At 44.9% G+C, this 143472-nt stretch overlaps 3 protein-coding genes and 1 pseudogene across 9 annotated transcripts; 2 read left to right on the forward strand and 2 right to left on the reverse strand.

Annotated features, from left to right (window-relative positions):
* Window positions 1–42930: 42930 nt before the first annotated feature.
* On the forward strand, window positions 42931–82181 carry Klhl22 (kelch like family member 22). Of its 5 annotated transcripts, none has more exons than XM_026401745.2 (7): window positions 42931–42978; window positions 48486–48752; window positions 57899–58064; window positions 62772–63490; window positions 71804–71996; window positions 77528–77761; window positions 81179–82181. In XM_026401745.2, exons 2-7 carry the CDS (start codon window positions 48526–48528, stop codon window positions 81542–81544), a joined length of 1905 nt encoding a protein of 634 aa, XP_026257530.1. In that variant the 5' UTR covers window positions 42931–42978; window positions 48486–48525; the 3' UTR covers window positions 81545–82181. The 5 variants fall into 5 exon arrangements, with proteins under 5 accessions (XP_026257530.1, XP_026257528.2, XP_026257533.1 ...); XM_026401743.2 differs by having other exon boundaries at window positions 42942–43042; XM_026401748.2 differs by having other exon boundaries at window positions 42944–42978; window positions 48489–48752.
* On the reverse strand, window positions 66153–66540 carry LOC113191858 (large ribosomal subunit protein eL32 pseudogene; annotated as a pseudogene).
* A 4308-nt stretch (window positions 82182–86489) lies between the features above and the next one.
* Window positions 86490–98061, forward strand: Scarf2 (scavenger receptor class F member 2). Of its 2 annotated transcripts, XM_026401764.2 has the most exons (12): window positions 86490–86693; window positions 91535–91593; window positions 91685–91786; window positions 91981–92067; window positions 92260–92500; window positions 92600–92818; window positions 92962–93090; window positions 93686–93789; window positions 93866–93983; window positions 94193–94308; window positions 95412–95564; window positions 96349–98061. In XM_026401764.2, the coding sequence occupies exons 1-12, from the start codon at window positions 86530–86532 to the stop codon at window positions 97254–97256; spliced, it is 2400 nt and encodes a 799-aa protein (XP_026257549.2). In that variant the 5' UTR covers window positions 86490–86529; the 3' UTR covers window positions 97257–98061. The 2 variants fall into 2 exon arrangements, with proteins under 2 accessions (XP_026257549.2, XP_026257548.2); XM_026401763.2 differs by having other exon boundaries at window positions 91981–92500.
* A 23082-nt stretch (window positions 98062–121143) lies between these two features.
* Znf74 (zinc finger protein 74) lies at window positions 121144–129486 on the reverse strand. 2 transcript variants are annotated; one of them, XM_026401691.2, is made up of 5 exons: window positions 128919–129486; window positions 128424–128509; window positions 125937–126063; window positions 125320–125415; window positions 121144–123126 (listed from the first exon to the last, which is right to left on the reverse strand). In XM_026401691.2, exons 1-5 carry the CDS (start codon window positions 128968–128970, stop codon window positions 121466–121468), a joined length of 2022 nt encoding a protein of 673 aa, XP_026257476.1. In that variant the 5' UTR covers window positions 128971–129486; the 3' UTR covers window positions 121144–121465. The 2 variants fall into 2 exon arrangements, with proteins under 2 accessions (XP_026257476.1, XP_026257475.1); XM_026401690.2 differs by having other exon boundaries at window positions 125320–125418.
* Window positions 129487–143472: the final 13986 nt, after the last annotated feature.

Genomic DNA, 143472 nt, shown 5'->3' on the forward strand with positions numbered 1-143472 from the left:
GACCTGTTCCCGCCAATGAATGTGCTAATCATGTATGAGAGTTGTTGTTCAATTTTCCCGTGCCTCATGCTGATTTGTTCTGATGTATTCAAAGACCCGCCCTCCCCCAAAAGTGTACTTAAGCACTGCTTAGCCTCTGCTCTGGGCTCTGGGCTGCTCTCGCTTCTTGAGTGAGCCTAGAGCCTCAGCACGCTGAATTGGATCCTCAATAAATCCCCTTCTGTATTTGCATAAGTCAGTCTCTTGGTGGTCTCTTTCTCCGACTTTTCGCCGGACCCTTACATTTGGTGCGTTGGCCGGGAACTGCGCATCGCCGGACAGGGAGACCCCAATGGACTGCTTTAGGGGGTAAATAAGGTGCCTCTCTCCTCCTTCTTCTCCTTCTTGTTCTTCCTTTGCGATCGCTCAGGTTTGGTTTCTGGCTCAGTGGAGAGCGTGAGCCCCCAGAGAGCGTGAGCTCTCAGAGCTTTGGTTTGGGTTGGCAGCGTGTGGCTGCCAGCAGAGAACATGAGCTCCCCCTGGCAGTGGCGGACAGACGTGTCCTGAAGCCACAGACCACCCCCCAAGGGACGCCTTGGGGGACTCGGGGGGACGGAAGTGCCCCCCATCAGGTAGAGGGATGGAAGAGCCCTTGTCGGGTGTACTCTGCTGCCAACCCGTCTGGCTTTGCCGGCTATTCTTTTTCCTCAGGTTAAGTCGACTGTCTGTCTTAAATTTTTTTTTTTTTTAAAGAGAGAGTGAGAGAGGGGAGAGAGAGAGAGAGAGAGAGAGAATTTTTAATATTTATTCTTTAGTTCTCGGCGGACACAACATCTTTGTTGGTATGTGGTGCTGAGGATCGAACCCGGGCCACACGCATGCCAGGCGAGCGCGCTACCGCTTGAGCCACATCCCCAGCCCTTAAATTTTTGCTTCTAAACTTGTGTTAAACGTTTACTGTGTGGTGTTTGTGTCTCGTTTGTATTGTCTTGTCCCTGTCTTTGTTCAAGTAACTCCCAGTATGGGACAAAGCCATTCCACGCCTCTGTCCCCGACTCTTGATCATTGGACGGATGTCCGCTCAAGGGCCCAGAATCTTTCTTTTTCAGTGAAACGCCGGACCTGGCAGACACTCTGCGCTTCAGAATGGCCCACCCTCGGAGTTGAATGGCCCCCAGGAGGGTGCTTCCACCTCCCTTTAATCCGTAAAGTCAGAGATACTGTCTTTCAGCCAGGGCCGAGTGGCCATCCAGATCAACAGCCATATGTTTTAACCTGGCAGGACCTCTGCGAGTTTCCTCCCATATTGGTGAAGCCTTTCCTTGTCCCAACTCCTGTTCCAATCTCTTCCCCCACGATCCTATCACTCAAACCTTCCGCTCCTCCCCCTCGTCCCTCCGTTCTCTCTGAGTCACAGGATTTAACTTTACCGGACTTCACCCCCCCTCCTTATCCTCTACCCATGCTCCCAAACCCCCAATTCGTCTTAGGTGACCCTCCTGCCGCTGACTCGGTCGCCTCGCCGCTAGAGGTGATTGGGTCAGACCCAAGCCCTCCTGGGGACTTCCCCGCGGCAGCAGCAACGGCAGCAGCAGCAGCAGCCCCTCCCCCACCGGAGGAACCTGGACCAGCTAAAGGAACCCACAGGCGGCGGATAATGGAGAACTCGGAAGCCCCTGTGATGCTTCCTCTTCGTCCCTATGGGCCCACAATAGATGATGGGCACGGGGGAGAGATGCAGGCTTACCAATACTGGCCTTTCTCCTCCTCAGATCTATACAACTGGAAGAATAACAATCCCCCTGTTTCTGAGGACCCCACCTAGCTTACATGTTTAGTTGAGTCGCTGATGTTCTCACACCAGCCCACTTGGGATGACTGCCAGCAGCTTCTGGGGACTCTCTTCACAACAGAGGAATGGGAGAGAATCCTCTTGGAAGCCAGAAAGAATATTCTTGGACCAGATGGGAGACCAACCCAACTTCCTAATATCATCAAAGCTGGCTTCCCCTTAAACCGACCCAACTGGAACCCTAACACCTTTGAAGGTAGGGAGCGTCTGTCCACCTATTGCCGGGCTCTTGTAGTGGGTCTCCGAGCGGCCACTAGGTGGCCAACCAATTTGGCCAAGGTAAGAGAGATTATTCAGGGACCCAATGAATCTCCTTCCATGTTTCTGGAGAGAATTATGGAAGCATATAGGAGATACACTCCCTTTGATCCTCAGGCAGAGGACCAAAAGGCATCTGTTGCAATGGCTTTTATTGGGCAGGCTGCCCTAGATATTAAGAGAAAGTTACAATGTTTAGATGGACTACAAGATATGACCTTAAGAGATTTAGTCAGAGAGGCTGAGAAAGTATATTATAAGAGAGAAACTGAGGAAGAGAAGGAACAGAGGAGGGAGAAGGAAAGGGAACACAGGGAAGATGAGAGAAACGTAAGGCAGACTAAAGCATTGGCTAAGGTCCTAGTCACAGCCACAGATAGGCCAGAAGTTAGAAAGCAGGGAGACAGGAAGGGATACCTGGGCCCACGCCAAAGGCTGTCCCTGGTCTCAGATCAATGTGTCTACTGTAAAGAAAAAGGACACTGGGCCAAAGAGTGCCCCAAAAAGAAGCAGTTACGCCAGCCAGCCATGCTGACTCTAGAAGATGACTAGGAAAGTCGGGGCTTGGATCCCCTCCCCAAGCTCAGGGTAACTTTTGAAGTGGAGGGGACCCCAGTGAACTTTGAAGTAGATACAGGAGCAGTATATTCAGCCCTCAAGGCCCCACTGGGCCCTCTATCTAATAAAAGATCCTTAGTTCAAGGGGCTAATGGCAGTAAATATCGGGCTTGGACAACAAAGAGGACAATGGACCTAGGAAGGGGAAAAGTCCACCACTTTTTCCTAGTAATCCCAGAATGCCCAGCCCCATTAATGGGCAGGGACCTACTCACCAAGCTCCGGGCTAAAATAACCTTTAACCCTGATGGTCCCCAAGTGGAGTTTCTAAACCCTTCAGTAAAGACACCCATAGTCACAGCTCTGACTATGTCAGTAGAAGATGAACATCAACTCTTCACGGCCCCTGGGACCGATCAAACAGGTAGACTACCCCAGAGATGGATAAAAGATTATCCTGATGCCTGGGCAGAAACTGCTGGGTTAGGTCTGGCCATAAAACAACCTCCAATAGTAGTAGAATTAAAAGCCTCTGCCTCTCCAATCAGTGTTAAACAATATCCTCTAAGCAAAGAAGCTAGGGATGGGATAAGACCCCATATTCAGAAATACCTGGCTCTTGGGGTCCTAAGGCCCTGTCAATCAGCCTGGAATACCCCCCTGTTACCAGTAAGAAAGCCAGGAACTGGGGACTACCGTCCTGTTCAAGACCTGAGAGAGATCAACAACAGAGTGCAGGACATTCACCCCACGGTGCCTAATCCATATAATTTGCTTAGCACTCTGAATCTGGAGCGGATATGGTACACTGTGCTGGACTTAAAAGATGCTTTCTTCTGCTTGCCCCTACATAAGGACAGTCAGTTGTTGTTTGCTTTCGAATGGATAGACCCAGAAATAGGAACATCTGGCCAACTAACCTGGACTAGACTCCCACAGGGGTTCAAAAACTCCCCCACTCTCTTTGATGAAGCTCTCCACGGGGACCTCACCGACTTCAGAACTACACACCCCGAAGTCACCCTACTCCAATATGTGGATGATCTGCTGCTGGCAGCCAACACCAAGGAGAACTGTGAGTCTGGGACCCAAGCACTATTATCCAAGCTTGCTCAGCTTGGATATAGGGCTTCTGCCAAAAAGGCCCAAATTTGTCAACAAGAAGTAATCTTCCTGGGTTATTCTCTTAGGGGCAGCAAACGATGGCTTACTGAGCCTAGAAAACGAACTGTTGTGCAGATACCGCCCCCATCTGATAAGAGACAGCTAAGAGAGTTTCTTGGGACTGCCGGCTTTTGTAGGTTATGGATCCCTGGGTTTGCGTCTCTGGCGGCCCCTTTATACCCATTGATAAAGGGGGATGTCCAATTCCAATGGACCCCTGAACACCAACAGGCTTTTGATAACATCAAAAAGGCGCTGCTATCTGCCCCGGCCTTGGCACTCCCAGATGTAGAAAAACCCTTCACTCTCTACATCGAAGAAAAGAAAGGAATAGCACGGGGAGTGCTCACTCAGACTTTGGGACCTTGGAAAAGGCCGGTAGCATACTTATCAAAGAAACTGGACCCAGTGGCTAGTGGGTGGCCCCATTGCCTAAGGGCTATAGCAGCGACAGCCCTTCTAATAAAGGATGCTGATAAATTAACGTTGGGACAGAAGCTGACTATCATAGCCCCCCATGCCCTGGAGAACATCATCCGTCAGCCTCCAGACAGGTGGCTATCAAACTCCAGAATAACCCATTACCAGAGCCTCTTACTTGACAAGGACAGAATAATGCTGGGACCCCCTGCTCCACTCAACCCGGCTACACTACTGCCAGAAGAATCATCAGGACCTGTCACTCATGATTGTCAACACATACTGGCAGAGGAGACCAGTGTATGATGAGACTTAAAGGATCAGCCACTGCCCTTCCCTGAGGTCGTATGGTTTACGGATGGGAGCAGCTTCCTCCAAGACCGTAAGCGGCGGGCTGGAGCAGCAGTAGTTAGCAAAACTAATGTTATCTGGTCCTCTGGCCTTCCAGAAGGAACATCAGTTCAAAAAGCAGAGCTAATTGCCCTACAAAAGCACTGGAGCTAGCATCAGGCAAAAGAGCCACCATATACACTGATAGCCGCTATGCATTCGCCACTGCTCATGTGCACGGGGCCATTTACCAGCAAAGGGGGCTATTAACCTCCACTGGGAAGGAAATAAAGAACAAAGATGAGATCCTCCACCTTCTCTCGGCAGTAAAAGGCCCTAAAGAACTAGCTATAGTGCACTGTCAGAGGCACCAGAAGGGGAATGACCCCGTGGCAGTTGGAAAAGATGGACAGATGAGGAAGCTAAGTTGGCAGCCCTAAACGGAGTGACTGTTAACTGTTTCCACTCCAAGGGAACAACAACCGGGAAACTTGGCTGCACAGGAACATTCAGGCAACTTATGGCCTGGGGACACAGACACCGAACTCCGGGATCCCACAGAGCCAAGTTTACAATTCCAAAAAGCCCAACTCTACATCAAAGATGTACACCAGCTCACCCATTTAGGCTCAAAGAAGTTACAGGCACTCTTGAAGGACAAAAGAAAGGACTTATTGTTGACTGACTCGCAGAGGAAAGAAATAGCTGAGCAGGTGACTAGAGCTTGTCAAGTCTGCCAGTTAGTTAACGCATACCCATCCAAGCTTCCTGCAGGAAAGCATTTGCGAGGGACCAGACCCGGACAGTTCTGGGAAGTGGACTTTACTGAAATTAAGCCAGCAAGGTATGGACTTAAGTATCTCCTAGTCTTTGTAGACACTTTTTCAGGATGGGTTGAAGCCTTCCCCACGAAGAAAGAAACGGCTCAGATGGTGGTCAAAAAGATTCTGGAAGACATCTTTCCAAGATTTGGACTGCCTAAGGTAATGGGGTCTGATAACGAACCGGCGTTTGTGGCCCAGGTAAGTCAGGGATTGGCCAGGACCCTGGGGATTAATTGGAAGTTACATTGTGCCTATAGACCCCAGAGTTCAGGACAGGTAGAAAGGATGAATAGAACCATCAAAGAGACCTTAACGAAATTAAGCTTGGAGACCGGCATAAAAGATTGGACTATGCTCCTACCTTATGCACTGTTTCGTGCAAGAAATACTCCCTCCGTATCTTTGTGTAACCTCACCCCCTATGAAATTCTCTATGGTGCCCCTCCTCCAATCAGGGACCTGACCCCAACCCTGAGACTTAACGATTCCTTTCACACCCCCTTGCTTAACAGACTTAAAGCCCTTGAACACACCCAGCGATACCTGTGGAAACAGTTGGACACTGCCTATCAGCCCGGAGACAGGGGAACCCCACATCAATATCAAGTGGGAGACTTCGTCTAAGTGAGACGACATCAGGTGTCATCCCTGGAACCCCGCTGGAAAGGACCATACCAGGTGCTGCTTATAACGCCTACAGCGGTAAAAGTGGATGGGATCACTCCCTGGATCCATGCCTCCCATCTCAAGCCTGCGCCCTGTCCAGACTCGGGCTGGAAACTGGAACAGACTGGTAACCCTGTGGGTAGGGCTATGGATTCTTCCCCTGACCACCAGCAGTCCTAATCCCAATCAGCCTGTTCAGCAACACTGGCAAGTTATAAATCCCACTGAACAAGTAGTATGGTCTATTTCACATACAGCCCCCTTATGGACTTGGTGGCCATCTCTCCATCCAGACATTTGTCAACTGGCCATCGGCCTCTCTGACTGGGACCTCCCTGACATAAAGGACCCCACACAGATCCCGTTCAACCCCAAACCAGGGCAACATTATAGGAGAAATCAATGTCACGCAGGGCTTTCTAGTCCCTGAGAAAGGAACATGGTGGGCGTGTGACTCAGGATTAACTCCTTGCATTTCAGTTCAGGTGTTTGACAGCTCTGCAAACTATTGTGTAATGGTACAAATACTCCCCAGGGTGCTTTTTCATGATGCAGAATCATTTGAAGGTTTAGTAGGGGGACAAATAACCCGTTTCTGTCGGGAACCAGTGTCCCTCACTCTAGCCATACTATTGGGGATAGGAGCTTCTGCAGGAGTGGGTATGGGAGCAGCTGCTATGATCCGGGAGATGCAACAAATGGCCCAATTAGAAACAGCAGTAGATCAGGACTTGAAGACATTAGAGACCTCCTCTTTATGAGGAAGGGGGGCCTCTGTGCTGCACTGAGAGAAGAATGTTGTTTTTATGCTGACTATACTGGAGTTGTAAAAGAATCCATGAGTAAACTAAGAAAACGCATTGAAGAGCACCAAAGAGAAAGGGAAACTCAACAAGGGTGGTTTGAGTCTTGGTTCTCCCAGTCCCCCTGGTTAACTACCCTTCTATCAGCCCTAGCTGGACCCTTGATCATTCTTATGCTATTACTAACTGTGGGACCCTGTATACTTAACCGTATAGTTTCTTTCCTCCAGGCTCAGATCGGACAGGTGAAACTCATGGTTATCACACAGCAGTATGCTTCACTGGCAGAAACGGAAAGTGAGACCCCTCAATAATTATGATCTATTACTTTTAAGATTAAAAGTAGTCAGAAAAAGGAGTGGAGAATGAAAGGGTAAAGTTTCTAAGGTGCAAAGCCTGAATTAAAATGCAAAAGACTGGGCATGCAAAGTTCCTCTGCTACACCCAGAACCTGAAATTCCTGAGATAGTTAAGACAACGCCCTACTGGCCATTTAGCCTAGGGCCCTGTGCAGTTTGTCACGTAATCATACAGGGCCCGAACCAATCAGTTTGAATGTGTACCCCACTTAGGAGTGACCAATCACCCCCACCCGACCTGTTCCCGCCAATGAATGTGCTAATCATGTATGAGAGTTGTTGTTCAATTTTCCCGTGCCTCATGCTGATTTGTTCTGATGTATTCAAAGCCCCCCCCACCCTCCCCCAAAAAGTGTACTTAAGCTCTGCTTAGCCTCTGCTCTGGGCTCTGGGCTGCTCTCGCTTCTTGAGTGAGCCTAGAGCCTCAGCACGCTGAATTGGATCCTCAATAAATCCCCTTCTGCATTTGCATAAGTCAGTCTCTTGGTAGTCTCTTTCTCTGGCAAAAGGACCCTTACAGCCTCACAGGTGTCAGGCCCTGGGTTCGATCCTCAGCACCACATAAAAATAAGAATTTTTTAAAGAGAGAGAATTTTTTAATATTTATTTATTTGGTTAGTTTTCGGCAGACAACATCTTTGTATGTGGTGCTGAGGATTGAACCCGGGCCGCACGCATGCCAGGCGAGCGCACTACCGCTTGAGCCACATCCCCAGCCCAAAAAATAAATAATGATTTTTTTTTTAAAAAAAGGCATTTGGGAGCCAGTCAGTGTTGCACATACCCGTAATCCCAGTGACTCAGGATGCTCAAGCAGGAAGATGGCAAGTCTGAGGCTAGCCTGAGCAATTTAGTGAGACCCTGTCTCAAAATAAAAAATAAAAGGGAGTGGGAATGTATGTAGCTCAGTGATAAAGTGCCTCTGAATTCAATTTCCAGTACCAAAAGTAAAAAGAAAAGAAGAAGGGTTTATATTAATTTTCTTTCTTTCTTTAAAACTAAAGATTGAGGGCTGAGGTTGTGGCTCCGTGGTAGAGAGCTCACCTAGCATGTACAAGGCCCTCGGTTCAATCCTTAGCACCACATAAAAAATAAATAAATAAAATAAAGGTGTTGTGTCCAACTACAACTAAAAAATAAATATTAAAAAACACACACACACACACACACACACACACACTAGGGATTGAACTCAGGAGTGTTTTTCCACTGAGTTATATTGCCTCTCCTTTTTAATTTTATTTTGAGAATGGGGCTCACTAAATTGCTAGGGGTCTTTCTAAATTACTAAGGCTGGCCTTTAAGTTATAATATTCCTGCGTTAGCCTCTAGAGTTGCTGTGCCACCATGCCTGACTTGGGCTAATTTGCTATAAGTCAATTTAGTATCATGCAAACAAGTTAATACATAAGCATTTTAACATGTAGGTGCATACAGGAGAAAATTTAATACTTAGGTTTAACAGGTACTATTTTATTTATTTGTTTTTTGGTACTGGGAATTGAACCGGAGGCATTTAAGCCGCATCCCCAGTCCTTTTTATTTTATTTTTTTTATTTTGAGATAGGGTAAATTGCTGAGACTGGCCTTGAATTTTCAATCCTGCCTCAGTCTTCTAAATCATTGGGATTACAAATATCTGCCACTGCCCATCAAAACATTTGCTGTTTTTATTTTTTTTTTAATTTTTATTTTTTTATTTTTTTTTAAAGAGAGAGTGAGAGAGGAGAGAGAGAGAGAGAGAATTTTTAATATTTATTTTTTAGTTCTCGGCGGACACAACATCTTTGTTGGTATGTGGTGCTGAGGATCGAACCCGGGCCACACGCATGCCAGGTGAGCGCGCTACCGCTTGAGCCACATCCCCAGCCCACATTTGCTGTTTTTAAAAGCCAGACTTTTGACCTGATATTGAAAGTAGTCTGGGAAGTTTTACATTTGCATTTCCAAAGTTAACACCAGGTAGAAATATACAGTTTAAAGTCTAAAGCTGGCAAAACTTGAATGGCAAGTTTCCTTTCCAGAGACAGATAAAAACAAGATAATCACCATCAGATAGAGGAGAAAATTAAAAGCTTTAATTAGAAAAACAAAACATACAATTTAAGCATGAAGGGGCTGGGGATGTGGCTCAAGTGGTAGCGCCCAGGTTTGATCCTCAGTGCCACATACAAACAAAGATGTTGTGTCTGCCAAATACTAAAAAATAAATATTAAAAAAATTTAAGCATGAAGAATCAAAAAAGAAGTGAATCAGAGAAAAAAAATCATGAGCTCAAAATAACACAATCACAAATAAATTTAGTCTGTTTTTTTTTTCTTTTTTTGGTACCTGGATTTGGTATTTGGCCACTGAGCTGCATTCCCAGCCTTATTTTGTATTTTTTTTTTTTTTTAGAGACAGGGTCTCACTGAGTTGCTCCTGCCTTAGCCTCCCTAACTGCTGGGATTGCAGGTATGCACCACCTCACCCAGCCCATTTATTTATTTTTTATTTAAAAATATTTTTGTTTAGTTGTACACAGTACCTTTATTTTATTTATTTTTATGTGGTGCTGAGGATTGAACCCAGGGCCTCGCATGTGCTAGACAAGCGCTCTACCCCTGAGCCCCAGCCCCAGCCCCAGCCCATTTATTTTTGATAGAGGCCCTTCTATTGACTGAAGCAAGGACTATGCTCAGGAAATGTTTGGAGTTATTAAAATGTTCTGCTTTTAGGAATTGCTTCCCACTGTTTCACCAATGGGCTGGAAAATTCCTTCTTCATATGTGAAGCCCCATATATCAAGAGATAAATGGAACTGCTGGAGGTGAGGTGTGAAGAGTAGTCTGTTTCCTGCTAAGTTACTCCCTGGAGAACAAAATAGTAGCTTTCTTACTATGCCTAACCCTGAGTTATTCCATTTTGAGTGTAAGTGCTAAGGAGAAGGAACACCTTGTTTCTCCAAGTATACAACAACCATCTGCCTAGCACGATCATAAGGTACAACTGATAAATAAGTGAATTATGCTAATAGAACTTGTCCAATTAATCAGAAGCACATGGATGCATGGGAGTATCAAATTCATGTCAGAAAAACCAGGCCTATGAGGTTACCAAACACACCAGACCACCAAATGAAGCAACCCTCTTACCTGAGGCCCATTAAAAGAATAAACACAATGGCACCCTGACCTTATCACCTGGTCACTCATCTTGAACCTTGACCAAGAAAATCACCTCAATGATAAACTTCCCATTTCCTTTCCTATCAGGCTTCAGCAAAGGGCAGTTTATCCTGCCTGTGGCAACCATGCTCTGAAATTGAAACTGCCATCCATCTAAACCCTCTTTGACAACACTGCAGAACTGGTTCATTAAAATCCTTATCTGAGGGCTGGGGTTGTAGCTCAGTGGTAGAGTGCTTGTCTCACAAAGGTGAGGCACTGGATTCTATCCTCAGCACCACATAAAAATAAATAAACAAAAATAAAGATATTGTGTCCATCTACAATTAAAAAATTTTAAAAATTCTTATTTGACCTCTTTTTTTAATGGACACAATACCTTTATTTTACTTTTTAAAATTTCTCTCTCTCTTTTTTTTTTTTAGTTGTAATATAAGGGTAAAATTTCTAAGCTGATTCTAAACTGCAAAATTAAAATGTAAAAGACCTGGGCATCGCAAAGTTCCTCTGCTACACCCAGAACCTGAAATTCCTGAAATAGTTAAGACAACTGCCCTACTGGCCATTTAGCCTAGGGCCCTGTGCAGTTTGTCACAGGGCCCTAACCAATCAGTTTGAATGTGTACCCCACTTAGGAATGACCAATCACCCCGCCCGACCTGTTCCCGCCAATGAATGTGCTAATCATGTATGAGAGTTGTTGTTCAATTTTCCTGCGCCTCATGATGATTTGTTCTGATGTATGCAAAGCCCACCACCCTCTCCAGAAAGTGTACTTAAGCTCTGCTTGACCTCTGCTCTGGGCTCTGGGCTGCTCTCGCTTCTTGAGTGAGCACAGAGTCCCAGCGCGCTGGAATGGATCCCCAATAAATCCCCTTTTGCCAATTGCATGGAGCCAGTCTCTTGTGTGGTCTCTTTCTCCAACGCTCCGCTGGACCCTTACAGTAGTTGGACACAATACCTTTACTTTATTTATTTTTAAGTGGTGCTTGAAGATCGAACCAAGGGCCTCGCACGTGCTAGGCGAGTGCCGCAGTCTGGCTGGGCACAAATCACGAGCCACTGAAGCAGGAACAAATTTTATTTTTTTACTGCAAGAAAAAACCTCACACACGCTCCTGGGGAATCCTCCCGAAAGCCATGAGGCTCCTGCAGGAACCCCCAGCCGGAAATATCTCCCCAGGAAAACCCTCCTCCTGCACTTCGCCAACCAATGGGAACTCCCGGGGAATCCCCGTGAGAACTAAAAATAGCGCGAGAACTCAAAAATAGCGCTAGAACTCAAAAATAGCGCTAGAACTCAAAAGTAGCGGCAGAGGCAGATATTAACACCTTGCCTGTCAATCAATACTGTTGGCAAAATGCCAGGGGCCATACAGACTCGGCTGTGGCTCTCAGCATCTCCCCCCTTCTGTTTAATTAAACAACAAGTAATGTGGCTTAGGGACCGTGCCTGTTAGGTAGTCCAATTCAACATATGGTCCTTACCCGTCATCGGATGAACTGACCTCTAGGCGTCAGCCTCCTGTCTTAGGTTGGTACCACTGCAATCGGATCATACCCGTCACTGACTACCGGTCCAGCATACAGCCATACTTGTGGATAGGCCTTTGCACCAGTGGGGGGGTGAGGTTCTTTGCCTCACCTCTGTTGGCCCCCAAATTTGTCCTTGGTGCCAGTGGGGGGGGTGAGGTTCTTTGCCTCACCTCTGTTGGCCCCCAAATTTTAGACCATCACTAGTAGAAGGGAGGAGGATGAAAAATGCCATGACACCAAGCCAATTGAGGGCTCCTTTGAAAAATTGTACCACCGGTGACACCATCAGCAAAGATGTCAGCATTACCACAATTCGCTGCACCAACAGATAGTTCATAATGCATACAAGTGATACATAGTCCAGGCAAGTTCTGCAAGCAGTTCAAAGTAGAGGAATCTGTCAATATGTCCATTTCCTCCCAAAGTAAATCTACTCCTTGATTGAGCATTACTTGTTGAGTTATTATTCACTGATGCATCAGTTTATACAGTTTGTTGTGATAGCTACTGAAGAAGCTGTAGTTTGGTTTTATCTTTGTCTTCACCGGCACTGGGATGAAGATAGGAATTCTGGCAATGATGCTAGGAAAAAAATTATGTAACATTCCAACAGGCATTAAGAAAACAATTTTTTTGAACAATTTACATTATCCTGAACAGAATTATTAAATATAATGAGAAGGAAAGGTGAAAGCAAACAAACAGATCTGTTAACCTCCTTATTTGTTCACATATTAAAACAACAATTTTCAACAGCTGTTTACCCAATCTAAATTAAACCATTAAAATCACGTGAATAAAAAAAAAAAATTCGGATCCATTTATTCATGAGCGCTCCTCATATAAGATATATGGACATACACACATACAGAATACAACACAAAACAGAAGTGTGCGCACATAACATACAACATATAAGACAATAGTAAAGGCCTTGTAGCTTTACCTAGGTGAAATCTCCATTGCAATGTTTAAAAACTCCACAGTCAAAAAATAAAACACAGTCAAAAAACAAAACTGATCAGAAAAACATTAACCTAGGTTTGTATGAGCTCAAAAAATAAAATAGAACTTTATGATGTGGGAAAAATGCAATAATAAAATAGATATTGAAAAAAGGCACCGTGGTTAATCACTGTCGCAGATGTAAGAAAAGCCAAGCTGGAGCTCTGGATATCAGCTGTTATGGATTTCAGTCAAATCATCTTCTTTTTCTGTAGAAATTGTTTTGGTTAACCTCTCTGGAATCCAAATTGGCTGCTGTTCTCCCTGTGGGAACACACAAACGGAACCCTGACTCCAGACAATAACTGGGTCGGGACCTTTCCATTGTCCTGTTAGAATATCTTTCCAAAGTACCTTAGGCTTATGTACATTTTTCGGATACATATGTCTTTCCGCAGCACTAAGTCCTGATGAATCCAAATTTAGAAAGTTTAGAGTAAAAAGGGTTATTTTAAGTTTATCTTTGGGGGATATATACCCCTTTCCAATTCCCTCTTTTTGCTTTAATAAGTACGTTTTAATAGTTTGATGAGCTCTTTCAACTATGCCTTGTCCCTGTGGATTGTATGGGATTCCTATTATATGAGTAATACCAAAAGATGAGCAAAATTGTTTAAAAGAGTTAGAAGTGTAACCAGGACCATTATCAGTTTTTAACTGTTTAGGAACACCCACAGTGGCAAAATTTTGTAAGCAATGAGCTATAACATCTTTAGTTTTTTCTCCGGCATGAAGAGAGCCCATCAAGAATCCGGAAGAAGTATCAACTGTAACATGTAAATATTTTAATTTTCCAAATTCTGGCAAGTGTGTGACATCCATCTGCCAAATATGGTTAGGTATCAGTCCTCTAGGATTGACTCCAAGATTAACTTGTGGTAAAAAGGTCACACAATTTTGACATTGTTTTATTATATGCCTGGCTTGTTCCTTAGTTATTTTAAAACGCTTTTGTAAAGTATTAGCATTAACATGAAACCTTTTATGAAAATTTGTAGCTTCTTCTACAGTAGAAAAAATATGTATATCATGTGTAGTTTTATCTGCTAAATCATTGCCCAAACTAAGGGCTCCAGGCAATCCTGTATGTGCCCTGATATGTCCTATAAAGAATGGATCTTTTCTATCCCAGATTAGACTTTGTATAGTGGAAAGCAAAGAGAAAACAGTAGAGGAAGGGGAAATCCTACCAGCATCTTCAAGGGATATTATAGCATTAACTATATACTGACTATCAGAAAATAAATTAAATACAGAATCTTTAAACATCACAAAAGCTTGTAAAACTGCATTAAGCTCTACCTTTTGAGATGATTGTTTGGGTACTAAAAATGTAAAAGTTTGATCAGGGGTAACTACTGCTGCTGTACCATTATTTGACCCATCAGTGAATATATTTGGAGCATTCATGATAGGGGTTTTTCTTGTCATTTTTGGAAAAACTACAGGATGCTTAGACCAAAAAGACAACAAAGGATTAGATGGTAAGTGATTATCAAATGAAACATTAGATTTACACATGATTATTGCCCAAGTATTTAACTCATTAGCTAACTCATCAATTTGATCCATAGTATATGGAGTAATAATTTTATTGGGAGAAATTCCAAACACTCCCTTTGCTGCTTTTATTCCTTTGAGTATTAATTGTCCTACAGCCTCAGGATACCTAGTAAGAATAGTGTTAGGAGAATAAGATAAATGTATCCACAATAACGGACCATCTTGCCAAAATACTCCTGTAGGAATATTTTTTGTTGGTATTACAATAAATAATAAAGGCAAACTTATATCAATTCTATCCAAATGCATATTTTCCATATATGTTTCAATAATTTTGAATGCCTTTCTTGCTTCAGGAGTTAATATGCGGGGTGAATTTGGATCTGATGGACCTTTTAGGATATCAAATAAAGGTCCCAACTCTCCTGTTGGTATGCCTAGATAAGGACTTATCCAATTTATGTCTCCTAATAACTTTTGAAAGTCGTTAAGTGATCTGAGTTGATCTACTCGTATTTGAATTTTTGGTGGACAGACCATGGTTGAGGATAATAGAACTCCTAAATAATTAATTGGAAAATTTAATTGTACCTTATCTATTGCTATCTCTAGATTATATTTTTTTAACAAATTTGTAAGTGTGGCATACATTCCAGCAATGTGTTTTTATCTTTGTGTGCTAACAATACATCATCCATATAGTGAAATATTTGTAGTTCAGGATTTTGATTTCTAAGTGGCTGGATTGCTTTATTAACATAAATTTGACACATAGTTGGGCTGTTAGCCATCCCTTGAGGGAGCACTTTCCATTCATATCTCTGATCAGGACCTTCATGATTCAGTGCAGGGATAGTAAATGCAAAATGTGGACTATCCTCAGGATGAATTGGAATTGAAAAGAAACAATCTTTAATATCTATAGCTAAAACATACCAGGTTTTTGGTAAAGCAGACAATTGGGGAATCCCTGATTGAGCAGGTCCCATAATAACCATCTCATTATTAATGGCTCTTAAATCTTGTAATAATCTCCATTTACCAGATTTCTTTTTAATGACAAAAATGGGAGTATTATAGGGAGATACAGAAGGTTGTATATGTCCCTCCGCTAATTGTTGTTTGACCAGGTCATGGGCTGCTTGTATCTTTTCTTTAGTCAGGGGCCACTGAGAAACCCATACCGGTCTATCTGATTTCCAAGTGATTTTTATTGCCTCAGTGACCCCTTCTGAAAACCCAGTCCATTTCTATTTATTCTTTGATCTATTTGTATTGGTGCTGCTATACCTTGTTCTTGTTTTTCTAATCTTTTTCCTTTCCTAAAACCTTGTCTAGCCATAATAGTGGGTGCATTTTGATTGATATTATTTGTTAATGTCAAACCTAATTGATCTAAGACATCTCGTCCCCATAAATTTACGGGAAGATGATCCAATACATATGGCTGTATAGTTCCTTCACATCCTTCAGGATCCTTCCAATCTAAGACCATTGCACTTCTATGGGGATTAGTTGCCACTCCTAGGCCTCGAAGCGTTTGAGTGGCTTGTTGTAATGGCCAATGTTTTGGCCATTCTTGACGAGATATGATGCTAAGGTCTGCACCTGTATCCAGTAGCCCATTAAATTCATGTCCTTGAATATTTAGCTTTAGCATTGGGCAAGAATCTAAATTCAAAGACAGCATAGCCCAATCTACACCTGTGGAGCCTAAACCCCTGGAACCTCTTTCCATAGTACTACTGGAAAATTTATCATGTAGGCTGGATATTATTAATAACTGTGCTATTCTATCTCCTGGTGAAATTACTGATATACCCTTTGGAGAACTAGCTATAATTTTTATTTCACCTTCATAATCGGGATCAATTACCCTGGGACTTATCATAAGTCCTTTTAGCGTAGAAGAACTGCGTCCTAACAATAAGCCTACTGTTCCTTGGGGAAGAGGTCCTTTTACTCCTGTGGGAATGATTTGAACTCCCATCTCTGGAGTTAGTACTGCTCTGGCGGAGGCGCAGATGTCCAACCCTGCGCTCCCTCTGGTTCGTCTGATGAGAGATCTGATGGATAATGTGTCCTGGGTACTACCCTGATGGGGTTGCTGGGTTCCTCCATGGTTTTTCTGGGTTCCTCCAGTGCCCCGTACATTTGTGGTCATGGGCCCCGGAGCATTGGGCCCCCTTGTCCGTTTTTTGGCAATGGAGCCTGATGCCTTTCTCCACGATATCGTGGGTAACCACCTGGTCCTTGTCCATTTTTTGATAATGGAGTACCCTCTATGGTGGTTTGAGAACGGCATTCATTAGCCCAGTGTCTCCCTCTACGGCATCGTGGGCAAATATCCGGTGTTCTATTCCTTTGATACCTAACTTTGTTAAACCTTCCTCCTATGGGGCAACTCCTTTTAAAATGTCCTGTTTGTTCACAATTATAGCATGTTTTTGTCCTGGCATCTAAAGCCTGTTGTACTGCAGCCGCCAAGACTTGCCCTTGTTCATTAACATCTCTACATAATTTAATATATGTTTAAATCTTCATGTCTCCATGGTCTAATAACCTCTCTGCAGCAACGATTTGCTTGGTCATAAGCCCGTTGTTTTATTAATGGCATTGCTTGTTCTGTGTCACCAAAAATTTTGGTGGCCGTTTGAATAAGCCTATCTACAAAGTCAGCGTAAGGTTCATTAGGTCTCTGTATTACCTTAGATAGTTGACCTTGTAAATCTCTTTTTTTTTTTAAAGAGAGAGTGAGAGAGGAGAGAGAGAGAGAGAGAGAGAGAGAATTTTTAATATTTATTTTTTTTTTTAGTTCTCGGCAGACACAACATCTTTGTCGGTATGTGGTGCTGAGGATCGAACCCGGGCCGCACGCATGCCAGGCGAGTGCGCTACCGCTGAGCCACATCTCCAGCCCGACCTTGTAAATCTCCATGTCCTTGTAAAGTCTTCCATGCCCTAACTGCGTCTGCAGCAATCTGTGCATATACAGCAGGATCATATTCAATTTGTTGCCGTTGACCCTCATAAGCTCCTTTTCCTAGCAGCATCTCTAGATTTCTTTGAGGGTAACCAGCTGTTGCATTTCGCCTAGCTGTCTCCCTGCAAAATTCCTCATTGGCAACCTTCCATAACAAATATTGTCCTCCATTTAGCACAGATCTACACATGCTAGCCCAATCTGCTGGAGTCATGTCCAAGTTAGTAATGGATTCCACCATGCTTACAGAGAAAGGTGCATGAGGACCATAGGTTGTTACAGCCTCCTTTAATTGCTTCACTGTTTTGAACTCTAACGCACGGTGAATTCGCTGCCCTCCTGCCTGCTCAAGTACAGGGCATGCTAATCTTTGAGGTCCTGTCTCAGGATCCCATCTATCAACTACGGGGGTTGAGGGGGTTGAGGGCCGCTCAGCTATCTCCATAGGTGGAGCTGTTGGCTGAATTACGCCCTCTGGTGATAGATCGGTGTTAGTAGCAGCCTCCTGTTGTTGCTTCCCCCCTGATAGCTGTTTCTCCTCTAAGCTTTCTTCCTTTAAATTTTCTTTCTCTGTCTGACTAGCTTGAGAGACCTTCTCTTTTGCTTGATCTAAATTGTCTTTCTCCATGGTTTGAACCTCTAACAATTTATTTAACACTCTTTCAGTTTGTTTTTTTACTAATTTCTAATCTGTTACAAAGATAACACAACCCAAAAAGATAACACAAAACAAAACCGAAACAGAATGAAACAAAAATGGAACAAAAAATCGTTGTATCAATTTTCCTATTTTCTGGACATGTGCATTTGTGGTCTATTTCTATCTCTTCCTCAGGGGCAAACAACTTCAAACCTTGAGCCAACCATTTTTCCCAGTCTGCCTGAGAAAATTCTAGGGATAGGCAGCTTGAAACAAAACCAAAACAAATCAAAGCAAGAACATATTGTTTTTTAAAATGGTCACCCATTCTCTTGCCTTCCCTTAGGGGTAAGCAATTTCACTTACCCCGAAGCTTCAGATGTTCCCTGTGCGGGCCGCCAAATGCCGCAGTCTGGCTGGGCACAAATCACGAGCCACTGAAGCAGGAACAAATTTTATTTTTTTACTGCAAGAAAAAACCTCACACATGCTCCTGGGGAATCCTCCCGAAAGCCATGAGGCTCCTGCAGGAACCCCCAGCCGGAAATATCTCCCCGGGAAAACCCTCCTCCTGCACTTCGCCAACCAATGGGAACTCCCGGGGAATCCCCGTGAGAACTAAAAATAGCACGAGAACTCAAAAATAGCGCTAGAACTCAAAAGTAGCGGCAGAGGCAGATATTAACGCCTTGCCTGTCAATCAATACTGTTGGCAAAATGCCAGGGGCCATACAGACAAGGCTGTGGCTCTCAGCAGGCGAGGGCTCTACTGCTGAGCCACAGCCCCAGCCCCTGAAAGGGTAAAGTTTCTAAACTGGAAAGCTTGAATGTAAAAGATTAGGTATTATTAAATTCCTCTGTTACACCCAGATTCCTGAGATAGTTAAGACAACACCCTACTGGCCATTTAGCCTAGGGCCCTGTGCAGTTCTTCACAGGACCCGAACCAATCAGTTTGAATGTGTAACCTGCTTAGGAATGACCAATCACCCCCGCCCGACCTGTTCCCGCCAATGAATGTGCCAATCACGTCTCAGAGTTGTTGTTCAATTTCCCCGCGCCTCATGATGATTTGTTCTGATGTATGCAAAGCCTCCTGCCCTCCCCAAAAAGTGTACTTAAGCTCTGTTTGAACCTCTGCTCGGGGCTCTGGGCTGCTCTCCCTTCTTGAGTGAGCACAGAGTCCCAGTGCGCTGGAATGGATCCCAATAAATATCCCCTTTTGCCAATTGCATGGAGTCAGTCTCTTGGGTGGTCTCTCCCTCCGACGTTTCACCGTACCTTTACACCCCTACTTGTTAATTTTTTTATGTGGTGCTGAGGATAGAACCCAGTGCCTCACATGTGCTAGGCAAGCACTCTACCACTGAGCCACAACCCCATCCCTTTATCTGACCTCTTATGGTAACTCTTGGACTCTGCATTCATATTTCTTTCTGTCTTGGTTACTGGAAGAGTGTCCTATAATCTTGCAGCAGTCTTATCCCTTTCTTAGTCTTTTGTGACCTATATATATTAATATGTGAAGTATGATGTGTGACTTGTATTATAGATATTTGAAATTAAGATTGGAATAAAAGAACTTGGGTTTGCCTGGCTTATGAGGTGACTCACAATTATTCAATGAACTGCCACCACTGAAAGTGGTATAGTCTGTGAATTTATTGGTATACAACAAATTCTGGTATTATGGGAAGACACATGTTTGGTCTATGTTAATGACGTAGCGCACTCACAACATGAGAATTGAATAGAGCTTATTGTGTACTTTCCAACTTCCTAAAATTTCTTTTTTAAATTTTTTTATTGTTGTAGATGGACAGAATGCCTTTATTTGTTTATTTTTAGTTGGTGCCAAGGATCAAACACCGTGCCTCACCAATGAAGTAATGTTTTAGAAGTTTTCATCTGCAGTAGGCAGGAAAGTGATAAATCCCCTGGGATTTAAGTATCTCTGTGCAGCTATAGGAACCTTCTCTATTGTTCCAGCTGCAGGTTCAGCTAGTCATAAGAGCATTTCAGCCTTGAACTCTTTCCTTCTCAGAAATTGCTGCTAGTCTGAGTTATGTTGCTTAAGGGAAGGATTTCTCTCCTGGCTGGCTCTCCAAAACTGTTACTGGACGGTTGTAATACCACTCAAGAAAAAAGAGGTTAGGTCGTAATGCTCTCTGCTCTGAAAAACCAGCCTCTACCTCAGAGCAAAGTCTGTCCAAGGAAGGAGCATGACCTTTGTCCTTGGAAAGACCCACAGAGCACTCCTAGGCACATACTCACCCTGCTGAGTTGTTTATCTACAAATAACAGGAGAGATCTGCTGCGCCAGGTGTCCCTGACTCAGTCAGGCTAGGTGGAGACCCATAGCAACCCCCTAGCAGCCACCAATCGGCATAAGACAGAGAAATACCTGGGATGCCAGATGAACCTCCCAGTAGTTTATGGTGGTTGATAAAGTGTTGGGAAACCATGTAGTTCAGCATGAACACCCCTCTTGGCTTAAACCAATCAGTTCAAATGAATCCCCCTCTTGTAGTAACCAATCACCCCTACCCAATTTGTTCCCGCCACTGAATGTGCTAATCATGTTTTAGAGTTGTTTTATGATTTTCCCGCGGTGTGTATGATTTGCTAAGAGATGCTATGATGTATGTGAAGTCCCTGCCTTCCCCAAAGAATGTATAAAACTGCTGCAAACCCTGGGCTCGGGGCCTCTCAGTGTCACCAATTGCTGTGTGTGCACGGAGGACCGAGCTAGCTTGCAATAAACACCTTTTTGCTGTTTACATTGATCTTGGTCTCTGGTGATCTTTTGGGGGTCCCAAATTCGAGCATAACAGCCCCAGAAATATTTGGAGTCAAATTGGTAGGAAAATAGGCTTTATTCAAAGTCATCTTTGAGGGAAGATGGAAGAAATCATCACTCAAAAGTTTCATCTTCAAAAAGATGTGGGAGGGGGCTGGGGTTGTGGCTTAGTGGTAGAGCACTCGCCTGGCATGTGTGAGTCATTGGGTTCGATTTTCAGCACCATATGTAAAATAAAGATATTGTGTCCAGGGGCTGGAGATGTGGCTCAAGTGGTAGCGTGCTCGCCTGGCATGTGTGTGGCCCGGGTTCGATCCTCAGCACCACATACAAACAAAGATGTTGTGTCTGCCGAAAACTGAAAAATAAATATTGAAATTCTCCCTCTCTCCCTCTCTCTCCAAAAAAGATATTTTGTCCACCTAAAACTAAAAATAAATATTAAAAAAAAAAGCTGTGGGAGGAGGAAAGGTCTTAAAAGAAGGAAGGGTTGAATTGGGATAAAAGTCAGAATTTCACAGATTTGGGACAGCCTACTACTAACCCTTATAGACAGCTAGCCTTATTTGCAGTTTTGGCTCTCTAATTTTTACCCACTCCTTTTTGGTAAGTGCCCTGTTCCCCTTATGGAAAGGGACATCCTCACAAAGTTGGGGGCTATGCTTTCCTTCTCCCCTCATATATGCTTCCATCCAGAATTTTCTGCTGCTCCCCTGATCTTCACTCTATCCTTAGGACCACCCCCTATTCCACCTGCCAGTGCCTTCCCATTACCCCCTTCCCAGGTGGACCCTACTGTCTGGGATGTTCCAAGTCCTTCTATGACTTCACACCACAAGCCCATTCACTTCCGTCTCAAAACCCCCCTCCATTTTCTCCCTTGCCCAGCTCTACTTGCCACTAAAGCTCTGGATTCCTCCAGAGACTGTACTTCGAGTCTAACAAGGGACTGACATGATGGGCAAAAGGTGTTACTTATGCAGTCAAGGGGGAGAAATAAGAATGTCCATGCACTTCTGCCCTTTTCAATGCTTTATTCACTCAAATCACTCAATACAATTTCACTCTATAGGTTCTTTTTTTTTTAATTTAAGCTGCAGATGGACACAATATCTTTACTTATTCACTTATTTTTCACTTGGTGCTTAGGATCAAACCCAGTGCCTCAATATGTGAGGCAAAGCACCCTACCACTGAGCCCCAGCCCCAGCCCACTCTATAGATTCCTAATCAAGAAAACAACAATTTTAAATGCTAGGCAGTGCAATAGACATAATTCACAGCAAACAATTCTAGATTAATTAATTCTAAACATTGCAAACACACTTAATCACGACAGGCTAATGGCAGACATTCTCTCTGCTTGCTAAGTTCAAATGTCAGATCAAAAGTCTCAAGTCGGGCTAGGGATATGGCTCAAGCGGTAGCGAGCTCGCCTGGCATGCGTGCGGCCCGGGTTCAATCCTCAGCACCACATACAAAGAAAGATGTTGTGTCCACCGAAAAATAAATAAATAAATAAATAAATATAAAATAAAATAAATAAAATAAACATCTTTGTTAAAAAAAAAAAAAAGGTCTCAAGTCTTAGACTTTAAGTCCAGCAGACACACACTCACTCAGACCCCAGGGATCAGGTCCAGAACCAAGACAGGCTTCTCCTGGGGCGGAGCTGACGGCTGGCTGAGGAGGCGGTCCTAGGGAGAAGTTGCGGCTCACACCAGGGTCAATGTGTGGCTATAGAGTTTGAGAACGGTGAGGAAGATGCAGAGGATCAGCAAACAATGACAAGTGATAGGATGTCAGTCCAGGCCCTCATCAGGCTCTCCAGCTTGTGTGCCTCAGTATCGGGTGGCTGAATATATGTTAATTTGCTCTATTATTTATAGTAAATTTTGGGGCTTTTGACCCCCCTTTCAATCCTTATCAGCTACTACCAGATTTCTCAGTGACATCATTTACCCTGGGGTTAAAACATCTGATCTGGTGGTCCCCACCCTGATCCTTTCACCTTTCCCTCTTGTGGGGTGAGGACAGGCTTCACACTGAGTTTATCAGGATGTGGGAAGTGACTTCTTTGTTTCTGAGGGCCCTACTGGAGGGCTCTGTTAGGTGTGCCTGGTGAGATTGAAGGTTTCAAACCCCAGTTTTTAAAATGGAATTGCTTAGGCTCAGGCCTAAGGCCATCCTCACAGGGACCCAGAACTCTCTTGCATTGTAAAGACCTAGGCAGCAATCTCCCTGCCCAAGGCCACACTGAAGCTAACTTTGAAATACAAAGGACAGACTCAGCAGGCTTGATAAGAGGCCTAAGGAAAAGAAAAATAGTGTCAATTTAACTTTTTCCTTGGCTACAACACATGCTATCTCCTCCCTGCTCCTCAGGACTCTTCCACCTCTTCTCCTATTACCCATTCATGCATTAAAACTCTTTTAAGGGGAAACTCCACCTACCATTTGCCAAATCAACATCATCAAAAATTTGTGGAGGAGTTTCTTCCACATCCCTTCCACATACAGGAAGGCCCCCTTTCTCCGGGCAACAGACACAAGGTTCACAGATGGCTCCTCCTTCCTTCAGGAGGAGTTCATTAGGCAGGGTACACTATAGTCTCTCTAACTTTGGTTGTGGAAGCGGCTCCCCTCCCCAATAATACATCCAATCAGCAGGCTGAACTTGTTGCCCTCATCAGAGCCTTCACTTTGGCAAAGGGAGCCAGCATCCCTCAATGTCTATACTAACTCTAAATACGCTTTCTACATACTTCTCTCCTACTCTGCTAGTTGGAAGGAGTGCAGATTCCTTACCACCAAGGGAACTTCAATTACTAATGCCCCCTTTATCTCAGATCTCCTTCAGGCCTCAAAGCTTCCCTCTGCCACTGGAACTGAAGGATGGTAGCTAAGTAACCCCCTTCTCTGTGGGCACTTCCTTTCCTGACCTCTCTCTTTGTCATAGGCCTTAAGGGGCTCAATAATAAACAAAAAAGAGGGGAGTATAAGGTCCTTGCTTAGCACCTTGGTGGCCATCTTAAGTGACAGCTGCCATTTTAAGAAAAAGTTTGCTTTCCCACCCCAGGGCATTTCTGAGAAAGGCTCACCACTCCTTCATACCAACCCAACCCTTCACCACCTGCATTAGGACCCGCCTAGCTCTAATCCCTGAGCCTGCCCCATAAAATTCCCCAATCCCAAGCCTGTTTTGCCTCTCTCCATCTATGGTGAGATTTGCCTTTATTTGTCAGATCTGACAAATAAACTCTCTGTGTGTCTCTGCCTGGTCTCTGTCTTTCATTTCTCGCTCGCCCGTCTCCTAGTTCTTCACTTTCCTTTCAAAGACCTTGCACACTAGGGGATAAAAATGCTGATTGTAGGACTGGGATTGTGGCTCAGTGATAGAACGCTTGCCTGTCATGCAGGAGGCACTGGGTTCGATCCTCAGCACCACATAAATGTAAAATAAAGGTATTGGGTCCACCTAAAAACTAAAGAAATAAATATTTTTAAAAAATGCTGATTGTACTGGGCTGGGGATGTGGCTCAAGTGGTAGCGTGCTCGCCTGGCATGCCTGCGGCCCGGGTTCGATCCTCAGCACCACATACCAACAAAGATGTTGTGTCCACCGAGAACTAAAAAATAAATATTAAAAATTAAAAAAAAAGGGCTGGGGACGTGGCTCAAGCGGTAGCGCGATCGCCTGGCATAAGTGCAGCCCGGGTTCGATCCTCAGCACCACATACCAACAAAGATGTTGTGTCCGCCGAGAACTTAAAAATAAATATTAAAAATTCTCTCTCTCTCTCTCTCCTCTCTCACTCTATCTTTAAAAAAAAAAAAGATTGTTAGTAAAAGCTTCCTTTTTAATTTTTATTTTTTAAACATTTCTTTAGTTGTAGATGGACAGAGTATTTTTATTTATTTATTTACTCATTTTTATGTGGTGCTAGGATCGAACCCAGTGTCTCAGGCATGTGAGGTAAGTACTCAATCACTGAGCTATAACCCCAACCTTGTTTTTTCTATATCTTATGTATCTTAGTTCATTCTTTGCATTTGGACAGTTGAGTATGTTTCTCACAGTTAGGCTAGCCCCTTTTCCCTCACCTCCTATTTGTCAAGGAGCTATGAATTTGTCACAGTCTGGTGTTAACTATTAGGTCTGCAGCGACTTGGTGGTGACTTAGTGGCAACTTAGAACAAAGCAGCCCACACAGGAAAAGAACATCAATCAGGTGCCAGCAGAAACGCCTGTCAATCAGCAGGACCCCCTGGCCAATCCTGGAGTTCAGCCAACTCCCCTGACCAACTCCAAGGGGGTAAGGGACCCTAGAAACACCTTTTCCTGTCCCAAGCCCTTCCCTTCCTGCTGCTAGCCCCATAAAAGTCCAGTCTGGTGGAGCTTCCACACGGTTTCTCCTCAGACCCTTCTCCTGTCCTCTCTGTGGGTCTGATTGAGTTCCACCCGGGAGTGATATCTCAATAAAGCCTGTTCAGCGGCCCTTTTAAATCTGCCTCCTTTGGCCATTGCCTGCCCCCACTGATCTGACATCTTGGTGCCGACACCTGGGAAGGGATCTTTGGGCTTCTCCCTCAGGGGATTGAAGCCCATCCCTTCCCCCTTGAAATGAACCGGGAAATTTCTAAGCAGCTCTTTCCCTCTCCCTTCATCCGGGCCCACAGGAGTGGGGTAAGTTCCTCCTTTCCCGTGACCTTCCAAACCCTTTCTGTCTGTCCACGGGGTCTATCCATAAGTCACGCACGTGCCATAGGCCCTGCCCATTCTGTTCAGGGCTCCGGGGACCGTGGAGACGTTCCAGTCCTCCTGAGAGTCCCCCACCAACCAGGTTGGCCAACCGCTGGGGCCTGCAGAGGCTGTAGGGACACCTCAAGCTCTGCCCTGGCCCTTATCTGTCCGTAGGTGAGTGCGGACAGAATTTGGGATGCCTTTTTCTGCTCCCACTCACCCCCGAGGGAGCTGGAAGGTCATGGGAAACGCAGAGTCCTCTCCTTAGACCCCAAAGTCCTTTGAGTGTCTATATTCAAATTTTGCCAAGTTAGGGCTCATTCAAGAACCGCCTGGTATTTTACTGCACTGAGACAATGGGTCACAATGGCCCCCAGAAGGAACTGTTGATTTTAAACCCTCACTGAATTGGACAATTTCTGTCACTGGACAGGGAAGTGGGAAACAATGTTCAGGCTTTTTGAGATTCGCTCCCATCCTGCCCTCTGCCTCCTTCCCTCTGCTCTTCACGTCTGCTCTCCCTCCCAGCGGTACCGCGTCCCCTCACCCTCCCTGCTGCCACCTCTGCAGCCGCTGCGTGCTGCGTGCTTCCAGTCTGCCTGACCACCAGACACGTGCGCCCTTCCTCCCTCCCTTGCTGGCTCCCCACGCATGCCTCCCTCTGCTGCCCTGGTTCCAACGGGCAGGCAGAATGGGTCCCACCTTGCTGCAGTGGGTGGGATCTCCAGATCCCTCCGAGCCTCCTCCTCCCCCACTCTGCTCACCTATCTACTGATAAGACCCTTCCTCCACCTCCCCCACTCTCTTCTTCCTCTCCTGCTACCTTGATTTCTCTGCCCACCTCTTCCACTGATACCTCCTTCCCCTCCCCCTCCACCCCTCTCCTCTTCTTCCTCTCCTACAGCTGTGATCACTACCACCCACTAACCCCTCTCTTCTCCCATCAGTGTCCACACCCAGTCCCACCAATCCCTCCTATCAGATAACCCACAGTTCCTTTGTCCTCTCAGGGAAGTAGCTGGTGCTGAAGGGATAGTCCGAATGCACGTCTCATTTTCGCTTCAAGATCTTCCCAGATTGAAAAACGTCTTGGGTCCTTCTCTGCTGACTCTTCTGCTTATATTAAGGAATTCTAATATCTCTCCCAGACCTATGATCTTAACCTGGCATGATGTCTATGTTGTTCTGTCCTCTACTCTGACCCCAGATGAGTGAGCCCCCATTCAGCAGGCTGCTCGAGATCATGCTGACCAAATTTGTTTAACAGATATGACTCTCCCCACAGGTGAAGCAGCTGTTCCCCTAACCGAACCTAACTGGGACTATCAAGATGGCCAACAAGGTCGCCGTCACTGTGCTCGCATGGTCCAATATCTTATAGCAGGCATGCAAGCAGTTTCTAATAAGGTAATTAACTTTGATAAACTGAAGGAAATTACCCAGAACCCTGATGAAAATCCAGCCTTATTTCTCAACCCGCCTTACAGAGGCTCTCATCAAATATACTAAGCTGGATCCTAAGTCGCCCTCTAGGGCTACAGTGTTAGCAACTCATTTCATCACTCAATCAACCCATGATATTAGAAAAAAGCTCAAACGAGCTGAGGAGGGCCCTCAGACCCCCATCCAAGACCTGGTGAAAATGGCCTTTAAAGTTTATAATGCCTGAGAGGAGTCAGCTGAGTTAGCCAGGCAGGCTCAATTACAGAAAAAGGTAACACTTCAGACCCAAGCCTTGGCAGCGGCCCTGAGGCCTACGGCTCAAATGAGGGCTTTTCGGAGGATCCAGCATTCCTCTCCGTCAGGGGCTTGCTTCAAATGTGGATGCGAAGGTCACTGGGCTCGCCAATGCCCAAACCCACGGCCTCCTTCCAGGCCATGCCCCACCTGTAACCAGACAGGACATTGGAAGAGCGACTGCCCTATAGCTGGCCCTTCCTCTGCGCCTCTACGCAGAGGTATGACCAGTCAGGCGGTCCCTTCTCTTGAACTATTGGGGTTTGCAGAAGACTGAGGAAGCCCGGACTCTAGGACCCCTATCACCCTCGCTGAGCCCAGGGTAATGCTCCAGGTATCCAGGTATCGGGTAAGTCCAGAACCTTCCTTGTGGACACGGGGGCTACCTTTTCTGTCTTGCCTGCCCACTCTGGGCCTCTGTTTCCTTCTCAGGTCTCAGTTATGGGGATTGATGGCAAACCTTCCTCCCCAAACCGAACTGCTAAGCTGGCCTGTGCCCTGGAGGGACACCCATTCACTCACTCTTTTTTGGTCATTCCATCTTGTCCAGTTCCTCTCCTAGGCAGAGATGATCTCCAATTACTAGGAGCTACCCTCCAACTGCACCCCAAAAATACCACCATTTGTCTCCTTCTGCCTTTAATTCTTACCCTCTCTAATGACCTGACATTAACTGCTTTTCATTCTGCTCTTCCCTTTGTTGTGGGAAGCAGACTGGGGAAGCCACCAAGCCACACTCAGAGAGTGGGAGAACTAAAGTTTATTGGGCCACCAGGCCCAGAGGAGTCTCTGCTCCAAATTCTGATCCCTGATCTACAGTTTCTTACAACGTTTATAGGCTTTCTGGTATCCTAAAATTTCTAATCTATGTGACTGAAGGCCTTGTAGCACGGTTTTTAGTTGGAAGTGTGTTTATCTGAAGCAAACAATGATAAGAGAAACTGGCACTTTTCACAGGCATCCCATAAATCTCTAACCTTTGTGCCTGAAAACCTCCCACAGGGGTGTTTAAATTTCAAAAGGGTGAAGTCAGATAGTTATTTACAATCCAAAAGGTTGGGACTCCTGGTTAATTGGATATCCTGAAGAAAGGTTCTCAGAAGGAGAGAGGAACTCTCTTTCCACAGGCAGTTCTTACTCAAGATAATGTTGTTGTAATTTCATTTTACAACTGGGTCTTGTTTTGCCATCTCACCTTATGCTATTTTTCTTACACTTCAAGTAAGGCTAAATACTGTATTCTGAATGGACCACCAGACTTTCTTTCTTAGAAAGAGCAGAACAACCCCTTTCCCCAATCAGTAACAAAATTATCTAGGAGGAAGAGGAGGTCAAAGAGAGGATATTGATAGATTTTCTGACAGCTATTTAAATTTCTGAGCCTGAGAAATTCGGGCAGAGTTCCTGGGATCATAGTTCAGGGGTGGTGGACACAGAAGAGGATTTGAAAGCAGCCCTGAAGTTCTAGGGGTTTAGCTCAGGGGCAGAGTATTTGCATGATTCTCTGGGTTTAGGCCCCAGATCTGGAGAAAAAAAAAATTACAGTAATTCTGAAGAATAAGCCAGCCTTGAAGAAGTCCAGTTAAGTTAACTGTTGCTCTGAGATATAACTGTTTCCTCTCAAGAGGGCTAGTTGAATAGCTATTGTTCAGATAGATTCTTAGGAGGTTCCTGAAAGAAACAATATAGTAACTTGCAACCTCCTCATCCCCAATAGTCAAATCCTGTTTGTTGAGCATGGCATAATTGTAAGGTCCTTGCTTAGCATCTGGATGGCCATCTTAAGTGACAGCCGCCATTTTAAGAAAAAGTTTGCTTTCCCACCCCAGGGCATTTCTGAGAAAGGCTCACCACCCCCTCATACCAACCAAAACCTTCACCACCTGCATTAGGATCCACCTAGCTCTAATCCCTGAGCCTGCCCCATAAAATTCCCCAACCCCAAGCCTGTTTGCCTCTCTCCATCTATGGAGAGATGTGCCTTATTTGTCAGCTCTGACAAATAAACTCGTGTGTATCTCTAACTGGTCTCTGACTTTTATTTCTCATTCTCCCAACTCCTGGTTCCTTGCTTTCCTTTCAGTAATGATAGTTTATCTCAATGAAGACTAAATGGAATGCAAACTTTGGGTTACTTAAACTGTATGGTATATCTTTGCAATTTGTTTTTGTGACTTAATAGTTTGTGGTTTAAAAAAAAAATAGTTTGTGGTTAGTGACTTAATAGTTTGTGGTTAGTTCTACCCAGAGACTTTGCAGGTCAATTTACAGTAACCATGTGAAACATACTGAATTTGATGTCCCCACCCAATTAAGAGGAACTTTCCTCCTGAGAGAAGGAAGATAAGTCTGGCTGCAACCAGACTCCACCCTCACAGGTGCTAAAAAAGTGAGAGAGCAGAGATTGCCTGCTCAGGCCTGTCTAATGCATGATAATTGATCTGTGTATGTGTTTCTGGCCCTGCCTCTAATCCATTAAAAGTTATGCTAATTCTAATTTTTAGGGATTTCAGAGATGGATTTTTTTTAAGTACTGGGGACTGAACCCAGGGGTACTTTTTCATGAACTATACCCCTAGTCTTTTTTATTTTGAGGCAAGTTCTTGTTGAGTTGATGAGGGTCTCACTAAATTGCTGAGTGTGGCCTTTGACTTGCACTCCTGCTGCCTCAGCCTCCCAAGTTTCTGGAATTACAGACACAAGCTACCTGTACCCTGCTGAAGATGAAACTTTATTTTTTTTTAAACACTTCCTTGTTTTCCTTTATTTATTTATTTTTTTAATATTTATTTTTTCTTAGTTCTTGGCGGACACAACATCTTTGTATGTGATGCTGAGGATCGAACCCGGGCCGCACGCACACCAGGCGAGGGAGCTACCGCTGGAGCCACATCCCCAGCCCATGAAACTTTAAAAAAAAAAAAAAATATATATATATATATATATATATATATTTTTTTTAATGTTTATTTTTTAGTTTTCGGCAGACACAACATCTTTGTTTGTATGTGGTGCTGAGGATCGAACCCGGGCCGCACGCATGCCAGGCGAGTGCGCTACCGCTTGAGCCACATCCCCAGCCCTAAAAATATATTTTTTATTTGTTCATGTAACTTTATTTTATTCATTTATTTATATGTGGTGCTAAGAATTGAATCCAGTGCTCACACATACTAAGCAAGTGCTTTACCACTGAGCCACAACCCTAGCCCTGAAGATGGAACTTTTGAAACCATTGTTTCTTCCATTGTCCTAAGAAGTTGGCTTTGAATAAAATTTATTTTCCTACTAATGTGAATCCAAATATTTCTGGAGCAGCAAGAATTATGGTCAAACCTTTCTCCTCCCTGCATGGGATCTAGTGCTACCAGATAACACACTTTATTTGTGCATGTTCACTTTTTCAAATTAAAAAATTAATTGCATATATTTCGGTATGGTGATGCATAGCTGTAATCTCAGTGTCAGAAATACCAGGGTGCCACAAGGAATCCAACATGTGCTCAGAAGTAGCTCAGCAAAGCAAACTTTACCTCTGCAGAAGGGTATACTACTGAACATTACCGCAAGCAGGCACACTTGGCTGGCAGTTGCCTGTTTTCACCTCTAATGCAGCACTGTCCCTTGCTCTGATAGGAGGAGCTCAGGGTTACATTTTATACAATTGGCTAATTTTAAAATTGGAGCGGACAAAGGAAGGGCTAGAGTTAAAATGGCTATGACTGGATCTCAAAATGGCTATGATTTGATCTTACATCCCAATTAAGGCTAAATACTGTATTCTGAAAATGGGCTGCCAAACTTTTTCTCACATCAGTGACTTGGGAGGCTAATGTAGGAGAATTGAAAGTTCAAAGCCAGCCTTGGAAACTTAGCAAGACCCTGTCTTCAAAACATAATAAAAAGGTTTGGGGATGTAACTCAGTAGTAGAATGCCCCTAAGTTCATTCTCTAGTATCAAAAGGTAAATAAATAATAATTTTTAAAAATATTTAGTTTTTAGGTGTAGTTAGAAACAACACAATGCCTTTACTTTTATGTGGTGCTGAGAATCAAACCTGGGTCCTGCCTATGCTAGGTGAGCACTCTACCGCTGAGCCACAATCCCCAGCCCTAATAAATAATAAATTTAAATAAAGAATAAAAGGGCTGGGGATGTAGCTCCCTAGTAGATCACTTTTCTTAGCATGCACAAGGCCCTGAGTTCCATTACTAGTATATCTTTCTCTCTCTCTCTCTCTCTCTCTCTCTCTCTCTCTCTCTCTCTCTCACACACACACACACACACACACACACACACACACTGCAATAAATATCCTCCACTATGTTGTCTTGTTTCCATGTGGGATATTTCTCCAATATTGATATCCTGAACTATGGTTGTTGGATTGTACAGAGGCACTTTACATTTTTTAAAAATATTTATCTATTAGTTGTAGTTGGACACAATACCTTTATTTTATTTATTTATTTATTTTTATATGGTGCTGAGGATCAAACCCAGAGCCTCGCACATGCTAGGTGAGTGCTCTACTGCTGAGCCACAACCCCAGCCTGGCACTTTACATTTCATTTAAATGTTGCTATTGCCCAATGTCCTCTGAATTGCTACTGCCAAGTGTCCCCTGAATCTTTTGAAATATTTTCATTTTGTTTTGTTCTTATCATACAGTGTCTTGATATGTTGCCCAGGGTGGTCTCAAACTCCTGGGCTCAAGTGATTCTAACACTTCCTAGCAGCTGGGACTATAGGTGAGTACTACCATATCCAGCTCACTATTAGTTATCTAAATTTCCTGCATAATAAATTGCACTGCAGCTAAGCAACCTAAATTAATAATAAATATTTCTTATCTTTCAAAGTTATTATGGCTTCAGGATTCAGGTGAGGTTCAACTGATTGGTCGTGGCTCAGAGATGCTTGTGAAATTCTAGATAGATGGTCTATAGTCATCAGAAGTCTTTGCTAGGCTAGAATATCTGCTTCCAAGGTAGCTTACTCATAGCTGGTATGAAAATAAAGGGAAAAACACAATGAAAGCAACCTTAAAAGAACTTTTCAAAATGAAGACTGGTGGTCATTAAGGAAGTAGGACTTAATGCACATCTCAAACTGCTGCCTGGGAATGTGAAAATTGAGTCACCTTGAGATAGCAATTTGAGGATACAGAAAAAGAGAGAGTGTGAGGCATGAGAATTGCAATTTTGAGGCCAGCCTCAGCAATTTAGTAAGACCCTATCTCAAAATAAAAAACGTTGGGGATATAGCTCAGTGGTAGAGAGTCCTTGCATTCAATCCCCAGTACTGTAAAAATAATCTAGTACATGGGCTATGGGTGTAGCTCAGAGGTAGAGCACTTCTGTAGGGAGGCTGTGGGTTCAATCCCCAGCACCACCAAGGAAGGAAGGGAAGGAGGGAGGGAGAGGAAGGGAAGGAAAGGGAAAGAAAGAAAAGTGAGAAAGGAAGAAAGAAAAAGAAACAATGAAAGGAAGGAAGGAAGGAAGATAGATGTTCATAATAACAGTTCTGGGAAAATTTTTGCTTCATCTATGAGAGCCATCTATGATAGGCAGAATCATAAGGTGAGGGAAGAAACCCCTGGATCTGGAGATGTGGAGCCTGATATGATCCCATCACCAAAGATGGGCCCAGGACCCAGAGGTGAGTACCCTGCCACTTCTCAGTTTGTCCCCAGGGGAGTCACTGGGCTTAGTGTCGTGGTGGCCTCAATCTAAGACTTTTCCTTGTCTTTATTTATTTATTTATTCTTGAGATGGGGGTCTCCCACCAGGCATAGTGCCTGTAATCTCAGGAACTTGGGAGGCTAAAGCAGGAGGACCACAAGTTCCAGATCAGCCTGGGCAACTTAGCAAGACCCTGACACAAAATAAAAAATAAAAGGGACTGAAGATGTAGTTCAGTGGTAGAGTGCTTCTGGGTTCAATCCCCAGTACCTAACAACAACAATAATAATAACATTATTATTAAAATGGGGTCTCCCTGTGTTGCCTAGGCTGGCCTTGAATTCGTGGGTTCAAGTTATCCTCTAGCCTTAGCCTCCCAATAAGCTGAGACTATAAGCACATGGCACCATGCCCAGGTATTCCCCTCTTTTTAAAAATTTTTATTTATATATGATAGTACAATGTATTTTTGGCATAATATATACACTTAAAGTATAACTTATTAGGTCCTACTCTTGTCATACATGATGTGGGGTTATCCTGGTCATGTATACAAATACAAGGCTAGGAATATAATCTTCTTATTTATTGACTCAAGTACAGAAAAAAGACTAGTGTCCTAGTTAGCAGAAAGTAGTATGCATCACAGCCAAGAGGAAGTGCCTACCCATGTGGTGCACTACCCAAAGAACTACTTACATTATTATCCCTATAGTGTTTCCGACAAAAATGAGACAAGGTTACATGTTTATATGCCTAAAGCTTTTTACTAACATTGGTAAAAAAGACTTTTTTAGGATTTTTCGTTTGCCCAATATCCAAATAGTTCTTTTTCCCTTTTTCAGCATTGGGTGATTACTTTTGGAGGACTTTGAGTCCCTTGAGAGTAAGGAACCCTAAAGTTTAAGAGACTGCTGGTGAAAAAGTTCTGCCAAGGGCAGAGGGATGAGGAGGTAGGGGTTTGATGCAGGAACATAACAAAAGAATCTGGGAACCATATGGTAGATCAAAAGGATGAAGGAGGGGCAGAAGCAAATAGAAAAAGGTCTTAGAAGGGCCTGTTTGGGAGATTTTAAGTTTCCCAAAGAAGCCAACAAAGTGCCCATATTAGCAAAAATTATGCTACCTCTAGCTGGCTATGGTAGCGTACACCTGTAATCCTGACTACATGGGAGGCTAAGGCAGGAGGATCATAAATTCAAGGCCAGCCCAAACAATTTAAAATTTTTAAAAATTTTTAAAAAGTCAAGTACCTGTAATCTCAGCAATGGGATGTGAAGGCAGGGCTGCAAGTTTAGAGGGGCTAGCCTGGTCAACTTAGACCCTGTCTCAAAAATAAAATTAAAAGGGCTAGAGAGGTAGCTCAGTGGTAGAGCACTTGCCTAGCATACATGAGGACCTGGACCTGCATCCCCTGCACAAACAAACACTATGCCAACATATGCCTGTCATCCTTATAAAATTGGTTTTTTTGGTTAGATTCTTCTCCACTTCCTGTGTAACATTCCTTCCTTCCAGGTGTAGGTCAGGACAGTGTCCTCCAGAGAAGGGGTAGAAGATGATCAGAGAAACTTTCTTTTCATGGGTTTCTCAATTTCCTTCATCTTTAAAGGTACTAAGAGGTCATATTTAGGGGTAGCACTTTCTATACCCATCAAGTTCCAGACCATATTCTAGGCATTAAAGGTACAGCCATGAAGGAACAGATGAGGGTCTCGTCCTCAAGGAATGGAGGCTCTCTGCTACTGTTGTTTGAATATGTTCCTCAAAGTTCTTGTGTTGGAAACTTAATCCCCAATGCAAAAGTTTTGAGAGGTGGAAGCTTTAAGAGGTGAGTAGAGATATAGCTCTGTGGTAGAGAACTTTCTCTCCATCTATTAGCTCCTTACTCCACGGTGAAGACACTGCCTCTACTCTCTCCCTTCAAGCTAGGGTCCCATCTGTACTCATCTCAAAATCCAGGCTGTCCATGTACTCCTACTGTCTTCACCTCAGTCACTGCATGCCAACTCCTGTCACTCTGAGGGAAGGACTTCTGTGAACCCTGCCAGAGGCTTCCATCTAAGCCTGTTTCTACTGCTATAATGATATACCTTAGACTGGGTAATTTATAAACAACAGAAATATGTTTCTCTCAGTTCTGGAGCCTGGGAAGTCCAAGATCAAGGTGCCAGCAGACTCAGTGCCTAATGAGGGCTGGCTCTGCCTCAAAAATGGCACCTCTCATGGCTTTCTCACATGGCAGATGGGGTGACTAGCTCCCTGATATCTCTTTTTTTTTCCTTCAGTTTTTTGGCAGACACAACATCTTTATTTTTATTTTATATGGTGCTGAGGATTAAACCCAGTGCCCCGCACATGCCAGGCAAGCGTGTTACTGCTTGAGCCACATCCCCAGCCCCTCCCTGATGTCTCTTAAATTTTTTTTTTTCAATTGTAGTTGGACACATACCTTTATTTTATTTATTTATTTTTATGTGGTGCCGAGGATTGAAACCAGCGTCTCATACATGCTAGATGAGTGCTCTAATGTCTCTTTTATAAGGGCACTAATCCCATTTGTGAGGGCCCCAACCTTATGATTTAATCACCTTCTAAGTGCTCTACTTCTTAATTACAATTCTAATAGATAAGTTTAGGGTATATATTAGCTTTATATTACTGTGACAAAATGCCTGAGATAACCAACTTACACTGAGGAAAGGTTTATTTAGCCTCAAGGTTTCAGAGGTTTCAGTTAATGATCATTTAGCCCTATTGATCTGAGCCTGTGGCAACACAATACACCACTTAGGGAGGGTATGGAAGAGGAGGTCTCTTCACTTAATGGTTGATGAGAAGCAAAGAGAGAGAGGAAAGGGCCAGGGTTTCACAATCCCCTTCAAGGGCATGCCCCCAATTATCTAACTTCTTCAACTTCTTAAAGGTTCTACTACCTTCTAGGATTACCAAAGATTGGGGACTATGTCTTTAACATATGGGCCTGTGGGACACTTAAGATCCAACTATAGTAGTAGGGGAGCACCAACATTATAGCATTCTGCCCCTTGCCCCCCAAATTCATGTTGCTTTAACATGCAAAATACATTTATTCCATCCCAATAGCCCCCAAACTCTTCACTTTTCTCTGCATCAACTCTAAAAAGTCCAGAATCTCACCTAAATCAAATAGATAAAGGTGAGACTCAAGTATGATTCCTCCTGAGGCAAACTACTTTGAATCTGCAAACCTATTTGATCAAAATATATACTTCCAAAATATGATGGTGGAACAGTGATAGGATAGGATAGGCAAAAGGGAGAAATTAGAAAAAAGAAATAGGTCCCAAGAAAATCTAAAACACAACAAAGTAAAAAACATGAAACCATCTCCCCACCTTCCTTTTTCTTGATGCTAAGGACTGAACCCAAGGCCTCATATATGCTAAGTAGTTACTCTACTACTGTTCTATGTCTCCAGCCTAATAAAATTAAATTTTATATATATATAAATTTTATATATATATAAATAAAGGTATTGTGTTCGCCTACAACTTATATATACATATATATATTAGTTGTATATATGTATATATTAGTTGTAGGCGAACACAATACCTTTATTTTTATTAGGTGCTGAGGATCAATCCCAGTGCCTCATGTGTGCCAGGCAAGCACTCTACCACTGAGCCACAATCCCAGCCCATAACATTAATTTTCTTGGACTGAGGCTGTGGCTCAGTGGTAGAGTGCTTGCCTGGCACTTGTGAGGCCCTGGGTTCAATCCTTAGCACCACATAAAAATAAATAGAATAAAGGTATTAAAAAAAGAATAATCATCTTTGATTCCATATCCCACTTTCTAGATACACTGGGGCAGGGTTTGAGTCCCCAAGATCTGTGGTCTTGTCCTCAAGGCTTTACTGGGTACAGCCCAGGCAGCAGCTCCCACTTGCTGGAGTCATAATTTGGAATTGCATACTGGTAAGCTCCACTGATCTGCAGTTTCAGAAGCAGTCCTGCCCCATGGCTGTCCAGGCACTGCCGTAGGTAAGGACTTTCTATAGTGACCCCCTACACCATGGCAACGTTGGATAAGGACATAATAGGGACTTTTTTTTTTTAAGAAGGGAAAATCCTGAAAGTCTTTGTTTTTTGTTTTTTTGTTTTTTTTTTGTTTTTTTTTTTTTTGAGAGAGAGAGGAGAGAGAGAGAGAGAATTTTTAATATTTATTTCTTAGTTCTCGGCGGACACAACATCTTTGTTGGTATGTGGTGCTGAGGATCGAACCCGGGCCGCACGCATGCCAGACGAGCGCGCTACCGCCTGAGCCACATTCCCAGCCCCATAATAGGGACTTTTTACAGTGGCCCTTGCGGCAGTTCTCTGTCTGGTAGCATAGGCTTTTCTAGGCATCCTTTGAAATCTATATGGAGGTAGCTGCACCTCACAATTTATGCACTCTAGGTTATGGTGAAGATGGCACCACATGAATAATATGGTGCTCTTCAAAGTGGTGGTCACTGAACCTGCACCACACCTGGGGCAGGCAAGGAGGGCTATGGCAGAAATTGGGGAGCCAATAGGTGGGTGAGGTTCCTCTTCTGACATCTTTCTATTCCTGAGGCCTTTACATTCTGGGCCTGTGCTGTTAAAGGCAGCATTGATAATTTCCAAAATGCCTCTGGGGTCATTTTTCCACTGTCCTGATGAATCGCACCTGGTTTCTATGGTTCCATACTGATCTCCTTATCATAAGATTGTTTGGCCACACCTTGGAGTTCTTTTCCAGACATGCTTATTTCATTCTTTACAACATGGCCAGACTAAGAATTTCTGAAATCTTTATTAAAAAAATTTACTTATTTATTTATTTTTATGCAGTGCTGTGGATCAAACCCAGTGCCTTACATGTGTAAGGCCAGCGCTCTACCACTGAACTACAGCCCTTGCTCATAAATCTTTTTAAAAAAATTATTTTGTGGTACTGTGGATCAAATCCAGTAATGGGCCCTTTCCTGTGGGGAAGGCCATGCCCTTCACTGATCTGGGCATGACTTTGGTTCTGTCAACTCTACCCACCATGAGTGCACAGATGGTTGGAACACTTTTGCCTTAGTTTCTCTATGAATCTAAATAGCTTTTTAAAATTCTTGGCTTAATATAGTATGGATGCAAGGGCCTGAGAGACACACTACTGAGTTACACCCAAGCCCAGTTTTCCAAGTCTTTTTTTTTTTCTTATTTTTTTAATTTTTTTTTTTTTTTTTTAGTTGTTGATGGACCTTTATGTTATTTTTATGTGGTGTGGGGATCGAACCCAGTGCCTCCCACATGCTAGGCAAGCACTCTACCACAACTCCAGTCTTGATTTTTTTTTATTATAAATTCTGTCCTTAATCATTTCTGTCTTCTCACATTTTAGTATAAGTGGTCAAGGGAAACCATGCCACACCTTCAACACTTGCTGAAAAATTTCTTCTACCAAATATGCTATTTCATTGCTCCTTCCATAAAGCACAAATGTAATTCAAATTCTTTGCCACTTTATAATAAAGAATTTGAATTACATTTGTGCTTTACCACTGAGTATTTCAGTTTCTGATAATACATTCCTCAGTTTCATCTGAGGTATCATCCGAATGGCTTTACTTGGTCTTTCCACCAATGTTCTAGTAAAGACTATTTAGGTAAGACTATTTTCTCTAAGAAAACTCAGGTTTTCCCTACATTTTTTTCCCTTCAGGACTATCACAAGAATCATCCCTCCCTGGGTAAGGTGGAGCACCCATACCCAGTAGCTGGTGGAGCCTCCCAGCTACTTGGGAGGCTGAGGCAGGATAATTGCTTGATTCTGAGAGTTTTAGGCCAGCCCGGGCAACAAAATGAAACCCCCATCTCAAAATAAAAGTAAAAAAAATATATATGAACCTTGATCTTATAAGGAATTATTGCCCTTTAATGCTCAGTTTACTGCAATATAGGCCTTTTCTAACATTAACTTCCAAACTCTTTTAGCCTCTGGCCCTTACCTATATCCAAAATTGCTTCTACAATTTTAGGTGTTTTTAGAACAACATCTCACTTATTGGTTCCAATTTCTGTCTCAGTCTATTTGTGCTTCTATAATAAAACATAACAAACTAGGTAATTTATTGAATGATTGAAATTTATCTCTCACAGTTCTGAAGGCTGGAAAGTCCAAGATGAGGTGCCAGCAGGTTCAGGGTTGGTGAGGGCTCATTCTGCCTCAAAGATATCACCATTTGAGTGTCCTTGTATGGTGAAAGGGGTGACTGAACTCCCTCATTTAATATGTCACTAATCTCCTTGTGAGGGTTCTATATTCATGATCTTATCACTTCATAAAGACCTCCACTTTTTTGGGGGGGGATTTGAGCCAAGGGATGCTTTACCACTGAGTTTTATCTCCAGCCCTTTTTGAGACAGGGCCTTGCCAAGTTGCTTATGACCTCCCTAAGTTGCTGGGGCTGACCTCAAACTTGTGATACTTATTACAAGTATCACAAGTTTGAGGTATCTCCCAAGTTGCTGGGATTACAGGCATGTGCCACTGTATCCAACAAGGTCCCACTTCTTAAAACTGTCATATTGGGGATTAAGTTCCAAAATACAAATTTTGGGAATACACCAACATTCTGACCACACATCAGCCTCCCTATTGCAGCTCCAGGGCTTCTCCTATCTCTTCTGGGTCTATTTTTAACAGCTGGTCCCCTTGGTCTTTCTTTTTCCACCCCTGTGGTTGGGACTTCTGCTTAATTAGGCAAGTGCTCTACCACTGAATTATACCCCCAGCTTCCACAGGGTCTTTGAAATCACTCTTCCTCTGTTCCCTCTGTGTGTTCCTGCTCTTGGGGTGCCCCCATGCCCAGATCACTGCTATGCCTCAGTAGTTCTTTTTTTCCTTCCCTCCTTTTTTGTGCTGGGGATTGAACCTAGGGCCTCATGTATACTAGGCAAGCTTTCTACCACTGAACTATATTCCTGCCTCCCTTCCTCTTTTTTTGAGACAGGTTCTTGATAAATTGTCCAGGCTGGCCTCAAACTTGTGATTCTCCTGCCTCCAGAATATCTGGGATTATATGCATGTACCACAGCTTCTTACAGCCAGTCTTTTCCCAATACTTGTTCTGGCTGAATGCACCACCTCCAGTTGTGATATGCCAATGATTTCCCCTTCAGTCTGATGCCCCCCCATCCAAGAAGGTCCTTAGCAGAACCCACTTTGGCTTTCTTGGGGCCAGGATGGATCCAATGTTCCTGGCCATCTCTTGGGCTCACTTCTTCATCTTACCTATACTGTGGAAACTGCCTCCTTCCCAGGTGGATTATTCAGTTTTGTGTTACTACAACTAAATACTTGAGGCAACCAAATTAATAAAGAGAAATGGCTTATTTGGGTTCAAGTCCAAGATGTGTGAATCCATTGATTTGGGTTTCTGGTAAGGATGCCAGAAGGCAATGGAGGAGTACAAGTCAGAGCAAGGGGTCATATCTTGAGCCAGGAAGCAGGGAGAGATTGAGACAAGGGTTTTTAAAGGCATGTCCCCACTGACCTAAGGATCTCATACTAGGTTCCATATCTTAAAGATGCATAGCACCACCCAGTACCATTCCCAGGAATCCAAGCCTTTACATAATAGACATTGAGGTACACTCGAATTATACCTAAACCATAGCACCAGGTGTCCAGCCAGCTCTGCTCTCTATTCTCACTCCCTGACTTCCTGAAATCGGCCTCACCACTGCCTCTCTGTTCAGCTCTGGCCTTTTGCTCTCCAGTGTCTGCCACCCACCTTGGCATCTGCCTGCCCTGGATGAAGTCTGCCCTTTGGGTCATGACCAGCCTCTATAAGGCAGAATCTGGTCTCCAACCTTCTGTTCAGGCTCAGAAAATCCTACCAACCTCCCACACATTAACATTGCTGGATCTTACCTCCCTGCCTTTGCTAACACTGTCTCCTTCCTAGAATGCTTTTCCTGCTTCCCCCAAACCCTCCTGTGACATGGCTGGGGGCCATCTCCTTCAAAAAGCTTTCTGAGGGCTGGGGTTGTGGCTCAGTGGTAGAGCGCTTGCCTAGCATGTGTGAGTCACTGGGTTCAATTCTCACCTCTGCATATAATAAATTAATTAATTAATTAAAGGTCCATCAACAACAACAAAAAAGAAAGAAAGAAAGAAAGAAAGCCTTCCTGAAAGAAATGTGGCTCACCTTGGGCACCTCTGCTCTCTGGACCCTTGTCTGACCCCTTGGGAAGTTCTTTGGGCTCAGCTAGCACAGTGTTTCTTTATTTTCTTCCTCCTTTACATTTCTTTTTTGTTTTAAATATGTTTTCTTTTGTTTATTTTTTAGTTGTTAATAGATCTTTATTTTATTTATTTATATGTGGTGCTGAGAATTGAAACCAGGGCCTCACACACCCTAGGCAAGTGCTGTACCACTGAGTAACAACCTCAGCCCTCACCTTTCTTTTTAATCATGGGCCATCACTACCCACATCTTTCCCTGTGACGTTCCCCCTCTGCATCACATTCCTTCTCAGAAACACAATGCAGGACATCCAACCTGACCACATCCACGACAAAGGTCTGCAGCTCTAACTTTGGACACTGCCAAACAACCTTGGAGACTGGGATCCTCTTGAAAGGGAGGCAAAGAAAAATGCCCCTCTCTGCTTCCCAGCCATAAGCAAAACAGCACTCCTCCACCATTCCCTTCTGCTTTAGCTTGGGCCCAGAACAGTGAAGTCAGTCAACAAACATGAACTGAACCTCTGAAACTGTTTTTCTGGGTTGTCTTGGCTGGTCTCAAACTTGCAACCCTCCTATTTCAGCTTCCCAAGTCACTGGGATTACAGGTGTGCACCATTAAGCCCAGATAGATACCTTTGTGTTCATTTTTGTTGCAAAAGTAGCTGAAATCTACTCATCCAACACAAAAATTATATTACCTTAAAAAATAAAGAAAGAAAAATCAATGTCAACAGGTTCCTCAGGATGGTTGGGGACAGGCTTCAGGATTGAGAGCAGCCATTTACTCCAGAATGTACAAAAACCAAAATCAACACCTGTTCAAACTGGCTTTGTGTATTTTCCCCACACCCGGCAGGGGGCGTGCGACCTTCAAAGGCCTTATCTACTTTAAAAGAAGTGTGGTGGCGATCAAAGGCACACCCCTATAGTCCCAGCTACTCTGGAGGCTGATGTAGAACCATCGCTTTTGCCCAGGAATACTAGACCAGTCTAGGCAGCTGGGCAGCATAGCGAGACACCATCGTGTGTGTGTGTGTGTGTGTGTGTGTGTGTGTGTGTGAGAGAGAGAGAGTGAGAGTGTGAGAGAGAGAGATACAGAGATGTGTGTGTATGAATGAGGGAAGGCGAGAATGAGGAAGGGAATGAAAGAGAAAGAGGGAAGAAATAAGGTAAGGAAGGGAATGACAGTAAAGAATGGAATGAGTGAAGGAAAGGAGAAATAAATGAGGAAGATGAGAGAATGAAGGAGGGAATGAGTGAATCAGTGAGGGAGGAAGAGATAAAGGAGGGAATGATGGATGAATGAATATGAGGGACAGAGGGAGTGAAGGAGGGATAGTGAATGACAGAGCGAGGGAGGGAGGGAAAAGAGAAGGAAATGGTTTTACACCGCGTGACCCTCGCCAATAGGTGTTTGTTCCTTCATTCACTCGTTCCGCTCCACCAGGTGCCAAAAGCAGTGTCAGCGGCGGAGGCCACCTCCGCAGTTGCGGCCCTTTTCAAAGAAAAACAGAGGCCCTTCGGCTGCAGTGTAGCCCTTTTGGGCACCCGCTTCCGGCAGCGAGCCGCAGAGTGACTCCCCCGCCTCAGCCGATGCCCCCAGGCCTCTGTCCTCACCGCACTACGCTTGCGCGGAGGACCCACGTGACGACCAAAGATCCCGCCCCGCCCCCTGCGAGTGCGGCCTCAGCTTGCGGCGGCACCAGGTCAGCTGCGAGGCGTGGGCCGTGCGGGCCCGGCGGGCAGGCTGCGGGGAGCGCAGGCTGTGAGGTACCTGCGCAGGGCAGGGTCGAGCGATCTGCGCGGGAACGTGAGGGCGGGCGCGGCCGGAGGCGCGGGGGCGGCGGCCTGAGGCGAGCCCGCGGCCTGACGTGGCGGGGGCGCGGCGGGCGGGACCCCCGGGCGCGGAGAGATTGAGAGCTGGCTCTTCGCTGGCAGAGGATCTGGGCCTCCGCGCAGCTGCAGGCCGTCTGACTTCCTAATCTGTTGGCCAGCCCTGTCGCCCAGGCAAGTCCAAGTGTGGCCTTTCTCAGCCGCGACGCTCGGCGCTGCACGGAGCTGGACTTGCAACAGGCGGGCAGGTCCGGGTCTGGCCGATGCCACCTGGTGTGATCTAGGTTTGCCAGGCCTTAGTTTGCTCTGCCGCGCGTCAAGGTCTGGGCGGGGTGGGAGGGTGGCAGAGGCTGCAGCCGCGGGTGCTCATCCTCATCAGGTTAAGGGATTTCCTGAGAAGCCAAGGATCGCGCTCTCTGTGCAAAATTCTCAGGTCCCACTATTTTAGGTAGTGGGCAGGGGAAACAGAACGGATCTGGGCCTGCGGATCTGGGCCTGCGCAGCGGGGACGCCACCACCTTAAGCCCTGGGCTCCTCCCCAGGGGGCCCCTAGCTCTGGGCCTTCTTGTTGAGGCTGGGCCTTGAGCTGGGAAAAACTCATTCTGGAGCACAAATGGGTACCGTTTGAAAGCTTCCCTTCTGGAAATTAGAACCCACTCCCTTCTCTGTTCTCTGCAAGCTGTCCGCTTTGCTTTTGTTGCAGATTTGCTTCATACTGCTAAGGATTGGGGTTCGGTGAGGGCAGACACTGCTTGTTTTGGGGCCGTACAGAAGACTGAGGATGTCTTCTCAGTAAATAGTGTTTGGAATTGGGTTGAATATTCCTCTAAAATGCTTTTGGCTGTCTCATCCATAAATTCATGAAAATTAGTTTTATGTCCTTCAGTTTGTACCTGTTTGGGACTTTCTAGTTTCCTCTCTGCTTCCCCCTAAAACTTTGAATAGCATGAAATGGAGGAACCTTGCTTGGGATGACTAGAATTGGGGATGTTATGGGAGTGGGGTAAGGGGAGGGCTAGTGGAGGGCTTCAGCGTAGGGTAACCCTCTGTCAAATGGAAAGGGTGAGATGAATGCCAGTGTCTGAGTTTCCAGGAGTCCTCTCACCAACACCACTGTGGTACTGGGGTTTGAACCCAGGGCTGCAGACATGCAAGGCAAGAGCTCTGCCACAAAGCTCCATCCCCAGGACAGACAGACACACACATACATTGGGTTTTGAGACAGGATCTGGCCAAGTTGCTCAGGCTGGCTTCTAATTTGCCATCCTCCCACCTCAGCCTCCCAAGTAGCTGGTGTAAGCGTGCACCACCAACACCCATCTCCAGGAACATTTATTTATTATAGAAAAGCATCGGAAATGATTAACAAAGAATGAGTCACATTTTCATCTAATTTTTTTTTGTACCAGAGATTGAACCCAGGAGTGCTTAACCTCTGAGCCACATCCCCAGCCCTTTTTGTTTTTTATTTTGTTACTGAGGTTGGCTTTGAACTTGTGGTCCTCCTACCTCAGCCTTCTGAGCCACTGAGGTTACAGGCATGTACCACCACGCCCAGCTCCACCTAATTCTTTACTTTAAAAAGTACTACCGATTACAAAAATGTGATTATAGTCAGAATTGCTGTTCTTTTTAATTTAAATCAGCAAAAGTGTAAAAGAAACACTCTTGGTAAGCTAGACAGTGGCCTGAATCAGGTTTTCATTCTTTGCTGGTGGGGAGAATAAATTGGTACAACCTCTATGGGAGGACAATGTGGCAATGTTCATTAAAATGACAAGTGTACTCTAAAAATAAAATGACCCAGCAGTTCTGTATCTAGGAAATATTCCTCAGATATCTGCTGCACGTATGGCACATCTAAATGACTCAATGCACAACTGTTTGCAATAGCAAACAATGGGAGAAAGCCCATGTGTTTCACCAGGATTGGGGGTCAGCTGGGCAGGGATTGAGAATGTAGCTCAGTGGTAGAGCACTTGCCTAGTGTACATGAGGCCCTGGGTTTCATCCCCCGTGCTGTGGAAAAAAACCCCACAGATTCCTTCTGGAAGGGTATGCAGGAAAGTGAAATAAAAGTTTCCTCTGAGAGGAGATCTGGTTGGTGCATACATTGAAAGGCCTTTTGAATTTGAAACTTTAATGTATTACATATTCGAAAGAATATTTGAGAATTTCACTATTAAACATCTCAAATAGGATAAGTACATAGCAGGAATAATACTACTGTCAAATTCTAATGTTTTGTCTTACATGTTTTTTTTTTCTTGATTTTTTTTTTTTTTAAGAAGCAAAACATTCTCTTTTTTCTTCCTAGAAAAAATGCTTATCCTGAATTTGACGTTTCTTGGTTTGTTTTGTTTTGTTTTTGGTACTGGGGATTAAACTCAGGGGCACTCAACCACTAAGCCACTGAGCCACATCCCCAGCCCTTTTTAATTTAGGGACAAGTTTTCACTAGGTTGCTTAGAGTCTTGCTAAGTTGCTGAGGCTGGCTTTGAACTCGCAATCCTCCTGCCTTAGCCTCCTGTGCCACTGAGATTACAGGTGTGTGCCACCATGCCTGGCTCTTGTTCTTATAAAAGTGTTTATAGTGTTTTATGCCATACTATCTATCTATAAGCATTTTGTATGTCTTCAAACTTTTTGTAAACCAAGTTGTACTATAGTGATTCTGCAATTTGCTGTTTTCTTTCTGTATGAGCTTGAGATTTTACAATTTTGGTAACTGTATCTTAAGTTCTAATTTGCTCATTTTAACTATTGACTGTGGTTCTGTTGAATTCCTGTGCCCCAACACCTGTTCTCCTGAAGGTGATGTTTTGGTAATGGCTAGTGCTTCTGCAAATACATGGTCTTCAATGTTGCATTTCAGGCTGTGCTCCTTCATAGCAGGGAATTGGTTTTCAGTCTCCACTCAGCACCTAACTGAGTTCCTTTAATTGTGCTTGATAAACACACTTTGCCTGCACATGGAAATCTTCCTGTTTTATTATGCTTGTTCTTAAGGTGGATGTTTAGGGAATAGCTACATGTATACTAAAAGGGAAGATGAACTGCTGCGCTCAAAGCTATGGCAACCCTGTCTGAGAGGTTGATGTTTGTTAAGACAGTCAGTCATCATGGTCACCCCTTGAGAAGGAGGCCTCTTGAATGTATGGTGGTCACAGTGGTGATGAGGAAGTTAAGGTTTGGAAATAGGAGCCAAGTGCCCAGAGTCTGTGGTTAGCAAGTATGTCCACAGGCACTTTGAGATGCTTGTGAGATAGATCCCTCCAGAACACTACATCTCCTAATGGTGAATAGATATGACAGGTTCCAGTGGTTGGACATGTTTATCATATTTATGATAAGGAAATAAAGGTACAAATGATTGAGCTAGACCACAACCAATATAGGATTATGAGGGGTCTAGGAGAGAGACTGAAAGTGTTGAGAGGATGACAGTTTTTTCTTTCGGTGTAAGGCCAGGAAAAGGAAGGAAGACCTGAAGGAGGATTTTGAACCAGGTCACAGGGAGCCTCAGGTGGGAAGCAGTAAAGAATTATCATTTAAGAAGTCATATGGTAAACTCAGGGCATTTTAGTATCTTCTTGTGGCCTGGGCAGATGAGCCTAGGGAAGATGAGGCAAGAGGTAGGAAAATCAGTTGGGGCATCATTCCCTTGATATGATCCTGAGTAAGGGCTTTGGAGGAATAAAAGGGTAACTCTCTGAGACAGGAGAAAGGAAAAAAAAAAAAATCAACCTGAGGGTCTGATAGGGCACAAGACTTAAAAGAGAGCTTATTGAGACCATGCGGTTTCCATATGGAAACAGAAGCAGTACCAGTGACAAAAATAGATGGGTTGAGAGGACTTCTGGCTGGATTAGGCACTGAACTGGAGATGTGATTGGGAATGCAGGTTCTGGGGAAAAGTGTGGGCTAGAGCAGGGTGGGTGAGATGAAAGGAAGAGATCAGGAAACCATAGGGCAGTTTCCAGGCAGGGATACTCCTAAACCCGAGGTAATCAGTGAGGATATGCCTTAGCTTTGGCCATCTCTGGGGCCTTGGTGAGAAAGATGAGCCAATCCACAGTGGGAGGAAGGAGTGAGTTGGGGAGGAGGGGTGGGCAGAAGTCCTAAATTCAGGACACAGACTGGAGAGTTGAGTGTGTCTGATGGGAGGCATTAGAGCACACAAGTTCAGGAGGAGGGAGACTTGGGCAGCAGGGAGGTATGTGCTCCTAGACCTCAGTAGTGAGTAAGGATACCTCTTTTTGGACAGTTTTATATTAGAATCTCTTTTTTCATTTTTGATTTTAAAGATAATGTAGGGGGACTGGGGATGTAGCTACATTGGTAGAAACCTGGCTTAGCATGTGTGAAGTCCTGGATTTAATCCCTAGCACTGGGGGGGGGGGAGGATATAGCAGGGAATTTAAGAAGATACGTATTTGGGGAGGGGAAAGTAGGGTAACTTGAGGTACAAAGAGCAAATGTTCATGGCCTTGTGACAGATTGGCCACTGTATAGCCTAGAAACCATGCAGCTTTTGCTCACCATGCAGAACACTTATTCCTTGGTCTGGAGCAGCTGGCTGTCTACAGTCATTTCTAGTTTTTTACAGTCTGTATGGCAAAAGTGTGTTGCAATAGGTTTGTATTTCTGGTTGGGATTCTGAGGCTCCCATTCAAATCAGTGTATAGGTTTTGAGTATACTAGTTCAATTAATAGAAAGTAACCTCAAATTTAAAATGTGTTGCAGATGATCTCTAATGCGCCATGTCTAGTCCAGGTTACTGTGCTTGACTTTTAGACTCTTGGTAAAAGAAAGCAGGTCCTGGAAATGGTATCTTGGTCCTCACCTTCCAATTCTGGGACACTGCATTTGGGTTTCCAGACCACTTCTCAGGCCTTGCCTTTTTTGGGGGGTAGTTCTGGGGATCAAGGTCTCACACATGCATGCCTGGCAAGTGCTCTACCATTGAGCTAACACCCAGACCGGGGGGGGGGATACTTTTATCTCTCCTTTTATAGTTGAGGAACCTAAGGCTCAGGGTGGCCATGTCACAAGTCCTTGGTGGGGTGGGCTCACCAGATTTGGGAAAACTTTTACCCAGGTTTCCCAAACACCTTCTATATTACTATATTACTGAAGGAGACAAAATGAGATGAAGAACCTTGGGGATGAAGGAACACAGGTCTTCAGGAAAAAAGAAAAGTTGAACCAGAGGTGGGAGGAGACAGGGAACCAGAGAGCTTGGAATCATAGGGAACACCCAAGTGAGGGAGGCACAGGAGCAGAATGAACAGCAGGTGCCTCAGGTACAGAGCTGGCCAGTTCATGCATGGCAAGGGTTCCACTTACCTGCTCACTCCCTGTCCCCTCTGTCTTCAGCAGACAGGCCACAGTGGTGAGGGTTGGTGTGGCTGTCAGAATGGCCGAGGAGCAGGAATTCACCCAGCTGTGCAAGTTGCCCACACAGCCCTCCCACTCACACTGCATCAACAACACCTACCGCAGCACACAGCACTCTCAGGCCCTGCTCCGGGGCCTGCTGGCTCTCCGGGACAGTGGGATCCTCTTCGATGTCGTCCTGGTGGTGGAGGGGAGACACATTGAAGCCCATCGCATCCTGCTGGCTGCATCCTGTGATTACTTCAGGTAAGTTACTTACACCTGTTTTTACAAAGACAGTAATACAGGTGATCCTGGCTCTAATATGCAGGCATCCTGGCAGTAACAGTGTCTCCTATTCATCCCAGAGCCATTCCATTCCTTTCTCTTGTTTACATCAGAGCCATTCCACTGCCTGCTGTGAAGATCCAGTCAACAAGTGTGACACAGAAGGAGCCTTAAAGTTTGTTCTTTTAGCTATCCCATTTCTTGGTCATGTTCTCTTTATTTAAGATAGTCATGCTTGGATTTACTTATAATGTTGCCTTTTATAAAATTAATCTTCTGTTTCAAGTACAATACCTTGGGGTAAAACAGATTTGCCTTTTATTTTACTCTGGTTTCCATCCCTATCCCCATAATCTTCTTTTGGAAAAATTTGAAAAACTGAGGAAAAGTTAAAAGAATAATATGATGGACATCTGAATACATGTCAGTTAACACTTTTGCCACATTGCTTTCCTGTCTTTATATAGGCATACTTTTTTTTAACTCAGGAGCACTCGGCCACTGAGCCATAGTCCCAGCCTTATTTTGTATTTTATTTGCTCTCACTGAGTTGCTTAGCACTTTGCCATTGCTGAGGCTGGCTTTGAGCTCATGGTCCTCCTGTCTGAACCTCCCTGGCCGCTGGGATTACAGGCATGTTCCACTGCGACTGGCTGGCCTTACTGTTTTTAGGTAGTAGGAATTGAACCTAGGGCCTCCTGCAATTGAATCTAAGGCCTTCTGCATGCTAAGCAAACATTCTACCACTTAACTATATTCCCAGCCCTTCTAATTTTGAGATAGGATCTTGCTAAGTTTCCCAGGCTAGCTTCAAACTTGTAATCCTCCTGCCTCAGTCTTCTGAGTAGCTGGAATTACAGGCATGCACCACTGCACCCAACTACATTTACTTTTTTTTTTTTTTGGTATTTAGATTGAGCCCACCAATGGGCTATATCCAGCCCTTTTTATTTATTTACTTTCTAAATTTTGAGACGGGGTCTTCTAAATTGTTGAGGGCCTTGCTAAGTTGCCAAGGCTGAATCTGAACCTGCAGTCCACCTGCCTCAGCCTCCCAATTTGCTAGGATTATAGGCAAGCACTACCATATCCAGTGTACACATACTTTTTTATAAAAGACATTATAACACCTTACCCTGAAGTCCTTTAGTACTCCTCTCATTATCATAATGCTAGCTGAGAGGTGCATATGAGCCCTGGTCACTCTTTTGGCACCCTGTAGGTGCTAAAGCCCAAAGCTAGGTGATTATTACTGTGTACAATTGTCTACACAGATACATAATGTTTAGAGGTACCCTTTCCATGGCACTCACCTTCTGGCTCACACCTCTCCTCCTCAAGTATCAGCCTCTGGCCCTCCCAGTAGTCTCTCTGGCTCCTCCAGCATTTTTCATGACTTCTTGTATGACCCCACGTCAGCCGTAAGCACACTGGGAAGAACCAGTAGCTTGTCTGTCTCACACTCTTGAGCTGGAATCTGCCTCTTAATCCTATGAGTGCCTAACATGTATTAGGGTTCTACAGACAGAACCAGAACCAACATGATGTACATACATGAAAGGAGAGTTATTAGAAGAATTGATTCATTTGGTTGTGGTGGCTAAGAAGTCTCATGAAAGACTTTCTGCAAGCTGGAGACCTTGGGATGCCACTAGCATGGCTCAAAACAAGTCTGAAAGCCTCAGAATTAAAACTGATGATATAAGTGTCAGTCTGAGGCTAAAGGCTTGAGAACCCTGGGGAATAACTGATGAGTCCTGGAGTCCAAAGGCCAGAGAGCCTGGAGTTCTGATGTCCAAGGACAGGAGACAAGAGTGTGCCAACATCAGATAAGGGAGATCACCCTTTCTCTAACATATTTGTTCTATGTGGGCCCTAGCTGATCTTATCCATTCAGTCCACCAACCCAAATCACTCTCTTCTGGAGGCACTAATAATAATGCTTTTTTAGTTTCTATGTATTCCTTAATCTAGCAAAATTGATACCTAAAATTAACCATCACAAGCATTTGTCACATGGAGAGCCAAACAGTACCTATGACTTAAACAAATACATTTCTGTATTTCATTTCCTCTCTTGTCTGCATGGCTCTGTACCCTAAGAAGTTGGGTGCCACTACCCTCCTTTCCTGCTGATGGGAATGAAGCTCAGGAGGAGGAAGGGCTTCCAACTGAGAGAGTGGGACTCACACCCCAGTTTTTCCATGGTCATTCCATTCCACCTCTGATTCTGTTTGATCATTTTTATCTTCCATGCTTGATGGTAGTTTTCCCTTTTGCTCTCTATTTTTAGTTTTAGGAATTATGGAGCAAAATACTTTATGTGTATGTGTGTATATGTGTTGGCAGGTACTTGGAATTTAATTCAGAGCCTTGCACATGCTAGGCAAGCACTCTACCACTGAGTTGTACCCCTAATTTATAACCTGTTTTTAAATGTTTCTATATATCTACACACATTGTCTCTCTCTCTTTTTTTTTAAACGTCCATACACTTTCTTTTTGTAAACACTAATACACAATTCTAAAGCCCCAAAAGTTCTGAAATTCAAATTCATTAAACCACAAAACTATATATATATATATATATATATAATTTTGTCCTGCTTAGTGTGAGTCTTTATGAATTTTACTTTGGAAATACTAAGGTATTTGAATATGAGGTATTAATCCAGATCCCACTTGGTGTAACCTCCTGTATGGCATATGTATAGTATTTCTTTTTTTTTTTTTTTTGTTAAAAAATATAAATATCTTTATTTATTTTTTTATGTGGTACTGAGGATCGAACCACTGAGCTACAACCCCAGCCCCATGTAGTGTTTCTTTTTCTACTGCTAAGTTATGTTACATCCCCAACATCCCCACTCTTTTTATTTTATTTTATTTTGAGACAGGGTCTCATTAAGTTTAAGAGACTGGCCTTGAACTTGTAATCTTTTTACTTAAGCTCCCATATAGCTGGGATTATAGGCGTATACTACCATGCCCAGCATGCACAGTATTTCTCAGTTAAAACCTGAATTCTGAACATTCTGTCTTCACAGTGTTGGATGAGGATTAGGACCAAAAGGAACCATTGCAGGAAATTTTCTCCTCCACATCATATCAGAGACAGCACACTGGGTTAGGGTTCTGCGCTTTGGGATATCCTGGAAATTCCAGGTACCAACAGTAGAGGTGGCTTCATTCTTTCTGCTGCAGAATGTTCTGTGGTATTCATACCCCCTACTTTTTGGTTGGTCACTAACTGCTGGAAACTTGGTGAACATCTTTTCATCATTGCTGGGGATCAAACTCAGTGCCTTGCACATGCTAGGCAAGTACTCTACCACTGAGTTACATCCCTAGCCCTTGAACATCCTTTTTAAAATTATGATTTTAAAAACACACATGCCAGGCATGGTGGGTGCATGCCTGTAATCACAGAGACTTGGGAGGCAGAGGCAGGAGGATTGTAATTTGAGGTCAGCCTCAACAATTTAGTGAGACCCTATCTTAAAATTAAAAATATAAAAGACTAGAGATTTAGTTCAGTGGCAAAATGCCCCCGGGTTCAACCCCTAGTAAACACACACACACAGACACACACACACATGCACCAACAATCACATAAAATTTGTCATCTCCATTTTTTTAACTGTGCAGCTCAATAGTATTAAGTATATTTATATTGTTGTTAAAAAAAATCAGAAGATTTCATGTTATAAATCTGAAACTCTGTACCCACCAAGCTCTATTTCTTCTTTATCTCCTCTCCACCAACCCTGACAACACCATTCTACTTCCTTTTTCTTCGAATTTAACTACTCTAGATACCTCATAAATGGGATCATTTAGTATTTATCCTTTTGTGACTGTTTTATTTTGCTTAGCATAATGACCTCAAGGTCTATCCATGTTGTAGCATAAGACAAAGTTTCCTTTTTTTTAAGAGTGAATGAATCCCATGGTATGGAAATGCTATATTTTGCTTATCCATTCATCTGTTCATGGATTTGGGGGCTGCTTCCCCCTTTTGGCTATTGTAAATAATATTATCATTAACATGGGTATATAAATATCTCTTTAAGACTCTGTTTTCAATTCTTTTGGCTGTATCCCCAGAAGTGAGATAGCTGAATTATAATTCTAATTTTAAGTTTTTGAGGAATCACTATAGCAGTTGTGCCATTTTTACATTGCCACCAGCAGTGCACAAGGTTTCCAATTTCTCCATATCATTACCAATTCATTATTTTCTCTTTGTTTGTTTTTTAAATAGGGGCCATCCTATTGGGCATGAGGTATGAACATTTTTATTTTAACTTTTTTTTTATATTTGTACTTGAATCAGGAGTGTTCTGCCCCTGAGCTACATCCCCAGCCCTTTTTAATTTTGAAGAAGGGTGTCAGCTTTTGTGTCACCATGATGAAAATATCTGGCAGGAAGGAAAAGTTTACTTAGGGCCTACGGTTTCAGAGGTCTCAGTCAATAGATGGCCAACTCCATTGCTCTGGGCCTAAGGTGAGGCAACACATCATAGGGAAAGGGCCCAGTGGATGAAAGCTCATAGTAAGGTCAGGAAGCAGAAAGAGAAGGAGGGGAAGAGCTACAGGAAAGATGCACTCTTCTAGGGAGTGTCCCCAGTGACCCAACTCCTCTAGCCCTGCCCCACCTGACTACAGTTACCACCCTTCAAACTAGAATGAACTGATTAGTGAATAGCTCTCATAATATAATAATTTTATCTCTGAGTATTCCTGTGTTAATAAGAGCTTTTATGGGACACTTCACATCCAAACTATAACACAAGAACTTGCTAAGTTGCCTAGGCTATCCTTGAACTTGTGATCCTCCTGCCTCAGCCTCTAGAGTCACTGGGATTACAGGTATGTGCCACCACACTGCCTCCCATCTTTTTTTTTTTTTTTTTTTTTTGTACCAGGGATTGAACTCAGGGGTACTTAATCACTGAGCTACATCCCCAACCCTGTTTTGTATTTTATTTAGAGACAGGGTCTCAATGAGTTGCTTAGTGCCTCGCTTTTGCTAAGGCTGGCTTTGAACTTGTGATCTTCCTGCCTTAGCCTCCTGAGCATAGGCATGTACCACCATGCTCAACCCAACAATTTTGACACAATTCCTGAGTTATTAAAATGTAGTATTATATACTAAAGAATTAAATATCAATTTTTGGTTAAAAAATATATAAAAGGGAATGGATATGTATGTAATTTTTCTTTTGGGATTTTTTTTCCTACCTGATTTTTATCTTGAAAGATGTTGATCCTACAGAACGATAGAAAGACAAGTTCAGTGACCATCTGTGCCTTTGGCCTAGATTCATCACTTACTAACATTTTGTAAGATTCACTTCAGAGGAATTGCAGACATTGTGACATTTTATCCCTAAATACTTCAGTGTGCCTCTTTAGGGGCATTCTGATATACCTATTATAAAGTCTAAGAAAATTTATAATCATTACATAATTTCATCTGATAAGTCCATATTCAGATTTTCCTAACTGTCTTTAAAATGTTTTATATTTCCTCCTCCCTCCCTCCATTCAGGGTCCAGTCAAGGTTCATGCAGTGGATCCTTTCTTAAGATGATGAAATCTGTCAGTCTAAGTGCCAGTGTACCTCCTCAGGGGGTAGTGATCAGTGTTGACATCATGATCTTGGAGGTGCTGGGCAGAGGAATCAGACAAGGGAAGTGCATGCAATGGCACAGTTCTGAAAAGTGCAGACCACTACAAAGTGCATGGGGAAGTACTTCAAGAGGCTGGCTACACGTGGAGTAAAATGTTTGGGAATCAACTTACCAGGCATGTGCCAGGTCTGTAGGAAGATGACTTGCAAGACCTTAAAAGAGACCACAAGGGTGACTGGACACATAAGAAGGTCCACTGTGTTCATTGCAAAGATGCTAGCTCTCTCTTTGTTTACCTAGACGTTTAATGTGTTTCTTCCTAAGAGGGTTTATTGGGAGGAGGTGCACAAGCTAATTATAAAGGTCAAGTGAAAAAAAGCAAGCAGCAGTTAAGAAATTGTTGAAAGCAAAGGTAATGAAAGGAGACCAGCCCTAACCTGGACATATTATGAAGCTGAAGTATTTGAAATGGCTTCTGGTGGGTAAAGAAAGGAAAGATTATAGAAAAAGTCTAGGAATTTTGGAAATGTCACGAGCACATCAAGAACTTTGTAGGTGATAAAAAGGCATCATAAATCAGGAAGGGGTAGACAGACATCAGGGTTACCAAGTAGAAAAGCATTAAGTCAGACCTTTGTTTTACACCTTATACCAAAATTAATTTCACATGGATCAACAGTTGTTTTTGTTTTTGCAGTGCTTGAGTTCAAATCCAGGAGCCTTGTACATGCTTGGAAAGTACTCTACCATTGAGTTAAATCTTAGCCAGATCAACAGTTTTAAGTGTGAAGTATTAAACAATTAAAAAAAATTAGAGGAAAATATAGGGAAATGTTTTCTAATATAATCAACCCAGAGGGAAAAAGTCCTTCTAAGTTTGACGTAAAACTCAGACACAAGAAAGAAAATGATAAATTTGACTACATTAAAAACAAAACACATGTGATGGGACACACCTATAATCCCAGCAATTTGGAATGCTGAAGTAGGAGAATTGCAGGATTGAGGCTGACCTTGGCAACTTAGACCCTGTCACAAAAATAAAAAAGCCTGGGGTATAGCTCAGTAGCAAAGTGCCAATGGGTTTAGTCCCCAGTACCACAAAATACAAAGACTGCTGGGCACGTTCCTGTTATCTCAGCTACTTGAGGTGAGAAGATCACATGTTAGATGCAGCCTGGGCAATTCAGTGAGACCCTATTTCAAAACAAAAATTTTAAAAGGCTATGATAGAGGGCTTGCCTAGCAAGTGTGAGGCCCTACGTCAAATCCCCAACACTACCTCCCTGCAAAAGACAAATTTATGCATTCAGAAAGCATCATAAAACCAAAAGATAGGGGCTGGGATTGCCTAGCATGCATGAGATTCTGTATTCAATCCCCAGCACTACAAAAACAAAAATGAAAAGGTAGGAACAAAATTCAACTAATAGAAAATTGGCAAAAATTTTTCCTATTCAGAAAAAAAATTTATAAAAGGTTCTTAGACACATGATGAGAGTTTTCTGTCTCATTCATTGTAAGATTTCTCCCTCTCATTGTAGCAGAGTTAGCTTCCTAGGTTGTGGGTGCAGAGGAGGCACTTGGCTCCACTGTAGGGAATGATGTAAGAAGAGCAAAGTGTGATTGTATGTCCCAGCAGCTGCTTTTGTGGTAATTAATCCTGGCATATATAGATGCAGAATGCTGTGGGGTGGGGAGACTATCCATTATGCAAAATAGCAAGAAAATTCTAACTAATCTAAATGTAGAACCTTATTCACATAGATAAGGATCAGTTTACAAGATGTTTAGTTAAGTAAAAACTAAGGTGCTGAATATGAACTGCCTCAGGAATAGTGAGTGCTACCCTTGGGAGGGGAACCAATTGGAAGCTGGGACATGAGGTACTAGCAGATTTTCAGTAGATTTTAAATCTTGAGCAATGTATGTTACCCAGTTGAAACACAAAAATCTATCTATTTTTGTTTTGAAATAGGGTCTCTACTATCTTCAAGTGGCTCTACTATCTTCAAGTCACATTTAAATCTTCAGCCCTTGGCTGGGTCTGTAACTCAGTAATAGAACACTTGCTTAACATGTGCAAGGCCCTGGGTTCCATCCCAAGCATAGCAAAACAAAATAAATCAAACAATAACAACAAAAACACTCCAGCCTTGGCTGCCAACTTTTTACTTCTCAGTACCTAATCACATGTCCTTACTTGGTTATCTCACAGGCATCTCACGTTGACCATGTCAATGACAGGACAATGACTATTCTCCCTAAACTAGTTCCTGAATTTTTACCCATTGGTAAGAGTATTCCCATCTACCCAGCAGCGTCACCCGGCAAAGTCCCTGAGTCCTCCCTGCACTTCCTGAAATCAGTCTGTCAGTAGATTCTCTCTCCTGTGCCCCAGTAGAGCTCTTCAGAACTCTCAGCTGTGACTGCAGCCACACTAACCTGTCCAGGGCCTAGGTCACCTGTAGGAGCCTCCTGTCTAACTGATCTTCTTACCCCTCCAGCCCTTCTTTAGGCCCTTTGCTTTAGGCTTCCAGAATGTTCGTTTATGCCACACTCTGTAAAATTCCCACACAGCAGAGTCTCATTAAACTCAGATTTTAGTGCACACAGTCTACCCTTCCCTAGAGGTAACCAGGCCTGCCGCCCTGCCTGGTCCTGACTCACCTCCTACTTATTTCCCCCTGTCTTGGCTGCCCTAAGCTTTTCCTTGCCCCAGAATCTGTACACCTGTCTCCTTACCTGGGATGCCCTCCACTGCCTGGCATGTACTGCTACCAACCTACCCTTAGGTCTCAGTTCCTTGGAGGAGCCTATCCCTGCTTCATCTCAGTGCTCCAGTGAGTTACACCCAGATCAGATGCCCTGTTGAGTTCCTTCCCGGCATTTCCAAATCCAAAATACCATGTTTCTTTTACTTTTTTCTTTTCTTTCTTTTTTTTTTTTTTAACTTTTCTTGTTTGTCCTTTGCTAGCATTAAACTTGTACATAGGAATCTTACCAATGTACTTCATGATTATCGCTTCTTCTCTGGAAATTGTTATTAGCATTTGGTCGGAGCTTAATAAACATATATTGAATGCAATGACTGTTATTTTTATTACTTGTTTCCCACTAATTAGCATATTCTTTCCAAACATACTCTGGAGTAGCTGCTGCTCTGACCTGAGAACTGCACTAGTGAATGAAGCAAAAAACAAGCAGGCATGGGCTTGCCTTCATGAAGTGTATATGGGGCACCTGAAAGCCCATGGAAAGGGAGACAAGTGATTTCTAGAATGGCTGCCCAGACTCTCAGGCTCCTTCCATAAGGTGACTTCCATGTGCATGCTGCTTACTCTGAGCATAGAGTGGTCAGCATTCTACTATGCACACTGTCAGGCAGCCCACTCTCTGTCACCCTATTGGGTACTTGATTCTCCTTTCTAAATGTTCTTTGTGGCTTGGACTGGTATCTGACTATGGTCTTTTCTCTTAACTTTGCAGAGGAATGTTTGCTGGGGGATTGAAAGAGATGGAACAGGAAGAGGTCCTGATCCATGGTGTGTCCTACAATGCCATGTGCCAAATCCTGCATTTCATATACACCTCTGAACTAGAGCTCAGCTTGAGCAACGTGCAGGAGACACTGGTCGCTGCCTGCCAGCTTCAGGTAAGGCTCACCTCATCAAGCAAAGCAGATCTGTATCCCCTTGGAATTTCTCCAGATACCCATGGTGCCCACTGGGTAGTGGCATTGGTATAATGTGGGTCAGAAGGGTCAGGACACCAGGCAGTGAAAAAGCTAAAGCAGAGTGACTTCCAGCACCCCTCAGGCAACCTTGTTTTTTGCCTCTGCCCTTTACTCTTTTGCTGCTCCTTCTCCCTGACTTGGTTTCCCTGCCAGGAAAAAGATCTTGCAGAAAGGCAAGTGGGGTGACCCTGAGGCTTGTGTATGTAAGGGTCTTTGTGCCATGATGTCAGTGTCCCCAGCCCAGCACGTGCAGGCCTTTTCTGCCTGCTTTCTATGTTCAGCCACTCCCATCTCTTTAAAATTGTTTTCAGATACTTGTTTCCTATAGAAGTATAGAAATTTCTGAAGGTTTGGTGGTGTGTCTTGAGTTTCAGAAGATTTCATTGACTCAGTAGTGTGGGAGCAATTACACAGGGCTGGACCTTCAGGTGTTAATCAGAAGCTCAGTCTAGGTTGAGTCACTTCTTCCCACTTTTCTAGAAAGTGAAATGAAATGTTACACTGAGTTTGTCACGCTTGACTTTTTACTCAGGTGAGAGCTTGTTTGGGCCAATTAGGAAAAACTCAACCTGTCTTGTGGGTATCTGGAGCCCTACCTGGCACACCAAGGCTGTGGTAGCCTCCCACACCCTGCTTGCTCTCTGATTAGGTATGAGGTGTTCCATACATACTTGTTAGGCTGATCGAAGCATGATTTGTCTTGTAGTACTTGCATGAGGGGTGGGTGGAGTTGACCTAGTGTGGACTTTATAGCAGAAGATTTTCCTTGTGTTCTTTCATTCAGAGATCTCTCTTATTCCTACCTCCCTGTCATGGTTACATGGGAACATTCATCTGGTTCTCCAACCTCCCAGCACTGCCCTTTCCTCCTCAGCTGGCTCAGAAAATCTCCCCACAGTGTGACTGAGATCCTCCTGTCCCTCTCCTTTTCCATGTTGTGCACCCTCCTGGAGTTCCCCTTAGTCTCCTTGATCTGAGTCCTTTGACCACTGTACCAGCACCCTGGGCCCAGAACCTCAGACTCCTTGAGCCTTTCCATCTTTTTCATTCACTTTATTCAGGTTTGGATAAGTCCATCCTCTTTAATCATGCTTGTAACTGTCTCTGTTCTGTTTCCATTTCTTTCACATTTTGTTCTGGTTTCTGTCTCTCTATATCCTCCTCCTAGCTGGTTTCTGCCCTCTCTTCCTCCATGCATTGCTCATGTATATGGATACCAAATTATCCTCCATAATACTACTTTCCTTCTCACCTCTCAGCACAGACACCACAGTCTCTGTTGGTTTGACCATTGCTTCTGAGAGCCCAAGGCCATCTTGGGGGCAGCAACTGACTTTGTTTTTAGTGTATTTTTTACAAATCAGTGTTGTATAAAGCAAATTTAAAAAAAAATTTTTTTTGTAGTTGTAGATGGACAGAATGCCTTTGTTTTATTTGTTTTTATTTTTATGTGGTGCTGAGGATTGAACCCAGTGTCTTACACATGCTATGCAAGCACTCTGCCACTGAGCTACAGCCCCAGCCTGTAAAGTAATTTTACCTGGCATAACATCATGGAGTCCATTCGTTACTATAGCAAGTGACTACTGGTAGCTTGCCCCTGTATGCTGTGCTCTGTGCTAGTCCAGGATCTGACTTCATAGTGTCCCCAGAGACCTGGGTCTGAATTCCAACAAAACTCTTCTATTTATTTATTTATTTTATTTTATTTTTTGTACCAGGGATTGAACTCAGGGACACTTGACCACTGAACCACATCCCAGCCCTATTTTGTATTTTATTTAGAGACAGGGTCTCACTGAATTGCTTGGCACCTTGCTATTGATGAGACTTGCTTTGAACTTTTGATCCTCCTGTCTCAGCCTCCTGAGCCACTGGGATTACAGGCATGCACCACCATGCCTGGCTCAACAAAACTGTTCTTTCTGGGTCACCCCATGCAAATGTTTCCCTTCTCTGTGCCTTTTGTGGGCCTCTGCATGGGTGTGCCTCGGCTGTATCCCCCATGAAATTCCATCTATCACAGGGCTCTGAAAACAGGATAGGAAGGATAGGATGGGAAGCAGAGAGGTTCAGGTGTGGGAGACCAGGCTCTTTCCAGGGAACTGCTTCTCAAGCTCATCTAGAGCGGGCTCTCACATTCTCCTCAAAACCTGGTCTTCAGGACCCAGGCCTATGACAGAAGTAGTAGTTTAGAAGAAAGAGGCAAAGCAGAAGTACCTGCTAAGGTATAAAACAAGTGGTCAAATGAAGACTTTCAGAATCTAACACAGCACCATGAGAATATCTCATGTGGAGCACATACCTCCCTAACAGTTTGCAGGTGTCCATTTAGCCCTTAGCATATCACCTGGTAAGCAAGCCTGAGCTTTCTTTTGAATTTTAAAAAAGAGTTAAATATTTATTAATAAGCTTCAAATACCATTAAATTCCACTATGTGCAATAGTTAATTTGTTGATTAGGTACAGTCCTCCCTCTGTGTCCTTGGGGAATTTGTTCTAGGACCCCCTGCAGATACCAAATTCCAAGGATGTTCAAGTCCCTTATAAAATGGTATGATATTTGTATATAACCTATGCACATCCTTCTGTCATAAATTATCTTTAGATTACTGAAATATCTAATCCAATGTAAATGGTATGTAAATAGGTGTTATGCTGTATTCTTTACGGAATAATAACAAGAAAAAGTCTATATGTGTTCAGTACAGATGCAATTTGTTTTTTCAAATTTTTTGGGAGCGGGCTACCAGGCATTGAACTCAGGGACACTCTCAACCACTGAGCCACACCCCCAGTCCTATGTTATATTTTATTTAGAGACAGGGTCTCACTGAGTTTTTTTTCCCCTCGTTGTTGTTGAGGCTGGCTTTGAACTCACATTCTTCCTGTCTCAGCTTCCCAAGCCACTGGATTTACAGGTGTGCACACTGTACCTGCCTTGAATATTTTTTTTTTACCTATAGTTGGTTTCTTCACAAGTAGAACCTGCAAATAGAGAAGTCCAGCTATACTCCCATTTTTATTTTTATTTATTGGTACTAGGGATTGAACCCAAGAGCTGAAGTCTTTACCAGTAAGTTTACTTTTCATTTATTTATTTATAAAAAATATTTTTTTCCTTTGTAGTGGACACAATACCTTTATTTTATTGGTATAGATGTTTTTTATGTGGTGCTGAGGATTGAACCCAGTGTCTAACACATGCAAGGAAAGCACTCTACCACTGAGTTACAACCCCAGACCTATTTTTTTATTTTGAGACAGGGTCTTGCTAAGTTGTTGAAGGTCTTGTTAAATTGCTAAGGCTGGCCTCATATTTATGATCCTCCTGCCTCAGCCTTCTGTGTCACTGGGATTATAGGCATGCACCACCATTTCTGATTATATTTCCATTTTTAAAGAAACTCTAAAATCCCGTTTCCTAAAGAATTTATCAGCACCTGGTTTGTCATTCCAGGTATTTTTCACTAGAACATATCCTTATGTCTTTTCTTCTGCCATGCTTTGCCTATCAGAGCCCAGGGTATCCTTGAACAGCATTGGCAGAGAGCAGGTCAGGTTATAGATCAGTTCTTGGCTCCTTCTCATCCAATTGCCATTCTCTCAGTTGTTTTCCTTCCCATCCATCAGTGCTTCTATGCAGTTGAGAATATGTAATTCAGACACTTGGGGACTCTTTTCTCACTGGAGTCAAATAGGTCTCTTGACTCAGGCAGGAGTCTCAGGATGGCTTGCCAGATTTTCAAGAAAGCCGAGTCATGGTCTTGAGGTGAATGCTAGGCAGGTATCTGGAGATGCTTTGCTGGAAGTTTTGATTGTGTGGGTGATATTGGGCCTGGGCCTGGGCCTCATGGGCTCTGGTGGGATCTCTGGGCTTGCAGCTTTGACTGAGCTGCCTATAGTGAGGGTCTAGCAGGAGAAAAGAACTGGATATATGTTTTCAGTCCCTTTACTTTTGGAGAGGCAGACTCTTATAAAAAGCCCTAGGTGGGGTCAGGGAGTAGTCCAGGGCACCTTCCTAATCAGGGATGCCTGACACAGTGACAGTTTATGTTGCTTCATTCTTCTCTGGAGAGCCTGTACTTTTGATGTAAAAGATAATTGGCATATATGAAGGATCTCCTCTGTGCCAGCTAGTTCCTGTGCATTTGTCAACATATTCCTCTCAACTTTAACTATTCCTGTTTTATAAATAAGGAAACTGAGGCTTAGAGATTAAGAATATGCCACAGGGGCTGGGGATGTGGCTCAAGCGGTAGCGCACTCGCCTGGCATGCGTGCGGCCCGGGTTCGATCCTCAGCACCACATACCAACAAAGATGTTGTGTCCGCCGAGAACTAAATAAAATAAATATTAAAAATTCTCTCTCTCTCTCTCTCTCTCCTCTCTCACTCTCTCTTAAAAAAAAAAAAAAAAAAAAAAAAAAAAAGAATATGCCACATTTGGCCCACTTGGTATGTTTCCCAGTCAGTCTGTTGTAATCCCCAAATATCTCTAGTGTGTCCGTAAAGGTTAGGGACAGTTGAGAGGGGCTGTGTAAGCTTTATTTCTGCCATCACTCTATCCCACTCCTCAATGTTGTTGGCCAACCCAGGCTTAAGTGGGTGTCCTTCTCTTTGCAGATCCCAGAAATTATCCATTTCTGCTGTGATTTCCTCATGTCCTGGGTGGACGAGGAGAATATCCTTGATGTCTACCGGCTGGCAGAGCTTTTTGACTTGAGCCGCCTGACGGAACAGCTGGACACCTACATCCTCAAAAACTTTGTAGCCTTCTCACGGACTGACAAGTATCGCCAGCTTCCCTTGGAGAAGGTCTACTCCCTCCTCAGCAGCAATCGCCTGGAAGTGTCCTGTGAGACTGAGGTGTATGAGGGGGCCCTGCTCTACCATTACACCTTGGAGCAGGTGCAGGCTGACCAGATCTCACTGCATGAACCTCCCAAGCTCCTTGAAACAGTGCGGTTTCCTCTGATGGAAGCCGAGGTCCTTCAGCGGCTACATGACAAGCTGGACCCCAGCCCACTGAGGGACACAGTGGCCAGTGCCCTTATGTATCATCGGAATGAGAGCCTGCAGCCCAGCCTGCAGAGCCCCCAGACGGAGCTTCGTTCAGACTTCCAGTGTGTTGTAGGGTTTGGGGGCATTCACTCCACACCATCCACAGTTCTCAGTGACCAGGCCAAGTACCTGAACCCCCTGCTAGGAGAATGGAAACACTTCACTGCCTCTCTGGCCCCCCGCATGTCCAACCAGGGCATTGCAGTGCTCAACAACTTCGTGTATTTGATTGGAGGGGACAACAATGTCCAAGGATTCCGAGCTGAGTCCCGATGCTGGAGGTAGGAAAGGCTTCTTGTTGGTACCTTTATGTTCAGGTAATACTGAAGTGCAGGAGTCATGTATTAAGAAGCCTGGTCAGCAGACATGTGAAGGGCATGTCACCATAGACTTAGTTCTTCAGTTTGCTTTTTACATGAAGGTTGCAGCTTGTCAGAGATATTCTTGTTTTGTAGAATAAAGTCCAGGTGAATTCAGAGAATGTGGACTGTAGCGATACAAGGAAAAGGGGCACCAGGATTGCTTTCTCCCCGCCCCCCTGCTTCTCAGAAATCTCCTTACTTTGGATCTCAGCTTTGCCATGGAGGAGCCTGACTGGCTCAATCAAAGGAGTAGGAAGCCACGGCAGGAAGAAGCTAATGAATTCTGGACAGGGTAGCTGCTTCTTTCATCTTGCTCTCTCTTAAGCTTTGCTGTTTTTTATTTCAGCTTCCTTGCTGGTCTTCTCTGCTCTTACTTCTCTTTTAACTGTCCCACATGGTAGAGGATGACTTCCTGCTGCCATGCCCACCTGAGAATATGCTCAGCCTGAGGATCAGGAAGGGCCAACAAACAATATCGAGCCTTCTGCAAAATTCTCCTTGTCCCACTATACATCTGAGTGCTAGGTACAAGGTCCTCCTGGGAGGAGGCAATTTTCTTAGGGGGTTTTGTGGGTTGCTATGTTCTATTGGATGCTTCTAGCTCTATCAGTCAGAAGGCTGAGATCTCAGAGATCCATTTCTTTGCACAGAGCAACAGACAATAGGTCAGGTTACCATAATGACAGCTACCAGTGGGTTTCCAGGGGACCCTCTACCATACCTTGGTGCATGTGGAGTCACCCCACCCTACTGGCTGAGAGTGCTAATTGCTTTTTGCAGCCCTGAGCTAGGCACTGACACAGTTTTATGTTCATGTTCTGTTTTCTGCGGTAAGGGTGGGGGTAGGGTCTGGCTTGGCTGTGCCACTTGGATACAAGCGTAGTGATCCTAAGAAAGAGACAGCCATTCCTCATCCACTTCTGCTTTCAAAGCCCCAGGAAGCAATCGGTCACCTTTGTTATACCAATGTGACCTAAAACTTGCCAGTAATATGTTGTGATTAAGTAGACAACTCTGCATCCATTCCCTGGGGGTGACAGCTGCCTGCCCCTGTACCCTGTCCTCCTATAATGGGCCGTTGATCTCAGTTTTGCTCAAGACAATAGTCCAGATTCACTTCTGGTGGACATGTGCTATAAAACCAAAGCCCAACTCTGGCTGAAGCTAATACTAACCCCTGTAATCAATAACCACAGTCTCAAACTCCAGACTGGGAACTGGATCACAATGGTAGGTAGAGTTGGTGAGACATGCCTTGAAAAGAGTAGGTACTCACAAGGTTGAGGTGGTGGGGAGGGCCATGGCATGCTGACCTGCCTACCACCTAACTTGTTTTTCTATCGTTACTACAAAATGAGAAACTTCCTTCATCTCCCAGTGGTCTCCAAACTACCAACCAAATGCATCTTTTGTGTGTACGTGTGTATTCCTGGACATTGAACCTGGGGCCTCATGTATGCTGAACATTCTACCACTTTAGCCCTGAATTTCTTTTTTAATTTTATTTTTCCTGATTTATGGTTTTAATTACAGGAATGTAAAGATCATTAAACATTATAAAGTATTTGAATGTAATTCATGACACATACATATTATGCGTATATACGGAGAAAAACTGTAGAGCTGACAAATGCCAGTCAGTTGTTAAGTTCATTAGGCACATGTGATAAAACCTCCTCTCAGGTCAGAAAAATAAATTTTCTTCACTTTTTTTTTTTTTTTTTTTTAAGAGAGAGTGAGGAGAGAGAGAGAGAGAGAGAGAGAGAGAGAGAGAATTTTAATATTTTATTTCTTAGTTTTTGGCAGACACAACATCTTTGTTTGTATGTGGTGCTGAGGATCGAACCCAGGCCGCATGCATGCCAGACAGGCGCGCTACCGCTTGAGCCACATCCCCAGCCCCAAATTTTCTTAACTTAATAAAGAATATCTAGTAAGAAAAATAGGGAAACATCTTATTCTGGAAACAATTAATTTCTCTAAAATAGGAATTAAAAATAAGACAGGGAAGATATTATATCCATCATAATGTTGTTAATAGTCAGCATGCTATTTGAAGCTCTAAACAATAAGACAAAAAGAAAGAAATATGGGGTAAATGGATTAGAAAGAGAAAACTACCCTGCAAAATCCTAGAATATCAAGTAAAAATTTATGAAAACATTAATAAAATAGCTAGTTAGAAGATCAATATAAGAACATCAATAGCTTTAATAATAGAGATGAAACAATTTTAAAAAATAACAAAAAAGGATCCCATACAAAATAGGGAAATTATAAAATATCTAAGAATAACTATAAAATGTGTAAGATTTATATGGATAACCTATACTACTTTACTTAAGAGCATATAGGACCTACATAAACAGAGTTATACCAAGTCCTCTGCAAATTATTATACTAAATGTAATGAAACACAAAATATAAACAGATGTTTTTCTAGGACAAGATAATATAATTTCAAAACGAATTGGGAAAGGTGTACATGCAAGAATAGTCAAGGTTGTTTTTCTTTTCTTTTTTGGCAGTTTTTATAGTTTATTTAAGCACACACAAAAAAATGTGCCCATGAGCCACCTGTTCATTTCAGTCTGGTATTGGAATTGGTGAATCTGATGGCCTGCTGGGCTGTTCCATGCTGACTTTAAGGTTCTTGAAGGAAACATGGTGAGCAGTCATAGTACAGGAAGGTTTGTTGCACATTAGCAGCACTTCCAGCTCCTTGATAATGGGGATCAGGAACTTCTGGAGGCCTCTGGGCAACACATGCTTTGTTTTCCTGCTGCTCTCATACCAATGTTTGTCATAAGGATCTAGCCCTTAATCTTCTCTATACCCTTTTGTCAGTATCTCTGGGTTTCTACCAGTTGTGCTTAATTTTGGCATATTAGTCTTACCAGGTGCCAGATGAACTTCTTGGTCCTCTTTTTGACAATTTTGGGTTTCACCAGAGGTCTGAGGGAAGCCATGATGCCAAATAGGAGATGGCTGCTACCTTTGTAGACAGCACAGAGCAATAGACCCCACAGCATTCTTTAAAAGACCAGACCAGACTGGGGTTGTAGCTCAGTGGTAGAGTGCTTGCCTGGCATATGTGAGGCATTGGGTTTGATCCTCAGCACCACATAAAAGTAAATAAATAAAATAAAGGTATTTTTAAAAACAGGGCTGGAGGTATAGCTCAGTGGTAGAGCACTTGATAGCATACCCAAGGCCAGTTTCAGAAGTCTCAGTTCATAGATGGTTGACTCCTTTGCCTTGAGTCCAAGATGAAGCAAAACATCATGACAGAAGAGCATGGAGGAGGAAAGTGGTTTAGGACATGGCAAACAGGAAGCAGAGAGCAACCCTGAGTTTCTTAATTTGAATGTTCTAAGAGATTGGCTCTTTCTCCATTTTCCCCCTTCATAGTTCACAAGCCTTAGAATGTAAAAAAGAAATATTTTGCAGTAGGTTAGAGTTTGCATTCTAAGGAGTTAGTACTTGCCAGGTTATATCCTTAAGCTCCGATACAAACAGGGCATGGTGGTTCAGGCAGCAGGATGGCAAGTTTGAGGCCAGCCTGGGCAACTCTACCCTGTGTCAAAATTTTAAAAATAATAAAAAGGGCTGGGTATGTAGCTCAATGGTAGAGTTCCCTGAGTTCATTCCCCAGCATGGATATATAAACTGCATGTGAAAAGTTACCTTTCTTAAAGCAAATTGTATTTACCTCCATGATGCCACATTTTCTCTTCTTTCTTTGATTGCATCTATATTTATTTGATTGCATCACTTTACTATAATGAAATACCTGAGGCAACTAATTTATAAAGAGAAAAGATTTATTTAGTTCTTAGTTTTGGAGGTTCAAGTTCTAAGATCAAGTCATGTGTGTGTGTGGGTACCCATTGATTTGTCCTCTGTTAGGGCAGATGGTAATAGTGGGAGCATGTATGCTGGACCAAGTAGTCACACCTCGAACTAGGAAGTAGAAAGAGAGGAAGAGACCACTGTCCCACAGTCTTCTTAGTGACCTGAGGACCTCCCATTAGGCCTAGCATCTTAAAGGTCTATAGCACTCCCAGTACTGCCACCTTGAGGACTGACTCTTCATATATGAACCTCAGACAATCATCCAAACCACAGCAATTGCCCATGTTGTTCTTATACTTTTCCTTCTGGGTACCAGTACCCCTACTATTTAACACTTAGTAATAGCATTTCCCATGTTGTCATGTGCCCTGACTTTACCTAAAATAATAATTTGGTTTTTTTTCTCCTTTTGCATTGCCATGGCTGTTAATATTTTAAAATATATTTAAATTTAGAATTTTTTGATAGATTTTAAAACATTAATATCAGGGAAATGCTTAAGTCATAGAAATACAGAAGAAAAACAACCTACTAAATTTAACAAGGACCCTCCCTTGTTAAATTTTTGTACCAGCTCTAGATTTCACCTCTGAGTTTGCAGTAGTTTTGCATTCCAAAAAATCTGGATTAGAGTTACTTAGTCAATAAAAGGTGCTGTAACCAATACCACAGACTGAATATCTTAAACACAAACATATATTTCTCATAGTTGGATCCTAGGAAATACAAGATTATGATGCTGGTTGGTCCTGGTGAGGGCTCTGTCTTGCTATGTCTTCACATGGTAGAGAGAGCCAGCACTATCCTCTCCCTTTTATAAGGGTAATAATAGCATCATGGAATCCCTATTGTTGTGACCTTATTACTTCCCTGTCTCCAGGTACCATCACATAAGGTATTAGGGCTTAAACATAAGAATTTGGGAGGACCCAAACATAGTCCATAGCAGTGACTAAAACTACATCTTTTTATGCAATAGTAAAGATTATTTTTATTAGGAAAAACATTTGAGGATCTGTTCTGACAAAATGAAAAATTAATCCAATGAAGAGGAGCTATACAGCTCAGTGATACATCCCTTTCCTAACATGGATGAGACCCTGGGCTCAATCCTTAGCACTTAAAAGACCGGACACAAAAAAGAAAAAAATCCACAAAAGTTTGGTTATGTCTAAATTTTTGACATATTGTGTCAGTGTGATTGAGTGTGTGTGAGTGTATACATACACATTTTCTGAAGTCACAAAATCCAAAATGAACTTAGTCTAAGAAACTGAGAAGATAGGAGAGCAGAAGGAAGCAAATAGAGGTATCCAGAGGGTCTTGTCTCTGGTGGGAGAAGCAGATGCTGATGTGACCTGTTCCAAAATAAGGGGAGGAGAGGCATGTGCTTAAGGGAGCACAATGTACAGGAACAGCCCCATCCAGTCAATTAACAAGTCCTCCATGAGCCTGAACTGCCAGGCCCAACCAGACCTTTCCCTGGCTTGTACCTCTGTCATTCAGATCTCAGACAATGCCTTCTCAAGGAGCCTTTCCTAGTCACTGGAAGAGATCTGTGTCCTCCCTCACCCTCCCTGATTGATAACCCACTCTCCACCTAGCTTACTCCCCCGCCCCAAGGGATCTGGCATTATATTGAGCACTGGTTTGCTCTGTTTAACCTATTTCCCCTTTTGCAGTAGAAGGCAGGCTCTGGCCTCTGAATTCCCCACGCCAGGCGCTGTAGCAAGTGAGTATTTGTAGAATGAATGAATGATTTCCTTGATGGTAGTACTCTTTCATTTTCTAGTCAACAGACAGTGCATGTTTACCCCAAGCCAAATGCTGTTCAGTGATCTAGGAGTTAAAAAACGAAGTCCAGTCCTTTATACGCTCCTCACAAGTTAACAAAGACTTATACTTTATGATCCCTTATGATAGCTTTCTAGGCAGGTGATATCACTCCTTTGGGTAGGTATAAAAACTGAGTGAATGCCAAGAGATTAAAAATGATGCCTTGGGCCAGACACAGTGGTGTGCTTGGGAGGTGTGACTTAGGAGGCTTAGTCAGAAGAATCACAAGTTTGAGGACAGCCTCAGCAACTTAGTGAGGCCCTAAGCAACTTAATGAGACCCTGTCTGAAAAATAAAAAGGGATAGGAATGTGGCTTGGGACTGTGGCTCAGTGGTAGCGCTTGCCTAGCATGTGTGAGGCACTTGGTTCAATTCTCAGCACCACATACAAATAAATTTCTTTTTAGGTCCATCAACAACCAAAAAAAAAAAAAAAGAAAGAACAAGGGGGGAATAGGAATGTGGCTCAGTGGTAAAGCACCTCTGGGTTCAATCTTCAGTACCAAAAAAAAAAAAAGCATTGGTATACCCAGCTAGACAGGGACAGGTTGGTATGATCCAGATGTATTTCTTCTCTCCTGGTTTCCCCACCTCCTGAGGTACCTCTTTCCTATATTCCTGTTTAGAGGGGAAGAGCTGGCCAGGGGACAGGTCCTGGAAGAGTAGCTATAGAGTACATCTAACTTGTGGTTTTTGTTTTTTGAACTTAAGGCCTTACATGTGCTAGGCAAAGTGCACTATCACTGTACCACATCTCTGGCCCCTAACTTTTGGTTTTGGTAATGAATGAAACTGAGTTCTTCACTAGCCAGCATAAGATACAGGCCAAATAAAACTTAATTTATTATTTTCAAAGTCAGTTGAAGTAAGACTTGTTCTCCTTGGAATTGGTCTTCCTCTGGAGAAATAAAACACTCGTTTGAAAGAGGCCATAACTCCCTGGGCACTTGGGCAAGGAGGCTTCAGAAACAGAGCTGGGTAGATGCTAGTGCCAGCTGATAGATGCTGTGGTTGCCTCTGGGGAAAGGGCCAGCCATGGGTCAGTAATAGAGTTGGGGGGCTTAAGGCTCACAAGTTCTGGCCCTTGGTGGCTCAGGTTTCATCTTTTTCTCACCCAGCACTACACCTATCTGTGTGTTCCATATAGGCACAGCAGAGTGGCAGGCCTGGTTGTGGAGAGAAAGGGTAAAGACTTTCAGGAATTGGGGCAACCCCAGAGCAGCGGGTGTTGGAAAGGTGGACTGTGTACAATGAAGGGCCTTGGGTGGTGGCCTCAGGTGCTAAGCTTGTGCGTTTGGCTTTGGAGGTGTGAGCAGGCACTTTGGTGGTGTGGACAGGAGCATGGACAGGGGAGCAGCCAGGTGGAGATGACTGAGAGGTGTTTGCAGAATGGGTCCAAAGTGTAAGAGAAAGCAGTGGATAACAGTTGGCAGTCCTGGGTGACTGAAATTACCCCAGTGAAGAGTCAGAAACCCCATACAGGCAGAAGGGGAATCACAGCAAAGGAGAGGAGAGGAAACCTGAGAGGATAGTGGGGGTGGGCAATATGGAGGTGATTGATCCCATGTAGGGGAGAACGATGCTTACTGTTTGGGAATTAGACATTTTTATGAGAATTGGTAGGGAAAGAGAAAGGAAGGGCTGTGCCTTGGGTACACCTATACTACCTGTGAATGGGACATGAGCTAGCCCCCGTATCAGGAGAGGGAACTACAGTGACAATGCTGGAATGGTGTCAGGCTCAGCAGGAGGTTAGCATCCCTTCCTCCTTATACTGAACCCCCTGCCTTCTCCATACACTTTGAACTTGGGATGCTTAACATTGCGGGTCATACTCCCAGGTATTCTCAGGACAAAAAACTTCCTAGGCCCAGACTTCTCCAGCCTTATGGGCCTCTTGGAGCCAGCCCTGTGTCTGTTTTCTTGGGTGGGTTCCCAGAAACCCACAGGACCTTGCCTATTGACCATAGTTCATGGCAGAAGTTAGTGCCCCCACTAGAAACCTCCAGCTGGGGACGTCAGGAAAGCCATGAGTTCAGGGAACAAGGTAGATATTTCAGATGCATGAAAAGTGGCAGACAGGAGCCTGGCACATGCTAGATATTGCAAGGCTGAGGGTGTGATGGAGACTGTGTGCAGGGTATACCTGAGCATCTAGTTGAGAGGCTGTAACTGGAGCCTTACTGAATGGGGACAGGTGAGATGGAGGTGGCTGTGGGAATAGCTGTTGGATGGCCTGGGGTGGATGGTTGAGTGGGCTAGAAATCACCCCAGAGGTTATATCTAGAAGGGACCACCATGATAGGCAGGAATGCCGGAGGCTCCTGGTCATAGCTCCAGGCCATGTATGTGGGTGCACATGTGTGCAGGTGTGTAGCAACCTGTTTACTTGACTGTGGGTCAGCATTTCTTAGCAATTGGGGGCTGCCAGGGTGGAGGGACCATCAGGACATCCTGTGGCAAAGGGGAAGAGGCGGGAATAGGAAGTGTAGACCCTAAGGGCACTTGATCAGTGATATATTTTTCCATGTCCCCTCAAAGGTATGACCCACGACACAACCGCTGGTTCCAGATCCAGTCCTTGCAGCAGGAGCATGCAGACCTGTGTGTGTGTGTTGTGGGAAGGTACATCTATGCTGTGGCAGGCCGAGATTACCACAACGACTTGAATGCTGTGGAGCGCTATGACCCTGCTACCAACTCTTGGACATATGTAGCCCCACTCAAGAGGGAGGTAAGGAAGCCCTCCAAGAAAGGCATTCTGTCCAATTCTCTTCTCCAGGATGTACAGAGTGAGAGGCCCAGGTGTCAAGGCCAGTCAGTGCTAGTACCAGGTCAGGGAACCAGACCCAGTGAGCAGAGCCCACAGTTACCCCAAGATCCTTCACTGAGTTGATTGATGAGGACCCCTGAGGTTCAGCCAAGCCACCCGGAGAGAGGGCACAGTGAGAGAGTTCAGATACTATTCATCAGACCAGTTCCCCCTCCTGATTTTCAGATGCTGAGACCTTACCACACTACTGGCCCAGTAAACTGCTTTTACTCTGTAGTTTAATATAGATAGAAACCTCACCCTTATCTGTCACCAAGCCCACCTGAGATGAGCTGGAATATTTCTAAAAATGTCAAACAAGAAGAACCCTGAGAGAGAGGAGGGCTCTTAACAGCCTGGTTCACAGGCTTGTGTTCGGACTTCTTCACCACAGGTTCCCTGGAAGACAGGACAGGGCCTTCCAGAAGCCATTACCACCCCACCCTCGCCCCAGAAAAAAAGCCTTTGAGGTTTCATTCTTTGATTTAAAATAATAATAATGTGCATTCTATACAATAATACCTGGGTTTATTTCAATTTGAGGATGTTTAAAATTATGTTCATTATGCAGAGGTACCTATTTCTCTTTTATCCTACTGCTTTATCCCCTGGCCCAAAAACCAGCTATAGGATTCCAGGGGAAGGAAGAGGCTTTGCTGTTCCTTGCTTCCCAGGTTGCAGCCTTGGAGAACAAGGTATATGTCCTGCTAGTGCCAGCATTGTTGTTTACCCAGCACCTGCCACTGGCTGGGTACACCTCTTGGGACACTGGAGCACCACAGTGGGCTCACATAGTCTCTGCCCCAGGTTTGGTCAGCACTGACTTGGGGACCTTGGCAGGAGTTATGACCTTTGGAAGCCTCTTTCTACCACCCAACATTTTTCTCTCCCACTGCCAAGCCCCCCTGAGACTGGGACTTTGACTTCAGTGGATTGGGAGTAGGGTTTCATTGATGGGTCCAGATCCTCTGTGACTGTATCAAGAGTTACTAGCACAACCCATGTGGATTCCTATCATCCTTCCTCACAGGCAGCTGTGCTCTTCCCATTGTGGTCTTCTCCCTACTCCTTAGCTTCTTTGGGGAAAGGAAGTCTTTTGGAGGGACCCTCCTTTACTAACCCTGGAGAAAGGAGCAGATTTTGCATGGAAAAGATCAAGGAGTCACCGGGTACCACCCTGGTGTCAGATGCCTATAAACCCAGCTGCTTGGGAGCCTGAGGTAGGAGGATCGAAAGTTCAAAGCCAGCCTCAGCAATTTACCAAGGCCCTAAACAACTTAGACCCTGTCTCTAAGTAAAATATAAACAAGGGCTGGGGATGTGGCTCCATGGTTAAGAACCCCTTGGTTCAATCTTCAGTACCAAAAAAAAAAAAAAAAAAAAGAAGGTGTCCTTGAAACCTAATGGATGAGGAAGGCTTCCAGATTCCATTCCCAGAGTCTTGGAAGGCCAGTGGAGGAGGGGCTTGGGCAGTTTTGGAGCTGTGGGATTCGGTGGGGGAGGGAGCTGTAGTTCTCCAGTTGGCCACAGAGGGGCTACCTTGGCCTTCAGCTAGCTACTTCCTGGAGACCAGTTCACCTTCATGCTGTGCTCATCATCCCTTCTGCAGCTACTAACCACCTACCATATACCAAATGCTGGGGATCCAATGGTTGTAAGAAATAACAAACTTTATCTTCTAAGGGATGTATAGCCTTGCAAGAGAAACCATTATTAACTACCAGCCAGTAATGTAGTTAAACTAGTAAGTGGGATGAAAGAAATGAAGACAGAATTGAACTGAAACATTTCTTGATGCAGGCAGGACTCTTGCAGGACAATGAAGATGGATTGTTTGGGGCCATCTGAGGCCTAAAGGAAAACAGGCATCTGTTTTCATGGGAGGACTAACCTTCCAGGGCAGAAGTGACTTCACAGTCTGCCCTGAGAAGGAGGAAGCTTGGGAAGCACTTGTGAAGACAAAAAGACCTGGATGAATACAAACAAGCAAGGAAAATAGTGCAAGTCCTTTACTAGGGCCTGTGCTGGGCTGGGGCTGTTGAGGTGGAAGGAAATATGTGGGCTAAGTTGTGATTTGGAGGTAACTCACAATGGTTCAGAGACTTAAGTAATGTAAAACTATAAAATTTTTAGAAAAAAAAAAAGAAGAAGGAATCTTCAGGATCTAGGGTTGGTGAGTTTTTAGACTTGACCTCAAATGCAAGAACCATAAAAAGAAAAACTGATATTAGACCTTAAAACTTTTGCTTGAGAAAGACTCTCTTAAATGAATGAAAAGAATCTATAGAGTGAGAAAAATCTGTGTAAACCACATATCTGAGAAAGGACTAGTATTGAATATATAAAGAACTCCAAAAATCCACACACACACATAATCTTATTAAGAAGGTACAAAAGACATGAAGAGACTTCATGAAAGAAACTATAAAGATAGTAGATAAACACATGAGAAAGTGTATAAATTAAAGCCACAGTTAGAGAATGATTTATCATAATGATGGAAATAAAAAGAAGTGACAGGGTTAGGAGTATAGCTCAGTGGTAGAGTTCTTACCTAGCATGTGTGAAGCCCTGAATTTTATCTGCAGTGCTGCAAAAAAAAAAACAAAAAAAACAGATGTAGACGGTATACCGTATACCCTCTGGAAAGAGTGTGGCAGCTTCTTCCAACTATCATTGCAATTCAGCATTGCCATCCTGGAGATTCTTCCCAGAGAAATAAAAACTTCTCTGTACATAAATATTAATAGCAGCTTTATTGGTAATAGCTAGGAACTACAAAACAAAGAGAAGTTCACATAAACTGTTCTGAAATAAACCTCATTGGCTATAGTAGGATCTCATTGTAAATAGATAAATGTCCTTCAACAGGTGAATGGTTAAATAAGCTGTTGTAGACAACGTAGCAAAAAAGGAACCAACTATGGATAAACACAACAACCTGGGAGAACCTGGATAGGCATAGAAAACCAATCTGAAGCTGGGTACTTTAGTGCACTCTGGTAATACCAGTGATTCCAAAGAGTGTGACAAGGAGACCACAAGTTTGGGGCCAGCTTTAGCAACTTAGCAGAGTCCCTGTCTCAAAATTTTTTTTTTTTTTTTTTTTTATATTTTATTTATTAGTTATTGGCGGACACAACATCTTTGTTTGTATGTGGTGCTGAGGATCGAACCCGGGCCGCACGCATGCCAGGCGAGCGCGCTACCGCTGAGCCACATCTCCAGCCCCTCAAAAATTTTTTTAAAAAAATATTTATTTATTTATTTAGTTAGTTTTCGGCGGACACAACATCTTTGTTTGTACGTGGTGCTGAGGATTGAACCCGGACCGCACACATGCCAGGCGAGCGCACTACCACTTGAGCCACATCCCCAGCCCTCCTGTCTCAAAATTAAAAGAACTGGAATGTACCTTAGTGGCAGAGCACTCCTGGGTTCAATTCCCAGTACTGGGCCAAAACATAACAATACACACAGGATAAAGCTAGTCTAAAAGGTTATATATTGGTTTCATTTTTCTAACTGTGTGTGTGACACACTATACTGATATCAAATCCAGGGTGCTTTACCACTGCACTACATTTCCAGCCCCTTTTTAAAAATATTTATTTATTTATTTATTTATTTATGGTAGTTATAGATAGACAGAATGCCTTTGTTTTTTTTCTTTGGTTTTATGTGGTGCTAAGGATCAAACCCAGTGCCTCACATCTGCTAGGTAAGCCACTGAGCTACATTCCCAGCCCTGCCTCCCTTTTTTAATTTTGAGAGAGGGTCTTGCTAAATTGTCCTTGCCCAAGCTGTCCTCAAACTTGTGATCCTCCTCCCTTAGCCTCCCAAGTTTCTGGGATTATAGATATTTGCCACTGCACCTAGTTTACTTAGCAAGACTATAGAAGTGAAGAAGAGATTGATGGTTGCCAGGGATGAAGTGTAGAAGTTTAGGGTGTCAGGAAAGTGCATGTGATTGTTGTCAACTTAAATTGAATAACAAAAGAGACCACATCTCCAGAACAAAGCATTTATTCTGGAATAGTAAGGGATTGCAGTCCAGAATATGCAAGCTATTGGCAGACCATAAGTCCATCTACAACAGGTAGGGCAAGGAGAAGCCTTTAAAAACAAAAGAATTCAACATAAACTGTTTTGAAATAAACCTTGTTGACTATAGTAGGAGCTCATTTCAAGAATTGGCAATTACTAATCACTAATGTTGGGCTGTTGCTAGAGGATGTCCTTATAAAAGTAATTTACCTGGAAGTTGTTTTTGTTATAGAGATCCTTTTTAATGGTTCTTAACATAGTCATATGTGCATGAGGGAACCTGCTTTCCTGGCCCTTCCAGCTCCATTTTGACATAAGTGACTCCATTTTGGTATGGACAGCTTTTACACATAAAAGGGCAACTGGGAAATCCTGGTGGTAATAGAAATGTTCTGGGACTGCATCACTGTCAGTATCCCAATCAAGGAATTGCAATATAGATACACAAACTCTCACCATTGAAGGAAAATGTGGAGGGGTCTCTATTTCTTCCAATTTTATGTACATATGCATCTACACTTGCCTTAAAATTAAATGTTTTGTTAAAAAATAAACTTCCACGTTGACGATAGAAGACCAAAACCCTTGGTATGTTTTCTGCCCACTATTCTATCCACCTCTCTGTCTCTTTGCTCCAGTCACATGGCCTAAGTTAGTGACTATTGGTCTTGACTCTCCTGGAGCCTCTACCCACTGTGGGCTTCTCTCCTTCCAAACCAAGCAGTGCTTGCTATGTGTTGGCCTTCTGGGTGTAAGTGAGTGAGTCCTGGAGGCAGTAGGGCTAGTGTGAGGCATGTAAGGGTGGAAGTATTTTCAATCCATGGTTGGTTAAATCCATATATATAGAACCTATAGATATGGAGGGCCAACTATATTTGATTTGTTTGTTTGTTTGTTTGACCTTTTCCTCCTCATGCCAAGTTTCATGTTGGTAGGTACGATCTCCAGACAGATTTGGAAAGTTGGATCAGCAGGCCTGGAAGGTTACTTGGCTAGTGGGAGTCGGTACAATGGAGGCCACTGAGAATGGGTGATCGTTTCCCTGTGCTGTGGCCTTCTCCCTGACTGGCTGTAAAAAATAACTTAATTTTCTTGGAGTCCCCCCCACAGATGTTTCCTTTAGGGACAGAGGAAAGACAAAGGTCACATTTGATCTCTGGGTCTGTACATGAGTCCCCTATTGGGAAGAAGTCAGGGGTCGATGAACAGGAGTATAAGTCCAGCAAGAAGCCAGGGAATATTCTCCCTAGCATGTCAGGAACAAATCAGGAAGTGGTGAAACCTTGAAGCGTCATCAGGCAGGTGTGAGGTGGTGATTGGTTTTTGGCAGAAGCTGCTTGGCTGCTCTTTTCACTCTTGCACTTTTCTTCCTTCCCTTCCCTGGTTCTCTTGGTGGCCCCACATAGGTGTATGCCCACGCAGGTGCAACACTGGAAGGGAAGATGTATGTTACCTGTGGCCGCAGAGGGGAAGACTACCTGAAAGAGACACACTGCTACGATCCAGGCAGCAACACCTGGCATACACTGGCAGATGGGCCTGTGCGGCGAGCCTGGCATGGCATGGCCACTCTCCTAGACAAGCTGTATGTGATTGGGGGCAGCAACAATGATGCCGGCTATAGGAGGGATGTGCACCAGGTAAGCCAGGGCCAGGGCTGCCCACTTAGGTCATCAGAGCAGTTTTAAGTTCATAGCACATGAACAGAAGATGTAGATAGCTCCCATGTATTTTCTGCCCCTACACTTGCACAGCCTGCCCAATTATGGGGTGGGGAGCATATGTGTTAAGTCGGTAAACCTGCAGTATCATATCTCTTTTTTTTTTTTTAAACAAAAAAGAATTTATTGGAAGGATACTTAGATCTCTCACCGAATCTTTCAAAAAGTTGAACAACTAGAACAAAAAGCAAGGCTTCTGATTTCACTTTTTTTTTTTTTTAATCATAGACCAACCACTGAATACATACCACTAAGACAAAAAAGTAATGTGTTGATGTGCCCCCATCAGTTCAAGTGACCACTCCCAGGCCAACAATTCCCTTTGACCAGTGTGGCATTGTACAGAGTTTGGGCCAGGAGGGCAAGCTTGGCAGCCAGGTCCCAAGTACTCCCATAGTGACTTCTGGATTCCTTTCTACCAAGCCTGATATGTGACTGCTTGTTTTAGTCCACTTATTCATCAGTATGATCAATCAGTATGATCAAAAGAACTGATAAGAAAAATTTTAAAGGAGGAAAATTTTGTTGGGAGCTCAGTTTCAAAGGTCTCATTTCATAGACAGCTGGTGTCATACTTCTGGGCCCAAGGTGAGGCAGAACATAATGGTAAAAGAATTAGCATAAGAAAGCAGTTTAGGACATGGCAACAAGGAAACAGAACTGCACTGGCACATCTTAAACCCCAAGTCAAGTTTACATGAAGGTTCTTTTTTTTTTTTTTTTTTTTAGTAGTAGTAGTTGGACACAATACCTTTATTTTATTTATTTATTTTTTTATGTGGTGCTGAGGATCAAACCTCATACATGCTAGACGAGCTCTTTACCACTGAGCTACAACCCCAGCCCTGAAGTTTCACTCTTGGTCTTGCACATTCTATGGGTTTAAATTAACATATAATGACTTGTGTCCACCATTACAATATCGTACAGAATAGTTTCACTTGTGCCTTTATTATTAGTAAAAACTTAAAACTTATATTGCTGGGTATTGTGGCATGAGTAATCCTAGCTACTTGGGATGAGGATAGCTTGAGCCCAGGAGTTCAACACCAGTTTAAAGTAAGAAACTTTTATTATTAAGTTAATATAACCACATTGCAGAACATGGCTATAAAAAATAGATAAAGGTGAGGAAAACTAGTTTCCTAACTGGCCCCTGCATCATTGGTTTTCAGTTGTTATAACTGTGAATGCTTTGAATGGTTTCTGCCTAATTCCATCAGAGAGCATCCCAATATTCTTCCCTTGCTGACATTTGTTCTGGGCATTCTTCAGTTTAACACTCAGTTTTCATAACAGTAGCCTGTCCTGCCCCTCCCATAGCTTTGTAGCATTCTATCAAACTGATGTGTCATTTGGATTCATATAGATTTAAACATTCTATATAACATGATGAATAATATTTGATTTGAACAGCTTTTCAGGCATTTTGGATTATTTCCTTAATTTCATGCAGTGGTTCTCAAAGCATGGTCCCCAAACTAGTAACCTCCACCTCACCTGGGATTGCTGCATTAAGAAAGCAGGTTCTCAGGCTCAGCCCCCCAGATTCCTCATTCAGAAGCTCTAGGGATGGGACTTGGCTGTCTGGGTTTAACACACCCTCTCATGGTAAGAACCTGGGGCAGTACAATTAGTTTTTGATTGCTGCCATAACAAATCTCCACAAACTTAGCAACTTAACATAAGTTTATTATTATGGTTCTGTAGGTCATAAGTTTAACAGGCAGAAGTCAAGGTGTTATTGGGCATCTTTCCTTCATGGAGGCCCTAGGGAAGGATCCCTTTCTGCTTATTTGGGCTTTTGGCAGAATTCAGTCATTGGTGGTGGTAGGACTAGCTGACTGTTGGTTAAAGGCTTCTAGAAGCCACTCCTCTTCAAAGTCAGTGAGGGCAGATTGAGACCTTTTCATTTCTCTCTTCTGTCTGGCTTTCCCTTTCCACTCTTTTTTTTTTTTTTTTTAGTATTTATTTTTTAGTTTTCGGCAGACACAACATCTTTGTTTGTATGTGGGGCTGAGGATCGAACCTGGGCCGCATGCATGCCAGGCGAGCGCGCTACCGCTTGAGCCACATCCCCAGCCCTTCCTTTCCACTTTTGAGGACTTGTGCAAATGCTCTTCCATTTATAGTGGTGTTATATCTTTGATAAACTCATAGTAAACTGAAAATATCCTAGGTCAAAACTGCATTTAATTCACCTAACCTACCAAACATCACAGTTTAGCCACACACAACCAGGTTGTTTACTCTCATTATTGAGTGACTGACTGGAAAATTGCTCCCTCTGCCTAGCATTGCAAAAGAGAATCATACCACATATGCCTCATCCCTGAAAAGGTCACAGTTCAAAGGATTTCTACAGAATATGTATCACTTTTGCATCATAAATTGAACTGTCTTAAGTTGGTGGACTCAGTGAAACTATTCTGTATGATATTGTAAATAATTCTACCCCCCCAAAAAAAAATCCCACTTTGAAGTTCACACCTTTAACCCCATCTGCAAAGTTACTTTTACCACATAAGGTAACATATTCATAGGTTCCAGAGATTAGGGCTGGCTGTATTTGGAGGACTATTACTCTGCCTACTAAAGCTAGTAAATCACAGTGGTTAGTCAAGAAGATAAGATTTTTATGGCTCTTAATACATATTGACAAATTCCTTTCCTGACTTATCATATAAGTTGTATGGCTTTACCCACCTTCAGCACAATTGGATTTTTGTTTTTCTTGCCCTAGAAAGGGGGGACATTTCAGTTTTGCATGTCTTGCATTAGGTTGAACATTTTCCTATGTCTTTGTTTACTGTTTTGGATAATTTTGAAGACAAGAATGTTGATGGTCATGATTAGTAAGCAACTACTTTCACTTTGCACTACCTGCTAGTGATTTTTACTGTAGGGAGAGGTAAAGATGTAGAAGTGGGATCCTTGTCATCAGTCAGCTTCAGTGTTATGGAGAGAAGAGAAGCAGTACCTCAGAATGTGCAAAATGACAGCCTGCTGAAGGGGAGACAACTGCACATATGGTAGGCAAAAGCTGGCCATGGGTTGGGTAACCTGGATGAAGGCCTATATCCAAGTGAGGCCAGAGGAGCAATACTATTCCAGACAAGGGGCCAAGAGTGGGCCTCCTGCAGACCTGGCCATCTCTGGGCAGGTCAGCATCAGGTTGCCCCATGGGCAAGATGTTTTAGCTTTGGCTCTGCATCATTCTTCCAAGGTCTATCAGAGATTGAAGGTAACTAAGGCTGCATTGGTCAGCTGGCCAGGGATGGGTTGGCAGCCTGTCCCAGCAAGCACCCAGGCTTGACTCTTGCTTTGGCTTTGCAGGTGGCCTGCTACAGCTGCACATCTGGGCAATGGTCTTCTGTCTGCCCACTCCCAGCTGGACATGGCGAGCCTGGCATTGCCGTGCTGGACAGCAGGATTTATGTGCTGGGTGGCCGCTCTCACAACCGTGGCAGCCGCACAGGCTATGTGCACATCTACGATGTGGAGAAGGACTGCTGGGAGGAGGGGCCCCAGCTGGACAACTCCATCTCTGGCCTGGCGGCCTGCGTGCTCACTCTGCCCCGTTCCCTGCTCCTTGAACCACCCCGTGGGACCCCTGACCGCAGTCAGGCCGACCCAGACTTCGCCTCTGAGGTGATGAGTGTGTCAGATTGGGAGGAGTTTGACAACTCTAGTGAGGACTAGGGCTCCAGTTCCCAGCATCAGAGGGTGGGGTGGCAGGGACTGTAAGGGTAGTAAGACTCACAGGGCCTGAGCCAGGGCCTGGCTCCAGGGTGGAGGACCATCCTCCTGGCACCTGTGGCTCACTGGCTTCTGATGCCCTTCTTCACTCCAGCCCCTTGACAGACTTATACAACATTTGGGGGGCTGGTGCAGACTCTGTGGCTATGGTTTATGTTATCATGGGAAATGCTCCCAAAAAGCTGTGGTCCTCTGAGGGAGTGACCAGGCCCAGTTCTCCTCAGTGAGTACTGGCATCACCAGCTGTCTTGGCCTTCCCCCACTTTCCCTGGATCTGGTCCCTGTTGGGCTAAGAAGATCCCTTATCCAAAAGGACCTGAGGACTAACAACCCAGGTGAGAGGGGCTGAGGCACATGGTGCCCTTTCCATGAACAGGGTGGGGCTTGATGAGCAGTCCTGAGTGCTGCCTAGTAGCAACCAGGGCCTTGAGCAGTTGAGAACTCCCAGGGGACAGAGAAGGAGCAGATACAAAGTTGCCTGGGACTGGTTCTAGCCATGAAAAGATCCCCTACTGCTGTTTTTCTGATCCCATGTTGTTGATAAATGAAATAAAGCATTATACTAAAGGTGTTAACTATTTTCCTGTGTCCAGACTCAGTGTGTCCCAGTGGCATCCAAGGGAGGCATAGATTTGCAAGGTCAGAGCTACCTTGCAGGATGGGCTGTGGCATGGAAGAGATGAGGCCCCATCCAACACCTGGAGATCATGGTCCTCCCTCAGAGAGGCATAGTAAACTCTCCAAGCTGACAGGGTGGTCATCAGGGAACCGGGAACCTGCCCTGCTCTTGTGGCAGATGACTGTTTCACCTGCTTGAACAACCTCTCTAGTGAAGTCTACCATCCAAGGCCTGTTGAACTTTAGTCCAGCTCCAACTAGAAATCTCTTAGGATAGGGGGTGCAGTTCAGTGGTATAGCACTTGCCTAGCATGTGCAAGGTCCTGGGAGTTTGATCCCTAGCACTGCAAAAATAAACAAACAGTGGGGGGCAGGCAGATAAAGTCCTGGCCTCAGCACTTGGGGAGGGAAGTGGCATCAAGGGAAGAACCATGAGACACTGTCCTGATTGGAGGCACCTATGCCTAGCTCCTCCCCACTTCTTGACTGCATTTCTCAGGCATTCTCTAGATGACCCTCAGATATCTTGTTTCAACGACCATGCTGGTACAACAGATGAGACCTACCCTGGGCTATTTTCACTAGTGCCTCTCCTCCCATCTAGGAGTTATCAAACACATCCTGTGCCCCCAACAGATCAGCTGGGGATCTGGCACAAACCTTGCCACTCTGCCCAGCTTCCAGGATACCCAAAGCTTTCTTCCACTTGAACACGTTTCCCTCCACACTTTCAAGTTCATACTGCAGGCCTCCCTGAAGGAAATTGCTGTGCAAATGGGTTGGGCAGGCAACTGGGCAGAGCATGGGAATGACCAGGTCATCTCACTAGTACCCTGTCATGGAAGAGGAAAGAATGGAGAAACAATACATTTTACTTGATGGGAGGATTGCGGCAGCGGTACAGATGATGGGTTGCTCTGTATTCTCCTTTTGGGATCCCCTGAGGACTGTGGGCCCTTGGAGTTGACATTTACTCTCAGGGCTGCCTGTGTGACCTTCATCTTGGGACCTGGATACCTCTGAGGACAGGACATTACCCTAGACACCTCAATGTGGCATACCCAGTGTTGACCTCAAGTGGGTCACTTCCAATAGGGCAGGATGGCCATTTCTGGTGTCATCTCCCCTGCTCCTGAGGGTGAGATGCAAGAACATGGGCTCATTGTAGGAACTTACTCTGTCCATCTCGGACCCTGCTTCCTACATCTCTGCCACCATTTAGCATGCCAGGGCAGCAGTTCCTGCAGGACCCCAGAGGTTTCTGAAAAGGAAGAGTGCCAGAAATGCTTAGCCACTCTCTGCAACATGTCTCCAGCCTGCTAGCACTGTCCTCACCCGAGCTAATCATGGCCACAAGCTTGCAGTAGGTATCTGATCTGCAGAAGGACAAGAAGAGCCTGCTGAGTTCTGGGTAGTATAAAGAGGGTGGAGTGTACTCTGGCAGGACTGGGTGGTAGCCCAGTCTACAGTTGTCAGTCCTCAAAGGTCCACTTGGCATACATGGGCACCACATTCTCCTGCCTGTGAATCTAAGCAGTCCTGCCTGTGGGCTTGGGCAGTCTAGCTGGGCCCTCCTGTGGCCATACTCTTTAGAACTTGCTCATGAGAAACCCTCCCTCAAGGTCCACCTCCTTCAGGAAGTCACCCTGGCCAGAGCTAGATGGCCAGAACTGGGCTTCTTGGTTGGCCCGTATCTGTGGGATCCTGTGAACCTATGTCGTCTTTATCCTGGGGTTCACCTGGCACCAGACCTGGCAATAAGATGATCATATTTCAACTATATTTCTTTGTCTCCTGCTGAGGGGATGGGTGCCATGGTGGCTAGGACAGATGAAGGACCTGCTTGCAACACCAAAGTCACTACCCACTGCATGGTATCTGCAATGGAGGAAGCTAGGGAGGTGAGACAAGGCTAGGCATAGTCCTTGTCCTGAGGGCAGTGGGGAACAGTCATCCCAAAGCTGTCATCCGCAAACCAATGTAAGATCACACTCATCTGTCTGGGTGGCACATATACAGGGCTGGTAGAGATTTGAGACATTTAGGAGGTCCTGATAATGGGTGTGGGGTGGAGGCATTTTCCCTTTACAGATGTGGGGAAGAGGAAAGAAGTTGATGGAGTTGGAGAAACCTATTCATGAATTTGGCCCAGCTGAGGTGAGTATCCTCTCCATCCCAGGAGGTCACTGCTTATAAAGCCAGAAGTTAGCTGGGGACAAACACTGAAGGGCAGGGAACTCTACTATCCTCTATTGGCAGCAGCAATAGGGAACCTCTAAGGGACAGGCATTCAGCATTGGGAGGGCATTGCTGAGGTCAGGGCAGTGCCTAGGCTGATCCGCCCAGAAGTGGTTGGCATGTTTGCTTGTCCCCAGAAGTGTTTGCATTTGTGACCACATTAATTGCACTTCCCCTTGAACCCACCCTACTTCTCTCCTGCACCAGCAAAGCTGAGGGCTGAGAGGCCCCACTTCCCATATTCCCCACTCTCCTCCTCATCCTAACCTCCACCACCTGCCTGCCAGCCTGTTGATGCCTCTGGCCTTGGGCCTGTCAGTGACTGTTTCTGAGTCCAGTCCTCCAGCTCCACCCACCACACTGCCTGTGTTCCCTCCTTCCCCAGGGAGCTTCTGGCCTGCTGCTGTGCCTGCCACCAAGAGAAAGCAGGTGCCCTCTCATTGCTCAGGCCCTCCCACTTTAAGTCCTCAAAAGATAAACACTTTCTTGATAGAACCTAGTTGACCATCAGGAATAACTGTGCTTCCTGCCCACACTCCCTGCTCCTTGGGCCTGGAGTAAGGTCTGTCCCTGTACTCCTCAGACCCAGTTTTCCTGCTTTTTCCATAGCTTCCTGTGGCTCCATTCTGCTCCCCTCCTGCACTGTCCCTTTGCTGTGTGCTCTCAGAACATTGAAAGGTTTGGTTTCTTTGCTGCCCAATGAGGCCAATGATAGGATAACACAGTGGTGGGAGAGAAATGAGCTTTATTGGCAGCAAATCAGCAAGTTGGAGGATTGAGGGCTCTCACCCTAAAGTCCCATGTTGCTTTGGAGTCTCAGGTCCTAAGCTTATATAGGGATTTTTAGGAAGTATATTTTTAACCATAGTCAAGGGAGCACGAGGGGTGGTCATTAATTTTGCATCAACCAGCTCTTCCGAGGAGCATCTTGATGTTATCTTGCTATCTTAAGGTCACCAGACATTCTTGGTTCCTATAAATCTAAAGAAAGACTACTGGTTAAGGGGGTCTTATAATTGATATTTTCTTGTTCTCCTTTTCCTGATAAAGCTGACTTTAGTAGTCATTTATTTAGGGAGTCAGATACAGAGGAAGCATAGTAAAGGAGAGAAGTTAATTTAGAAGAGGAGAGAAGTGAGGGAGTCAGTGGTTTCACTGGCCTGATGTGGTTTCCAATCTCCAGGTCCGACTCCTAGACTTTTTCCTCTGAGATCTAACAGCCTTCTAAAGCAGAATCCATCTTCTAGGCTCCCCCAGTTCCTTTCCACCCCTTGATAAGGGCTGCAGGATTTCAGCTCCCATGTCCATGCTGCCTCCCTCTGCCTTTACCTCCACATTCTATTACAGCCCACGTCTGGACCATTTTACCCTCTCTCCTGTCTGTCCCAGCAAAGCTCCCTTTATCCAGGCCTCTCGTCCAGATGCAGGCTACCCACAGGCCTCGAGCATCCTGCTTAGTCCGTTTCTTGCGCTCTTGGATTGCTCGGAGTGTGAGAGAGGTGCTGACAGCACACTAGCACAAGGGCTTCCAGTTCCCCAAACCGTGATGCCGGCTTGTGGCCCAGGGCTGTCTCTGGATCCCCTTCCATTGGCCGGTACCAAGGAGCTAGAGTAGGGGATGATTTGGAGCGTTGCGCTGTACATCCCTCACCCCACTTCCCGCCCTGGGCCTGGCTGTGCAGTGAGCACGCAGGGGCAGCTGCTCCCGTGGATGTCTGACCAGGGGAGGGAAAGGCAGGGGAACGGAGGACTCCTCTGGCTGGCCCCGCGGCCCTTCCCTCCCCTAATGCTCGGCGGGCCTCCTTCAACTTAGTCCCCCAAGTTTGTGAGTGGCCAGGTGGGGGCGGGGGCCGCGCAGAGGGGCGGCGGCGCGGCCGGAGGGTGGGGTCTGGCGCACTGGGCGGGCGCTGCCGCCTGGCCGGCCCGCGGCTGGCCCGGGATCAGGGAGCCGATGTGGAATTTCCTGCCCGGCCCGGCGCCCCTCCTGCCGCCCCCCGCCCGGCCTCGCACTCCGCTTCCGGCCGCTCTCGTTGCGGCCGCACCCGCGCCCACCCGCGCCTGCCCCGCGCCGCATGGAGGGCGCAGGGTCCCGGAGGGCCTGGCCGGTGCGGCGCCGGGGATCCGGGAATCTGTTGCCTCTGCCTCCGCTGCTGCTACTGCTGCTCTGGCTGCTGCCCCGTACCGCGACGCCCCAGGAGCTGAACCCGCGCGGTCGCAACGTGTGCCGCGCGCCGGGGTAGGAGCCCGGCCTGGCTGGGGGAGGGGATCTAGGGGGCCGATGGGGGCTGGGAGCTGGGGCGCCCAGCATTGGAGGAGCCCCCCCCCCCGCCCCGAACCTCCCTACGCCAAATGAGCGGGCCCCTTTGGCAGCTTTCGCTGAAGCCAGCTTCGTTCCAGGCCGAGTTTGCCTCCCGGGCCACGATTGGGCATCCCAGGATACCCCATACCAGGAGTCACCTGAGGGTATAACAGAGTGTTTTGGGTGCCCAGAGGAGTGACACACGGTGTCTGAGATTTAAGAAAAGTTCCGAAGAAGAGACCCTTCTCCTAAGGGAGAAGCCGAGGAATGGCATTCCAGGCAGAAGGAACTGCATGTGCAAAGGCCCCGAGCACAAGTGGTTTGAACCTGGGGTGGGGAGGAGGGTCGCAGAAAGAAAAAGTAGCTATGCTCCAGCCAGGGGTGTCTTGAGGCAGGCAAAACTTTAAAGGACAGATTTGTCTTAGAGCGGGCGCTGTGGAAGGACGGTGATGGAGGTGAGCACCGAAAAGCTGGCTTCAGAGTGGCTAGATAAGGCAGTACAAAGGACAATAACGGGCGCGGGGGACTAAAGGATGTGGGAACTCTTGGAGACAGACTCCAGGTAGCGATAGTGGTGCGCGGAGGGGCAGCGCAGAGTTGGGGCATCAACAGGAGCTGGCCCCTGTGGGACAGGTAAGGGACAGGCCCCGCCGGTGGTCCTGAAAATTTTCGCGGAAGGTGAAGTGAGGAAGACAGGACACTAGGAACGGCGCAGGAGTCCAGGTACCTGGATGGCTTGTGTAAGGCCAGGCGAGGTCAAGGGCATCTCTGCAAAGGGGCGAGGAACGGGCGTGTGGGGGCGCTTGGGCTGGCATTGGGGGCTGCCGCACTGGTGGGCAGCTGGGGAAGCAGCCATGGGGTTCCGGGTTGGGTTCTCCTGGGGACACCCTGAGCCTCAGGTCCGGTGAAGGCCGAGTCCTGGGGCTCAGGGGTCGCTACAGACAAGGGGCTGTAGGGGGCTGCGCGGGGTTTCCGAACTACAATCAGAAGGCGCGCAGACCCCTCCCAGCTGCGAGGCCCGCCTTGGGGGCGGGGACCGGCCTGGCCCGCCATCTGCTTCGCATCGACGCTGCCGCTACCGCCTCCCGGGCCTCCCCGACCCCAGGAATGCAGAGGCGACGGCGGCAGGCGGGACGGTGCGTGGAAAGGGGGGAGGGCACGATCGCCGCCTGGCTCTGTCTAACTGCCCCAGTCCTCTTCCCTTCACGGGGCCCGGTCCAGGGATAGGGATCCGGTGGCAGGATGGTCTTGTGGAGCTGCTTCAGGAAGGCGCTTGGCTCCCACTCTCCTTGTCCCGAGACCTTCCCAGGAGGCTGACTGGTTCTGTAACTAAAAGCCTAGGTTTGAGTGTAGATCCTGGTGACAGCCATCCCCAGCTGTGCAGACAGCAAATCCGTAACCTTTCTAGGCCTGTCTCTACCTCTGTAAAATGGGGTTGATGATGGGACCCACCTCATGTTTTGTTTTGTTTTGTTTTTGGGGGGGAGTTGCTGTGATCATGTGTGTGGAGGATTCATAGGAAGGCAGTCACTCTAAACACTGCCCTCCTGGGGTCTGGGGCCATCTCTTTTGTTACACTCCAAAGAGGACCAGGAGAGGGAGTATGTGTTCAGCCAATAAGATCTCACCGATCTGGTGATGGTCCAGGGACACAGCGGACACCAGTATTCTTGTGCCACTTCTGTGCCCATAGTGGAGACATAGTTAGAAAGCAAGTGGGTCTAGACATCTAGCAGGTGCTGGGGAGGAGGGGTTGAATTAGGGGTAGTTTCCTTTAGACGGATCTGTGGAGACCTACTGAGAAGGTAGTAGTGAGGCAGCTATCTGGGGTAAGACCCAGAACCCAGAGGTTAAGTTGGAAACACAGTAAGGAGACTTTGGGTTGTGCAGAGCCCCGGATGGTGATGGTGAAGGAGATACGGAGAATGGAACTGGGCAGGCCACAAGGGGTTTGCTACTGTTCTGAGGACTTGGACTTCCCTGAGGGTAGTGGGAACCCAGGGAACTTTGCACAGGGAAGGGTTGGAATCTGATGAAGGTTTGGCTGCCAGGTGGCAGATATACTGGGAGGTAGCAAGGCCAAAGTTGGGGTCATCTAGGAAGTCAGGAGACACTACAGAAATCAAGATGGCTTTCTAGAGGCTGGGACAGGGCAATGGAAATTGGTCCCAATTTAGATGTAGTTTGGAAGAGAAAGCAGGCCTAATTTTCCACTAGAGAGGAGTCAGGGATGCCTATCAGGTCTCAAGTCTCTCCACCTGGAAGGACAGGGTGACCCGAGGACATCAGGAGTTCAGTTTTGGATAAGAGTTCTCCCTGTGGTGATATTTTCCAGTGAGCAGTTGGATTTACAAGTCTGGCATTAAGAGGGAGGAGGCCAAGACATTGTTAGTAACCTGAAGGAGCTAGTGTGACAGAACAGAGGAGAGGAAAGACCTGAGGATAGGGACAGAAAACAGAGGAGAGGTGTCTTGAGGGAAGGAGATCCTAGGTAGTGCCATGGCAGGTAGAAAATCTTCTCTGGCTGGATTTGGGGAAGAACAGGGTCAGGCACAGGTACATGCATGGGCTTTAAGATGGGCAAAATCACAGTGAGTTGGTACCATAGCAGAAATAATGATGTCTAATTGGGGCAGCCTGCAGCTTGTCATGCTTGCTGCTGGGGCCTGGCTCCCCAAGGTCTTGCCCACCTGTAGAGCAATCATAGGAACTGCTCCTTGTACCAACTGTCTCTCTCCACCTCATCTTTCTAAAATCTTAAGCATGTGGCCTTGCCACACCAGCCTGCCCCTCTCTGCTAGCCCTTCCAAGAAGGAAGGGCTTTTGTTCTCCATGAATCCAAATGGACTTTGTTCTGCCAGTGGGTATTGGCTTTGCTGCAATGTGTCCTGGGTGCCTACTGTGCTGGAGATGACCAACTAGACTCAGAGGCTTTCTGGAACCTACTCCCAGAGAGCAGGGTCATAAACCACAGCCTAAGGCAAAGCTCTTAGTATTTGCTAAGTATTGCACACATCTTGGCCCACTTAATCCTCCTGCCAAACCCAAGGGCTTCATACTATAGCTAAGAAGCCTGCTGCTCAGAGATGTGAAGCTCCTTGCCTGAAGTCACACAGCAAGTGGCAGACCCAGCATCAATTCCTGTTGAGTGTGGCTCTAAAACCAGGCTCCTAGCCACAGAGCCACCAGAATGCCAGACTGTCCTAGATAGAGGTGTGGTCAGTGTTTCTGGAGACATCCCAGCAGGCTTTCTAATAAGGCTACTTGCAGGAGAGAATCTCCATCTAGAGACCAGGGTTTAGAACTAAGCAGAAATTGGAGGAGGTTGGCTGGTGTACTTGGGTCTCCCTGTAGATGGGTTCCTTGGAGCCCTTGGGTCAGAACTGGATGATGGAGGAAAATCCAAGGGCAGAAAATGGGGACAGGAAAATCCAGGCCTGTTTTGCATTCCTGTTTGTAGTTTCCATTTGTGTGTGTGTGTGTGTGTGTGTGTGTGTGTGTGTGTGTGTGTGTGTAAAATATGCTGGGCCTGTTCCCCTCATTCAGGATTTTATGAGTCTTGTTCCTCAGGTCCCAACCAGTCTTTCAGTGAAAGGGGACTCCCTTGGGACTTTGGAGCCCTATCCATGGTGTTGCAGTTATCTTAACCTGGGGATGGTTGGGGGCATCTTCTGCTATAGAATTGAGAAAAAAATTCTGGGTTTGCTGAGACTCTAGGAAACAGCAGCCTCAGTGGGTGTTCCTTTTAGGCCTCCTCTGACCCCCAGCTGTGGGCATCTTCTCCAGCTGTCATAAGCATCCTTTCCAGTCATCATGGCTTTACCTGGGCAGGGCCTCCACACCTTTGTCCTCACACACCCCATCCACTCCAAGGTTTAGGTACCACTCTGAAATGCTACAGTTAGAAATCACCTTCTAGGGATTGGGGGTGTAGCTCAGTTCTAGAGCACTAGCTGTGCAAGGCCCTGTGTTTGAACTCTGGTACTGTCCAAGTTTTAAAAAATCACTTTTGTAAATCCAAATAAAATTAAACGTGAGCAAAACAGTAAGTATAAGTAGATGCACTGAGGTTGTCTTCCTCCATTCCATGTCTTGCCAGCATCCGAGAGCTCTTAAGTTTTACTTTTCTTATGAACATGGAGAACCCCCTTTGTGCTCTGCTCCACTCCTAGTAGAGAGGCAGGCCCCACCCTGCCTTCCTCTAGGAGTCCTGCCAAGTGGACTCCTGTGTCCACAACCCACTTCACCCAGAGACTGCGCATCCAACCTTGGTGCTTATCCCTAACTGGGCATTCAGGTGTGACCAACTGGTCCAGCTGATCTTGGTGCTGGCCCAGTCATATCACATCTGGATCCTGTCACTGATCCAGCCAGGCCCTCCATCCTGAGATGTCCTAGACCCCTGTCTTGGCAGGGGTCCTGGAAGCCCAAGGTTTGCTCTAGCCCCCACCTCATAGGGCCTTTTTTCTCAGACTTAGTGGCTGGTGAGGAGGGCATTGGAGGGTGGGATGGGAGGGACTGGGGAGTCCTTATGGGTGGGAGGGCTGGGAAGTTCTTAGAGGTTAGCTGTTTGGTGGTGTACCCTTTGCTTCCTACCAAAGGCTGGAATTTGTGTCTTATCCACTGCCATCTCCCATACTTCCAACAAATAACCACTTCCCTAGGGCAGGACCCAGGGAAGCAGGGGAGGCTGCTGGGGAATCCTTGGAGGGGTGGAGATTAGGGAAGGGATGCAGAGGAAGGAGCCTCAGGTTCAGTAGTCTTCCTTCTACTCTCAGCTCTCAGGTGCCCACATGCTGCGCTGGCTGGAGGCAGCAGGGGGATGAATGTGGGATAGGTGAGTGGGACATCCCAGTGGTCTGGGTAGGAGGGTGGGGGGACGTAAGTGGAGAGAACAGTCGTGGCAGCTCAGCCCCTCTTGTCCGCAGCGGTTTGTGAAGGCAATTCCACGTGCTCAGAGAACGAGGTGTGCGTGCGACCGGGCGAGTGCCGCTGCCGCCATGGCTACTTCGGTGCCAACTGCGACACTAGTGAGCGCGGGCAGGGTTGGGTACAGAAGATGAAGCTGGAGAGCTGGGTGGGGGCAGGGATAAGCCAGGAATAGAGTTGGGGGTGGAGCCAGGTCTGATCCTAGATTGGATCAGTCTACCGGATGGGTCGCCTAAGGCAGGGATTGGGGGTGGGCACCTAGACACTCGAGCCTCCTACCCCCTCGTTCCTGCAGAGTGCCCGCGCCAGTTCTGGGGCCCAGACTGCAAGGAGCGATGTAGCTGCCACCCGCATGGGCAGTGTGAAGACGTGACCGGCCAGTGTACGTGTCACGCGCGGCGCTGGGGTGCGCGCTGCGAACATGCGTGTCAGTGCCAGCATGGCACGTGCCACCCGCGGAGCGGCGCGTGCCGGTGTGAACCCGGCTGGTGGGGCTCTCAGTGCGCTAGTGCGTGCTACTGCAGTGCCACATCGCGCTGCGACCCACAGACAGGAGCCTGCCTGTGCCATGCAGGCTGGTGGGGCCGCAGCTGCAACAATCAGTGCGCCTGTAACTCGTCGCCCTGTGAGCAGCAGAGCGGCCGCTGCCAGTGCCGCGAACGCACGTTCGGCGCGCGTTGCGATCGTTATTGCCAGTGCTTCCGCGGCCGCTGCCACCCTGTGGACGGCACGTGCGCCTGCGACCCGGGCTACCGCGGCAAGTACTGTCGCGAGCCGTGCCCCGCCGGCTTCTATGGCCTGGGCTGTCGCCGTCGGTAAGCGCGGGGCCAGAGCAGGGGAAGGGAGAGGGCCACTTAATGGAGGTGGGGGTTAGGCGGGTCCTGGCCCCGCCTGGTTTCCTGACCCTTCCCTAGGTGCGGCCAATGCAAGGGCCAGCAGCCATGCACCGTCGCCGAGGGCCGCTGCCTGACGTGCGAGCCCGGCTGGAATGGAACCAAATGCGACCAGCCGTGTGCCACGGGCTTCTATGGCGAGGGCTGCGGCCATCGCTGCCCTCCCTGCCGCGACGGCCACGCCTGCAACCATGTCACCGGCAAGTGTACGCGCTGCAACGCGGGCTGGATAGGCGACCGGTGAGCAGCCAGTGCCTGCGTGGGCCCAGACACGAAGCGCTCGGTCCAAACTCCCCCCACCTCAAGGATCTCTGCAGAGTGTTCTGTAAGCTATATGTAGATTTGACTCCATTTCCACTGTTGCCTCCTGCCCTCTTTCCAAGGTGCGAGACCAAGTGCAGCAATGGCACTTATGGCGAGGATTGTGCTTTCGTGTGCGCCGATTGCGGAAGCGGTCACTGTGACTTTCAGTCGGGGCGCTGCCTTTGCAGTCCTGGTGTCCACGGGCCCCAGTGAGTGCCCTGGGCCCTGGAGAGGGTTAAAGGGTTACGTAGCCAACACGGGGCCCTCCAGCCAGACCTAACAGGGGTGGAAGACTTGAGATCCGGGCTGGTCTTTCAGCTCTAGACTGGGCTATCACCTCAGTCTTGGCCCCTCACTCCAGCTAGGGAGTGGTAACAGCTTCTTTGAGCAGAATTGTACCCAGGTGTGGAGCTTGCGATCGGACCAGGACCTGGCGACCAATTAAATCTGTGGTCAGTGGGTTCCCAAGGTGACCCTAGCCAGTGTAGGGACCTCCATTTACAGTCAAGGGTCTGTTACTGGAGGGAGCTCCTCCTCCTACCCACACACAAAAGTCAGCCCCAGGAAAAGGTCCAGTGAGCAAGAATCCTCCAGACCCCCTCAGCAGATGGTGCACACGTTCAGTTCCAAAATATTGATCACCCAATGTGTGCCTATCCACAGGTGGGGTAGGCTTCAAACTGTAGAGAATTGAGCTAGACATCCTGGCTGTGGGACTGGATTCTGATCTTGGTGGCCTGGAAGAGGGAGGGAGAGGCATCAGGGAGGGTTGCTGTGGCCTGCCCTGATCCCACGACCCCGCAGCTGTAATGTGACGTGCCCGCCTGGGCTCCACGGCGTGGACTGCGCCCAAGCCTGCAGCTGCCACGAGGACTCGTGTGACCCGGTTACCGGTGCCTGCCGCCTGGGTGAGTAGGTGATGAACGTCGGGTTAGAGAACGTGGGGAGCTGAGGGCATTCGCGTTGACCCAGTGTCCCCCATAGAGACCAACCAGCGCAAGGGTGTAATGGGCGCAGGAGCGCTGCTCGCCCTTCTCCTCGGCCTGCTGCTCTCTCTGCTAGGCTGCTGCTGCGCATGCCGCGGCAAGGAACCCTCCCGCAGGTAAGGTCAGAGTTCCCTCCCGCTCCCCCGGCGTTTCCGGCGTACCCTCTGTAGCGCTGTCCCGATCACCTGGGCCTAGACCCGAGCTCTTCCCCAGCCCAGTCCCGCCCCGGGATCGTCACCACGCCGCCACGCCCAGTCAGCCTTTCGGCTCCTGCGGAGATCTACCCTCCCCTCCAGATCCCTTCGCTCAGGCCCCTCTCCCGCAGGGAGCTCTCGCTTGGAAGGAAGAAGGCGCCTCAACGCCTATGTGGGCGCTTCAGCCGTATTAGCATGAAGCTGCCCCGGATCCCACTCCGCAGGCAGAAACTGCCCAAAGTCGTAGGTAAGAATAAAGGCGCAAGGTCGCTGGGAGAAACACTTTCTCTCAAAGGAAACTATGGGGAAATTGGTCGAAGGCATTCAGGGCTCAGTGCAAAACTTTTTTTGAGTTTTGATGTGCGTGGAGGTGAGGAGGGAGGTGCGACCAGAGGGAAGAAAAGAGGATATTGCTTTGGGTGAGGAAGGCAGGAGTAGATGTGGGGGCGTGTGTGGAAGGCTTGGGTCCTGTGAGTAATTGCATCAGGGTTATATGGATGACATCTCAGCCCATCGGGCCCCTCAGTCTGTTGGACTATTACTATGTCCCTACGTGGAACTGCGGGGGGACATATGGGCCTGTAGGCGTGGGAATGTTCTGCCCCAAGGAGAAGATCCACCTTCCTGCTTGGATCCTCAGCAATGCCCTTCACTCTTCCTGGAAAGAGAAGGCTGGTCCCTCTCCTCAATGCCCCAAGGGCTCTGGAGGTTTCCCTGCTGCTGCTCATCTGACTGTGCTGACACAACTCTCTTTTCTAAAAATTGGTGGGAGAGGATCAGATTCTTGATAGATAAAAGGAGACATATGAGAAAACCCTTTGGTCCATGCAGCAGCATAGTATCAGGGGACACAGGTGTGGAATGGATACCAGCCAGCCAGTCTCTGGGATTCCCCATTGTAGGGTCTTGTATCCCTGGAGGCCAGGCCTGGTGGGGTACAGATTGCTGAGATGGGCTGAGCCAAAAGGTGGTCTTGCCACTGGTCTCAAAAGCACTCCAAGGCTACCTGGGTCCCATGAGGTAGGGTTCAAAGCATGGCTTGGAAGTCCTGGTAGCCTGTCCAGCAAAGTGGTCTCTCTAGCTATCTCTTTCTGACCTTGCCCAACACTTCATGGCAAACTTTTTAGCTCCCTGGCTATACACACTTGCTTTGCATCTCTTACATAGTGTTCCTTCTTGTCTGTCTTTGCTGGGTTCGCTGCTACGCTGGTCCAGTGTCATTCTACCTGTTGAATCTTGTCCCACCCACAGTCTTAGGGTAGGGCTGGTTTTGATCACTCCTTTCACATTTGGCTAATGAGGCTGGGCGAAAGGAGAGCCCCTGGCAGCTCTGCCTCACTCCTTCCCCAGTGGCCCATCACGACCTGGACAACACCCTCAACTGCAGCTTCCTGGAACCTCCCTCAGGACTGGAGCAGCCCTCACCATCATGGTCTTCCAGGGCCTCCTTCTCCTCCTTTGATACCACAGATGAAGGCCCTGTGTATTGTGTACCCCATGAGGGTAAGTATGGTCTTGCCTGGGCGTCCCTCCAGCCTAGTGAAATGGGGGTGTGGGGCATGCAGTATAGGGAGCAAATGCATAGTGACACTATTTAACTGGGAGTTGGTGACAAAGCTGAAACTGAAAAGGTGGACTCTGCCATTCAGTGCTGGCTGAAGGGGTGTGGAGACAGTGGGCTCTCCTATTATAAGTTGTGGGGCAAGTTCACCTCCCAGGGTTGGGGGAGGATGGACCAGGCAGAGGAAATTTCTGGACCTGGGTTGGGAGAGGCAGAGGAGACAGAAGAGAGGATTCATAGAATATGGGCCTAGGGCTCCCAGACAGCAGGAAGGAGCCTGAATGGTTGGGATGCTGGCCTCCCTTCTGCCTTGACCATTCCCCTGGGTGACTTTGGGTGGGTGACTAACCTCTGAGCCTCAGAAGCCTTACTTCTTCAAGAAGGATAATGGAATCCCTTAGAGATATTGAGGGGTCAGATTTGATGATGGTGGCTCCCAGTGTGGGGGGTATGGTGAGGAAGGGGGGCAACAACCAACCAGAGTTGGAGTAAATCCCCCCCAAACATGCCCTTCACTCTCCAGTAGTCAGCCACACATCCTGGGGTTCTGAACTGTTTGTGGTTGGTGCTATGAATGTGCAGGACACACTTGGATGCCAGGGCAACACCACTACAGCCCGGTGTAGGCAGGGTCCCAGGAGAGGTGAAGGGAAAGATTTATGCCCTGGATATTGACCAGCTGGAGCTACTTCTGGAGGTGTGACAGGCCTGCTCTTCTCTTGTCAGAGGTTGCAGCTGACAGCCGAGACTCAGAGGCCCCCATTGCTCCTGCCGAGGCTCTGGCACCTTCTCCTGCACCCTTGAGCACTCCCGCATCAGCAGAGGAAGCAACTCCCCTCCCTGCATCTTCCGACAGCGAGCGGTCAGCTTCCAGCGTGGAAGGGCAGGGCGGGGCGCTATACGCTCGCGTGGCCCGGCGCGAGGCCCGGCCGGCCCGGGCCCGGGCCGAGGCTGGGGGCTTGTCCCTGTCGCCATCGCCCGAGCGCAGAAAGCCGCCGCCACCTGATCCCGCCACCAAGCCTAAGGTGTCCTGGATCCACCGCAAGCATGGCGCAGCTGCCGCGGCCCGAGCGCCCTCGCCGCCACCTCAGGTCCCCGAGACTGCGCCCAGCCCCAGCAAAAGAAAACGGACACCCAGCGACACGTCGGCGCGGCCTGAAGAGCCCGGCAGCCCACGGGCCCACGACCCGACGCCAAGGCCCCCCGGGCTGGCCGAGGAGGCTTCAGCCCTAGTCACTCCCTCGCCGCCCCAGGCCCGAGCGCGGGGCCGCGGCCCCGGCTTCTTGGAGCCTACGGACACCGTTGGTCCCCCACGCAGCGCGCCCGAGGCCGCATCTATGCTGGCGGCAGAGCTGCGTGGCAAGACTCGCAGCTTGGGCCGCGTCGAGGGGGCCCTAGGCGCACAGAGTCCTCGGGAGAAGCCGGCGCCGCCGCAGAAGGCCAAGCGCTCTGTGCTGCCCGCCTCGCCGGCCCGAGGATCCCTTGTGCCGGAGGTAACTGGGCCAGAGAAGGCGGTGGCCGGAGCGCTGGCGCCCGAGACCCCTCGGAAGAAGACCCCTATCCAAAAACCACCACGCAAGAAGAGCCGGGAGGCTGCGGGAGAGCTGAGCAGGGTGGGAGCTCCCACCCTGTAGTAGGAGCGACCCCACAACACCCGCAGCTTCCCGGGTTTAGCCGCATAGCTTGCCACCCAGCCTTCCGCGCCCCCCGCCCAACCCTCCGTTTCTTCGGCCCAGCTTGTGCACGGAGGCCTCCCATTGGCCACGCCCCCTAGCCTCAGAGCAGGAGGCTATGCCTGATTGGTTCAAGCTCCAGCAGCCGCCCATCCATCAAAGAGCGCTTAGGCACGAAGTTCCCCATTCTATTGGTGGAGACCTGACAAGCCCATAGAAGACAATTCCTTCGTCATTGGCCGGTTATTGAGCTCTCCGACCTACCTGCGTCTCATTGGCCAAAGCCAGGAGGATTCCGCCTGGAGACTTCCTCTTACTGGCCAAGAGTGCACTTAACTGGGGATACCTTCTAAATGGCTGAAGACAGAATTAACTTCTGCCTCGGCTGCTTCTCATTGGCCAGGGCCTGGAGCCTTTGGCTGAAGGTTCCCTTCCTTGAGGGTAGCTTGAGGGCACTTCCACGACCCCCTGCTAGGTATCTGGTTGACCCAAGCTTTTCGGGGAGGGCTGGTCTGCTCCTCAGGGTGTTGGGCTCCCCTGTTCACCCCCAGCTCCTGCCTCCCAACCCTGTCCCCTGAGCTGTCGAGCTGGTTTTGATGGCCTCCCACTACCCTACATGCTGTGGGAACCCCAGGGGTGATTCCAATGGCCCGAGGAGATGTATTTATAGGCCCCCGGCAGGGCTACTCCCACCCTGCCCTGGGAACCCCAGGATGGGTTCCTTCTGGCAGGGGCTTGGCCAAAGCTTTCTTAATAAAGTGCCTTTCCCCACCATCTCCTGTGCTTTACTTCCTGTCTGCGGATCTTTGACAAAGTTCTCCCTCTGGTTGACAAAGTTCTCCCTCTGGTGGCCCAGACCTTTAATCCTAGCGGCTCTGGAGGCTGAGGCAGGAGGATTGCAAGTTCGAGGCTTAGTGAGGCCCTGTCTTAAAAAATAAAAAGGAAGGGATGTAGCTAAGTGGTAAAGCGCCTCTGGGTTCAATCCCCGCGAGCAAAAGAGATATTTCCCTAAAGAAATTGAATGTGACCCCTTTTAGCCTGCACTCACACTGGCAGGATCCCCTCCACCTAAGCTAAGCCTTGGAGCCAAGGTGTGCGTCTCCAGAGACAGATGGGGTATGTGTCTTGACTGGTCAGATCACAGGGCTTGCCTCTGATCCGTGCCTTTTCTACGGACCTATGCTATTAAACTTGAAGGTCAGAGATGTTTGCGGTGCTCCAGAGGCTGGGGCCAAGGGGCTAGTGGGCTGCTAATGCAGCCTCCAGCAGGGCCTCCTCTGGCACAAACGACAGTCTGCTGCTGTATAGAGCCCTGCTGTCCGCCTCAATGGGCTCCTTGTCCTCAGCCGGAAACAACTCACCCGCTTGCCCCACCCACCCTGAGAGGTGGTGGGGAGCTGGAGGGGCGGCTGTCTGGCCCAGAGCTCCTGACCTCTGCCTGCTGGCCTGGCCTTCCATCTGGAACAATTTGTCCCCCAACACCTTCACTGCTCCACGCAAGCCTTCTAGGTGGCCTTCCTGAGCCACAGACCCTGACTTTTCCATAGTTCCTACTGTGTTCCCTAAGTTTCAAAAGTTATGTCTCTCTGGATTCCTCTCATCTCCCTGCCTCTGTCTAGCAGGCCTCTTCCTGTTCTCCCCCATTTTTTGATGCCCAGCTCAGAGGCTTCTTATTCTGCCAAGGTCTTCCAACCAACTCCCTGAACCCACCCTGCAGCCCACAGGAGGCTTCATCCAACGCTGGCAGGGATCTTTCTCTGGCAGTACTCTTGCCCTTTGTCCAGATACCACATTGAAGTCAACTCTGGTCACCCATATAGGGGCTCAGCCACCTGAACAGAGATGGCCTCCTGCCACCAGCGTGTATCCAGAGCAGCTAATGGGCACACTGTTCTTGTGTCTGACCTGGTCAGGCCGCACGTGGAATGCAGGCTCCCTGTCTCTGGGCCACAATGCTTCCTTCAGTCCAGCTGGACACCAGCCCAGCTGTGGCCTGAAGCTAGCTGGCCTCTGACCCATTCAGGCACCAGGTCATGCTGGCTGCTGGGGTTGAAAACACAGGCTCAAAGTTGACCAGAGAGGACAAATGCCCAGTGGGGCCCAGCAAGGACAGGACAGTGACTGTGAGAGGGGGGCAGGGCAGTAGTTTAGGTCACACTCTTGCCTATGCTGTGCCCTCAACCAGAACCATAATGCTGAGCACCCTGCCGCTCTCTGACCTCCCAACCCCTATCTCAAGCTCTCCCTCCCCTCTAGCCTGAACTAGCATGATCTGGGGAAACGAGATCATGCTTAGAGAAGTCTAAGTCTCTAAGTCTAGACTTAGAGAAGTCTAAGTCAGTGATTAGACTTCTCTGGGGTCTCTCTCTTCTGCTTGCCCTAGGAGCCTCCAAGCATCTGAGGACCAATATACAGGAGCCCTTCTGTAGGCACCTCACAGAGCAGGGACCTCTCCCCTTCCAGTGGGCAGCCCCTGCTCCTTGCCCCCCAGGAAGTTCCCCTCAACTGTCTTCAGCCCTCACTGCAATAGGCTCCTCCCCACCCCCTTGGGGCTTGCAGGAGTGCCAGCTCCCAGGGCAGGCGCCACAAAAGAGAACCGCGGCTGCTGGAACCTCCGTTGCCATGGGGATGGGGACCACAGGACCCACATCTGGTAGCGATTGAGGAAGAAAAATTATGAGTCGTGGAAAATGCAAATATTTTTTTGTAGCACAGAGCACAAAGGAATGTGGGGACTGGAAAAGGGCCTAGGCCCAGTCTGGTTTCCAGCAGGGACACGGCACATGTTACACAAAGGGTCCAGGCTGTGCACATGCACACAGCCAAACCAGCAGCTGCTTGTCCTGAAAAATGCACATTTACCACTGGACACACAGAAATATCAACTCAAGCACTCAACCTGAAAGTCACACGCATGCTACACAAGGCACCAGAACCCAGAAACAGGGACAGATACACCAGGCAACAAGTACCCCCCACACAATTGGACCCCCCTAAAATAGAGACAAGCACTTGCCAGTGCACAACACTCCCTGACACACAGAAGTACCTAGACACACAATTCTCCACTAGACAGAAATGGACACCCACTCTCTAACAGAGATGCACAATTCACAACTCATAGAAGCATTTCAACACTGCACACACGCATCCAGAGAGACACAATGCAACATGTCCAGTCCACCTACAGTAATATAGAGAACTCTCAGCCTGCAAAACACATATACAACTCACTGAAATAGAAAAAATACACACACTGTGGTACAAAAACATCCATTAGACATAGGAACATAGAGACAGATACTGTCACACACACACACACACACATACACACACACACTCACATACACACACACACTTTCACCAGACACAAAGAAAATCAGAAGCAGATATGTATGACAGATACATTCATAATCTGATACACTGAGACACAGAGACATTCTCTGAAAAATGCACACAGACATACACACAATCCATGACACACTGAAAAAAGAGGCAAATACTCATCCTGCAAACACACATCCTCCACCAGACATAGAAATATGAGAAAGCACATCACAACACAGTCACCAAACACACTCTCTGCAACGTATGGGCACATTACCAGACAAAGCATCCACACACATACTGTACTCCACCACACTCACAGAAGAACATCTGTAAAACACGTACACACACACATACCACACCACCACCACATCTGACACAGAGACACCAAGAGGCTCCCACTTTACAACAATAAACAGCCTTCACTGGACTCACACATACACCACCATCACCACCACTACCACCACCACTACCACCGTCACCACCAATACATTGAAGCATATGCATCTTGTAACACATATAGACAACTACCTGTCCCACAGAAATACAGAGAGAGAGAGAGAGAGAGAGAGAGACAGACACACACACACACACAGTACCAAAGAGTAACACATGCAACAGGATGCACTGAAACCATGGACCCAACGAAATAAGTAGATAGATAGGAGATAGATACCCACTGTGCAGCATATCACACTGTGTCATATCTACAGAAACATCAAGACAGACAGATGGACAGACACACATACATAATATACCTAATGTATACACACACTACAAAAGACACAGATACATGGAGACAGACACATACACAGTGGAAACTTACAAACAATCCTCCAAACACTGAATCACTGAGGCAGACTGATAGTATCTATGGTTGAGAAACCTCCATTCTTTGACATTATGAGAAAGGGTGAACCCTGAGGGACCACTGTGCCCCACATCTCTTCCAAGATTCACCCTAAATAAAGTCATCTCCTTATGTGTCTTGTACATTTCCCTGCAGTTTCAGGGCCCTGATGTGATCTGGATTGGACTTACTTTCTAATCCCCCATTTACTTCATCCAGGACTTGACGACTCTGGGAGACCTCTGGGTGCCACTTTGGCCTGGAAATTCAGGGACCCTAAGTGGGTGCCACTCCTGGCCTTGTGCACTTGATTCTTGTTCATGGGTAGCACAGTGAGAATTTGTTTTGTATTCTTTTTGAGTACTTGTTTGATTTCTGGGGCTGGGTTCTTTTGGTTTCCTGTCCTAACTACTTGGTGATCTCTTTAAATGGACTGTTGGTTTATAAAGCTCTTGTCTCTGTTGTGTGAAAGATGGGAGAATGTGTGGTTTACGATTTTTTTTTTTTCTGTTTGCCTATTTTGAGTTTAAATCAACTAAGGGTTTGAAGCCACTAGGAAGGTGGTTTGGAGATGTGGCCAACAAAATAGATGGATCAAGTTGAGCTATCTTGAGGTTTCATTTGAATTTGTTGGATTGGCTATTTTATATACAGGCAAGGAACATGCAACAATTAGTTTGTTGTAAAATATAATCTCTTCCTTCAAAAAGGTTTACATGCAAATGATTGGTGAAGTCTCCTGAGGAGGCAGTGGTGTGCCAAGGCTGGGATTAGGAGAGTAGAGATCTGGGGAGCAGAGAGAAAGATTGGTGGGGAAAGGGCAAGAGAAAGAGAGAAATCCAAAACAAGTAAATGAATACACAGAGATTAATCCAACATGGAGCATGAGGAAGAGATGGACAAGTGGGGAGAGCAGAGATGGGGAAATCTTTGACAAAGATATGTGGGATATAGAATCATGTGTGATTCCACCTGGGATGAGCCTAGTTGCTGCATGGATGATGGACAAGGATCATCTTTGAAAGAGGTCATCCTCAGGATGAGTCCAGATGCGCAGATCACTCATGTGGTTGTTTGCCAAGAAGTTAGTCAAGAATCCTGGGTTCTATCTCCAGTGTCTCAAATAAACCAACAAAACACAACATGATCAGGTTGAGGTCCTTGATCTCCCTGGGTTTGTAATGATATTGGATTGAACAACAAACCTTGAGATATCCAGTGGTCAGGAAGTCACAGAAACCTTTAACTGTAGTTGGATAGTGATCATGAGGGTTCAGAGGATAATGGAAGAAACCGCTGTTTTGGTATTGCATTAGGGAGGCAATGATCTTAAAGGGCCCTGTTTCATACATCCCCACAGGAAATAGACCAGCATTTTTAAAAATTAATGGTCTGATGTATATTTTGAGAACTGAGGTATGTGCATAGACATTCATTCTAGAGACTCAACAAAAGACATTCCATTTAAACTACAGCCCCCTGTGTGATAGGACTCCCTTGTGATTTTAGAAGGGTCAGTAGGACCTCATTGAACACTGAGCAGTCTGCTGATAAGGTAGAAATGGACTCATGGTGCCATCTAGAGGTTGTATGTGGCAACATCTTGAGCCAAACCCCATAAAAGCCCTGCTGAAATACCTCTCTGTATTGCCCAGCTGGGGTTTGCCCAAGGGATGTGGGGTCCAAGGCCCAGGTTATTTTGCAAAGTAGGCATAGCTGGTAGGAAAAGCCAGAGGTTGAGGGCAGTATAAGCATAAAGAGGGTGCTAAATCCGAGGCAATGAACACTTACCAATCAATATTGGACCAATTTGTTGCTGCTGCAGCTCAGTGGTAGAGCTTGCCTAGCATACATAAGACCACGAGTTTGATCTGCAGTACATGTGTGGCCCTTTTGACGCCTGAGAATTTAACTGAAGTCCAAGACCCCGAATCTTATGTGGAACTATTGCCCACCTTTCTCTATAAGTGCAGTTTGAAGCATTCCTATGCTCTATGTAAACATGGGGACAACTGGATCCCATCCAGATTCTGCTGGCATGGGTGTAGCAACCAGGGCAACCAGGTAACTATGCATTTTGTCCTTTTAGAGAAGCATGAGGTAGGACAGGGAAAAGAAGGAAATTCTGACATGTGAGTATGCATTGAACCTAGATGACAGTATGTTAAGTGAAATAAGCCAGATGTATGAGGACAAATGCTATAATTCCACTTATATGAGGTACTTAGAGTAACCTAACTTGTAGAGATAGAAAGTGAAATTGTGGTTTCCAGGACCTTGGGGATGGGACTTAGTGTTTAATGGGAACAGAGTTTCAGTTTGGGTTGATGAAAAAGTTCTAGAAATAGACAAAGGTGAATATACTTTTTTTAAAGGTGAATATACTTAATGCCACTGAGCTGTACACTTAAAATGAATGTAAGCAGAGGTTGTTGAAGTAGGCCTTATTTAGAATATTGTAAGCAAACAATCACCTCAAAATATTGGCTTGTGGAAGACTGAATGGCCTTCACAGTTTTGGTATGTTAGGGCTGGGACCTTGATGAACCACTGGGTGAAGGTTGCAGCAATCAACCATGAGATGACATTTGTTCTTTAAGGTTAAAGAAGAGAAAAAATTGGACAGTTAAATTGAAGATACACTGGAGAAAATCACTCCTCTTAACTCATCTTTTGTAATGGTCTAAATTCTTGAATTTTCTGTTTTAATTTATATTGCACCTTATTAACAATTTTAGTGGCTTATGGGGTCCTCAGGATCCCATTTGGGAAGGTCAGCCGTGTGGGGTAAAGCTTTGCTTTTATTCCTATTAGAGCGTCCATCCAAATACTGAGAAGCCCAACAGGAGAGGGAGCCATAATCACGGGAGTTCAACAAAGTTGTGACGACAACCAGGCTCAGCAGACTTGTTTGTCTTCAATGTTATGCCCAGGAACACAGGGAGTTTCTCCCTTAAATGTAGTGGGGCCTGGAGAAAAAGTGTCAATTAAGGCAAAAAAAACCCCAAGTTGTTTAGTGAATGGGGGAACCAATGGGCCACATGTTTATAAGACAATTGTCTTAAGTCGTGGCTGGGGTCTGGGGCATGTTGTTTTCCATGTTGTATATGGTGGGAATTCCGTGGATAGAACAGGGATCCCACACCTTGAGTATTTGGGTTGCTCTGTATAAATTATTTTAGAGGAGACTGGAACTCCTTAGGGTCTTACTGGAAACTTGGTCATTGAGAAAGCCCAGATAATAGAGTTGACAGTGTCAGGACTGGGGGCTGGTGGCATTGCCACAAAGTTTTGTGTTAGACAGCTTTCTGTCACTATAACAAATACTTGAGATAATCACCTTATCAAGAGAAAAGCAGTGGCACACACCTGTAATCCCAGTGGCTTGAGAGGCTGAGTCAGGAGGATCAGAGTTCAAAGCCTGCCTCAGCAATGGTGAGGCTCTAAGCAACTCAGTGAGACCCTGTCTCTAAATAAAATACAAAATAGGTCTATTAATGTGGCTCAATGGTTGAGTGCCCCTGAGTTCAATCCCTGGTACACTCCACACACACAAAAAAAAAAGAGAGAAGATTTATTTTGGCTTATGATTTCGGAGTTTCCAGTCCATGGTCAGGTATACCTGTTGCTTTTAGGTGTCTGGTGAGGGTACTCTACCACTGAGCTACACACCCAGTCCAACCTAGGGCTTCTTTGAGAGCAATCACTGGTCCCAGCTACGTGGCTGCTGAAGCAGGAGAAACAGGAGGATGGCAAGTTTAAGACCAGCCTGGGGAACATAGTGAGATCCTGTCTAAAAAATATGAATGAAGGCTGGGATTGTAGCTCAGAGGTAGAGCATTTGCCTAGCACGTGTGAGGCACTGGGTTCAACTCTCAGCACCACATATAAATAAATAAGATAAAGGTCTGTTGACAATTAAAAATATTTTTTAAATGAAAAAAAAAGACTAATCACTGGATTAGTCAAAGGGTGCTGCAAGCTTATATCATCAGTATGTTATCTAAGAAATAAATGTGTATGTGTCAAAGAGTCTTTTTTCTAGAGCATCTTTGGATTTGGTCCTCATTCCATTTGTACTTTCCCTAATTTAGCCATGGATGGATCCACAGTTTGAGTCTGCCAACTACATACCCCAAGCCAGAGCTAGCTTTTTGGCTTGCTGCATATTTTCATGAATAAAGTTTTACTGAAACACACAAATACACACACAAGTGCCTGCTCATTGCCCATGAGGGTTTCTAGTCCTTATAGTGCTCATCCAAAAAATATATCTACAGATCATGCCAGACTGCTTTAATAATTGGCATCCTCCTCTAAAGTATCCATTTGGTGAGGCCCACATTTTAATTTCTGCAGCAATAGGGTGAGCCATTTTTGAAACTATGGATACCCAAGGCAGCAAGAGAAAGTCTGAAGGTTGTGACCATGAATGTTGTGGTGGATAGACAGCATGTGCCTGTTTCCAGGAGTCTAGGGGATTTTCTATAGTATATTAATACTCTAGGGACCTGAGATATGCTAGCCAATTAGCATGTTAGTGTTTGAAGCTAGTTTAGAGACAGTGTAATGTAGTACAAAAGCCAGTCAGTGATTTTCTCATGCTCTAAATTATTGTTTAATATATTTTGAAATTCCGATCTACACAAATCATAGACTTGTTTCATTTTCTCCTTCCTCTGTTTGTAGAGCTGGGTTTTATTGTGTGTGTAGCCTCCTCCAAGGAGTCCCAAAATCAATATCGTCATTATTAGGGTACCCTGTGATAGTCAGTTTTCTTTTGTAGTGACAAAATACCTGAGGTAATTAACCTAAGAAGGAAAGGCTTATTTTGACTCGAGTTTTCAAAGATTGCTTGGCCCTGTTTCTTTGGGCTGTGGTGGTATGGTACCTGGCAGGGAGCATGTGGTAGAGGAAGACTGTTCACATTGTAGTGGCCAGAAAACAAAAAGAGAAAGGAGAACAGGGGAAGAGAGAGAAAAGAGGGATCAGGGTAACAATATCCCCTCCAAGGGCACACCACCAATGACCTAACTTCCTTCCTAAAGGTCCTACCACTACCTGATAGCACCGCAGGCTGGTGACAAGTCTTTAGCATATGGGCCTTTGGGAGACATTTGAGATCCAAACCATAACACTTCCCATATCAAAGACACCTTGTAGACTTTAGGGTACCACCATCTTTAGCATGTTGATCTGTAACAGCACTTAAGAGGATATATATTGCTGCCGCTCTACAGTTATGCAATTGTGCTGACATCCTGTGACTCTTTAGGAAGACCCAGGGTTAAACATTCAGATCCCCCCCCTTTAAGAACTAGATTTTATATTTTTAAGCAGTTTTAGGTTCACAGTAAAACTGAGCAGAAAGTACAGAGATTTCCCATATGCTGCCCTCTCTGTGTGAGTCAGATTTCCATAACTGTAGATAATTAACCTAGCTAGAAAAAAAAAAAAGGTTTATTTTGGCTCATAAGTTCAGAGGTTTCAGTTCCTGGTGTCTCAGTGCTGTCACTTTGGGTCTGTGGTGGCCAAATACATCATGGTAGGAGTCCCTTCATGATGGCCAGGAAGAAGAGAGAGAAAGAGAGGCAGAGACTGGGGTTCCACTATCCCCCTTAAGGGCAAATCTTCATGATCTAACTTCCTTCCATTAAACCCACCCATTGTTGAGAGCCACAGTGAAGGGGCCCCAGCAAACTTCCAGCTGATTGGCTCTTGTGGCCCCAGCAAACTTCCAGCTGCCAGCTGATTGGCTTCTCTGTGGTGATGCTCATTGGGCTGTTTCCCTGCCCTTTCAGACCACGGAGCTGCTCATTGGGGGACTCTTTTGGCTCCGCCCATGCGACCCAGCCAATCGGCCTTAAGAGCAGGAGGAGTAGGGGGTTGAGAGGCTCCTGGGAAATCTGTGGTGGCAGTTGGGTTCTTAGGGAATTCCTGAAGAGCTCCTGTCGTGTGTGTTCTAAAAATAAAGTTCATTTCTGCTTGATAGGTGGCTCCTAAATTGTGCCCAGCCAGACTGCGGCACCCCGCCACATATTCCACGACCTCCCAATATCAATGCAGGCTGGGAATCAAGCCTTCAACACATGGGCCTTTGGGAGACATTCAAAGTCCAAACTATAGCAGCCTACCACTACATGCATAGCTTTTCCAACTACCAACATCTCCACACAAGAACAGTACAGTTTGTTAAATAGATGAAATTACTTTGACACATCATTATCACCTGGAGTCCACTGTTTATATTAGGGTTTACTCCTGATGTCCCTCCCTCCCTCCCCTCCTCCTCCTTCTCCATTAGTGATTGAACCCAGGGACACTCAGGAGTGTGCTCCATACCCACCATGGAGTTGCACACTCTGTAATTTTATGTCTTAAATATCCACTGTATTCCACCTGTTCATTCTTCCTTCCTCCAACCTGGGGCCACCACTGATCTTTGTACTGTCTCCATGAGTTTGCCTTTTCTAGAAAGTTATAGAGTTGGCATCATACGACATGTAGCTTTTTCAGATTGGCTTCTTTCACTTGGTATTATACATTTAAGTTTCCTCTGTGTCTTTTCATGGCTTGGTAGCTCATTTATTTTAGCATTGAATAACATTCCATGGTCTGGATATATTACAGTAATTTTATCCATTTACCTACTGAAGGAGACTTGGTTCCTTCCAAGTTTTGGTAATTCTTAGTAAGGCTGCTATAAACATCTTTATACAGGGTTTTTTTGGTGTGAAAATAAATTTTCAACTCCTTTGGGTAAATTATCTGTGCTAACAGTCCCATTTTAAACTATTTTATTTTTTCCATTTTGTATGTCTTATACATTTTTTTATTGAAAGTCAGACGTTGTTTAGTAATGAGGTGGTAAGGTATTCAAGAAGTGCACTAGAGTTCTATGATTATGTCTCTGTTTTTTAGGGAGCCTGTGATGTTGGGTGGTGACCTTCACAAGTGTGTCTCAGTTTTTAGGTGGGACAAGAAGGCTAAAGGAGATTGGGCTTTATTAAAACCTCATTACTTTAGGCCTGATAAAATAGTTTCTCTGGAGGGAGGTAGTATGAAGAACAAACTGCTTCTAGTGGATTTCAAAGTGAGTCCTCCTTTTCTCCTTCTTCTGCTGGAAGAACAAAGGGTGTTTTTTTTTTTTTTTTTTTTTTTTTTTTTTTTGTCTTTGATACTCAGTGAAAACCTGGTAGAGCTCCTGGAGGTAAAAATTCACAAATAATTAGATCCTCTGGAGGGCTTTTTTTTTTTTTTTTTTTTCCTTCTCATACCAGAGATTGAACCCAGAGCCTCATGTATGTCAGGCAAATACTCTATCACTGGACTACAGCTTTAGCCCTTTTTAAAATTTTATTTTGTGACAGTGTCTTACTAAATTGCCTAATCTGGCCCCACACTTGTGATCAGATCATTCTACTTCAGCCTCCTATGTAGATGGGATTATAGGTGTGTACCATCATAGCTGACTGGAGTTTTTGGCTCTTAATTTGTCTATACTGAGGCTCCAACAATTAAAACTACAGTTTAGATTATCCTACCCTGGTACCAGTTCCCACAGAGGTTTCTGCTTATGGTTTACTTTGTGTTTCTCTGTATCCTCTTCTCTGTTTCTCTGGGGCAGGTGTTTGCCCAGTGACTTGAATTTTCCAGTGGATCTAAGAGGAATTATGTTTTTTTTTAAATACTTTGTTGTCGGGGCTGGGGATGTGGCTCAAGCGGTAGTGCGCTTGCTTGGCATGCGTGCGGCCCAGGTTCCATTCTCAGCACCACATACAAAGATGTTGTGTCCGCCAAAAACTAAGAAATAAATATTAAAATTCTCAAAAAATTTTAAATAAATAAATAAATAAATATTCTGTTGTCAATGGACTTTTATTTATATATTTGTACATGGTGCTGAGAATCCAACCCAGTGCCTCACACATGCTAGGCAAGTGGTCTACTAATGAGCCACAACCCCAGCCCTAGGAATTATGTTTTTAAAAATAATTTTTAGTTGTATATGGACACAATACCTTTATTTTATTTATTTATTTTTAATGCAGTCCTTGAACCCAGTGCTTCACACATGCCAGGTAAGTGCTGTACCACTGAGCTACAACTCCAGCCCAAGAATTGTTGATTTATAATTTGTTCAGCATTTTATTTGATGTTATCATGGCGTGGTAATTTCTAACCTCCTCACATACTAGTTCAGGGTCACTTTTCATAATTATGTACCTCTGGTCACCAGGAATACTTTTTCCTATTACCCTGAGATCAAGGATGTTTGTTCAGACAGGTATGGGCGGCAGCAGCTACATAGACATTCAAGACCTGCTCTTGGGCTGGGGATGTGGCTCAAGCGGTAGCGCGCTCGCCTGGCATGCGTGCGGCCCGGGTTCGATCCTCAGCACCACATACAAACAAAGATGTTGTGTCCGCCGAGAACTAAAAAATAAATATTAAAAATTCTCTCTCTCTCTCTCCTCTCTCACTCTCTAAAAAAAAAAAAAAAAAAAAAAAAGACCTGCTCTTTAGGAGAATGATTCTGCATGTCACATGGCTTTCCTTTCAAAATACTAATCCCAACTATTCAAGATAGTCCTCTTGAATAAGAAGGGTCTTGCCAGGTCCTGCAAGCCTGTAATGCTAGCGACTCAGGGGACTAGGAGGATCATGAGTTCAAAGCTGGCCTCAGCAACAGTGAGGAGCTAAGCAATTCAGTGAGACCCTATCTCTAAATAAAATACCAAATAGGGCTGGGAATGTGGCTCAGTGGTTAACTGCCCCTGAGTTCAATCCCTAGCACCAAAAAAAAAAAAAAAAAAAATGCTTTTTTCTGTACTGGTGATTGAACTCAGGAGTACATCACTACTGAGCTATATCCTCAACCCTATTTCTTATTTTTTATTTAAAGATAAGGTCTAACTAAATTGCTTAGGGCCTCACTAAGTTGCTGAGGCTGGCTTTGAACTCAAGATCCTCCTGTCTCAGCCTCCTGAACAACTGGGATTAGAGGTGTGTGCCTGGCATAAAGTTGTTTTTTTTAAATTTACTATTTATTTATTTATTTTTTAATGTAAAGACTACTCCATGTAGAAACATTCCAAACATTCTGGCCAAACCATTGTCCTAGAGAAGTGGTAAAAATGGAAATGGGGGCAGACCAAAATGAAGGTTACAAGAAAGTTCAAACTCAAGGTCTAAAAGGGCACAGACAATTAGAAGGTCACAGATCAAACCAATAGAATTAGTACTTTTCCAATATCTGTTTTGCAATGACTTTTAAAATTTTTTAAAAATTTGTTCTTTTTAGTTATACATGACAGTAGAATGTATTTTGACATATAATACATACACAGAGGGTAACTTCCAATTTTTGTGGTTGAACATGATGTGGAGTTACACTGATCCGGCATTCATATATGAATATAGGAAAGTCATGTCCAATTCATTCTACTGTCTTTCCTAGTCCCATCCCCCATCCCTTCCCTTCATTCCCCTTTGTCTAATCCAGTGAACTTCTATTTTTCTCTTTCCTACCCCCCTTATTGTGTGTTAGTATCTGCATATCAGAGAGAACATTTGGCCTTTGGTTTTTTTGGTATTGGTTTTTTTCACTTAGTATGATAGTCTCCAGTTCACATAGATTTTTGACCAATAGCATTGATACTCTTCCAAGACCTGATTAGCCTAGATATTAATCAATGTCCCTACCTTGTAAGTTCCTAGACTGGTACATTTAACTGGCAACCTGCTATCAGATCACCACTTGCCTTGTAGGAGTTCAATCCCTTTTTTTTCCTCCTCACTTAAATCCTACTCCTTTCACACTTGCCTTCTCTTGTCATCTGTGGATTTCTTTTTTTTTAATATTTATTGTTTAATTATAGGTGGACACAATGTCTTTATTTTACTTTATGTGGTGCCGAGGATCGAACCCAATGCCTCACACATGGTAGGCGAGCACTCTACCTCTGAGCCACCACCCCAGCCCTCTGTGGATTTCATTCTTTGAATTTGTGAGACAAGAACCTGGAAAGAAAGAATATTTTACCTGAACTATTCAAGCTCTGAATCCCAAAGGAGAAAGTTCCCATTATTGCTGGTACTACAGGAACTACACAGGAACATCTGCACTCTAAGGCAGATACCTGGTACTACATATTTGTAGTGGTGAAGCTGAAACCTGTGGAGATTTTTGTCCTGATGTCCTAAGAGTAGATTTTACCAGAGACCCTAGAGAGATCCAGACATCCTGTAGAAGCAGCTGACAAAGATTTTCTCCCACCCTGTAGGTTCTCTCTTCACATTCTTCTTTCCTTTGCTGTGCAGAAGCTTTTTAGTTTAATGACATCCCACTTATTGATTCTTGGTTTTATTTCTTGAGTTTTAGGGGTCTTGTTGAGGAAATCAGTGCCTGCACCTAATTGATGGAGTTTTGAACCTATGTTTTCTTCTAGCAGTTGCAAGTTTTCTGGTCTAATTCCCAAGTTTTTAAATTCATTTTGATTTGACTTTTGTGCAGGGTGAGAGAGATCTAGAGAGAAATCAAGAGAGATAAGAGATCTAGATAGAGATCATTCTTCTACAAGTGGCTATCCAGTTTTCCTGGAATCACTTGTTTAAAAGGCTGTCTTTTCCCCAGAAAATATTTTTGGCAACTTTGTCAACTATTAGATGGCTGAAAATATAAGGAGTTGTCTCTGTGTCTTCATGCCTATTTTCACGTCATGCCATTTTTGCTACTGTAGCTCTGTAGTACAATTTCAGATCAGGCATTGGGATGCCCCCTGCGTTCCTCTTTTTGCTCAGTATTGCTTTGGTTATTCTGGGTCTCTTATTCTTCCAAATGAATTTATAGATTGTTTTTCTTAGTTTTATGAATAATTTCATTTTGATGGGAAATGCATTGAATCAGTATATTGCTTTGACAATTTTTTTTAAGAGAGAGGAGAGAGAGAGAGAGAGAGAGAGAGAGAGAGAGAGAGAGAGAGAGAGAACTTTTGATATTTATTTTTCAGTTTTTGGCGGACACAACATCTTTGTTTGTATGTGGTGCTGAGGATCGAGCCTGGGCCCACGCATGCCAGGCAAGCGCGCTACGGCTTGAGCCACATCCCCAGCCCCGCTTTGACAATTTTGACAATATTAATTTTGACGATATTAATTCTGCCTATTCAAGAACATGGGAAGTCTTCTCATCTTCTAATGTCTTCTTCAATTTCTTTCTTCTGTGTTCTTTAATTTTCATTGTAGAGATCTTTCACCTCCTTGATTAGATTAATTCCCAAGTATGTTTTTGGGTTATTGTGAATGGGATGGTTTTTCTAATTGTTTTCCTCAGCAGAATTATTCTTGGAATAAAGGAAAGCTATTGATTTGTAGGTGTTTCTCTTATATTCTACTACTTTGCTGAATTCATTTATCAGTTCTAAAAGTCTTTTGGTGGAGTTTTTTTTTTTTGATGGGGGAGGTCTTCTAGATATGGTATCATATCATCAGCAAACAGATAGTTTTTCCTCCTCACTTAATTTGTATCCCTTTAATTTCCTTCCTCTTGCATGATTTGTATCCCTTTAATTTCCTTCTCTTGCATGATTGCTCTGGTTAGTGTCTCACGAACCATATTGAATAAAAGTGATGAATAGAGATGATCCTCTTGTTCCTGATTTTAAAGGAAATGCTTTCAATCGTTCTCCATTCAGTATGGATGTTGGCTTTGGGATTGTCATAGATAGTGTTTATAATGTTGAATTAAGTTATTTCTATCTCTAGCTTCTCCAGTATTTTATTTTTTAATATTTTTTTTTTAGTTTTAGGTGGACACAATATCTTTTTTTTTTAAAGAGAGAGAGAGAGAGAGAGAGAGAGAGAGAGAGAGAGAGAGAGAGAGAATTTTTAATATTTATTTTTTAGTTCTCGGCGGACACATCATCTTTGTTTGTATGTGGTGCTGAGGATCGAACCCGGGCCGCACGCATGCCAGGCGAGTGCGCTACCGCAGGCAGTTTGGCTAAGCATTTATCAATCTTATTTATATTTTTGAAGGTTCTGTCTTCAAGGGATGAAGTTCTGTTTTCTATGGAATCTAATCTGTTGGTGATGTTTTCAAATGAAATTATTTTTTTGGTACTGGGGATTTAACTTAAGCCTTTACCACTGAGCTATATTCTCAGTCCTTTTTATTTATTTATTTATTTATTTATTTTCTTTTTTTTTTTATTGTTGATCGTTCAAAACATTACATCTAACTTGATATATCATATTTCACAGTTTGATTCAAAAGGGTTATGAACTCCCATTTTTACCCCGTATACAGATTGCTGAATCACATCAGTTACATCAATTACATTTCCATTGATTTACATATTGCCATTCTAGTGTCTGATGAATTCTGCTCTCTATCCTAACCTCTACTATCCCCCCTCCTATTTATTTATTTTTGTTTTGAGACAGGGTCTTGCTAAGTTGCTTAGTAACTCGCTAAATTGCTGAGGCTGGCCTTGAACTTTCGATCCTCCTGCCTCAGCCTCCCAAGTTACTGGGATTACAGAGATGTGCCACCACATCTGGCTCAAATAAAAATTTAATTTGATTCATTGTGTCTTTTAATTACGGGAGTTGATTGCTTTCTTTTTAATATTTCTATTTCTTTATTGAAATAGTCTTTCATCTCTTGTATTTGTTCCCTTAATCCATTCCTTAGAACTTTAGTTCATTGAACATTTTAAAAATCAGTTTTTTATAATCTTTCTCTGGAAATTTTTTGCCTTCCATATCTGTGGGATCCTTTGTTAGGGGATTGTAAATTTTGAGGGGAATTTATTTGCCTATTTCCTCATGTTTTTAGAGGACTTGCGCATCAATTGAGACTGATTCCCCTTTCTCTTTTATTTGCATGTCCTTTTGCATATAATAATTAATTTTTTGTTCTGAGACCTCTTTCTTATTTGTTTTTTATTTTTATTTTTTATTTTTGTATTGGGGTACTCAACTACTCAACCCGGCCTATTTTGTTTATTTATTTATTTTTTCTTTAATTTGAGACAGGATCTCAATAAATTGCTCAGGGCCTCACTAAGTTGCTGAGGCTTGCTTTGGACTTGTGATCCTCCTGCCTCAGCCTCCTGAGCTGCTGGGATTATAGGCATGCACCAGCTTCTGTTTTTGATATATGAGTAGATGTTAAGGAATGGGATCTGAGGTCCCTTTCTGGTTGTTCCTCCTTGGGGCCTAGTTGTTGGTTTGTGTTTTTTGTCTCTCCAATTCTATGAGTTAAAGTAATATTAAGGTCCAGTTAAAGTAATATTAAGGGATTAGATTATATGTGGGGTGAGATTTACTGCTGCTTTACTGAGTTGTGACTATTTCCTTTCTTTTAAATATTTTTTTTTAGTTGTAGTTGGACACAATATCTTTATTTAATTTTATGTGGTGCTGAGGATTGAACCCAGTGCCTCACACGTGCGAGGCAGGCACTCTACCAATGAGCTACAGCACCAGACCCAGTTGTGACTATTTCTTTTTTTTTTTTTTTAAGAGAGAGTGAGAGAGGAGAGAGAGAGAGAGAGAGAGAGAGAGAGAGAGAGAGAGAGAGAGAGAGAACTTTTGATATTTATTTTTCAGTTTTTGGCGGACACAACATCTTTGTTTGTATGTGGTGCTGAGGATCCAACCCGGGCTGCACGCATGCCAGGCGAGCGCGCTACCGCTTGAGCCACATCCCCAGCCCAGTTGTGACTATTTCTTACAGGAGGATTCTACTATGTGACATTGAAGTGTCCCAATCACTTTCCAGCCCCTCTTAGAGGAAGGGGGAGCCAGGGATAACACTAATGTCAACAACATATGCATAACTTAAGAGAAATGTCTGGTGCCCAGTTTGACATTTAAAAATGCTAATTTCAACCTATAGAAATGGCAGGGGTAGCATTTAGCATCAGTACCAACAATAAAAAACTGAACTAGATCAGGCCTTCGACAGCAGGTATTTATTATGTCACACCCTTCGTTAATAATAACAACATGACGGGGCTAGGAATTACATAAACTACATAGTTCTTTTATTTAGTGGGGTTACTGTTTTTTTAATCTGTATGGGATTACTGGTTTTAAATAAGAGAAAATAGAGTATGAAGGCAAAAGAACGTTTGAAATAATTAAAAAGTGATCAGAGAAGAGGCAGGAGATAGGTAGCAGATGTTGACTATAAGTAAGGAATAAAAAATTAACAGAGGGCTGGGGATATGGCTCAAGTGGTAGCCCGCTCGCCTGGCATTCGTGTGGCCCAGGTTCGATCCTCAGCACCACATATCAACAAAGATGTTGTGTCTGCCCAAAACTAAAAAATAAATATTAAAAAATTCTCTCTCTCTCTCTCTTTAAAAAAAAATTAACAGAAAGTAATGAATAAAAGAGGATGAAGGAAGAAAGAAAGAGGATGAAGGAACAGGAAGAGGAGGGGGGAGGAGGGGGGAGGGAGGAGGGGGGAGGAGGGGGAGGAGGGGGAGGAGGGGGAGGAGGGGGGAGGGAGGAGGGGGGAGGAGGGGGGAGGGGGGAGGGGGGAGGAGGAGGAGTTCCTACCTAGCTGTCACCTAGGTGTAGTAGATCTCAATTTCCAGTCTTCCAGGACAGGATGGGATACACTGAGTTGTGTAATCTTGTAGTGGGGGTGATGCAGAGTTATAAATATGAGGTTCCAGTATTTGGGGTTTAGTCTTGGGTGACTTTTGGAACTCTGATGGTGAGTATTTGTGATTTGACCCATTCCTCCTATTTCTGGGGAGCTGCCATCTCTGCTGGACATCTGGATCTCTGGGGCCTCCAGTAAAATTCACTTCTAACGCATAGGGACTGAGTCTCCACAGGTTTTACCTTCTCTGCTATGAATGTGAATTATCACATTTATAATGCTGAAGCTCTTGGGTGGCTGTTGTAAGTGTCTTCTCAATAGCTCTTATGGGGCACCAGGAACAAAGGGATTTTTCTTCCCTTGGTATTAGGGTCTCTGAGTGAAGTATAATTTTCATTGTGGTTATTTTAGTAACTCTGGTTCAGGTGCACTCTGCAGGTTGTTGAATGAGACTGCTGGCAGATTCCTTTATGTGATCTGGCACTTACAGATAGTTTCCAAGATGAGTCTGGTTGTTTTCTGGGCCAGGGATCTCAGTTTCCATGAAACTTTCCACCCCAGAGATCTGAGCAATTTTTGGTTGGTTTTATGAACTCCTCTTTCCCCACTGACTCTGTGTTCATTAAAATCAATCCACAAGTTCTCCCAAGCTCACCCCCCCCCCAATTTTTAAAACTCTCTGCTATGCTCCCCTCTCCCTAGAGTGGTCACAGCTGTGGCTGCTAGTCAGGCTGGTGCATCTCTAATGTATTATTTCTTTTTTTCTTTTCTTTTTTTTTTTTAGTTTTTTGGCGGACACAACATCTTTGTACGTGGTGCTGAGGATCGAACTGGGCCTCACGCATGCCAGGCGAGCGCGCTACCGCTTGAGCCACATCCCCAGCCCTGTATTATTTCTTATATTCTTTCTGCACTTCTGTGTTTTTATAGTTTCTTTTACAGCCCAGGATTAAGTTTCAGCGAATTCCCTTTGTTACCCACTTTGCTGAGGAATATTATTCCTGCTTTGTAAGTCTGGTGTTGAGGAACTGCTGTGAAAGTGTGTGTTCTTTCTCTATTCTACCACCTTCTCTCCTCCAATGCCTATTTTAATATAACTTATAATGTTTTCTCAAAAGTAAGCAAAAACTGGGAGGTTATATAGGGAGGGTTCTTACACATGAGTGCCTGATAACTATCACAAAAGACTCTGCTAGAGTTAAAAGTTTGTTCTAAGTCAATTCAAGACCTACCTATACATCTTCCTAACCTCTTACATAAGTAAACTCAATCTCTTTTTCACTGGTATGATTATTTATCCCCAATATTTATCCCTCTAAAAGATGTGAGGTGACATGGAAGCCCTAACCAACTTGTCTAAGAAATTCCTACATGACACAGCTAAAGAGGATCCCCCTTCCAAGCAAGTAACACTAATAAAAAAGCTATAGCTCAAGAGGATACCTAAGACATTATAGAAAGTAAATATTATGTATATGTTTCTAATAACTCTGCTAATGTTTCCAAAGTCTTAAATGACCTTATAAATCAATAGCATGTTAGACCCCCACCCCCCAAGGTCTAATGAGTCACTGTTTTCATGGACTGATAATACTGATTGCTTTTGTGCACTGTTTACAGAAAATAATGCTTTGTACTCTTGTTTAATGTTGTCTTAACACAATCCCTGCCCTTTATATACCTCATTCAGTCACATGCCAACTGCCACCATGACTTGACTGCCCTGATGTACAAGATGCCCCACTTCTACTGGGGCCCCTTAAAGAGGCCTCTGTGGAAGGATCTTGACTGCCATCCCTTTTCAATTCCCCTTTTCAGCCTTAAATAGCCTGAGCTGTCATTGCTCCTTTCCCCCAAGTGAAGTTAAGGACACTTCTTCAGAGCTGGGGTGGGGTGGGTGCAGGGGGCGGGGAGACAGGATAGGTAATGGGACTCCAATTAAAGTTTTTTGTTTTTTGTCTTAATGTAAAGGCCATTCCATGAGGTTAATCTCCAGAAATATTCCAAACATTCCAGCCAAAACTTTGTTCTGGAGCATTGGTAAAAACAGAAGTAAAGGTGAATCTGCATGAAGGCTACAAGTTCAAACTCAAGTGGTGAAGAGTACAGCTAATTGGAAGGTCATGGCCAAACCAATAGCATTCCCAATACCTGTTTAGTATAGATTTTCACCAATTGAGTAGGTACTTTTCCAAGAACTGATTAGCATATATTTTGACCAATAGCATTAGTACTTTCCTAACCCTGAGTAGCATAGATATTGGTCAGTGTCCCTACCCAGTAGCTATATAACCTCTGAGAGTAGTACACTTAAGTGGCAACCTGTGATAAGTTACCTTGTGAGAGTTCTCTTTTCATCTTTTAACATGATCCTACTCCTTTCTCTCTTGCCTTCTGTGGCCCATTGTTTCATTTTTCAAATTTCTGAGACAAAAACTCAAAAAGAAATTGGCAGAACACCAATGGCCAATCATTAAGAAATGCAACATGCTACTTGTTAGTAGTGGAGAAAAATCCAGCTTGGCTGGCTGCAATCCTTGGAACTGACACTGGCAGCTATCCCCTGCTGTTTAGCTGCTAACACTACAATGGGCTTTCTTGGCTGCAGGGGATGCAGCTTACACAGACCCCACGTGTCAACAGGAGCAGACAACTGAGTTTCATCTTAAACTTTGGTTTTACTATTATAACCGGATGATAGTCCCTAGTTTTCCACTCTGCATGCCTATATGGCCAACACTCCCTAGGGACCCCAGGAACCTAAGCTGGGGTGGGATTCTCTAGTTGGCAGACTTTGCATGTGTTTTCTTATATTAGTACTGAGGGAATTAAACACATCTCCCTGTAACTCCACTGGGTGGAGATACCTGGAAATTTATGCTTGATTTCCTCAGTACTTTGACTCATAGGCCTTTTTCCTATATTGATTTTTTTTTCTTGTGTTGGAGAAGGAACCCAGGCAAGTGCTCTCTACCACTGAGCTACATTCCCAGCCCACTGTTTTTGCAGTACTGGGGGTTGAACCCAGACATACTTCACCACTGAACTCTACCATTGAGTATCCCCAGCTTCAGGACTTCTTTCTTTTTAAATTTTTAGAAATTAATTAATTTATTTTGTATGGTTCTGGGGACTGAAGCCAGAGTCACTATACCACTGAGCTAGGGAAGGGCTTCTATTACCCAGGATTGTACAATAGCCCCATGTGAGTCAGCCATGGAGCCAATGGCCCCCTTGGGCCCTACAGAGGGGCTTCTCCTCTAACTCAAGCTAAATTTTGCAAGAAGAGATCCTGCAGGGCAGCTTCCACAGCCTGAATGCCTGGCCCACCCAGCACTTCACCATACCAAAGGCAAGCTTCTACCTACATCTATCCCCATGTACTATCTTCCTCAGACACATTGGGCATCTGCCTGGGTGCTCCTAATTTTCCACTGGGGACTAAATGCCTAGGCATGATGTTGACATGTCAGGACCTGGCTACAGTGATATGGGGCTGTGTAGAGAATGCTGTAGGGATGTTAGAATAAGTAGTTAGACATGAGCAGGGGGTTGAGGTGCTGTGCCCCTCCCCTGACTCAGGCAATGGCAAGGCCCTACTGAGGTGGATGGGGCAAGGCGTCCATCCTCTGGAGGAGCTCAGTATGTTTCTGGGAATGGGCTGGTTTGTTTTTGCATTCCTTTAATAAGTATAGTTGCGATTTCTCATATGACCATTAAGTATGAAGGAAAAAACATGACTTTCCCAATTAATGCAACTACTTCTAAAGAATAAATCTGTTTGCTCTAAATGCAATGATTCACCTGTGGAACGTAAATTGTTAATGTTTAATGAGAAACCTCCTGTAGGAAAAACAGTCAAGGAAGTTTTTGAGAAATTAAATTAAAATCTAGAGAAAAAAATTAATATTAAGAAGATAGACTAGTGCTTAGTACTGGGCAACTTGTTCTTGTTCCTATGCACAGTGGTTTGTGCTCTTACTCTTGTTTGATTAAAATTAGTAGCCTCTCTTTTTAAGTTAACCACTTTCCAAAACCACGGCACCAGTTCTAGTCAGTCAGTCAAGAAAGAATAGTCAAGGTATAGGCCAACAGTCTGGGACATTTCTAACTATTATTAAAAGCTAACTAAGCAGAAACAGCTCAAAGCAAAACGCAAACTGAAAGTAAAAATGCTTGCTTATGCATAAGCCAAGATACATTCTTCTTATCTAATTGTAGCTATGTAATATTTTGTTTCTTTGAATAATCAATATTCCTGTTTTGTAACGACAAAGTATTGTGAGCCTGCCAAAATGAAAAGTATTTATGATTAATTTCACAAGTAAAGATTGGGATTCAGCATCTTCACTTTTGTGTCTGTGTTGTTTCTCCACCTGCTTTCGAGACTCCTCACCATCCTGAGACCCCCTGCCGGAGCTGGACTCTGACAATGGGGAAGGAAAATAGGGCTTATTCATTTTGAGTGACAAAAAAACTACTCCACCTAGGTGACAAAAAACCCTACCTATAAACCACCTCCTCAGATATTGTCTTCTTAAAACTAAAGAGAAATGGGTGAAACCAACCTAAGGGACTTTCCAACTTTGGAGCAGCACAGAGTACTGAGGCGTTAAGCTATGGGATAGAGAAACCAGGATAATCACCCCAAGTATACAACACATGGGGGAGGTTTCCAGACCAAATATAAAATAATAACCAGGTGGAAAACTCCACACCATTCTTCTCTTGGGATACCCCAGGAATGTTAGCATACTTTCATTTCCCTAAATAAACACTTTATGCTTTTTCTATGTCTCCTGACTGAAATCTTTGTTTTGAAAAGAACTGAGAAATATATCACCTATTAAATGGACACTGAGCTGTCCCTAACAGATAACTCCACAGTACAGCTACTCACATAAGTCCAGAAAATTTGCCTTTTTCCAAATCCCTACCATCCAAGGTTATTTTCCCTTCCTAAAACACAATAATGATCACATGGAAGTAATAGTGTTTGTAATTCTTCTGTTTTATTATGATTAGTATGAATATAACAGGTTACAGAGGAAATTCCTGATGGAAATTATGTCAGGAGCCAATCCAAGGACTCCAAGTTGACATGTCTTCTTATTGGCAGGAAAGATTTCCCTTGTGAATGACCTCCAGACCTATCAAGGAAAACAGGATGATGGCACATCCTTGAATGGCCCCATGTTTCTTCTTGGAAAGTGTATCCCTTCCTGGCTTATGAATCTGCTCGGGGGTGATGGGTAAGGTTTTTATTTCTGGAGGAACAAACAATCTGGCTCTAGGAGCCCTGAAGAAGTGACAGTACCTTCCTTGTTAGGTAACTCAGGAAGTGGCTTCTGTGACCAAGAGCACCTTACCTTAATCACCATGTTTGCTCCCTAGGGGAAAATTCCTGCCGGGTGGAGGCTGCACCACACATAACAGTTTTGCCACATCCAGTGCATTTATTTGGTCCACATCACCCACCCCAGTGTCCTCTGCACCCAGAAGACTGCCAGGCACATAGTAGGTGCTCAGTAAATGTCTGTTGAACTGAATGGCAAAGGGCTTCTCATCATCATGCAGTCTCTGGTGTTCTAGGAGGTGTGAGCTCCAGTTAAACATTTCACCACATTCATTACATTTAAAGGATTTCTCTCCAGAATGAACCTTCTGATGTTTAATAAGACAATGGTTCTGGCTGAATGCTTTGCCACACTCATGACATTTATAGGGCTTCTCTCCAGTGTGGATCCTCTGGTGCACGATGAGGGATGAGTGGCAGCTGAAGGCTTTCCAGCACTTGCTGCAATCAAAGGGTTTCTCTCCAGTGTGTATCCTCTGGTGTACAATGAGGTAAGAGTGGGAGCTGAAGGCTTTCCCACACTCATTGCATTTGAAGGGCTTCTCCCCACTGTGGATCCTCTGGTGCACAATAAGGTATGAATGGCAGCTGAAGCCTTTCCCACAATCAGTGCACTTGAATGGCTTCTCTCCTGTGTGGATTCTTTGATGGAGAGTGAGGCGTGAACGGTTATTGAAGGCCTTCTCACATTCATTACATTTGAACGGTTTATCCCCGTTGTGGATTTTCTCATGCACAGTGAGGGACGAGTGGCAAGTGAAGGCTTTGCCGCACACATTACATTTGTAGGGCTTCTCGCCAGTGTGGATGCGGTGGTGCCGGGTCAGGTGTGTCCGCTGGTTGAAGGCCTTGCCACACTCACCACACTTGTAGGGCTTCTCCCCAGTGTGCACTCTCAGGTGCATGTTGAGCAGTGAGCTGCAGCTGAAGGCCTTCTCACAGGTGCTGCACTTATAAGGCCTCTCTCCTGTGTGGATGCGGTGGTGTACATTGAGGGACGAGTGGCAGCTGAAGGCTTTCCCACACTCACTGCAGAAGAAGGGTTTCTCACCTGTGTGGATCCGCTGGTGCTCGATGAGGTTGGTGCTCCACGTGAAGGCCTTGCCACACTCATTGCATTTGAAAGCCTTCTCACGGCTGTGCCAGCGCTGGTGTAGCGTGAGAGATGCACTCTGTGGGAAGGTTTTCCCACACTCGTTGCACATGAAAAGACCAGCCCGAGTCCCCTGTGGTCTGTTTGCTGGTGGGTTTTTCCCACACTCACTTGACCTGAAAGACTTTTTCCCTGTGCATGTCCTCCGATGGTCTTTAGCTATACCTTCAGCAGAATGAATATCCTTGGTGCACCTGGCAGGAGAGTGTTCTTCTGTAGGGGCATTTTGCTGGGTGAAGCGGGTGCACCCAAGGGGAAAACCCTCCTTGGATTCATTATGCCCCCAGTTGCTCTCCTCCGTGGAGATGTCCCCATGATTGGTAGGCACTCCCTTCCACAGGGCAGCCTCATTTCTACAAAGAGTATCTTCCTGGGCTACCCAGGCCCGTGCCCCACTTGGACTGGTGCTGTGAAGGCTGGTCCTCTTCAACTGCTCCACGATGGGCTTCAGGGATGGGTTTTTTTGGAAAAAGTTCTGCTGTTGAGAAGATTCCTCCTTCATCTCTGGCATAGGCTCCCACTCTGTCAGAGATTGAAAATGGAATTTTCTGTGAGTAGACTGAAGAGCTGACCTGGAGATGCAGAAAAGCCCAGGAAAGGAAGTAGAAACCAAAAGAATAAAAGAGCTTGAGGGACAAAAGAGAGCCTCCAGAATGAATTACTTGAACAAGACACAAAAAAAAGGGAAGAGGAGGAGGAAATGGGAAGAAGCTGCTAGAGAGCATGAAGAACCGGCCAAGTGAGAAGCCAAGGGAGTCCCAAAAAGGGTAGCTTCAAATGAGTACCAGGGGGCTGAGAAAGAGGCAAAGCTCAGGGAGTCTAAAAATCAGGATATGATCCAATCATTGAAAAGTCCACTAACTGACTATTATGTGTCAGGTCAGGAGGTGGGTGTACTTAGGAGTCTGAAAATAATTAAAATTTCCCTGATGCCAAAAGGGAAAAAGGATTCCCTTTTCCCCACCTCTCTTTAGCATTTCCTTTAGAAACTTGGGAATGTAAATACTTTGTCTAGTTCTAAGATGCATGTACATCTTTTTAGAAGTACAATAAGTCTCTTGCCAGCTCTATATCCTGGAACACATCTTTCTTGGAGTCACTGTGAAATCTGAACATGGAGGAAGAGGGTGGCATCCTGTCTCCCTGTCTCTGTGGGAGGTAATTTCCTGCTTGTCAACAAGATATAAAAAGTCAACAGTTTTCCTAAGACAAAGACAACTGATATGTGTGAGAGGCACTGCACTGGATTAAACACTCATTCAATAATGAAGTTTTTTTCCCCTTCTATATCTATAGAGAAGTGTTCTGGACTGGCACAAGATTTTATTTCTATCTTCCCCAATAGCTTCAAGTAGAACAGTGTAGCACAGTGGGTACAGCTGCATTGTAGTGCAGTGTGGGGCCCCAAAACTGTTCAGAGGAGCTGGGCAGGCAGAACTGGCTCAGCAAGGATGGACAGTAGGCAGCCAGGTAAAGGAAAAGGAGAAAAACCTATCATCAAGGTAACAGTGCATCTAAGAGGAAAAAGAGAATAAAACAGGAGGAGGAGGGAAGGCCAAGAGGTGGCTCTGGCAACAAGAACAGGTGCTGGATGATGAGATACCTGACACATAGGGTTCTGGGCAAAGAAGACTTTCTACACAGAGGACAATATGATATACCCAGTGCATCTTCTTATTTTTGGTTCTGGGGATTGAACCCAGGAATGCTTTACCACTGAGATACATTCAAGCCATTTTTATTTTTTATTTTGAGACAGGGTCCGTTATGGTTTGGAAATGAGGTGTCCCCCAAAAGCTTACATGTGAGATAATGCAAGAAGGTTCAGAGGAGAAATGATTGGGTTGTAAGAGTCTTAATCCAATCAGTGATTTAATCCCCTTATAGGGATTAACTGAGTGGTAACTGAAGTGGTAGATGTGGCTGGAGAAGGGGGGAATTGGGGCACAGCTCTGGATATATATTTGTATCTGGCGTGTGGAGTCTCTCTCTGCTTCCTGATCACCATGTAAGCTGCTTCCCTCTGCCTTGATGTTCTGCCTCACCTTAAGCCCAGAGGATTGGAGTTGGCTGTTCATGGACTTAGACTTCTGAAACCATGAACCCCCAAATACACCTTTTTCTCCTCTGCAGTTGTGCTGGTTGGGTCTTTTAGTTGCAGCAGCGATAAAGCTGACTAAAACAGAGTCTCACTAAATTACTGGGGGCATCACTAATTTGCTGAGGCTGGCCTCAAACTTGGATCCTCCTGCCTCAGCCTCTTGAGTCACTGGGACTACAGGTGTATGCCACCATGCCTAGCATAAAGATGCATTATGATGATGGACCTGGTGCTGTGTAAAGAGGTTGGAGCAGAAGTTGGTCAGCAGGAAATCATGTGATTAACAGAAGGAATAATGGCAATTTCAGACTAGCATTGTGGCTCTGAGGATGAACAGGAAGCAGAAATATATTTCAGAAGCTAAAATTAAGGTTCTCTTTGCTATTGATTGGAAGTAGAGGAGGGGACATGGAGGAAAGGGCGAAACCTCAGCAGACACCCATGCCTAGGTGACCAATGGAAGCCTTTACAAAGACAGAGCTAAGAGGAGTTTCCTGGCACTCAGTCAGTGCCAATGCTTGTGGAAGAAAAAAATGGAGGGAGGAAGGTGGTGGGAGGTTCTAGAAAAGGCATGTGGAAGGACCAGCTCTCTTCTACCTTTGTTATCTGCTCACCTGAACAAGTCCTTCCAGTGACTTTGCTGTGCACTTGCCATGGCTCCTCACCTCGTTCCAGATGGGAAATGACATCTGGCTTGCAAACCGGAGGCCCTGCTTATAGAGAAGAAATTGTCAGGGCTAGATGTACTATGGCTCTCAAACTGAGCCAACCTCACAAAACGATTCATGAATCAGGACAAGAGACTGCAAAGGGTGTAACACCTCCAAGAAACATTAAGTTCTCTAGGCCCCAAAGTGGTGGGGGGCCTCAGGGGACCCAAGTGGCAGTGCATGACTCTGAAGACCCCACATTACATCCTCCGTTCTCACCTGAGGAATGCTCCAGGGCTGATGGGTTAAAAGTCCTATCCTTTCTCCCCTAAGTAGTTCTCCATCTCCTCCACGCTCCTTGCCCCAGGGCCAGTCCCAATTCTAAGCAAGGATGCCATTGGCTACCATACCACACTCTGGGGACTTCTGGAGTGGCTTAACCTGTGACCAGGTGTCCTGAGGCAGAGGCCAGTTTTCCAAGTCATGCCATGTCCAGTACCAGCACTGGTGCTGAAGAGATTCTTGGTAACATCTACCACATGGAAGAAGACCAAGAGCATATGCCCAGGGAGCCATCTTACCAAGGGCAAGAAGGTTCTGGTAGTTCTCCAGCATCACATCCCTGTATAGGGCCCTCTGAGGGGAGTCCAACTGACCCCATTCCTCCTGAGTAAAGTCCACAGCCACGTCCTTGAAAGTCACTGATTCCTGAAATGATATATTTTCTCACTCATCCAGGAAGAAAGATTCTGTGTTCATGATTCCAAGAAAACCACAGATTGACTAAGGACCTCATAATTATAGTGTTAACCTCAGCTGACCTTCTGCTAATCATGGAAAGATATGTTACAGATACTGACCATGGATGGGCTAAAACCCTGGGGTATGTGGGGAGCTCAGAATTGGCATGCACCTCCTACTCTGCATTCTGAACTAGGTTAGGTTGAATAGACACTGTGGTGCTCTAATAACACAACATACCCTGAAATCTGCACATGGCTGCTCTAATATGTCCTGAGTGAGAGCTATGCTTTCCATGATTAAGAATCTCAAACTTTGGCCTTGAATTTGTGATCCTCCTGCTTCAACCTCCTGAGAAGCTGGTATTACAGGCATGTGCTACCATATCTGGATAGCAGTGGTTTCATTGTGTGTGTGCTTACAGTGCTAGGTATTGAGCCCAGGGTCTTATGCATGTGCTTTGATCCTTGAAAGAATCAAACTGATGCCTGGTGTTTTCACCGCCTCCCATGATGAATCAAAGAAATATTTAAGAAATCTAAGAAAACCAATATTATAATAATACTAAAATAGTATTGGTTTACCTCCAAAGAAGGGGAAAAAATAGAGAAGCAAAACAGATACAATATATAAAAAGTAAATAGAATAATGGCAGATAGAAATCCAACCATACTAATTATTATATTAAATGTAAATGGTCTAAAAATTACTTACAGTAACTAAGAGGTGGAGATTGTCAAATTGGATAAAAAACATGACACCTGGCTTAGAGAGGTAGTTCAATGGTAAAGCATTTGCCTAGCATGTTCAATCCCTGGACTGAGGGAAGGGAAAGAGTAAGACCCAACTACATGCCAGCTAGAGAAACCCATTTTAAATACAAAGACAAAAATAGGTTGAAAATGAAAGGGTAGATAAAAACCTGCAAATGCTAATTCAAAGAAAACTAAGGCAGTTATATTAACATTAAAGTAGATTTCAGAGCAAAGATCATTTCTAAGATATAGTCCATTTTCAAATATCCTTTTTTCAAACTTTTATCAATTTAAAAAAAAATCTATGCCCAATCAAGGATCATGCACTGCACTTGACTGTCATGTCTCTTGAGTATCTCATAGAACTAATAGCATTCTAACACTTCCCAGACTCTAGACTTGTCTCACAATATTTATTTATTTTGCAGTACTGGGGATTGAACCTAGGGGCCCTCTACCATTGGGCTACATCTCAGTCCTTTTATTTTTTTAAATTATTTATTTATTTTTTAGTTGTAGTTGGGCACAATATCTTTATTTTATTTATTTATTTTTATGTGGTGCTGAGGATCGAACCCAGGGCCTCACACGTGCTAGGCAAGTGCTCTACCACTAAGCCACAACCCCAGCCCCACAGTCCTTTTTTGAGACAGGGTCTTCCTAAGTTGCCAAGGTTGGCCTCAAACTTGCAATCCTCTTGCTTTAGTCTCCTAAGTCGTTGGGGTTATAGGCATGTGCTACCACGCCTGGCCCAGCTTGTTTTATAGCTTTCTGTAAAATCAGTGTTCTATCTTTTTATCATCAGATCTTAACTCTTTTAAAGTGGAAGATTAACAGAATCACAAAATTCTAAAAAGATATCAAAGGACCATCAATCCTGCAGACTTTTCACTGTCCCATGCACCCCTGTAAATTCCATCACAGGGATAGGAGTGGTTTTAGTGGCAGAACAAAATGAGGTGAAAAGTCCAAAAGCTGTAAAAAGAAGGATCTGGGCCCTACTTGGCTAAAGAAGTAGCCTCAAGACCAATTCGTAATTGAGCCCATGGGTTCTCTAAACCTCCAGATTTTTCCCTGAAAGCCTCATGCCAGGGGCCTGGTGCACAGAAAAGCACACAGGGATGAGCCTGTTATCACCACTCTTACCCCAGTGCTTCCACCTGTCCATGTCTGATTCCTTCACAGCAAACTCCCCAACCATTCCCCAGACTTGCAAAAAGCCCTAACTCATATGTGAAGAGATCAAAGTGATTTCATGTGGGCTGTCATCTATTTGTTCAGGGCTTCATTAAAACCACTACTCAGAGCTCCCAGAACAGTACCTGGGCATTCCCACTCATTGGACTGAATTAAGCTGGAAGGAACATTCATGAGACTTCATCTTGTGTACACCTGGGGAGTCATCTGGAGTTTCTTCAAATGGACCTGTTCTCACTATCTAGAGCTTCCTGAAGACTGGACAGTAGATCCCTTGTGGGGAGTAGGGGAGGTCCATGGCTGACTGAAGATGCAGGGAAAGAAAAATAATGGGCCAACCCTTTTCATAAATAAGAAAGAAAAGACACTACTCACCTCAGATCTGGCTGCTAGGAGACTCCAATCTGATTTATCCTCTGGATTTTCTTTGGGGGAAAGAGCAGGGTCCTGAGTGGAAAGAGCTGGGGTTGAAGAAATGAGTCAAAGGGGGCTATTCTGTACAGCCACCAGCCTCATGGCTGAGCTAAAGTTCACGCAGCCCTGGCACAGGCAGGAATCAGAGAGAAGGCAGGAACCACCCAGCTAGGTCCTGTGGGGAGCAAGCCCCAATATCTGGCACAATTTAATTAATACAGCTTCTGGGTTAATTCTTCCTCTCAGCATCCCAGATACTTTAATTAAGGAGGAAAACACTGGCATTCTTTTCCTTCCATCAGCATGCTGGAGAGTGAGAACAAATGGTAGCCCACGATGAAGAAGCAGGGGGACTGATTTGCTGGGATTTGTTGGAAAATAGCCTGACCTCTCTGAGTGTCAGTTTCCTCAAGTGAAAAATCCATAAACCCACAGTCTAAAAGAGCAAAGCTGTACCTGTCTCCTCTGGTTTCAGGGCCAGAGTCTCCATAGCGGCCCTCCGCAGCATTCCCCGGGGAGTGGTGGACAGTTCTGTAGCCTCCCGGATCCCAGGTTAGGTCCAGAGTGGAGGGTCCCAGGGCTCAGGGACAGCGGCCCTGCAGGGAAGCCTCGCTGGGGCGCAAACGTGCTCACAGCGGCAACATTCCGCGACCGGGCTGAACTTGGGCTCAGACAAGCTCAGCAAACACACTGCACCCCACGCTGGGCTCGCGCTCCAGCACACCAGCCCACAGACACACCCACATCTAAGCTGGGCTCACACTCGGGCTCCATCACACGCACGCCCTGTCACCCCGACACACACTCCTCCAGGAGAATTCGCGTTCGGGACTCGCTCGGGGACCAGACTCAGGCCTCGGGCTCGGCCGCCAAGAGCCAGGGTCACGGAACACGGTCGACAGATGGACCTGGAGACGGACGGAGAGACAGATGAACTGTCGCATGGACGGGCGAAAGAGCAGACCGGCCTCCTACAAAAGGACAGAGACAGTCACAAAGAGCAGCTCAGCCACCACCGCGGGAAATTGCGCCTGCGCAGAACGGATGCGAACTACATCTCCCAAGAGCCTTTGCGGCGCACAGGCGGTGACTCCATTTCCCAGAGGGCTCCGGGTATCCGAACTGCCTAGGAAACCCAGCCCGGATGGGCGTTGTAGCACAGCTTTATGGGAAATGAATTTATGGGGCGACCCCCTAGCGTTCCGTACTTGTAGAGCGCTGGCAGTGAAAGGCGCTGTACAGCTCTAAGGGGGGCCGTAGAGCGCGGATGCGTAAATATCTAATTGCGGGAGTAGATAGTGGTTGGTGCCCGAGAAGACGGGAATTGTGATTTCTTCCACGTCTCCAGGTGGAGGAGATTGGACTACTGCCCACATCCATCTGTAAGAAAGGCCCAGGTCTCTGACCCTACGGATACTGAAGGTGGTGGGTCAGCTCTCGAGGGATTTCTCAGGGCCCTGTCCCCGGTGTTCCTCTTGCAGCCAGACCCCTGAGGCCTGCCCTCAGATTTGGGAGAATCTCAGACTCTGTTATTAGGCCAGATGGCTCTAAGCACAGTCTACCCTCTGGTGCAGTTGAAGGAGAATCTGGGTGGGGACCCAAGGATAAGGTTAATAATAGTAACAGCCATAAGCAAGACATATTTCTGAAGCAGACCAACCCCCACTCCCACCCCCGCCTTTGAAATTAAATTCAAAGCTCCAAATTGTTTTAACTTCCAAATGGAGGCTGAGAGGCTGCCCCCTGGACAGGATGGGCACTGGGAAACTTGAGACTGGGACATGTTTCTGATTAACACAGCCAAGCTAAATCTACATATGTGTATTTCCTGCCTTTTGTCCCACTGTGCCTCTCTTACACAAAAGCTTTTTGTCTCCTAAGTTTCTAAAGAAAGAGATCTGAGGAAAAATGTCTCCTTTCTCTTCTTCAGAGCCAGCTTTGAATTAAACTTACTTTTCTTCCTCAGCCTGACTTCTGAGTTGTTGGGGTTTTTGTTATTCTTTGATTTTTCTTTTTGGTAACGGGGATTGAACCCAGGGGCACTTAATTGCTGAGCCACATCCCCAGCCCTTTTTAATTTTTTTAAGACAAGGTCTCATTAAGTTGCTTAGGGCCCGGCTAATTTGCTGAGGCTGGCTTTGAACTTGCAATCCTCTTGCCTCAGCCTCTGGAGTTGCTGGGATTAGAGGCATGCACCATGGACCCTGGTTCTCTCCTGAGGTTTTTTTTTTTATTTTCTAAGTTGTTGATAGACATTTATTTTATTGATTTATTTTTATGTGGTGCTGATGATCGAACCCAGTGCCTCACACATACTAGGAAAGTGCTCTACCACTGAGCCACAATCCCAGCCCTCTCTCCTGAGTTTTAATGGTGCTCCACAAGCAGTAGAGTCTTTCCTTCCTGGTTACACTTCCAAGAACTGAATTCTGGCAGAATTCTCAATAAGCTTGTTAGCTGTTATTACCCACTGTTGAAGAAGTAGGTGCGGTAACTTGTCCTGAGCCACACAGCCAGGGAGAGGCTGAATATAACTCCAGATTATTACCAGATTTCTAGTGAGAATCGGTCTGGGTTGGGGTTGGGGAGGTACAGACTCAAAACCCATCAAACTCCCACCTTGACCCCAACTTAAGCACTCTGTCCATTGCCCATTTTGGCATAACTATACCCAGACCTCTCCTGTTGAGTGCATAACAGTGTCCAATAGCACTGTGTTCAACCCCAGGTCAGGAGAGTAAAACTGCGCATTTGTTCATCACAAGTCTGATTGTGACTCTGTGTGTTGGCTGGTACTGTGGGGTTTTTGATATATGTGAACCTACATGTGTATGGGATTGAGTCTCACAAGTCTGATTTGTGTGTGTGTTGGCATATGACTGTTGGCCACATAATGTGAAATTGTATATTTGTGTCTCTGGATCTTACAGGTCAATGTGTTTATATATTTATGTATAACCATTAAGTTCATTTATGACTCTATATGGCTTTTAACTCACATTTTTTTTTATCTGTCGCACCATCTAAGTGTGCTTCTGAATGTTAGGGACTGGCGAAACGTCGGAGGAAGAGACCACAAGAGACTGTCTTATGCAACAGCAGAAGGGAGGGTTTATATGGAGACCAGCATGCTAGGGCCCAGAGCTCTCTATAGCAAAGAGAGAGAGCCCTGAGAACAGCTTAAGCAGAGCTTATATACTTTCCTTGGAGAGGGCAGGGAGGGAAGTTCATTGATGGGTCAGGGCGAGTGGGCAGTTTGCCTGCAACCGAGTGAGGGAGTGCATCCTGCAGTTTGGCAGTTGGGGACAGCACATTCTGGGAACAAGATTAGCAAACAGTTCACAGTTGGGGATAGCACATCCTGGGAACAAGATTTCAACAGTGTTTTGTTAAGCATATAGAAAAACAGAGTGACAAGTACCTATTTTATTAACCTTTCATTTTTCACTTCTTCTTCTGGCTACTTTTAATCATAAAAGTGATCATTGGGGGGTGTCACATTTTATGTCTGTTAGTGGGGTATATTGTTGTCTGATTACCATAAGTTTGATTTGTCCAATTTGGGATTGGAGAAAGGAAACTACACGGTTGAGCAAACAGGGTCCTAGAGTTAGCAACAATATAAGAATTATTAAAGGACTGGCCAGGGCTGATAAAAGCGTAGTTAGCCCCTTGAACTAGAGACCTTTTAGTTGATAGAGGGCCCAATGGGGCCTTAAGGGCTGAGTATACTGCCCCTGTATCCATTTCAAAGTTTACTGGGGTCCCCTCCACTTCAAAAGTTACCCTGAGCTCGGGGAGGGGATTCGAGCCCCGACTTTCTTAGTCATCCTCCAGAGTTAGAATGGCTGGCTGGCATGGCTGTTTCTTTCTAGGGCACTCTTTGGCCCAGTGTCCTTTTTCTCTACAGTAGGCATATTGATCTGAGGCCAGAGGTGGCTTTTGGCGTGGGCCCAGGTATCCCTTTCTGTCTCCCTGTCTCTTAATTTTTGGCCTATTTGTTGTTGTGACCAGGACCTTAGTCAATGCCTCAGTATGTCTTTTGCTTCTTTCATCCTCCCTTTGCTCCCTTCTTTCTCCCTCCTTTGTTCCTTCTCTTCCTCAGTTTCTCTTTTATAGTATACCTTCTCAGCTTCTCTGACTAAATCTCTCAAAGTCATATCTTGTAATCCATCTAAGCGCTGTAATTTTCTTTTAATATCCAAGGCAGCTTGCCCAATAAAGGCCATCGTGACAGATGCCTTTTGATCCTCTACCTGAGGATCGAAAGGAGTATATCTCCTATATGCCTCCATAATTTTCTCTAGAAACATAGAGGGAGATTCATTAGGCCCTTGAATAATCTCTCTTACCTTGGCCAAAATAGTTGGCCATCTAGCCGCTGCTTGGAGACCCGCTATTAGAGCCTGGCGATAAGTGGACAGATGCTCCCTACTTTTAAAGGTGTTGGGGTCCCAGTTGGGTCAGTTCAAGGGGAAGTTGTGTCGGTTGCCCGTCTGGTCCGAGGATTTTTTTTTCTAGCTTCCAGGAGGATTCTCTCTCGTTCCTCTGTCATGAAGAGAGTCCCTAGGAGTTGTTAGCAGTCATCCCAAGTAGGCTGGTATGAAAACGCCAGTGAGTTCTTTGAGTTTTTTAGCTGAGCCAGTTTCCTCTAGGGGAGGAGGGGCTGAGTCAGCAGCAGGGGAATCACTTAGAGGGTGTTGGGGTTTGGGGGACGAGGGCAGGGGATAAGGAGGGGGAGGAGAGTCCAGTAGAGTCAAATCTTGAGATTTAGGGAGAACAGAGGGTGGTGGAGGAGGAGGAGCAGAGGGTTTGAGAGACAGAATCATAGGGGAAGGAGTAGGAGCGGGGACAGGGACAAGGAAAAGCTTCACCCATGGAGGAGGAGATTTGTAGAGGTCCTGCCAAGTTAAGATATACGGCTGTTGATCTGGATGGCTATGTGCTCCCGGCTGAAAGACAAAGACAACATCTCTGACTTTTTAAATTAGTGGGAAGTAGAAAGATCCTTCTGGAGGCCATCCGACTCCAAAGGTGGGCCATTCTGAGGCTCAGAGAGTCTGCCAGGTCCGGCGTTTTACTGAAAAAGAAAGATTTTAAGCCCTTAAACGGACTTCAGTCCAGTGATCAAGGGTCAGGGACAGAGGTGTGGAATGGCTTTGTCCCATACTGGGAGCTACTCAAACAGAGACAATACAAATGTGACACAATCACACAAACACGGACACACACAGTAAACGTGTAACACAAGTTCAGAGGCAAAGATTAGAAACAGACAGTGAATTCAACCTGAGAGAAAGAATTGCCGGCAAGACCAGACGGGTTGGCGCAGAATATACCAGATGAGGGCACTTCCGTCCCTCCCAGATGGGGGCACCTCCGTCCCCCCCCCAGCGTCTTTCAAAGCATCCCTTGAAAGACGTGGCCTGTGGCTTCTGGACACGTCTGTCCACCACCGCCAGGGGGAGCTTACGCTCTCCGCTAGCAACCACATTCTGCCAACCCAAACCAAAAAACCAGAAGGCTCTGAGAGCTCACGCTCTTTGCTGAGCCAAAAACCAGAAGGCTCTGAGAGCTTACGCTCTCTGCTGAGCCAAAAACCAGACTCTGAGCGATCACAAAGGAAAAACAAGAAGGAGAAAAAGGAGGAGAAGAAGAAGAAGAAAAGGCGCCTTACTTACCCCCCTAAAGGAGTCTTGTTGAGGTCTCCCTGTCCGGCGATGCGCAGTTCCCGGCCAATGCACCAAATGTTAGGGACCGGCGAAACGTTGGAGGAAGAGACCACAAGAGACTGTCTTATGCAACAGCAGAAGGGAGGGTTTATATGGAGACCAGCATGCTAGGGCCCAGAGCTCTCTATAGCAAAGAGAGAGAGAGCCCTGAGAACAGCTTAAGCAGAGCTTATATACTTTCCTTGGAGAGGGCAGGGAGGGAAGTTCATTGATGGGTCAGGGCGAGTGGGCAGTTTGCCTGCAACTGAGTGAGGGAGTGCATCCTGCAGTTTGGTAGTTGGGGACAGCACATTCTGGGAACAAGATTAGCAAACAGTTCACAGTTGGGGATAGCACATCCTGGGAACAAGATTTCAACAGTGTTTTGTTAAGCATATAGAAAAACAGAGTGACAAGTACCTATTTTATTAACCTTTCACTGATAAATAGTATACACATGTGCTTATGCATAGGTGAGTCTGTGAGGATGCCTGTGGCTTGTTTCACAATTCTGGGATGTGTGTGGCATCCTCTGCACATGGGAGGGTAACGTGTGCACCTGTGTGCTTGCTTATGAGTCTAATATGTTGATTTAATGGTTTAGCCGGAGTCTTCACACATATGTGTTTCCCGAGACTAGCACAGACAATCTAGTAGGTTCCAGCCAGAGGCAAAAGAGGATAAGAAAAATGAAGACTCAAAGATGCAGATTTTGAAGATAACAGCTGAGGTCACATGGAGCGCTGCTCTCTGATGGAGAAGCAGGTCTAAAGAATTACACCAGCAATCTTTATATATGTCTCATTATCAGATTAAAGACTATGTAAACATTATTCTTTGTATTCATGAAAGTTACAGAGTTAGCAACATTATGCAGCCTATTCCGCAGTTATATTCCACAGTTGCAATGTGCAGTATTAGGATATTTGTGTAGCTCTCAAGAAAGTCCATTGATTAAAGTTACTGTTAGGTTGGAAGTTTCAGGAGTAATGGAACTGGTGAAACATTGTGGTTGTCTAGCAAGAAAGTTCCTCTATTCCCAGGAGCTGTGTGCCTGAAATTAAGGTTGAGGCTGATAAGACTTTAGCACAGAGCCTCCTCATGGAGGGCATTATCACATCATGTGCCTTTGCACAGAAACTTTCCCAGGCATTGAACATGCCACAGCCATGAGGTAATCAGAGACCCCAATTTCAGACACTGCTCTCCCGTTTTCTGTCACTGCTCTCCATATGTGTTCATGTATATGGTAAGTGTCTCACCATGGTCACACAGATCTGAATGAAGGTATAGGTGTATATTTCTGCAAATGCCTCTCCGTATGTTCATCTATATGTGATTGTAAATGGTTCATAGTATCTTCTATGACTGATTGCCTGCGTTCGTTCTGTGTGACAACGTTTATATCCAATATAGGTGATGTACAGGGCTGGGCAAGGCACTTAAATCAATATTTGATATTAAAGTTCAGCCTAAAATTCTCAGAAAGATAAAGAGAAATCCCAAGTCACATTCTGACTCAAGAGTTCCCCATCCATGTAAAAGTTAGAGGGCTGACTAGCAGAGCTATGTGAAGCTTCACAGAAACATGGGCCTTATGCCATTCTAAACTTAAAACATTTTTCTAGATTTAAGATTTTATTTATTTATGTACTTATTTTATTTTATTTTTTGGTACTAGGGATTGAACCCACAAGTGCTCTACCACTGAACTATAGCCTGGTTCCTTTCTACTTTTTATTTTGAGACAGGGTCTCACTAAGTCTGGCCTCAAACTTGTGCTGGGATTACAGGCATATGCCTGATCTGTAAATGGAAGATTTTAAATACCAAAATATAATAATGATTTTAGCCCATGACCAGCACAAACTTTATATGTGGGATATCCTAAGGGAGTTAAATTAAACAGACAGACTCTAATTACCTTTAAACCAGTTCCAGGATGGCTTCTGGCTTCTCATACCTCCAGCCTCTAGCTACCCATTAAAGTATCGAGGTTTACTGAAGAGGCTAGTGAGAGAGAGAGAGAGAGAGAGAGAGAGAGAGAGAGAGAGAGACAGAGAGAGAGAGAGAGAGAAAATGCCAGGGAGTGGACTTTTATTGGGGAACAAAAAAATTCTGGGGAAAATCCCATTCAATGAAGATTAAGGAGGCAGTGTCCCAAGGTCAGGTGAGATGATTGGGTCTTCAGGGGCTGTGGTCAGGCACGCCTCCATATAGACAAGCCCTTGACCCAAGAAGGGTGGGGGAAGCTCTTAACACAAAGAGCATCATTCGTCCAGCCTGGGAGGTAACTCAATCACATGCAAGCATGGCCTCCCAAAATGATGTCTTGTCTTATTACATTAAATATATGGATTCTCAACCTATAAAAATCTTCTCAATACTTCTTTCAATAATTGCAAATTAACTTGTGTCAGCAAGTAAATTAATTTTTGCCAGTAAGAATTCCACGCTTGAGCTGGTCATGGTTTGAGGGCAATCTTAGCAACTTATGTAGAGGAACTTATGTAGGCTTAGAGAGACCCTGTCTCAAAACAATAAAAAGGACTGGGTGTAGCTCAGTAATAAAGCCCCCCACTTGGGTTCAATCCTCAGTGAAAAAGAAGGAGGAAGGGGTTGGAAAGGAAGAAGGGGAGGGGGCAGAGGATGAGAAAGAATTATTACAAATTTGCACAGGGAATAGATCTCAAGCAAAAAGCAATAATCTGAATAGGTTGAAGATACAGAGATCAGTTTAGAGCTTCCAGAGTTGTTCTAAATTGAGACGGAAAATCCAGAAGCTACTAAAATCCTGTGTGGCTCCTAATTGTACAAGACTCCAAGGAACCCAAGGGAAAGCATTGATTGGACCTTTAAAAAAGAAGAGTAGAGATTTAAATAGAACTTGACATTCAAATCTCACCAATGGACTTGTTAAATACACTTTCCATTGGAACCACCAATGTTCATTCCTAAGGGGTAAAGATTATAACCCAAGACAGAGGGCCATACCTCAGGACTAAAGGAAAAACTAAAATAGACTTATTTTTAAAAGCCTATAATGATGCTTCCACAGGATTAAGGTGAGCAATTTAACCGTCTATGTGAATATTGCTCAAGACTCTTTAGAGGAAGATAACAGAGTTCAGAATCTTTTCAAAGCATCATCATTTACAGTGACCAATAGAACATGCAAAAGGCAGAGAAATATGACTCATACAACATTAAAAAACTGAGCAAATTCACAGATTACTCAAATGATGAAATTAACAAAGTGTTTGACACTACTATTATGAATAAGAAAAGATAAACAGGAGAGTGCAAGGGGAATCTCAGAAGAGAAATTGATACATATAAAGAACCAACTTGAAAAAAAATTGTTGATATAAATGGGTCAGTAGAAGTGAGAATAAAAATGAAAGAAATTTAAAAATTGCAGATTAGTGGGGATAATATCACATAGTTTAACACAGCAGGTAAGAGCAGGGTTGGTTTCTTTCAAGGGTGATGAGGAAGAATCTGTTCCATGACCCTCTCATAGATGTGGTGATTAGGCAATCTTTCCTGGCTCTTGGCTTTAGAAGCATCATTGTCAATTTCTGCCTACATTTTCACACCACTTTCTAAATGTGTGTGTGTGTCTTTCTCCAAATTTTTCCTTTTTATAGGGATATCAGTCATATTGAATTAGAGTCTACATGTAGGGGAAAAGGCACACTCATACATTGCTGGTGGGACTGCAAATTGGTGCAGCCATTCTGGAAATCAGTTCAAATATTCCTTGGAAAACTTGGAATGGAACCATTATTTGACCTAGCTCTCCCACTCCTTGGTTTATATCCAAAAGACATAAAAACAGCATACTACAGGGACACAGCCATATCAATGTTTGTAGCAGCACAATTCACAATAGGCAAATTATGGAGCCAACTTAGATGCCCTTCAGTAGATGAATGGACAGGGAAACTTTGATATATACACACAATGGAAAATAACTCAGCATTAAAAGAGAATAAAATCATGGCATTTGCAGATAAATGGATGAAGTTGGAGAATTTAATGGTAAGTGAAGTAAGCCAATCCCCCCAAAACAAAAGCTGAATGTTTTCTTTGATCTGAGGAACTTGACTCATAATGGCGATTGGCTGGGGAGCATGGGAGGAATGAAGGAACTTTAGATAGGGCAAAAGGGAGGGAGGGGAAAGGAGAGGAAAAAGGGTCAGGAATGATGGTGGAATGAGTTTGACAAAATACTTTGTGTACAATCAGTGTCTTGAAAAATTGTACTCTCTCTATATAATATGAAATAAATTTCATTCTGCCATCATGTATAACAAATTAGAATAAAAACCCAGCAAATGTGGGGAAAAAGTGAATACTAAAGACCACTGATTTATCCCAAATATAGTATGAAAGGTGAAGCAAAATGGTAAAACAAACAAACAACAACAAAAAAAAAGATATGGGACAGAGAAAAAAAGAGATAAAAATTAAAAAATGTAGACTTGGAGCCAATAATTTCAATAATTACATTAAAGTGAATGGACTAGACAAACTATGTAAAAAACAGAGATTGTTTTATAAGTTAATTAAATTTAAAAATAAAAGATGAGGAAACACTGCCTAGCTAATTTCCTGAGGCTTGACTAACTCTGATGCCAATACAGCAAAGGACATTTCAAGGAAAGAAAATTATAGAACACAGATCTAAGAACATAAATATTAGGTTCGTGGTGGCGACTTGGTGGTGACTTAGAACAAAGCAGCCCGAGCTGAAAGGAACATCAATCAGGTGCCGGCAGAAATGCCTGTCAATTGTTGATTAATTGTATATCCTCCTCTGAGAAGTGTCTGTTCAGGTCCCTGGCCCATTTGTTAATTGGGTTATTTGGTTTTTTGTTGTTTAACTTTTTGAGTTCCTTGTATACTCTGGAGATTAGAGCTCTATCTGATGTGTGAGGGGTAAAAATTTGTTCCCAGGATGTAGGAGCAAATTTTTACCTCACTTATTGTTTCTCTTGCTGAGAAAAAACTTTTTAGTTTGAATGCATCCCATTTGTTGATTCTTGATTTTAACTCTTGTGCTATAGGTGTCCTATTAAGGAATTTGGAGCCCAACCCCACGAGATGGAGATTAGGGCCAACTTTTTCTTCTATTAGACGCAGAGTCTCTGGTTTGATTCCTAGCTCCTTGATCCATTTTGAGTTAACTTTTGTGCATGGTGAGAGAAAGGGATTCAATTTCATTTTGTTGCATATGGATTTCCAGTTCTCCCAGCACCATTTGTTGAAGATGCTATCCTTTCTCCATTGCATGCTTTTAGCACCTTTATCAAATATAAGATAGTTGTAATTTTGTGGATTGGTCTCTGTGTCCTCTATTCTGTACCATTGGTCCACCCACCTGTTTTGATACCAGTACCATGCCATTTTTGTTACTATTGCTCTGTAGTATAGTTTGAAATCTGGCATTATTGTACCACCTGTTTCACTCTTCCTGCTTAGAATTGCTTTAGCTATTCTGGGTCTTTTATTTCTCCAGATGAATTTCATGATTGCTTTTTCTATTTCTTCGAGGAATGCCATTAGGATTTTGATTGGCATTGCATTAAACCTATAGAGTACTTTTGGTAATATGGCCATTTTAATGATATTAATTCTGCCTATCCATGAACAAGATATATCTTTCCATCTTCTAAGGTCTTCTTCTATTTCTCTCTTTAGGGTTCTGTAGTTTTTGTTGTAAAGGTCTTTCACCTCTTTTGTTAGGTTGATTCCCAAGTATTTTATTTTATTTTTTTGAGGATATTGTGAATGGGGTAGTTGTCCTCATTTCCATTTCAGAGGGTTTGTCACTGATATACAGGAATGCCATTGATTTATGTTGATTTTACATCCTGCCACTTTGCTGAATTCATTTACTAGTTCTAGAAGTTTCTTGGTAGAACATTTTGGTCTTCTAGGTATAGGATCATGTCATCTGAAAATAGTGCTAATTTAAGTTCTTGTTTTCCTATTTTTATGCCTTTAATTTCTATTGTCTGCCTAATTGCTCTGGCCAGTGTTTTGAGAACTATGTTGAATAGAAGTGGTGAGAGAGGGCATCCCCGTCTTATTCCAGATTTTAGAGGGACTGCCTTCAATTTAAAAATGCTCACCATCTCTAGCAATCATAGAAATGCAAATTAAAACCACTCTAAGATACCATCTCACTCCAGTAAGAATGGCAGCCATTATGAAGTCAAACAATAACAAGTGCTGGTGAGGATATGGGGGAAAAGGTACACTTGTACATTGCTGGTGGGACTGCAGATTGGTGCAGCCAATTTGAAGGGCACTATGGAGATTTCTTGGAAAGCTGGGAATGGAACTACCATTTGACCCAGCTATTCCCCTTCTTGGACTATACCCAAAAGACCTAAAAAGAACATACTACAGGGACACAGCTTCATCAATGTTCATAGCAGCAAAATTCATAATAGCTAGACAGTGGAACCAACCTAGATGCCCTTGAATAGATGAATGGATTAAAAAATGTGGCATTTATACACAATTAAATATTACACAGCACTAAAAATAACAAGATCATGGCATTTGCAGGGAAATGGATGGCATTAGAGCAGATTATGCTAAGCAAAGTTAGCCAATCTCTAAAAAACAAATGCCAAATGTCTTCTCTGATTTAAGGGAGGTGACTCAAAACAGAGTAGGGAGGAAGAGCATGAGAAGAAGATTACCACTAAACAAGGAAGAGAGATGGGAGGGAATGGAAGGGAGAAGGGGAATTGCACGGAAGATGGAAGGAGACCCTTATTGTTACACAAAATACATATGCGATGATGTGAGGGGGAAGGGAAAAAAGAGAGAAAAGTGTTACAGTAGATTGGGTAGAGAGAGGTGATGGGAGGGGAGGGGGGGATAGGGAGAGCAGCAGAACTGACACTAGTATTGTTGTATGTATACACATGGATGTATAACCAATGTGGTCCTGCAATCTGTACACATGGAAAAATGAGAATTCATACCCTATTTGAATGAAATGTATGATATGTCAAGATCAAAAAAAAAAAAAAGAAACTGATGTGATAAAGTAGATAAAAATTTCTCCATGAGTGGGGAGAGGACTGGTAGGACAGGATAGTTATATTTTCAAAACAATTGTAGGATATTTAAAGAATTAAAAAGTTAACAAGTATGAATAACTGTAAGTTTTCATTAATATTCTTTTAAAGTCACTATATTTTTTATGCTGCTTAGTTTGCATGGCTTTTCACATTAAGTCCCTTATAAGAAAAAGTTATAGGACAATATCTCTCTCTGCTGGTTCTTCTCTTCCTTTCTGATGAGAGGAAGTATCCAAAAAACATTTTTAAGTATTTTATCAAAAATGTTTTTTCATTGTCTTTCTTGGCTTGCTATTATGTGTTCATTGACGGCAGATCATTGTTTTCCCTCATACACAGTATTTAAGCTAAAGTATTTATTGACTAAATTAAGAAACTGAGATGGGTGTATTAAGATCTTTATTTAAAATTACAAATTCGTAAAAATTATCTTTGGAAGCAAATGTGATTTAAAGCTCACATAGTTTCCCCACAATTATCTTTTAGACACAATTTAGCTCTAGTAGTGTACATTAATTTAATAAAAAGGATAAGAACTTTGAAGTTGCAAAATATGTATGCCTCTGGTATTTAAATTTAATGATTTTAATTCTAACATATCTATGTGGTTAGTGTAAATAAATATACTATTTAAATTAAAAAAAAGAAAGAAAGAAACGCCTGTCAATCAGCGAGATCTCCTGAACCACGCCTGTCAATCAGCAGGACCCCCTGGCCAATCCTGGAGTTCAGCCAACTCCCCTGACCAACTCCAAGGGGGCAAGGGACCCTAGAGACACCTTTTCCTGTCCCAAGCCCTTCCCTTCCTGCTGTAAGCCCCATAAAAGTCCAGTCCAGTTGAGCTTCCATGCAGTTTCTCCTCAGACCCTTCCCCTGTCCACTCTGTGGGTCTGATCAAGTTTCTCCCGGGAGTGATATCTCAATAAAGCCTCATTTGGTGGCCCTTTTAAATCTGCCTTCTTTGGTGGCTGCTCACCCTGCCTGATCTGACATCTTGGTGCTGAAACCTCCTGTGCCATTGCCCCCTGATCTAGTTGATCCCCAGGTCTGGGACATCTCTACACCAGTCATATCCTTCCACCACAAGCCAGTTCGTATCCAGCTGAAACACTAAACTAAATTTCCTTCACATCCTCAAGACTCCCCCCACAACACTCCCATATTGCTGGTACGCAAACCCTCAGGAGCCTATCACTTAGTCTAGGACCTCCGCCTAATTTATGAGACAGTTATTCCCATCTACCCGGTGGTTCCCAACCCTCACACTCTTGTTTCTCATATTCCCCCTTTGACCACTCACTTTACTGTCCCTGGATCTTAAAGCTGCCTTCTTTACAGTGCCTCTGCATCTTGGCTCTTATTACCTCTTTGCCTTCCCATGGGAAGACCCTACCTCCTTTAGGTCTCAACAGCTGACATGGATAGTCCTACCCCAAGTCTTCAGGGGCAGTCCCTACCTCTTTGGTCAGGCCTTGATACAGGATTTAACTTCTTGTGACTTGGGGATAGCACTTTCTTACAGTTGGATAGAAGCCTTCCCTACCTCCAGGGAAACTGCTGACACTGTCGCCTCCATCTTCATTGAGCAGATCATTCCCAAGTTCGGACTTCCTGCCTTCATCCAGTCAGACAACGGTCCAGCCTGCATTTCTCAGGTTGTTCAGCTAGTCTCCAAAGGCCTCAACATCACCTGGAGGCTCTACTTCCCCCACCGACCCCAATCCTCGGGTAGGGTTGACAGGACTAATGGCATTCTCAAGGACCATCTCACCAAACTTGCTATTGAACTCAGACTGTCCTGGCCCAATCTTTTGCCATTGGCCCTCACCTGAATTCAGGCAACCCCTAGAGCCCCCTCAGGCCTTAGCCCCCTTTGAGCTACTCCATGGATGCCCTTTCTTAATCAACCAAAGCTTTCCAATCACTCCTCCTCCCCTTGTGTCCTACCTGCCTAATCTCACACTTCTATACAAACTCCTAAGGGAACATGCAGACCGGTGTCTTCCTATGCCATCCGTTATCTCTGTCCCAACACAACCAGGAACTAAATTGGACTGTCTTCAACCGAGTGACACAGTCTTACTTTGACAGCTGCATCCTCAGTCGTTGGAACCTCGCTGGACAGGGACCCCAGACAGTCATACTTCCACCATGCTGGGGCCCACCAAACTCAAAGTTTCTCTCCAACCCTCT

Source organism: Urocitellus parryii, chromosome 3 (genome assembly GCF_045843805.1).
Source record: "Urocitellus parryii isolate mUroPar1 chromosome 3, mUroPar1.hap1, whole genome shotgun sequence".
NCBI lineage: Eukaryota > Metazoa > Chordata > Mammalia > Rodentia > Sciuridae > Urocitellus > Urocitellus parryii.

Excerpts from the sequence above, each read along its gene's own strand:
- Klhl22 (XM_026401745.2), top strand. The coding sequence starts at position 48,526 with ATGGCCGAGGAGCAGGAATTCACCCAGCTGTGCAAGTTGCCCACACAG. Across the intron at positions 48,753-57,898 it reads GCATCCTGTGATTACTTCAG|AGGAATGTTTGCTGGGGGAT; the intron begins GTAAGTTACTTA and ends TTAACTTTGCAG. Across the intron at positions 58,065-62,771 it reads TCGCTGCCTGCCAGCTTCAG|ATCCCAGAAATTATCCATTT; the intron begins GTAAGGCTCACC and ends TTCTCTTTGCAG.
- Scarf2 (XM_026401763.2), top strand. The coding sequence starts at position 86,530 with ATGGAGGGCGCAGGGTCCCGGAGGGCCTGGCCGGTGCGGCGCCGGGGA. Across the intron at positions 86,694-91,534 it reads AACGTGTGCCGCGCGCCGGG|CTCTCAGGTGCCCACATGCT; the intron begins GTAGGAGCCCGG and ends TTCTACTCTCAG. Across the intron at positions 95,565-96,348 it reads GTATTGTGTACCCCATGAGG|AGGTTGCAGCTGACAGCCGA; the intron begins GTAAGTATGGTC and ends TTCTCTTGTCAG.
- Znf74 (XM_026401690.2), bottom strand. The coding sequence starts at position 128,970 with ATGCTGCGGAGGGCCGCTATGGAGACTCTGGCCCTGAAACCAGAGGAG. Across the intron at positions 125,419-125,936 it reads CCAGAACCTTCTTGCCCTTG|CAGGGCCTCCGGTTTGCAAG; the intron begins GTAAGATGGCTC and ends CTTCTCTATAAG. Across the intron at positions 123,127-125,319 it reads CACTGGAAGGACTTGTTCAG|AGTGGGAGCCTATGCCAGAG; the intron begins GTGAGCAGATAA and ends AATCTCTGACAG.